Raw genomic sequence first — 101,028 nt, 5'->3', positions numbered from 1 at the left:
AAATCTCATCAGAAAATTCTTGAAGCATGGGAAAGCTGTCAAACTCATATGGTAGATACAAATTTTCCAAAATTCTAATTTATACTTGAAAACCCGAATTTTAAGCATGGGCGACAAATGTCAGTTGTTTTCCTTGAGCCGATAGGTTCCTTCTTGAATTAATGAGAAAACGTATGCTAAATAACAAGTCCAAATAATCTTAGTTTGTCAGTCGTTCTTTGAAATAAAACTAATGTTCCATGAAAACAGCAGAGTTCTGCTAGCAACTCATATAATCACACAAGTGCATTTCCTTGAGACAATGTACTTCAGTATTCAGCAGAAGTGCTTTATGCGTACTTCCCATGTCATCCCACAATATTAAAAAAAAAAAAAGACATGTACTCAAATTGAGGCTTAAAGTTAACAATCTTTACTGCTCCATGAAGGCCATGTTCATATAAAACCTTATTTGGTTTCCTGCCAGTGTGTGGCATGAAGGATACAGTGCCTACTAATACAGTTTGGAGACATCGTCTTGATTCATACTTAGGCGCCAGCAGTCTTAACCTCCATTGCTTTTGTACCATCAGTGCAAATGTCAACACAGCGAAAAAGGCAAATAATGTCTTTGTGTTACTATGAAGATAGTTTCAAAATTGCAGACCCCAGAAAAGGCCTAAGAGAACCCCAGGGGTCTGCAGACTACACTTTGAACATCACTGGCCTTTTTTTTTTTTATAGTGACCTAGAATCTGACTGAGAGCTGACATTCCTTGACTCACTTTTGTCAATTCTTCCTTAGTTCACAACGCGATCTGCCTGTCAAAATTCAGATGAATATGATAGAGCCCTTTTCCTGATTTCTGTGATCTACTACAGAGGAGGGTTCACAAATGATTGTGAAACAACACAAGAAGAATTAAATCCCTGAGAAAAAGTGAAATTAGGAAGAGAACTGAATTCCTGCAGAAGGATCTGAGAAGATTTTTGCCTAGGGTTTTTCCAGGGTGTTCTGGCCAATTCCTTTTCTGAGGCTAAAATAACAGACAACAATACATGAGGATGGGTTACCTGTTCAGCAATTTGGGGAAAATACATCTATCAATTTAGACTTTACAGAAAAATACTTATCAGAGAAATTTTAGAAGTTAATAGAGAAGTAAAACCATACAGGAGATCAGAGGAAATAAAATTGTGTAGAATTTTATAGAATTTAATATGTTGGAAGGGAATTGTCTCGTCTCAGAGGGAATACAAGAAACCACAAACAAAATCAGATATGAGAAGTAATGATGAATCATTTCTATGTCACAAAAATAAAAAAAAAATTAACAAAAATTTGGGAAAACATTTACAAAGAGTTAACTTCTTTAAACAAATTAATAAAATTAAGAAATACTATGACTCCAATAAATGAACAGGTAACGATATGAATAGACAGTTCACAAAAGAGGTGACTACTGAACAAACATGTAGAAAACTACTACTCTCACTGTAATCAATCATATCAAAGCAGGATGTCTTTCTATTTTGCCTTTCAAATTGGAATGTAGGTTTAAATGATAACACTGTATGCTGTAAGACACACTCATCAACTGCTTGTGATGGCATAAACTAGTAATAAAACCTTTTTCAAAGTCACTTTAGCAATAGGCATGGCAACCTATAAACCTAACCTTTTACCCCATAAACCTAACTCTGAATATTTAGTCTATGAAAACAACAGGAAGTAGTTAAGAAGTCATAATTGAAACAATCTTTAAATTAGGGACCTAACTGTCCAATAATGGGGGAATGGTGCATCGACTCTGTGGACTATATACAAGTGAAAATAATGAAGGCTGTATAGCAATGTGAAAAGCATTCCAGTTATACGGATAAGTTAAAAGGCAGGAAATAAAATGGTGTGTATACTATGACCACAATTACGTGAAAGGACTGTTGAGAAATACATTAGGAAGTTTTAGTTGGTTATTAATTGAAAGATTATGGGCTTTCACCCCCTATTTTTTCTGTTTCCATAAAATGCTTGCATAATTTGTAATAAAAATTTCCATTTTTTTATTTTTTTTATTAACTTTTATTAAAGTTTCAAGTGAACGTTTACAAATCCAATCAGTCTGTCACATATAAGTTCACATACATCTCACTCCCTACTCCCACTTGCTCTCCCCTTCTTGAGTCAGCCCTTTCAGTCTCTCCTTTCGTGACAATTTTGCCCGCTTCTCTCTCTCTCTCTCCTCCCATCTCCACTCCAGACAAGAGTTGCCAACACAATCTCAAGTGTCCACCTGCTATAATTAGCTAACTCTTCATCAGCGTCTCTCTCCCACCCGCTGACCAGTCCCTTTCATGTCTGATGAGTTGTCTTCAGGAATGGTTCCTGTCCTGTGCCAACAGAAGGTCTGGGGACCATGGCTGCCGGGATTCCTCTAGTCTCATTCAGACCATTAAGTTTGGTCTTTTTATGAGAATTTGGGGTCTGTATCCCACTGATCTCCTGCTCCCTCAGGGGTCCTCTGCTGTGCTCCCTGTCAGGGCAGACGTCGATTGTGGCCGGGCACCAACTAGTTCTTCTGGTCTCAGGATGATGTAGGTCTCTGGTTCATGTGGCCCTTTCTGTCTCTTGGGCTCTTAGTTGTCGTGTGGCCTTGGTGTTCTTCATTTTCCTTTGCTCCAGGTGGGTTGAGACCAATTGATGCATCTTAGATGGCCGCTTGTTAGCATTTAAGACCCCAGACGCCACATTTCAAAGTGGGATGCAGAATGATTTCATAATAGAATTATTTTGCCAATTGACTTAGAAGTCCCTGCAAACCATGTTCCCCAGACCCCCGCCCTTGCTCCGCTGACTTTTGAAGCATTCATTTTATCCCGGAAACTTCTTTGCATTTGGTCCAGTCCAATTGAGCTGACCTTCCATGTATTGAGTGTTGTCTTTCCCTTCACCTAAAGCATTTCTTATCTACCGATTAATCAATAAAAAACCCTCTCCGACCCTCCCTCCCTCCCCCCCTCGTAACCACAAAAGTATGTGTTCTTCTCACGTTTACTATTACTCAAGATCTTATAATAGTGGTCTTATACAATATTCGTCCTTTTGCCTCTGACTGATTTCGCTCAGCATAATGCCTTCCAGGTTCCTCCATGTTATGAAATGTTTCACAGATTCGTCACTGTTCTTTATCGATGCGTAGTATTCCATTGTGTGAATATACCACAATTTATTTACCCATTCATCCGTTGATGGACACCTTGGTTGCTTCCAACTTTTTGCTATTGTAAACAGAGCTGCAATAAACATGGGTGTGCATATATCTGTTTGTATGAAGGCTCTTGTATCTCTAGGGTATATTCCCAGGAGTGGGATTTCAGGGTTGTATGGTAGTTCTATTTCTAACTGTTTAAGATAACGCCAGATAGATTTCCAAAGTGGTTGTACCATTTTACATTCCCACCAGCAGTGTATAAGAGTTCCAATGTCTCCGCAGCCTCTCCAACATTTATTATTTTGTGTTTTTTGGATTAATGCCAGCCTTGCCGGTGTGAAATGGAATCTCATCGTAGTTTTAATTTGCATTTCTGTAATGGCTAATGATCGTGAGCATTTTCTCATGTATCTGTTGGCTGCCTGAATATCTTCTTTAGTGAAATGTGTGTTCATATCCTTTGCCCACTTCTTGATTGGGTTGTTTGTCTTTTTGTGGTTGAGTTTTGACAGAATCATGTAGATTTTAGAGATCAGGCGCTGGTCGGAGATGTCATAGCTGAAAATTCTTTCCCAGTCTGTAGGTGGTCTTTTTACTCTTTTGGTGAAGTCTTTAGATGAGCATAGGTGTTTGATTTTTAGGAGCTCCCAGTTATCTGGTTTCTCTTCATCATTTTTGGTAATGTTTTGTATTCTGTTTATGCCTTGTATTAGGGCTCCTAGGGTTGTTCCAATTTTTTCTTCCATGATCTTTATCGTTTTAGTCTTTATGTTTAGGTCTTTGATCCACTTGGAGTTAGTTTTTGTGCATGGTGTAAGGTATGGGTCCTGTTTCATTTTTTTGCAAATGAATATCCAGTTATGCCAGCACCATTTGTTAAAAAGGCTTTCTTTTCCCCAATTAATTGACACTGGTCCTTTGTCAAATATCAGCTGCTCATACGTGGATGGATCTATGTCTGGGTTCTCAATTCTGTTCCATTGGTCTATGTGCCTGTTGTTGTGCCAGTACCAGGCTGTTTTGACTACTGTGGCTGTATCTGGTTCTGAAATCAGGTAAAGTGAGGCCTCCGACTTTCTTCTTCTTTTTCAGTAGTGCTTTGCTTATCCAGGGCTTCTTTCCCTTCCATATGAAATGGGTGATTTGTTTCTCTATCTCCTTAAAATATGACATTGGAATTTGGATCGGAAGTGCGTTAAATGTATAGATGGCTTTTGGTAGAATAGACATTTTTACAATGTTAAGTCTTCCTATCCATGAGCAAGGTATGTTTTTCCACTTAAGTATGTCCTTTTGAATTTCTTAGAGTAGAGCTTTGTAGTTTTCTTTGTATAGGTCTTTTACATCCTTGGTAAGATTTATTCCTAAGTATCTTATCTTCTTGGGGGCTACTGTGAATGGTATTGATTTGGTGATTTCCCCTTCGGTGTTCTTTTTGTTGATATAGAGGAATCCAAGTGATTTTTGTATGTTTATTTTATAACCTGAGACTCTGCCAAACTCTTCTATTAGTTTCAGTAGTTTTCTGGAGGATTCCTTAGGGTTTTCTGTGTATATAATCATGTCATCTGCAAATAGTGATAACTTTACTTCTTCCTTGCCAATCCGGATATCTTTTATTTCTTTGTCTAGCCTAATTGCCCTGGCTAGGACTTCTAGCACGATGTTGAATAAGAGCGGTGATAAAGGGCATCCTTGTCTGGTTCCCGTTCTCAAGGGAAATGCTTTCAGGTTCTCTCCATTTAGAGTGATATTGGCTGTGGGCTCTGCATAGATGCCCTTTATTATGTTGAGGAATTTTCCTTCAATTCCTATTTTGGTAAGAGTTTTTATCATAAATGAGTGTTGGACTTTGTCAAATGCCTTTTCTGCATCAATTGATAAGATCATGTGGTTTTTGTCTTTTGTTTTATTTATGTGATGGATTACATTAATGGTTTTTCTGATATTAAACCAGCCTTGCATACCTGGTATAAATCCCACTTGATCATGGTGAATTATTTTTTTGATGTGTTGTTGGATTCTATTGGCTAGAATTTTGTTGAGGATTTTTGCATCTATGTTCATGAGGGATATAGGTCTATAATTTTCTTTTTTTGTAATGTCTTTACCTGGTTTTGGTATCAGGGAGATGGTGGGTTCATAGAATGAGTTGGGTAGTATTCCGTCATTTTCTATGCTTTGGAATACCTTCAGAAGTAGTCGTGTTAACTCTTCTCTGAATGTTTTGTAGAACTCTGCAGTGAAGCCGTCCGGGCCAGGGCTTTTTTTTGTTGGGAGTTTTTTGATTACCGTTTCAATCTCTTTTTTTGTTATGGGTCTATTTAGTTGTTCTACTTCTGAATGTGTTAGTTTAGGTAGGTAGTGTTTTTCCAGGAATTCATCCATTTCTTCTAGGTTTTCAAATTTGTTAGAGTACAATTTTTCATAATAATCTGAAATGATTCTTTTAATTTCATTTGGTTCTGTTGTGATGTGGTCCTTCTCGTTTCTTATTCGGGTTATTTGTTTCCTGTATTTCTTTAGTCAGTCAGGCCAATGGTTTATCAATTTTGTTAATTTTTTCAAAGAACCAGCTTTTGGCTTTGTTAATTCTTTCAATTGTTTTTCTGTTCTCTAATTCATTTAGTTCAGCTCTAATTTTTATTATTTGTTTTCTTCTGGTGCCTGATGGATTCTTTTGTTGCTCACTTTCTATTTGTTCACGTTGTAGGGACAGTTCTCTGATTTTGGCTCTTTCTTCTTTTTGTATGTGTGCATTTATTGATATAAATTGGCCTCTGAGCACTGCTTTTGCTGTGTCCCAGAGGTTTTGATAGGAAGTATTTTCATTCTCGTTGCTTTCTATGAATTTCCTTATTCCCTCCTTGAAGTCTTCTATAACCCAGTCTTTTTTCAGGAGGGTATTGTTCAGTTTCCAAGTATTTGATTTCTTTTCCCTAGTTTTTCTGTTATTGATCTCTAGTTTTATTGCCTTGTGGTCTGAGAAGATGCTTTGTAATATTTCGATGTTTTGGACTCTGCAAAGGTTTGTTTTATGACCTAATATGTGGTCTATTCTAGAGAATGTTCCATGTGCGCTAGAAAAAAAAGTATATTTTGCAGCAGTTGGGTGGAGAGTTCTGTATAAGTCAATGAGGTCAAGTTGGTTGATTGTTGTAATTAGGTCTTCCGTGTCTCTATTGAGCTTCTTACTGGATGTCCTGTCTTTCTCCGAAAGTGGTGTGTTGAAGTCTCCTACTATAATTGTGGAGGTGTCTATCTCACTTTTCAGTTCTGTTAAAATTTGATTTATGTATCTTGCAGCCCTATCATTGGGTTCATAAATATTTAATATGGTTATGTCTTCCTGATCAATTGTCCTTTTTATCATTATGTAGTGTCCTTCTTTATCCTTTGTGGTGGATTTAAGTCTAAAGTCTATTTTGTCAGAAATTAATATTGCTACTCCTCTTCTTTTTTGCTTATTGTTTGCTTGATATATTTTTTTCCATCCTTTGAGTTTTAGTTTGTTTGTGTCTCTAAGTCTAAGGTGTGTCTCTTGTAGGCAGCATATAGATGGATCGTGGTTCTTTATCCAGTCTGTGACTCTCTGTCTCTTTATTGGTGCATTTAGTCCATTTACATTCAGCGTAATTATAGATAAATAAGTTTTTAGTGCTGTCATTTTGATGCCTTTTTATGTGTGTTGTTGACAATTTCATTTTTCCACATACTTTTTTGTGTCGAGGCGTTTTTCTTAGTAAATTGTGAGATCCTCATTTTCATAGTGTTTGACTTTATGTTAGTTGAGTCGTTACATGTTTCTTGGTTTTTATCTTGAGTTATAGAGTTGTTATACCTTTTTGTGGTTACCTTATTATTTACCCCTATTTTTCTAAGTAAAAACCTAACTTGTATTGTTCTATATCGCCTTGTATCACTCTCCATGTGGCAGTTCAATGCCTCCTGTATTTAGTCCCTCTTTTTGATTATTTTGATCTTTTACCTATTGACTTCCATGATTCCCTGTTATGTGTATTTTTTTTTAATTAATCTTAATTTGTTTGTTTTTGTGATTTCCCTATTTGAGTTGATATCAGGACGTTCTGTTTTGTGACCTTGTGTTGTGCTGATATCTGATATTATTGGTTCTCTGACCAAACAATATCCTTTAGTATTTCTTGTAGTTTTGGTTTGGTTTTTGCAAATTCTCTAAACTTGTGTTTATCTGTAAATATCTTAATTTCGCCTTCATATTTCAGAGAGACTTTTGCTGGATATATGATCCTTGGCTGGCAGTTTTTCTCCTTGAGTGTTCTGTATATGTCGTCCCATTCCCTTCTTGCCTGCATGGTTTCTGCTGAGTAGTCTGAACTTATTCTTATTGATTCTCCCTTGAAGGAAACCTTTCTTTTCTCCCTGGCTCCTTTTAAAATTTTCTGTTTATCTTTGGTTTTGGCGAGTTTGATGATAATATGTCTTGGTGTTTTTCTTTTTGGATCAATCTTAAATGGGGTTCGATGAGCATCTTGGATAGATATCCTTTCTTCTTTCATGATGTCAGGGAAGTTTTGTGTCAGGAGTTCTTCAACTATTTTCTCTGTGTTTTCTGTCCCTCCTCCCTGTTCTGGGACTCCAATCACCCGCAGGTTATCCTTCTTGATAGAGTCCCACATGATTCTTAGGGTTTCTTCATTTTTTTATATTCTTTTATCTGATTTTTTTTCAGCTATGTTAGTGTTGATTCCCTGGTCCTCCAGATGTCCCAGTCTGCATTCTAATTGCTCGAGTCTGCTCCTCTGACTTCCTATTGCGTTGTCTAATTCTGTAATTTTATTGTTAATCTTTTGGATTTCTACATGCTGTCTCTCTATGGATTCTTGCAGCTTATTAATTTTTCCACCATGTTCTTGAATAATCTTTTTGAGTTCTTCAACAGTTTTATCAGTGTGTTCCTTGGCTTTTTCTGCAGTTTGCCTTATTTCATTTGTGATGTCTTGAAGCATTCTGTAAATTAGTTTTTTATATTCTGTATCTGATAATTCCAGGATTGTATCTTCATTTGGGAAAGATTTTGATTCTTTTGTTTGGGGGGTTGTAGAAGCTGTCATGGTCTGCTTCTTTAAGTGGTTTGATATGGATTGTTGTCTCCGAGCCATCACTGGGAAACTAGTTTTTCCAGAAAATCCACTGCGTCCGGTCCAAATCCTGGCAGGATGGTTCCCTGGCTGGGACGCTGCTCTTCCTGCTCCAAGACCAGTCACTGCCTCCCGGGGACTTCTTCTACCGGCTGCGTCCCACGCCGCCCGTGGAACCGGCTGGTCCCCCTCCTGGGGTTAGTTCAGGGGGGTGGAGCAGCTCTCTGTGCTTGTGCCGTACCTGACTGGTACGCTGGCTCCAGGCTCTGAAAACAATTGCTGCTTCCCTGTATTAGTTCGTTCTCCATCTCTAAATCTGTGTTTTTTGTTCAGGGTTCGTATATTGTTAGGTATGTGATCGATTCACTTGTTTTTCCGTGTCTTTGTTGTAAGAGGGCTCCGAGGTAGTGTCTGCCTAGTCCGCCATCTTCAAAATTTCCATTTTAAAAACAAAATTTTTTAACAACGTTAATAACTAAGAGATTGTAAGAATCAGCTATTTAACTCAGCGCATAGCTGCCATAGTAGGTGCCTCACTCTCCTGGTGATTGCAACATGCTGGTAAAGTGTGATCTAAGACAGATGGTACCAAAGCCTCCCACTATTTTCTGGTTTACCTGCTCAGGTACTAGCAATGCATGTTAACAAATTAAGGGAACTGGTACTCAGATCATTACTATTATGTATTTGCATTATAACAAACCAACCATCAAAATACTGAAAACCTGGTGAAGTGGGCAGACATTATTTTTTTGAAAATTACACTTGGGGAGTATGATGAGTATCCCACGGCTGGATAAAATCTTAGGAACCCTCTAATCCCATGCTGGTTTTTTGTTTTTTTGATTCATAAACTCCTTTCTTAGGAATATATAATCTCTTGAGGCTCTTAGGAATTTTTAAAATTATGTCATTTTATTACTGTCTGTGATAGATAATTTTAAAGGAAAAGTATTTTGAGATTGCTATATTAGTTAAGAGAGATAGGTAGCTAGCTGCCACCCAGACAACTCCGACTCATGGTAACCTTGCGTACAACAAAACAAAACATTGCCTGCTCCTGCATCATCCTCATAATTGCCAGCACTTGGAGTTCATCGTTGCAGCTATCGTGTCAGTTTATCTCACTGAGGATTTTCCTTGCTAGCCCTCTGCTTCACCAAACATGATGTCCTCCTCCAGGGACTGAGCCCTCCTGATGATGTGTCCAAAGCAAGCAAGTCAGACAATGTTCTGTTGTGATCCACAAGGTTTTCATTGGCTAATTTTCAGAAGTAGAATGCCAGGTCTTTCTTCCTAGTCTGTGTTAGTCTGGAAGTTCTGCTGAAACTGATATTTGAAACACCAGCGGCATAGTTTCCAGCATCATAGCAACATACAAGCCACCACAGTAGGACAAACTGACAGACGAGTGGTGGATTATTTTGGTAGCATTATAAAAAATCCATCTTTATACAATCTTTACAATATTTGTAATAAAAACATATTGGCCAAGTTAGTTTTCCATTTAACAAGTGAAGCCCATGTTTATTTTACTTTAAATTCATTATTAAAAAAAAAAGTAAGAGTTTGTTTTAAAAATCAAATTTATTTTAAAACACTGAAGTAAAGCTATGTTATGGCATTAAAAATGGACAAAAAGATCTTGCCTAATATATTTGGAATTATTTCATTTTGTATATAAAAAGGCAAGTGATTTATTATGTATTTTAAATGTTGTATTTTTTTCCTAAATGATTAGCAAAAGTTTCAAACTACTAATTTTAATGATTTCTCAAATCATGAGTAGGTATGGGGCCTTTTATTTACAACAAATGAAATGTCAATTCAGATAAAATTGTCTCTATATTTTATCTTTTAAACATGATTTAAGGTACCGGAAACATCTTGGTGGGCTACGTAAAAATTAAGAGGACGACTACATCTCAGATTTGATGTAGATCTCCTTGAGACAAACTTGCAAAATTATCATGCTCCTCAGTAACTTGTAGCCTTATGTTGTAGTCTTAAAGCAACCATTATGTGTATAAATTAAACAAGTTATGACTAGGATAAAAGCAATTTAAATTGCATTAAAGTTAAAACCATCAATGTAGCTAGTGGTGGTTTGTTGAGTGACTGAGTCAAAAGTATACATGTTGGTCTCCATTCACATGTGTCCTTGGTACAAACTGATAAACTCTCAAAATCTTATTTTTATATTAAAAAAATAAAGATTTTAGATTGATTTAAGAGGAGGAGAGAGAAAAAAAAGAAATGGAAAGAGTGTTACCACCTTGGATGATGATATCAATGCCATGAAACATCTCTATCACCCCCAGGGACCAAGAAAGAACCTCTGCTGAAACATAACCTTGTTTGATTAAATAACCAAGCCCAGAGAAGCTACATGACTTGTCCCAGCCCACACAATCAGCAGTTATGGTGGCTGAGTTCTCTTTACCCACAATTTGCCTTTCTATTGACAAAAACTGCTTTCATTTGGCTTAGGCATTTGAAATATAAATCTATTGGACATGATTAGGTAAGATAGTTATCTTAAATTATACTAAATTGGCTTTTAATAATCACAGCATCTTCATGTCATTTCTAAGTTTTTTTCTGACTGATGATATTGAGCTTCTCCATTGTCTTTCCACAGAGGTAGTCAGTTTGATTCCTGTGCTTTCCATCTGAGGAGTCGTTAGTCTTACAAAATAGTATCATTTCATCTCCGGTGCCATTTCTATCACCAAGGCAATATTTTCCAACTACGGATCCTTCTTCTTTGTTTCCAACTTTCACATTCCAATCAGCAGTAGTTATAAACGCATTTTAAGAAAATATTGGATTTTTCCTTGTTCTATGTTACTATAATATGAACATACAGTAACATATAATAAGGAAAAATTCAGCATTTTATTAAGTTCTGAGGCATAACATAAAATATTTAACCATAAAATACATAAACTTAGAAAAATGTTTAAGACAAAATACTACTAAAAAACCCACCCAGTGCCATTGAGTTGATTCCGACTCATAGCGACCCTATACTATTATATATATAAAAAAAATACTATTATACTATGATCAAAATACTATTAGCATAACACAAAAGCTAATGAAATATTCCACAACGGTAGCAAAAAATATATAATTTTTTGTTTAATTTTTTAACTCACAAAAAGGTAGAAATTAAGAAATAGCTAATTTTTAAAGAGCTTTCTGTAGTTCCACTTAATGTTCCATTTTGTCTTCACATTTGAAAACCTTCCTCATGATAATGATTTTAAAGCATCATGTATTTAATTGGTTTTCAGGATCTATAAAACTCTCTTTGAGCTATGATCATAATTTGTGTAAGTAAGTAAGACTTCACAGGAATGGGCTGAAGAGAATCAAGATGCTAAACATAACTGTATGAGAGATTCAAAACTAGCTGGTTAAAAATAATACTTGGAATGTTTTATGTCTGTAAAGAGACAAGGGAACTTGCTGGCTTGTATCCCCTTTCCTATCAAAGTTGTGATTGTTGTGACTATTACCAGTATGCCGCTTAGTTATACAATGAGTCAAACACAGATAGGCCAAAATTGATTTTTGTGTGTAAAGAGGAACTGAAATGCTTTAATAAGATGAAAGTTGTCAATCACTGTGGGCAATGATAGCAAGAGAAGCCTCAAAGGGAAATGAAATACAGCTGGTGATGCCTGACTCTTTCCAGGTACAGAGTCACTGCTCTTTCCTTCTTCCCATAGCATACCCTCCAAAACTCAGAATGGAGATAACAGGGCAAGATATAAAGTCAGTTACTGATATTTAACCTAGCATTGAAACATCAGAGGCAGACGTTAGGATGTTATAACAAATTAACGACCCTGCATAGCCCCCAACTTTAAAAAAAATTTGCCACCCCACTGACTAAATTCACATTACTGATCAGCAACAAATGAAAGTTTAAGACAGGAAGCAAACAATATACTTTAGAAAAATCTTTAATGTGTTGTTTTGAACATTCTATGAAACTTAAATATGTAATGTAATTATATTATCTATTAACGCATTTCATTGTTAAATTCTTCACTCAAGGCTCAATGGTTTTATGATGATCAGTGATGCTAAAGCATTCTCAGACTGTCTCACCAAATCATACCTGGTTTTAAAACTTCTTCAGTATCTTAAAAAAGAACTTTTGAACACTTGGACAAGGGAAGGTATGCTACATAGACATGGCTTTTTTGTTTTTATTTGTATTTTGTTGGCAGTTCAGCTCAGTTGGTTTCAACAATATTTATTGAGCACCTACTATGTACCAGGCACTGTACTAGAAGATGGGGACACAAAGATGAGTAAGACATGGTCCCTGCCCTCAAGGAGCTTACAGTCTCTCGGGAACAAACAGGTAGTGCAAATACTTAAAGTTTATTCTACAATGGACAAAAATGTCAGTAATGTAGTAAATATCAGGCCTTTAAATATAATGGTATATCATTGTTCATAATGTCAAGGCAGACAATTAAAATGAACACCATTTTTCATGTGACAAAACAGTAAAATCATTAAGACCTAGCTTTGAGATTCACATGATAAAGTACTAAGAATTTACACCACGGTTTTCAAGTATTCCATACTTAGAAATATTATTGCCCACATTTGTGCTATAGTCAAGGTCATAATTGCAGGTTACTGCATCATTCACATCTTAGCATGCTGGGGTTCAGTTTCTCGCTGAGTTTATGAATTAGAATGGCTAACTCCTCAGTTGCTTGGCTCTTGTCCTCCAAAAGTTCATAACGAAGACTGGAAATATCTTGCTTGATTTCTTTTAATTCACCTATAGTATTGTGTATTAAAACATAAAATTAGTACCTTGCCCTTTGGATTTAGGAAAAAAAGGAGCGAAATTCATGTAATATAAATACAGTTGCTTCATAAAATCTTCAAGGTATCTATATCAGTTTTATAAAAATGCTTTCAGAAACACTTGTCTTTAAAACTATACTGACATTTGAAAACAGCTATAAAAATAGTTATGTTTTAATGGTAAAAACTGGGTTAACGTATTGACCCAATTCATTGTATTGATCATTCAAGTTTTAACAGAGGGTGATTTCTCAGGTAACTGACCCCCAACCAGGTTATCTCCTTTCTGTCTACAGGGAGTCCGTTTGGCTCCCTCAGGCATAAGGGCTGAGACCTATCTTTCACCTCCCAATGCCAGGTTACAAAGGGATCCTAGGAAAACTGAAATTTACTGAAAATGAATCAATCTATTTAACAAATACTAATGACATAAAAAAATAGAAGAAATAAATTCTAAGTCAAGTTTTGAAGGAAGGGAAAAGAGTTGGCGTGTTTATTGGGGCGGGGGGGGATGGTAATGAACAAAAGCATGGAGCCAAGGGAGAAATAGATTAGTTTTGCCAGCACAGAGGATCTATGTAACAAGCAATGATGAGTTTGAGGAGTTTAGGTATGATACTGCTAGCAATATGTAACACCAAGCTCTTGAAGAGGATAGATGTTTGACTATTCAAACACCACTGCTGTCATAATTCAGTTCTAGCAGCTTGCAAATGACTGTAGTGTAGATAAGCCATTGATCTTCAGAAGTGAACAGTGGGGTAAAAATTTACCTTGAATCCAAACAATGATTCTTCAAGTCATGGTAAGTTGGCTTAGCTTTTTATAATAGCATAAATAGCATGTAAAACACACTTCTTATGGTATTTCCTGGTATCTTTATGATGCCTTAAATATAATTTCTATGTTCTGTTTTATAAGAGTCAGAACCTTTTTATTTTAAGGAATTCTAACTCTTCCTCAAAGAGGCACAAAAACACTTGTGGATTCTTTTTGTGGCAAAAAAAAAAAAAAAAAAAAAAAAAGTATTTTCCCTTTCATGTATGGGAATATAAAGGTAACTGTTGTTTCAATTATTAGTTGTCATTGAGCCAGCTCCTACTCATGGCAACCCCATGTAAAACAGAATGAACTGTTGCCTGGTCATGTACCATCTTCAGGATAGTTGCTATGTTTGAGTCCATCATTGTGGTTATTCTGTGTTTTGAGTGCCTTCCAACCTAGGGGTCTCATCTTCTAGTACTGTACTGAACAATATTCTGTTGTGATCCATGGGGTTTTCACTGGTTAATTTTCAGAAATAGATTATCAGGCCTTTCCTCCTATTCCGTCTTAGTCTGGAAGCTCTGCTGAAACCTGTCCACCATGGGAGACCTGATGGTATTTGAAATACCGGTGGCATAGCTTCCAGCATCTTCGCAACATGCAAGCAACCATAGTATGACAAACTGACAGAGAGATGGTGGGTAGGGGAATAAATTGATCTAATTTGAAATCACAAGATCAGCCTTTGGAGGAAGAAGTGACTTCTCACTCTATTCAGTTCCATACTTAGACCATAAGTCCAGTGGTCTCCCCTTCACCTTCCTATTATCATACCCTATTTCCTTGTTCTTGAGTCATGGGAGACCACACATTAATACAATACAGAAAACACGAGTTAGTTTCTTTGAGCTTCAATTTCCTTATTTATTAAATGAGGAGGTTAAGCTACATGAGCTACTTTATTATAGTTATAACTTTGTTCAAAACTCCAAATGCTCATTAATTCATTTCTTCTTTTATACAAGGGCCTAGAAGATGCTCCTTGTTTTCTATGATGTTATGGCTGTCCCATTCCCATTTAATCACTTAGTTTTTTCAGGGAGGTTATGGTACAACTGATCAGATTTCTATTTTCTAAATTACAACCTCGTTCCAATCCTGTCTCCCTAACTGGATTTTTGTTCGTTCTCAAACTCCTCAATCACACCTTCACAGATGTCTTTGTACATACACACACTGTATTTTTACACAATAAATGCATGCATTACACATTTTTTGCCAACTGTGCAACCCTCCTGTGCATGATTTTCCTAAGCGCACTATGCCAATTTTTCCTTACACGTTGCTGACTTCAATTCTTATTTCTGATTACATGGGAACTTCACTCAAGATAAGTATTATCAACTTAATAAAAAAAAATGCACAATTTTGATTGTTTATTTTCTGTTTACTGGAGGGACTACCAAACTCAATCCATGACTTCTTGACCATGGCATATACCTTTATTATACAATTATGATCAAAAGTAATACTCTCAGAGAATGTTTATACAAATAAGCAGGAGATTAAAGAAAATGAACAGAATGAAAGAAAACAGAAAGTTATGATTTACCTGTAATATGGGAGGATGGGTGAATGAGGCCGAAATTCACTTCTGGAAATTTCAAAAGACACGTGCAATATATGCACGGGGTGCTCTGCCAGAACTGTTTTACTTAATTTCATCATTTCTGCCCATTATACGTGTGGGCACGTTATTTACATGGGTGCATTATTTGCAAAAAAATGGCACTATCAGATTGACTCATTTGCAATGGATTCCATGTGTTAATCACAGCTCATCTTTAAATCTCCAAAGCCCATTAACATTTTTACTAAGTCTAGTCCTTTCTTCTCTTACCAGTACACTTAGATCTAGTGGTGTACCATTGGTGTTTGTAGTGAGTTGAATGGTGATCTTCAAAAAGATATTTCATGCCCCAAAACTTTTGAGTGTGACTTTACTTGGAAAAAGGATCTTTGCAGATGTAGTTAAGGATCTTTTGATAAGATCATTCTGGAATAGGGTGAGCCCTAAATCCACTGACAAGTATCCTTATAAGCAGGGATGGATTATACAATAAGAAAGCTACGCAAGGGCTTAATTGTGTTTACTCACTAATCTGTAGTACACAATTTCACTGTAGCTTGCTTACTGTAAGCCAGTGCCTACCATGCTTACTGGTCATTGTTCCCCACTTACAAGAGATGAAAAGGGGAGAAGACACAAAAAGAGAGTCATGTAAACTTGGAGGCAGAGATTGGAGCTATGCTGCCACAAGCCAAATAATGCTTGGAGCTACCAGAAGGTGGAAGAAGCAGGGAACAATTCTTCACCAGAGCCTTCAGAGAGAATATGGCCCTGCCAATACCTTGATTTGAGATTTCTGGTCTCCAGAACTGTGAGAAAATAAATTTCTGTTGTTTTAAGCCACAAAGCTTGTTGTAACTTGTTATGACATACCTAGAAACTAATACAGTGTTAGAAGCTACAGTTTAAATTTTGGGGATGGCTTATTTCTTCCAGGTTGGTTTCTTTTTCAGTTCTGAGCCTATGCTTTGGCCTAACCCCAGCCTTTGGTGAGAAATTTTTATGGTTCAGACATATAGTCTGCCCAGAATATGCCTAGAAAAATAGGTACACTTAAGTAAGGAGCCAAAGAGAAAATTGACAGGCAAAAGAGAAATACCAGACAAGAAAAATGGATTAGGGCTTTGTTTCTAGACAAGAAAGTAGAAGTTTTTCTAAAAGACATGTGGATTCTGAGTCAACTAGTATTTTACTTTTAGCACTGGAAAATTATCACTAATCTGAAATCAATGAAACAAAACTGATAGTACTGGCTACCTGATATAATGTTGTTACAGGGATTAAAATCTCCCAGAAAAATGACGTTCTTTACAACCTCAGAATCAGATGGTGCATTCTAGGCAGAGGTTAATTGCCTCTCGTTAACATTTTTCATAACTGTTTCTTTAAAAATAAAAGGTTTACAAATATAATCTTGAAGGAACCCAAATTGTAACCTGGGATTGGATTTTTACAGTATAATTCTTATGAAGCTTTCCAAGTTCATTAAGTTAGTTGTAAAAGAAAGTTTCTCAAACTAGAAATGCTTACCTTCATTAACTTCATCATTTTCCTTGTCTACTTGTGCTTTTAGAACATATCGCTTTATGAGTCTTTTCATTATCTGCTGTTGGGCAAAAAGAAAGGATTATATCACCAGTGATACAGCTAAGTAATCTGGATCCTATTCTCCAAAGAGGCTTACATACCTGCAAAACAAACAACTCAGGAGAGAGAAATTTCATTTAACTATTTATGAAGGTTTCAGAAGTTAACCTTTTTTTTGCTTTCTACTGAGACAGATTACATAAACCACAAACACGTTTTTTAACCTCAGAAATGGAAGAAACTTTTTAACAAGTTGGAAGATTTCAACTCAAGGTTTCTCTTAGAGGTAACTTCACACAACATTATTGCCTATAGACAGTACGTTTGTATTTTCTCACTATTTTTAAAAACATATAAGTCTATGCTCAATGCAGAGAATTTGGAAAATGTAGAAAAGAACAAAAGAAATAAGCAAAATCATCTATAATTCTATTACCTAAATATAATCACTGTTGTTATTTTGGCTTATGTCCTTCCAGTATCTTTTCTTTGCATTTTGCATATGTACTAATTACTACATGTATTACATTTTATGTTTTCTAAATATATAAAGAGCCCTGGTGATGCAGTGGTAAAGTGCTTGGCTGCTAACCGAGAGGTGAGAGGTTTGAACCCACCAACCACTCTGTGGGAGAAAGATGTGGCAGTCTGCTTCGGTAAAGATTATAGCCTTGGAACCTTATGGGGCAGTTCTACTCTGTCCTATAGGGCAGGTATGAATTGGAATCAACTCGATAGCAGTGGGTTTGGTTTGTGGCTTAGGAGGTGGGTAGCTTTAGACTTGATTTGGAGTCTTAAGTTTTTAAATAAAAATAACTATATCTTTAACACAAAAATAGATTTTTCTAATAACCAAAAGTCACTGGAAAGTTATGGAGTCTTGCCAAGATGTAAAGTAACCCTCCATTCAGCAGAAAAGTTCAAAATTGGATGATTAGTGGGAAATTATTGGGGAAAAACCCACTTTTATACATGTACAGACTGAGAGTTCTGCATGAACCCATTACATGAAGTTAAAAGACGAGCCAAAGAGTGGGAGAAGTTGTTTGCAATCTGTAACAACAAAGAATCAGTACCCAGGACATTACAGAATTTAGACACGTTACTAAAAAAAGTCAAACAGCCCAACAGAATTAGGCAAGGAAATTTAAATTCACAGATGAGGAAAACTGAGTGACTTTTCATTTTCAAACAAATGAAAAGATGTACAATTTGGTAATCATGGAAGGGTAAATTAAAACAACAAATACCAATTCACTCCCATCAGTCTGGTAAACATGTTTTCGTTTTGAAAAAAATGTCAAATTCACAAAATTGTAAACTAATTCATGTATATTCTTCCCCCAGATTTACCAACTTTAAGAATTTGCCACATTTGCTTTATCTCTCTGTATCTATTAATATTATGTTGTTGAACCACTTGAAAGTAACTTACAGACAACATTTTTTTTTAATCCCTAAATACTTCAGGGGACCTCTCCTAATAACAAGGTTATTCCTCTTACATAACTACAGTACAGTTATCAAACATAGAAAAATTAACAAAAACTATCTAATACACAGTCCATAATCAAATTTTGTCTATTGTTCCAGTACTGTATCATTTTCCCAAAGAATGATCATGTATTTCTTTTTGTATCTTTAATCTCTTTTAATCTGCCATAGTTCCTCAGCCTTTCTTTTTCTTTCATGATGTTGATATTTTCGAAGAGTACAGGACAGTTGTCTTGTAGTAGGAAAACATTTGTAAATCTGTTAGTACCAAGTACTTGTGAGAGGGTTGGGAAACTTACCCTGTTGCTGCTGGGGATACAAATTCATTAATCACTTCCAGGTATATAACCCAGAAAAAATATTAGAAAAGTGTGAAGGAGGCACTAGGATGTTCATTGCATCACTATTTAGAATGGTATAAAATGGAAAACTAAGCTACATATTTATCAATAGGGGGATGAATCAACAAAAAATGGTTTATTCAAACAATTGAACATTATCCAGAAGTTAAAATGAAACTAGATATACATGTATAAAGCTAGATTATTTTTAAAAAGCATAAAGTCAACAAAAGCAGAAAAATATATACTGTATTATATTACCTATATATATTTCAAAAACACACAAAACAAGTACTATTGTGACAAATAATGTATGTAATAAATGTATAAAAGTATACATGGAAAGAACACGGGTGAACTTTAAGATAGTAGAGATCTCTGGAGACAGAGGAAGGTTAATGTGATAGGGAAGGGTGTTTTAGTTGTTTCAGTAATGTTTTACTTAGAAAAATATCCAGAACAAATTTCAAGAATGTTAGCTTTATTAAATCAAGGTGGTAGTGGCACAGATGTCTAATAGAATATTTCAGGATATTTGTGGTATTTTTTGTTAGAATAACAAAATAATATAGGATATTTTTATTACTAAAATATAAAATATTATTAAATACAAAATAAAAATTATGATATTTTGAAATGGTTCATAATTAAAATTTAAAAATATAATAAAATGAAAAGCTATTAAAATATTCATATACAATAGGCTTTAAATGCTGCCTATTGTTGAGTGCCATCAAGTTGATTCTGACTCTTAGTGACCCCATGTTATAGGGTACAACTGCCCCATAAGGTTTTCTTGGCTGTAACTTTTATGGATATAGATTGCCAGGGCTTTCTCCCATGGAGCTGCTGGGTGGGTTCGAATCACCGACCTTTTGGTTAGCAGCCAAGCACAAAACCTTTGCACTACCAAGGCTCCTTTTAATGCTGCCTAGCAAATTGATACGGCTATTATTCAAATTTATGCACCAACCACTAAGGCCAAAGATGAACAAACTGAAGATTTTTACCGCTTCTGCAGTCTGAAAGTGATCGAACATGCAATCAGGATGCATTGATAATTACTGGTGATTGGAATGCGAAAGTTGGAAACAAAGAAGAAGGATCGGTAGTTGGGAAATATGGCCTTGGTGATAGAAACGATGCTGGAGATGGCATGATAGAATTTTACAAGACCAACGACTTCATTGCAAATACCTTTTTTCACCAACATAAATGGCAACTATACACATGGACCTCGCCAGACAGGATACACAGAAATCAAATCAACTACATCTGTGGAAAGAGATGATAGAAAAGCTCGATATTATCAGTCGAAACAAGGCCAGGGGCTGACTGTGGAACAGACTATCGATTGCTCATATGCAAGTTCAAGTTGAAACTGAAGAGAATAAGAACAAGTCCACGAGACCCAATGTACAATCTTTAGCATATCCCGCCTGAATTTTGAGACCATCTCAAGAATAGATTTGACACGTTGAACACTAATGACTGAAGACCAGACAAGTTGTGGAATGACATCAAGGACTTCATACATGAAGAAAGCCAGAGGTCATTGAAAAGACAGGAAAGAAAGAAAAGACCAAAATGGATGTCAGAGGAGACTCTGAAACTTGCTCTTGAACGTCGAGCAGCTAAACCAAAAGGAAGAATTGATGAAGTAAAAGAAGTGAGCAGAAGATTTCAAAGGGTGGCTCGAGAAGACAAAGTAAAGTATTATATTAAAGACATCTGCAAAGAGCTAGACATAGAAAACCAAAAGGGAAGAACACACTCGACATTTCTCAAGCTGAAAAGAACTGAAGAAAAAATTCAAGCCTCAAGTTGCAATAGTGAAGGATTCTATGGGGAAAATAATAAATGACACAGGAAGCATCAAAAGAAGTGGAAGGAATACACAGGTCGTTATAACAAACAGAATTGGTTGACATTCAACCATTTCAAGAGGTAGCATATGCTGACAGAAAAAGTCCAAGCTGCAGTGAAGGCATTGGTGAAAAACAAGGCTCCAGGAATTAACGGAATATCAACTGAGATATTTCAACAAATGGATGCAGTGTGGGAAGTGTCCACTCATCTATGCCAAGAAAGTTGGAAGACAGGTACCTGGCCAACTGACTGGAAGAGATCCATATTTGTGTCTATTCCCAAGAAAGGTGATCCAACAAAATGTGCAAATTATCGAACAATATCATTAATATCACACGCAAGCAAAAATTGGCTGAAGATCATTCAAAAGCAGCTGCAGCAGATTATTGACAGGGAACTGCCAGAAATTCAGGCCAGATTCAGAAGAGGTTGTGGAACCAGGGATATCATTACAGATGTCAGATGGATCCTGGCTGAAAGCAGAGAATACCAGAAGGATGTTTACCTGTGTTTTATTGACTATGCAAAGGCATTTGACTGCGTAAATCATACCAAATTATGGGTAACATTCCAAAGAATGGGAATTACAGAACACTTAATCATGCTCAGGAGGAACTTTTACATAGATCGAGGCAGTTGTTCGGACAGAACAAGGGGATACTGCGTGGTTTAAAGTCAGGAAAGGTGTGCGTCAGGGTTGTATCCTTTCACCATACCTATTCAATCTGTATGCTGAGCAAATAATCTGAGAAGCTGGACTATATGAAGAAGAACGGGGCATCAGGATTGGAGGAAGACTCGTTAACAACCTGTGTTATGCAGATGACACACCCTGCTTGCTGAAAGTGAAAAGGACTTGAAACACTTATTGATGAAGATCCAAGACCACAGCTTTTACATAAAGAAAACAAAAATCCTCACAACGGGACCAATAAGCAACATCATGATAAACAGGGAAAAAATTCATGTTGTTAAGGATTTCATTCTACTTGGATCCATAATCAACACCCATGGAAGCAGCAGTCAAGAAAACAAAAGACACACTGCATTGGGCAAATCGGTTGCAAAGGACCTCTTTAAAGTGTTGAAAAGCAAAGATGTCACCTTGAAGACTAAGGTGCGCCTGATGCAAACCATGGTATTTTCAATCACATCATATGCGTGCAAAAGCTGGACAATGAATAAGGAAGACCAAAGAACAGACGCCTTTGAATTTTGGTATTGGAGAAAAATATTGAATATACCATGGACTGCCAAAAAAACGAACAAATCTGTCTTGAAAGAAGTACAACCAGAATGCTCCTTAGAAGCACGGATAGCATGAGACTGCGTCTTACATACTTTGGACATGTTGTCAGGAGGGATCAGTCCCTGGAGAAGGACATCATGCTTGGCAAAGTACAGGATCAGTGGAAAAGAGGAAGACCCTTAATGAGGTGGATTGACACAGTGGCTGCAACAATGGGTTCAAGCGTAACAACGGTTGTGAGCATGGCACAGGACCAGGCAGCATTTCGTTCTATGGTACATAGAGTTGCTATGAGTCAGTACTGACTGGGCAGCACCTAACAAGAACAACAAGAACAAGCAAATTCATATGCCCCTTTAGCCTGGAAATTCATGCCCTCTTCAGCAGCATTAATACTACAAGCATGATAAAAAGACAAGTATTTTAAAGTGTATAAACAAAACTGTAAACAATTTAGCTGGTAAAGAAAATGAGAATAACTCGGGGCTTAAAATAAGGGTCTTATTCAGAGCCAATCAGAAGCTTTAATTTAGAATTTCTATTTCTACATAAAACTTTTTCAAAATTAAAGTGAAGCAGAATGACTTTTGGACCAAAAAAGAAAATCTCTGAATTTGGATACAGACCTTTATTTCTAATAGAACTTAAGGTCCTTAAACTCTCCAAGTTTCCATTTCCTCATCTATAAAATGGGGATAATAAAACTCAACTCATAAATTGTCATGCAGATTAAGTAAGCACATGCATGTAAGCTACAGTTCCTGCTTATGAAAAGGTTAGCTATTATCAGTGTTATTTATAAAGTTTGAAGATTAAGATACTGCTACCACACTCATGGGGTTGCTAGCAATAGGTTTGGTTTTGGTTTTACCCACATTTGCTAGTAATACTCTTGAAAGTATTTAACACAATGTGAAACCATGCTTAGAAAAAAGCATATGAAAAATAGAGCTTACATTTACTGCCAGAAGGGAAAATAACAGGAAAAGAAAATATTTTTAAAATTCATATAGAATCCATGTTCCCTAGAAACATCCTCACCAGAGTCACTGAGATTACATTCCCTTATTGCAGAGGGAAAGAAGAGGCATATTCATCTCCATTTCATCTTCCACCTTCAGAAAAAATTACGGTTGCAGGTCTCAATTTTTCCTTTCCAAATTTGGTGTTTTAAGTTTGTTTTGTCATCCAGAAACTTTTTAAATTTAACATTTACAGTTCAAATGTACATATTCACTACTGTCCCCTGGGTGAGCCTTTCCACAAGGCAAGAAGGTACCTGGTGTTGGGTCAAAACCACTCTCACGACACATGACACTATCTGGTAATAGCACATTCATCAGTTTCACTTTGGAAGGATAATTCATGTGACTTCCAGAATGATCTGCAGCTCAGAGAAGGGGACAAAGACTGGCCATTTCTATTGTAGTAGGAAGCTTGTCTTGCGAACCCAAGGCAGTATTGTGTAGCAGTTAAGAACACGGGCTGTGAGGACAAATTGCCTGGGTTTGATTTCTGTCACCATAAGTAGCAAACTGTGTAACCTTAGAGTCTTAATATGTATATTGGAAATATTAGAATCTATCTTCTAAAAGAAATAATACATATAAATCTCGTAGTAAGTGCTCAGTTAATAACAGTATTATCTTGTAACCATTTATGCTTCTGTAAAACAAATCTTGGAGCCCTGGTGGTGTGGTGGTTAAGAGCTCCGCTGCTAACCAAAAGGTCTGCACTTCAAATCCAGCTGCTCCCCGGAAACCCTATAAGGCAGTTCTACTCTGTCCCATCGGGTCACTATAAGTTGGAATCAACTCGACAGCAATGGATTTATGGGTAAAGCATATATCTTGATTAGTCAGTTTTAATAATAACAGCTGAAGGCAAGCAGCATGAAATTCATATGTAGCAAGTACAAGGGCTTTTAAAAATATTACCTTTAGCTAAATTTCCAAGTGATTTTTTAATCAAAGCCAGTAAGTACCAAAAACTTAAATTGACCAATAACGGCTTCATCTTTCCGTATGGTCAAATTGCCAACTAACACAATGGAAGTCAATAGATTACCTTCCACATTCCAAAATCTCCGGGAATTATCCAGATTTCTTGGCATGAGCCCAGAAGTCTGTAAGTCACACTTTAAGGAAGACATTGTGACTTTGAAGACTGGATTTTCTGTGTCCAAGGGGTAGAAAGCCTAGAGCATTTCCAAATTTGGAATTGAGTCGTAGCCACATGAGTGCCAGAGGTGGTAAATACCTTAAATATTACCTCTTGCAAACAAATCCAAGTTCATTTCTCAACCTTCCATCGAGTTTGTTTCAGGATTTGGAGAAAGAATAAGACATGAGCGATTGGGTATCTGGCTATGTCCTTTGTTCCCGAAAGGAGCTGAAGACTTCCTTTTCACTTGCTAGTTTTTTTACTAATTCATATTCAATTATTAACCATTTTATTAGACACTTTTACATTCATTTTCTCATTTAATCCCACAGAGAAGCCAGATTTGACTGCCATCAGTGGGTTCTATAATACGAATTTTAGCAATCTATAAAGTATTCGACTCAACGGCAGTGGGTTTTATAAAGTATAAATACAGAGTAATGGGACTGATTGAACAAACATGAAGAACTTAGTGGAGTAGAATTTTAGAAAGGGAAGGACCTTAGAAGTCACTCCATTTTTCATATTCTCTGCCAATTGTTGTGAGACTCCCTGACGTATTACCATTGCACAGCCTCTGTATAAACATTTGTGATTCATAGCTTGCTACTCTTTCCAGATAGCTGGTTCAATCTATTTTTGGGCAACTGTAGCTGTTAGAAAATAATTCCTTTGTATTTAGCCAAAATCTGCTTCACTGTACCTTCTAACCACTGGTCCAAATTCTGCTTTTTGGAAGAATGGAAAATAAATTTGCTTCTTCTTCTATTTGATTGGTGTCATGGATTGAATTGTGTCCCCCCAAAATATGCGTCAAGTTGGTTAGGCCATGATTCCCAGTATTGTGTGGTCGTCCTCCATTTTGCAATTGTGATTTTAAATTGAAGAGGATAAGGGTGGGATTATAGCACCCTTTCTAAGGTCACATCCCTGATCCAATGTAAAGGGAGTTTCCCTGGAGTGTGGCCTGCACCACTTTTTTATTTTACAGGAGATAAAAGGAAAAGAAGCAAGCAAAGAGGGGGACCTCATACCACCAAGAAAGAAGCACTGGGAGCAGAGCGCATCCTTTGGATCTGGGGTTCCTATGCGGAGCTCTTAGTCCAGGGGAAGATTGACGAGAAGGACCTTCCTCCAGAGCCGACAGAGAGAGAAAGCCTTCCTCTGGAGCTGATGCCCTGAATTTGGACTTCTAGCCTACTGGACTGTGAGAAAATAATTTTCCCTTCTTTGAAGCTATCCACTTGTGGTATTTCTGTTCTAGCAGCAGTAGATGACTAAGACAATTGGCTTTCAAATATTCCCCTCCTTCAAAGGCCTTCAAAGTTTCCCCTGGTTTCTCATACCATTTTATTTAAACTATTCCACACAGCACAGTTATACGTCATGGGGTTGCGTGAATGCTTGCTTACTGTTTTCTTTCTCTCCCCTCTTCTCCACCTCAACAATACCCTTCCACTCCAGTTGAAAGATTCCTGAAAGCATGGACTGTATCTTTGTATCCTTATAACTTAAGACCATGCATCATAAGGGTTGTCCTGAATGTGCCATGAAGCTCATAATCTCTATGTCATGTTGCCCCCTTTTGAGAAAATTTCCGTGTGCTCCCAATAAAACCACTATCTATGGTGGCATTCCGAGATTGAACCAGAGACCACCTGGGCCAAAAGTGTTTCCAAACCAAAGGAGACTGTTAAAGCAGAGCTGCCACAAGAGACACTGGAGCGAGTAAAACCCAAGAATTATAGCATAACTTCTGTGGGGTCTTATAAAAAATTCTTATTTCTGAAGGTTACCTTAGCATTAAAAGAAAAATCCACTGCTGTTGAGTCAATTCCAACTCATAGTGACCCCATATGTTACAGAGTAGAACTGCTCCGTAGGGTTTTCTTGGCTGTAATCTTTATGGAAGCAGGTTGCCAGGTCTTTCTTCTGTGGTGCTGTTGGGTGGGTTTGAACCATGAACCTTTGGGTTAGTAGTCGAGCACAAACTGTTCATACCCCCAGCAACCTGTACCTTAGCATATCTGTGCGCTTTTAACTTGAAATAACCAAACTAACACATATATTCCGTAAAGTACTGCTAAAATGAGTAGAATCAATCAGAGCCACCCCTCTAAGTTTTTATGTTCTCTTCTTCAGAAAAATCACTCAGTTTTTCAAAAAATTCTGTACACACATAAAAGAATTATACAGCATGCTATTATTAATGTTAACATAAATAATGCTGCCATTGATGAAAGAATTTTTGAAACCCTTCCTCACTTGCCCCTTGAGGCACATTTGAATCTGTCTTTGAAATAATTCTTTTGGAGGGGAAGCATTCGTCTGGATGTAAAACATGCAAGGTGATGACCAGTTTGAGGGAGGCTACGTGTTTTTTGAAGGTGGATGTGACTATTTTTCAAAGAAGGTAAAGTCATGCGGTACCAAGTTTTGTTAATAAGACAGGGAATTAGCTGAGTTCTGTAACTAGAAAATAATAAAGGATTTGTGTGTGTGTGGCTTAGAAACTAATTATAAAAGTAATTCCCAAAACAATGACCTAAAAAGATTCTGAGCTATGGTAGCACCATTAGAATTAATCTATCCCAAAGGCTCTCACTTTGAAGGAAAAATCCTCATTTAGCAGACTAAGTTGTGCAGTTTTTTTTTTAAGTCCTATATATTGTAAACACCTCATTAAACAAAAATCCATAACAACTAAAAAATTATCGTTATTACCCAAAGAATTCATAGTAAAGAAATTTGATCTGAATTATAATAGAGGCACTTATATAAAGTTTTTATTGGTATGTGGATAGCTGACTGAAACTTTTTTTCTCAGTTTCTCTTTTTCTACTATCACTTTTTAGGAGCTACAGAAACATAAGAGAATTATTCTGCTTAGAGAATACATGATGTCTAATTTAGAGATAGAAGAATTGAAAAATTCCCAGGATTCTGGACTGTCTGTGCATTTTGCAATGATCATTTCCTATGGAAACATAATGATTTCCGGCTAACGAGAAGTTTGAATTTGACAGTAAAGTCAGGAATTTCTCCATCTCTCCTAAATCACTAAAAAGCAACAAGGAGAATAAGAAACAGAAACGTAAACTCCTTTAATTAAACTTGGAGGCTTCTATAACCCTTAACCATTCTATTTGAGAAAGTCATATGAGAATGTGGGAAAATGCTCAGATCGGATATTCATGACTGGGAACTTCCTTGGCCTGTTAGATACAAAGTCTATAGAAGCTTGAAATGCAGGGTTGAAGGAGAAATTATAAAGAAAAGCCATATTTTCTGTAATACTCTGCCAGTGAGGTAAGGAAGAAGAATGTGCCTGTGAGTAGTCCTGCAGTGCTATTCTATGACAAGAAGAAATTAAGCATAACAGAACTCAAATATAAAATCCTGTACCCAAAGGAAAATTCCTACTAGCCTATAATGTAATCTTGGAATCCTCCAACCCCACTGCAACCTCCTGCAAGCAGCTGGTCTGAAAAGAACTTATTTCATTCAAAACTGAGTGTTGATAAGAAAACTACACAGGATCTACATTAAGATAACCCAAGAAAAAAGGATAAAACAAATAGCATATAAAGAACTCTCACCAGAAAAATGTTAAGGAAAAGGTGAAGATACATAGTACCATTATTTAAACATGATTAAAAAAAAAAAAAAAAGGATGAAGCAATCATGTCTTTCAAACAAGAGCACAAAGCAAAGATACATAAGATCAGGGATGATATGGCAGGAAGAGGAGAAAAATAAATAAATCATCACAGAAATAAAAGCTAAGTTGGAAGCAACACAAATTAGGATAGACAAGAATAAAATATAGTATGAGAAAAAATAAGTAAAAAGTATAAATGGATAAAAAATTGAAAATAAATAGAGAAAAAAAGGTAGGTATAAAAGGTAGGTATAAAAGGTAGGTGCAGAAGATTCAATAGACATCTAATTGGTGTTCTTGAAGAAGAGACTTAAAATAATCGAACATTAAAAAAATTCAAGATAAAATTCATAAAAATCAATAAAAGAATGTAGAGATTGGAAGGATATACTGTGCTTCAGGAAAAACTGATAGAGATCCACTTACACAACAATCAATAGAAAGTTACTGGTTTTAAAAGATAAACAAAGAAAAATTTGAGCATTCAAACCAAAATCTCAGGTTAACTATATTAGGAAAATAATAAAATCGGCCTTAAACTCTTCCACATCAACTTTCTATTCTAGGATCAATGATATATTAGGAAAATAAGTATTACCTAATAATTTTAAAGCTAGTCCATAAAAATATATAGACAATAGAAAACAATTTAGAACATGAAATAACTCACAGAACATAATTCCCATGAGCCCTTCTTGAAGAAACTCAAGAAAACAAACTTAGCCAACAAAGAGATTAACAGAAAAATTATGACAAAAAGACCAGTGGTGAGTACTGACTCTGTTTAACTGTAGGACTAAAACTAAAATGATTGTGGGTTACTCTTGTGTTCATTGCAGTGCTATTCGCAATAGCAAAAAGATGGAAACAACCTAAATGTCCATCAACGAATGGATGAAGAAACAAAATGTGGTACTACATACATACAATGAAGTCCTATGCAGCCATAAAGAATAATGATAAGTCCTCAAAACATCTTATAATGTGGATGAATCTGGAGGACATAATGCTGAGTGAAATGTCAATCACAAAAGGACAAATATTGTATGATCTCACTTTAAAAAAAAGACAAGAATAGGTATACATAGAGAAATCAAAGTTCATTGCTGGTTACCAGAGAAGGGTGGGGAGAGGGGATGGAGGGAATCACTCTCTAGATCGTAGACACTTGCTATATTTGGTGATGGGAAAGGTAACACTGAATGTCAGTGAAGTACGCACAGCTTGACCAAGGTAAAGGATCTCACTAAGAAGTACACAAGAAAAAAGGACATATTTGCTAAAAGCTATTTTTTTTTTTATGACATATATACAAATGAGGCAGTTCTACTCTGTCCTATAGGGTCGCTATGAGTCGGAATCAACTCAACGGCACTGGGTTTGGTTTGTATTTTTTGTTTGCATGACATATATAATTTTGCAATGACAGCAATAACAACCAAAAACTATATGCCTGGCTACATAGGTATTCATGTATGTGTATAGGTATGTATATGTGTGCATACATAGATGTATATCTAGCTATATGTATATACGTGTATGTGTGCCTGCATATGTATTCATATATGTAATAAAGCTCATCAGGGGCACAGTTACAGGTACTTCTTAGATATAACCAAACACCTTGCAGGATTGGCTTTCTGAGTCTGAAATTTTAGGACCACAGTCTTGTGGGACAGCTCGGTCAATTGGTATAATATAGTTTATATGCTACATTCTAGTTTGGTAAGTAGTGTCTGAGGTCTTGAAAGTTTGTGAGCGGCTGTCTCAGATACAATTATTGGTCTCTACTCATCTGGAGCAAAAGAAAAAGAAGGAAACCAAAGACCCAGAGAAGAAACTAGTCTACAGGGTTAATAGTCTACATGAACCACAGCCTCATTTACCCCGAGACTAGAAGAACTAGATGGTGCCTGGCTACAACTATCAACCATTCTGATGAGGACCACAATAGGTAGATCCTGAAGAATGAGAGAATAATATGGCACAGAATTTCAAAATCTTAAAAAGGCCAGACTTTCTGGACTGGTTGAGACTAGAAGACTCCCTGAGACTACCGCCCTGAGATACTCTTTAAACCTTGAACGGAAACTATTCCCTGAGGTCACCTTTTAGCCAAGTAACGGATTGGCTTATAAAGTATATCGCCCATGAGTAAGGTGCTCCTTTAAAAAATCATCTATATGAGACCAAACAGTCAACAATTACTCTAAAGCAAAGACAAGGAAGCAAGGGAGCAAGGAAACAAAATGAGATAACCAGAAACAAAACAACCAGGACAGAAATAATGAGAATATTGACCCACTGTGAAAAATTTATCAATGTCACTGAACAATTTGTGTAGATATTGTTAAATGGGAACCTAATTTGCTGTGTAGACTTTCACCAAAAACACAATAAAATATTATTAAGAAAGAAAAAATAAAACAAATTTGGGTTATAATCCTGACAAGGTATTAATGATTTAACTAGCAAGAGCTGGAAGGGAAAGGAAATCAATGGTGAAAGATAAAATAAGTGCATTAATTTTATCACATTTTAGTGCTAGAGGGTTAAAAGATATAATTTGAAACAGATAAATCAAGTAACAGAGATATAAGTATATTTAAAAGCATAAAGGTGAATACTAAGATAAATAATATAACCACTGCAGCAGACACCGTCAATTCTCTTTTCAAATCTCTACACATTGTTTAGCTAGGCACATGGCCACTTGGAATTAAGATTTTATTTTCCAGCCTCCTTTGCAGGGAAGTGGTTTGTGCAACTTTATAGAAGTTTCTGATAGGAAGGAAGCATATCTTTCTTCCCTGTCACCTTCTCACTGTATTTCAGAATGTAGAAATAATAGTTGGAACACCAGCAGCTTTCTTGGACTGAAAGATGATGTTAGTATCAAAGCCATTCATGAAGAGTAATACAATAGAAAAATCCTGGGCCACCCATCTTTGGCACTGTTGGGCGCTATACCAGTCTTATAATTACTACTTCCAGACTTCTTGAAAGTGAGAAAGAAATAAATTTCCATCTTCTTAAAGCCATTTGTTGTTGTCCTTGTTAGCTGTAGTTGAATTGGCCCCTGACTCATGGCACTCCCATATGTTGCAGAGTAGAACTGCTCTATAGGGTCTTCTTGGCCTTCATCTTCATGGATTGCCCCTGGGTGGCACAAATGGCTAAATAGTTGATTACTAGCTGAGAGGTTGGGAGTTTGAGCCCACCCAAAGGCACCTGAGAAGACAGGCCTGATGATCTGGTTCTGAAAGGTCGCAGCATTAAAAACCCTACGAAGAAGCTCTACTTGCACGAATGGGGTCACCATGAGTCGGAATTCACTTGATGGCAGCAACAGTCTTTATGGAAGCAGTTCACCAGGTCTTCCTTCTGTGAAGCTGCTGGATGGGTTTGAGCCACCAGCCTCTGGGTTACCAGCTGATCACAAACTGCTTGCGTCGCCCCCCTCCTTTTAAGCCACTTAGTGGTTGGTGTTTGGTGGTTTGGTGTGATTTGTCCCCAACTTAATCCTAATTAGTATGAACTACATGAGGATCACTTTAAAATAATACTGATCAGAGAGTGTTGACATGTCGTGGGGTTGGTGACCAATGTCACAAAGCACTATGTGTACTGTTTAATGAGAAGCTAGTTTGTTCTGTAAACCTTCATCTAAAAAAAAAATTTTTTTTTTAAAGTATTATAAAAAGATGTCAATTCTCCTTCATCTGTAAATCTAACACAATCACAATACAAATACCAACAAGCTATTTTGAGAATCACACCATTGTTGTTGTGTGCCATCGAGTCGATTCTGACTCATGGCAACCCTACGGGACAGAGTAGAACGGCCCCATAGGATTTTCTAGGCTGTAATCTTTACAGGAGCAAATCGACAGGTCTTTTTCCCGCAAAGCTGCTGGTGGGTTTGAACCACTGACCTTTCAATTAGCAGCAGAGTTCAAATAGAACAATACGAAATAATAGCCAGGAAGCTTCTGTAAAATAGAAGTCCTGAAGTAAGGACTAATGTGTTTGCATGCATGTGCATGTATGTATTTAGATGTAATTATTAAAAATAATGTGGTTCTAAAGCATAAAATGATAACTCAATGGAACACAAGAGAAAGCCTAGAAAGAAATCTAAATAGATGTAGGAATTTAGTAATGATAAAGGTGGTATTACAAATCAATGGAAAACATAGATTGTTCAACACACCCAGCTGTATAATATTCTGAAAAAAAAAATTGGATCTCCACCCTACACCTTAAAATATACTCTGTGTGGGTCGTATGGAGCCCTGGTGCACAGTGGTTAAGTGTCCAGCTGCTAACTAAAAGGTCAGCAGTTCAAATTCACCAACTGCTCCTTGGAAACCCTATGTTCTATTCTGTCCCATGGGGTCGCAATGAGTTGGAATGGTTATGGGTCAAATATTTTCATATGAAAAGTAAAACCATGAAACTACTAAAGAAAAGAGGAGTAAAAAATTTCATAAATAATCTCACATGGAGGAAGATCTTTCTAAATATAACACAAAATGTGAAGTCATAGAAGATTTGTTAATTTGACTACACAAAAATAAAGTTCTGGATTAAAAAAATGTAAATAGCAAAAAAAAAAAAAGAACACAACAAACTGCAAAGGAAAGTCTCAACTCTCACCACAGAAAAAGGGTTGATTTTCTTAAAATACGAAGAATTCTTCTTAACCAAAAACAAAAAATTGGACCCTAATCATAGAAAACATCAAAGACGGCCGTTCTTTTACGATAAAGAGATGCAAAGCAAAAACTCGTTGTGATGCCATTTTCACCTATTTGACCAAGATAAAAAAACCTTTGGTAACACCACTGGTAAATCAAAGACGAAATGGGTACTCTCACACATTTATTTTAAGAGTGTAAATTGCTGCAAGCTCCACTGAAATCAATTTGGTGATAGCTAAAAAAATTGAAAGCGCACATATACTTTAATCAGACAATTCTACATATTTGCACGTGCTTGAGACGTCATGTAAACAAGGTTACTTACTGCAGCATTGCTTGTAATAGCTGAATATTGCCAACATCTTCTATTTTCCTCAGTGGAAGTCTGATTAAATACATTAAATACAACCATACCATGGAATATAATATAACCATTAAAAAGTAAGGCTTTGGCACTCAGTGTGCCAAGCAATCTTGCAGAATTTTCTGCTTCTGAGAAACATGAAGAAGAGGACAATACCCATTCATTGACATCACTAACACATTAAAAACATTAAAAAAAAAAAACAAAAACATTGGGAATGATAAATTCCTCAATACTCCTTCTTGTGACCGTGTATACATCAGAAATCTAAACATTTGATAACCACAATGATCAACCAGATAGAAAATAAAAGACTATCATCTCTTCTGAGTTGGAGATTCCAAAAAAAAAAAAAAAAAACCAAACCCATTCCCATCGAGTCAATTCCGACTCATACCGACTCTACAGGACAGAGTAAAACTACCTCATATGGTTTCCAATGAGCGCCTGGTGGATTCCAACTGTCGACCTTTTGGTTAGCAGCTGTAGCTCTTAACCGCTACGCCACCAGGGTTTCCAAGAACTGGAGACCAGTGTTTCAATATCCCATGCAATATCCAAATGCAAAAGCTATTTTAAAGTAGTACTAAAGAAACAGTATAGCCTAACAATCCATGTGGAAAAAGGATCACCTGAAAGAAAACCTGGAGAAATGTATCAGGTTTTCGTATCCCCGACTGTGGGAGTCTTATTTGTCCTAACAGACCATATCTCCTACTACTTTCTCCAGCTCAAGGTATACGTAAGGGTTCTTTGGAAATTGTGGTTAACACTTTTGTTTCAATATTGCAAAAGGTACTTTTCTTCCTCAACTAAAAAAAAAAAAAAAAAAAACGAAGGACTTGGACTCTGATTTCTAAAGTCCTGGCCAATTAAAATAATGTTTTCTCTGTTCTGGATTGTTCTAATAGTACATATGAAGAATACCGTTGTACTCACTATTCACCAACACACACAACACGAACACAGACATATATGGAATTACAGACAAAGAAAACATCTAATGAATTCTTACCTGATAACGTGTCGGCTGATTGAGAATGCTGTTAAAACTGTGTGATTCAAAAACTCTTGAGTTAGACTGAGTGAAGAGGTTTAACTAGGAAAAAATACAATTAACCTAGTAAATCAGAATACATTTGTTTTGAATTCAAAAATATAATCTACTTTATTTTCCTTGATAACATTTCTGGAGTCAACATTTCTGAGGAACGTATTATGGGAGTTGAGTGTTATAAATGATTTAATATATTTCAAAAGGTAAAAATGTAAGCAACATGTGCTCGCATTTATCAAAATGTTGGTAAGATGTTCTATAATGAAACTTCTAATTGAAACTGTATTTATTAAAAAGTTGGTTCCTGCTAAACGTAATTTTTCCTGGAGACTTTATACACTTTTTCAAAATGAATTCACAGTATCTGGAAGAAAATATTCCACAGAAGTGGTTCTGTCTGACCCTGAACCTAAGTTCTTCTCCTAGCCTTAACAGACACATACTGTAAGTTCGGATGTTACCATCTGATATTTTTTCAGCCTTAAAACAAGCCAAAATATTACATCTTTCCAAGAATCTTGGCCTTATAGCGAGCCAGGTTTACAACACTGGGGGAGAACTGGGCTAAAGAGTTTGGTTTTCCTTTGTTTTTTTTTAAAGGTTTAACTTTTGAGTGGGTAGGAACAGTAGGCAAGGGGAGCACCCCGTCAGTTACTGTCTACTCTTCACGTATATGAGCAGGGCCTGCCTCTTACTGGTGGGCAAGCTGCAACCTATAACCTGGGATTCAAAGGCACGGCCCTCTATCCAAAAATCCGTAATCACCCCACCATCTGACTTCCCACCTTTAATTCAGATTGGGATACTAGGAAAGGAGGAAGTGGTACTGGCAGGAAAGGACTTTTCTGACTTGCTCTCTTACCACTGTGCCAGGAAAAAACCTTGGCTAGCAAAGTTAATTCTCCCATTTCCCACAGGAGGTCAGTATCTCACTGTTGACTGAGGCTAGCTGCCTAGGTTAGCAGAAAAGATTTCTTGAGGTTCCTTTTTCTTCTCAAATTTAAGCCCCCCCCACCCACGCACACACACAAATATGATTTCTCCCAACTTTTACTACAAAGTGTCTATGAATAGGAATAAGATTAAAGGAATTTAAATAGCTCCATGCACCATTTTAAAAATTAAACAAAATGGCAGTTTTTAAGGAGATAAGGGGTAACTGAGAAGCCAGTGAGCATGAGTCCCGAGAGGGGTGAGTGTTCAACCTTCCTTCCATTTCCAGGACTCTGAGAAAAGGTATTGTTTCCCGTCCATGGTGCAATACAAGCGGGAGGGAGCACCCTGAGGCCAGCACTTCCGCTCCCCTCAAGTCCCTGTGCACAAGCTGCCTTTCCTTCCCAGGGATCTTACCAGCCACAAGCCATCTGCACTCTTAAACCTGATTCTTGGTATTTCCCCCTTCCATATTACAATGGTATCAGGAAAGAAGCGGGTGAAATCCAGTTGCCTACAGAAAGAAAACTTCAAGGTGTGCTCTGTGAAATGCTAGAGCAGTGAGTTCCCACACTTGAGTGGTTTCTTTGTAAATAATAAAGTCTCAGTTAACACATTGCCGGGAACAAAGCTCCTTCCAAGCAAAGTCCTTTTTAGCAATAGCAGGAGCTGCCCAGAACGACAATTAGAGCTTGGCCCCTTTAAAAGACCAGCTGTAGGTACAGCTAGCGGTGAGGAACCCGGCAGAAATCAAGCCAGGCCTGCAGCTGCAGAACAGCAGAGGCAGCCATGTGCAGCAGGAAGAGTGAGCATCTGGTGTTACAAAACGTGAGTTTCTGACCCACACTGACCAGCCTGTGCGACCTTACATAGTGAGTTACTTTAATAGCTTCAGTTGTCTTACCTATAAAGTGAGAATAATAATACCTACCTCACAGCATTGCATGAGGTTCAAATGCACAGCAAAGCACTTTGTAAACAGTGAATGAGGGAGGGCACTGATATTTGTTGAGGCTGGCACTTGACACATGTCATATAACCCTCACAAGAACTCTATGGAGTTTTCTCTTTCAGATGAGGCAGTTAAGGCTCAGAGTGGTTAAGTGATTTGTGTTACTTGCTAATAAGTAATCAGAGGCAGAATTCAAATCTAGTTCTAACACCCAAGCTCTTTTCCTAACATTACAGCGCTTCTTACTATGTACATATGAGGTATTTAAATCACAGGATGTCACAACCATTCAATGCCTTACAACCTCGTAGCCTGAAGAGCCCACATCCAGGTCAAACACAAAAGAGTTAAAAAGGTCACTTTCTCAGAGAATAAGATTCCAGGCCATTACAAATCGAGCAAACTTCCATTCTACGTCACTGTCATCCTGGGTCCCAAAAGAAAAGAACAACAACTGGTTTTAACAACTGAACTGTAACTGATTGCACAAGGGTTTTGCATTGAACCTAAACTAAAGTGACTTATATACATTTTTTTTAATGGTGCTTTAAGTGAAATTTTACATATCAAGTCAGTCTCTCATATAAAACTTTATATACACCTTGCTATATACTCCTAATTGCTAAAGCAAGAAATAAATTGTATTATCTTCTTTCCCAGTTCCAACTAATCAAAAATATCTACCTCTGTTCAGGAAAGTCTACTTTATGGTGAGAATATTGCCATCTTGTGGACTTCTAGGGAATTACAGCTACAGATCATTTGCCGCATATTGCGTCTCCATACCTAGGTGTTTCCACCCCCCCCCCACCCCAGGCAAAATTATATTTAAACCCCACACATTTGCTTCTATCTGCCTCCCTTCCTATTATTTGCAGTTCTGCCTACATCCTGTGGTCTCATATTCCAATTCTATGTCTTAAAATTAAGTTTATGAAAATAAAATGCCATCATGAAAATATTTTTCTTTGTTTAAAGTATGACTCAACTGGGACAACTCAAGAACAAACCATTTCTGCTTATTATTAAAAGGGAAGTTTATGGTAAATATTTGAGGATGGTCTGAGGCCTGTATCAATTTCATGAAATTAAAGAAAAAAAGGTTATTTAGTCCAATAAAGAGTTTCCACAAACAGAAAGAATACAATGGTGTTGAACAATACGTACACTAAGAGGAAAATTTGAGATGGAAACTAACTTTAGAGTAACGGTTAGGAAGCATGGAACACACAAAACCACACTGTATTCTAACAATAACTTTTCTGTTTACTTTTAACAAGTTAAAGAAGTTTTTATGTTGTTTGTTTGTTTTTAAACTGATAGTTTACATGACCAAAACAGTCCATAAACTGACTTCTTGAAACATTACAAGGATCTTAAGTATTAGTCTATGAAAGACCACGAAATGGACAGTGACTTTCAACATCTTCTAAGTTCACACGTAGAAGTTATCGAACAAATGGTAAAAGACGAGGAGAAAGAGACAAAACATTTATTTTAAAGTCTTGGTAAGTTTTTAATACCTACCCTGGACTTGGAGTTACTCATTCCCATTTCTATGTCCTTCTGTAGCCTTCTCCGCCTGCATTTGGAGAAGCTAATGATCCGCATGATGAAATAAACAAAGGATTTTGGACTAGGAACTAGACTGAAAGGTGGAGGTAATGTTTTTCCATCATCAAAGTAGGATAACCAAAGTTTTGAACGAGCAAACTTCCATTCTACGTCACTGTCATCCTGGGTCGCAAAAGAAAAGAACAACTGGTTTTAAAAACTGAACTGTAACTGATTGCAGTAGGGTTTTGCATGGAACCTAAAGAGACTTATATACATTTTTTTAAATTGTGCTTTAAGTGAAATTTTACATATCAAGTCTGTCTCTCATACAAAAATTTATATACACCTTGCTATATACTCCTAATTGCCCTTCGCCTAATGAGACAGCACACTCCTTCCCTCCGCTCTCTCTTTTCATGTCCATTTGGCTGGCTTCTGACCCCTCTGCCCTCTCGTCTCCCTTCCAGACAGGAGATGCCAACATAGCCTCATGTGTCTACTTGATCCAAGAAGCTCATTCTTCACCAGTATCATTTTCTATCCCATTGTCCAGTCCTATCCGTGTCTGAAGACTTGGCTTTGTGAATGGTTCCTGTCTTGGGCTAACAGAAGCTCTGGGGACTATGACCACCAGTGTGCTTCTAGTCTCAGTCAGACCATTAAGTCCAGTCTTTTTACAAGAATTTGGGGGCTGCATCCCACTGCTCTCCTGCTCCCTCAGGGGTTCTCTGTTGTGTTCCCTGTGAGGGCAGTCATCAGTCGTAGCCGGGTACCATCTAGTTCTTCTGGTCTCAGGCTGATGTAGTCTCTGGTTTATGTGGCCCTTTCTGTCTCTTGGGCTTATAATTACCTTGTGTCCTTGGTGTTCGTCATTCTCCTTTGGTCCAGGTGGGTTGAGACCAATTGATGCATCTTAGATGGCCACTTGCTAGCATTTAAGACACCAGTTGCCAAAGTGACTTATATACATTTTTCTGCCTATACTTTCTATGGGTCTACATAATATTCTGAGTATCACTTTTATGATGCCCATTTTTTTTTTTATTATTTTTCGCTTCCACGAGCGTCTGTTTGTACCCACTGAAATCTAACTAGCATTTTCCATCTTGCTTCCAAAGGCAAGAAAAATTCTAGGTGTGGTAGTAAATTCATGGGGACCCTGGCTGCACTCCTAGAAGATGACTTTGAAAATCTACACTATCTATCCAGGTGGAAAAGGCCCAGGCTCTCTCTGCTTGGCTATAAGCCTCTTCAGTTTATATGAGCTTGAGTTTCACCATAAGAGCATTTAAGCAGATATTGGGATGGGATGGCAAGGAGAGACACCATGCATAGGAAACAGGTTTACCTCAATTTCTTGATATGAGCTATTGATCATAGCAATTAGCATGTTGAGTAAAACCACCACCATTGTTACATTGTATATTCCATAAAGAACATATCCAATATTCTCTATGAATTTGTGATCATACTTGAGCACAACGGAAGTCACTTCAGACAACCCAAATATTGACCAAAACAAAGTCTTGAAACTTTCTTCTACACTGTTGAAAGAATAAGGTACATAGTAAGTAAATGAACAGTTTTCAATATTAAAAAATCAAAAGTAAATACAAGTTAGGGTCTGAATATTGTACACATGTAAAATTCCATCACAGTAAACTCCATGAGTAAAATTATTCTGTTACAATATTTAATAAAAATTATCTCAAGTTTTCAGGAAGTAATATTTAAATGGTGCCAGTGCTTTTCCATAATTTGTCATCAATTGCAAATCCCCTGAACTCGGCAGTACCCCATTTGTCTCCTCCTGTAAAGTGGAAAGTTTGGGTTTTGCTCTGATAGATGGTTTAGAAATTTAAATCAGGTTTTCTGGAGTAGGACTGTTACGTTGTTAGGATTAAAATTAAATACCCATACAAAAAAAGTATGTGCAAACGTATCCCTGGCAGCCATTATTTGCAATAGGAAAGAATAAACACAACCTAAATATCCAACAAAAGGGGACCCAATAAATACATTTGAGTACGTGCCTGCAAGGGAATGCGATGCAACTATTGAGAACAAAAATCAAACACACCTGTCTTCACGTGCTTATACGAAATGATGTCCAACAGAGATTATTAAGTGAAAAAAATAAGGTATAGTAGGTGCAGACTATTCTATCCTTTAAATAAAAAAGAGGGATATACAAATACACGTAAGGAGCCCTGGTGGTACAATGGCTAAGCGCTTGGCTGCTAACTGAAAGGTCAGTGGTTCGAACCTACCTAGTGGCTTCGAGGGAGAAAAGATCTGGTGATCTGCTCCCATAAGGATTACAGCCCAGGAAACCCTATCGAGCAGGTCTACTGTGTCCTATAGGGTCTCTATGAGTCAGAATTGACTCCTGGGCACACGACGACAATAAACATTATTTTCGCTTATGCAAAAAATATCTTTGAAAGTATCCAAAAGAAACCATTGTCTCTGGGAGCTAGGGAGAATTGAGACTGGAGACCAGAGGTGGGGAAGGAGCAGGCTTTTCACTCTAGACACCTCTGTATTTGACATTTTTGCCACAAGCATATAGCGCCTACTTAGAAATAAAAATGAAAATATGAAGAGGAAATGAAAAGGAGGAAGCAGAATGAAATATTCCTGTTCTTTCCCTTAATTTATATAATCTACCTCCTGGTCCTTCTATCACAGTAATTAGCACTTAGGCTCTGACCAGACTAATTACTCACTTTTATTCCTTAAATGAGCTTTGCCAATCCCCATTTGGCAGATTTTGTCATAAAACCAAGTTGTAATCATGGATGTGTGAGCTGAATAAATAATCCTTAAACTAAACAAGCCCACATGCAAAATTCTATTACAAAGAAGGGTTTTAAAGGAAGTCTTTTATCCAGAGGAATATTTATGGGGGAAACAGTACCTTTTAAAAAATCTGTTAAAACAGGTTCTAAACAACAATCAATCCTATAGATCAGTAGGTTTTAGTACTTGTTTTTTAATTAATTAATTAAACAAATACTGATTAAGCAGCTAAATCCGCCAGGCGCTCCTGGGAAACTCTGTGGGGCAGTTCTACTCTGGCCTATAGGGTCACTGTGAGTCGGAATCGACTCGACGGCATTGGGTTTTATGTTCTAGAAATTGTGCTAGACCCTGAAGATAGAGGGGTGAATAGAACAGTAACTATCCCTCATAGAGTTACTCTCTATTAGAAAAACATTTGATTATGTCATGTAGAAGCATACAGCTAAAAGAAGGCTAGGAAAATCTACAACATTTTTGTTCCTGTCATGAATTCAAGAGTATCAAATATTCTCCCCTTCCATCGCTCCTTTGCAAACCATCCCACAGCTGACTTTTCTTCAAATCTAGATCCAGTGTATGTCAGAGAAAAAACAAAACAAAACTCGTTGCCATAGAGTTGATTGCGACCCATAGTGACCCTATAGGACAGAGCAGAACTAAATGCCCCGTAGAGTTTCCAAGGAGCACCAGGTGGATTCAAATTGCTGACCTTTTGGTTAGCAGCCATAGCTCTTAACCACTGCACCACCAGGGTTTCCAAGGAGAGGGGTAAAAAAGAAAAGAAAAAGCACACTGGCAGTTCCTGAACACCTATTGTGGGCAAGGAGCTTTATATAAATTACCTTATGATACCTTTATATAAAATACCTTAACTTTCACAGCTATTTCATCTAATGCATTATTTAAACCTTCTTCTTGTTGTTGTGAGTCGTCATCGAGTGGGGTCCCAACTCATGGCGACCCTGTCCAGGATGGGACCATTATGATCCACAGGGTTTTCATTTGCTGACTTTCAGAAGTGGATCACTGGGCCTTTCTTCCTAGTCTTAGTCTGGAAGTCCTGCTAAAACTTGTTCAGCATCATAGCAACAGGCACTGACAGGCAGGTGGTGGCTGTGCTGAGGTGCACTGGCCAGGAACGGAACCTGGTCTCCTGCAAGGAACTACCACTGCCTTCCATTTAAACAGTCTATAGGATCGCTATGAGCTGGAATCAACTCCACAGCAACGGATTTGGTTTATTTATTTTTTTGGTTTTTGGTGCTCATTTTGCAAATAAGGAGACTGATACTGAGAAACCAAAGGCCATAGTTAGAAAACAGCAGAGCTTGCATTCAAATCCAAGTTAGCTTGATTTTTAAGCCTATGTTGTTTCTACTACATAATGTTACCACCTCCCCAAAGAAAACGGTGAAGAAAATGGAATGTATAAAATGAGTTACCACAGAGTTAAAAGGAGGAAGGAGGCAGGGGTGGAACTGTTTGGGGATACCTATGTCATTGCCCCCACAGGATTCAAACAGCTTTTTCCTTCATTACAATTAAAAAAAAAACCCAAACCCATTGCCATCAAGTCAATTTTGACTCAGAGCGACCCTTCAGGACAGAGTAGAACTACCCCACAGGGTTTCCAAAGAGCGTCTCGTGGATTCGAGCTGCTGACCTTTTGGTTAGCAGCCACAGCACTTAACCACTATGCCACCAGGGTTTCCTTCATTACAATAAAGTGAGTTTTAATTCTCTTCTGTCTATACAATCTGCTCTATATTAACTATAAAAAAAATTTAGTTCAAAACAATTTAGATGTCTGGGGGGCTTGATACACTAGTCTACAGAGAACTTAATGAATGCCTATTTTGCTTTCAGCTCGTTGCTAAAGGGTACAAAGGGCAGGCAGAGAAGGCTTGTGCTCTTTCCACCTCAAATGGTTACAACACAGAGGGAGAACTCTGCCTCCCAGACAACAAATACCAGTGGGGGAGAAATATGGATGTCCACACGCTGAGGGAACTAAAAGAGACAGCCACTGAGGAAGCTTAACCAGGAAGACTTCATGGAGAAAGTAAGTACTAAATTCTGAAAACAGAAACCAGCATGACCAAAGGAAGGAAGCAGTATCACCCTTTTGACCAGTGAGCAGCTGCCCTTGAGTCGACTCCAACTCACGGCAACCCCGTGTGTGTCAGAGTAGAACTTTGCTCCATAAAATTTTTAATGGCTGATCTTTCGGACATAGATCGCCAGGCCTTTCTTCCAAGGCACATCTGGTGGACTTGAACTGTCAGCCTTTTGGTCAGCAGCAAGCACGTTTACCATTTGTACCATCCAGGGACTCCTATCACCTTTATAGTGGGCTGTAGAACATTTAGCTCTCATTTCCTCTTACCCAACTCCCTGTGCTGATTAATGAATTCATTAAAATAAAAGCTGATACTTTTATTTTTAATAGTAGGACCGGCTATAAAATGATGAAACTAAATTTAATATTATACATAATGCAAGAGACATCCAGTACTAGACATCTGTTACCTGATTCTCCTAAAACAGCCAGGTTTGTCTAGGATTTTTCCAAATTCTCGTCTGTTCTGCAGTCACATGTTCACCAAGCTCAGAGAATAAGCCCTCAGAGGCCATGCAAGCATTCCCAAGCACTAACTGTTTTTAATGGATTTTTTTTTTTGCTTATAAAGTCATCTTTATTTATTAAAAATAATTGAAATGTTTGCTTCCTCTAGACTTGTGAGAATATCTCTTCATCATACCTTTTAATAAGGTTTACTTACGTGGTAAATGCAGCATTTACTTTAGCCCCAAGGTAGTAAGAATAAAGTATAAACATGCCAATCATAAAGGCAAGAAAGACCATAATAAAGAGGACCATGAACTTGAATATGTCTTTTACAGTCCTTCCAAGAGAGATCTGTAAGGGGCCAAAGCTCTCATTTGCAGGGAGGATGTACGCGATCCGAGAGAAGCTGAGCACGACAGCTATGGCATAGAGGCCTTCAGATATGATCTGAGGATCCGAAGGGAGCCATTTATCTCTGGCTAGAAAAAAACAGAGAAAGAGATTAAAAATGGAGCTTTCTAGTCATTGCTAGGTATGCAAACTAATACCTTAAATAGGCTCTATATTGTAGGTAGGTGGTTATTGCCTCAGTTGAAACTACTGTCGATTTAAGTAACTGTCTATCTAGAATCATGTGACTTCTACGTAACTTTCAATGGAGGAAACAGTATCGTAAAGATACGAAGTTGACTTCGCATCGAGCAGAAAGAGGAAAAAATGCACAGGATGAAGAAAGAGGTTAAAACTTTTCTTTAGAAACAGGCTGTGTCCACGATGACCAAGCAGGTGATGTGACCGATTTTTCCCGAAGTTACCAGGTGTATTGACTGGCTATCTTGTCATCCTACAAGCACAGCTGGTGTGAAACTTTCTCCCCCTATTTTGTGGGGAAATTCGTTCATCTAACAGTTTATACAAGTAAAATGTCGTATTGTGAGGCATGAGAATGCCATCCAATCACAGTGGTGCTTCTTTTGACAGCGTGACTGAAGTATGAAGCTGTCAGCATGACGTGGGGAGCCACAGACACTGCTTGACAACACACTACCTTTGCACCTTCCAAAGCAAATAACACCAGCCACATCAAAGAAAAGGATGCTCCTTTCCTCTTTTCCAGACCTGGGTGGCACGAACAGTTAAGCGCTCAGCCACTAAACCTATGAGAACCCTATGGAGCACAGCTCTACACATGGGATCACCATTAGTCAGAAACAACTCAACAGCAAACAGTTTTGTCTTGTTTTTTTCCCCTTCCACAGAGCTGCCTTAAAAACTCTTTGGAACATGGCCAGAGGAATCTTCTCAACATACGCACACATGATTCCTTATGTTCTATCTTTTATGGTTTCTATTTTGTCATGGTTCAAGAATCTAGTAGTCTCATATTAGGGTCCATAACATTTCTCACCCACCAATCTCAAGGTCAAGAAGCCCGCGTGGCCCAGTGATTAAGTGTTTGCCTGCTAACCAAAAGGTCAGCTGTTCAAACCCACCGGCCCCTCCACAGGAGAAAAGACCTGGCATCTGATCCTGTAAACATAACAGCCTAGAAAACCCTGTGGGACAGTTCAACTCTGTCACATGGGGCCACTATGAGTCGGAATCAACACAAGGGCACACAAGAACAACCAGTAAAAATCGTATGTCATAAAACAGATATCATTATGCTGACTTTCAGAAAATTAACAAGCAACAGAGCAAAGAAAGAAAACCTGTGTAATGAAAGTCAGGGCATTCCAAAATATATGGGCTAATATAATTATTCTAAAATTATTGATCTGTAAAATGAAGAAGTTGAAGAAGCTATTGCTAAGGTGATTACTAAAATTGCTATTGACTTAATTTTCCATCAAACTATTCATGCTACTTGGAAATTATCACAGATGGTACAGATTAAGTAGCAGTGATTGGGTATAGCTGGGAAATTAACAGTGTTTATATTTTATTACAATATTAGTGTGTACTACTTATGGTGAAATAGCACAATTTCTCTTGAGTATAGGATCATCAATCAATTTGCAATGAAAATGTGAAATAATTTATTTCATGCATTTAGTTAAAATCCTTGCCATATGCAAATTGATGAACATGCACATAAATTAAAATGCTGTATAGTATTAACTCTATTAAGAAATAGAAGTTCTAATAACACACAGATACCAGTGGTCAGTAATGGAAATAATATAAGTGATATATCGATGCATTATAGGATCCTACATAGAGCAGAATCACCTAGGAAAACTCATTAAACACTAATTGAGATAAGGTGAAATATATTAGGAAACACGGGCTACGCATCTAGGACTTTGAAAGCCGGTGTCCTAGTTATCTAGTGCTGCTGTAACAGAAATACCACAAGCGGATGGCTTTCACAAACAGAAATTTTTTCTCTCACAATCTAAGGGGCTAGAAGTCCAAATTCAGGGCACCAACTCCAGGGGAAGGCTTTCTTTCTTGCCTGTTCTTGGGGAAGATCCTTGTCATGAATCTTCTCCTGGTCTAGGAGCTTCTCAGTGCAGGGACCCCGAGTTCAAAGGACACACTCTGCTCCCAGCTCTTTTTTGGTAGTATGAGGTCCCTTTCCTCTCTGCTTGCTTCTCTCTTTTATATCTCAAAAGAGATTGACTCAAGATACAACCTAATCCTGTAAATTGAGTCCTGCCTCATTAATATAAAAAAAAATAAATAAACTGCCTCATTAACATCATAGAGGATTTACAACACATGGGATATATACATCAGACCACAAAATGGAGGACAACCACACAATACTGGGGATCATGGCCTAGCTAAACTGACATACATTTTTGGGGCACACAATCCAATCCATGATAGCCAGGTCTGGATTAAGAAATAGGAATGTTCAGGAAGGCTTGGGAAAGGAGGATTCGCATCCTGGAAATATGAGAAACAACTCTTCTAGACCAAACTTTAAGCAGTAGGAGTTCTAAAAACTTTAACAGGAACTTCTTCACGGGGAAGGGTACCCTTCCTGAGGGCAGAGAGGAACAATACCATTTGTTTGAAATCTTTCTTAACCCCAAATCACAATACTATTATCTGGGTAGGACTGGTGTGATTCTCAGCCACCACCACAACCACCTCCCCCTGCCTGAAATACAATGTGTTTATCTATCTGAAAATATACTGCTAAAGCTACGAATGCAGAAAAAGTAGAAAAAGCAAAGGTGCTAATTTCAGACTTTACAATTTTATCTATGGTCAGCTCTGGTTACCCTAAACGAGTGAAGCGATAAAAGATGTTGGTTCATTTGTTTGTTTAGATGTGCAGTTACAAAGCAGGCAACCCTACATGATTTTTGAAGACTTATTTTTTCTAATAGATGACTTCTATAAAGACACCTCTATGAAAAGTTCAAGGAGCCATGGTAACACTGTGGTTAGGCACTCAGCTGCTAACTGAAAGATTGGCAGTTTGAACCCACCAGCCCGCACCACAGGAGAAAGAAGTGGCAGTCTGCTTCCGTAAAGGTTAAAACCCATTGCCGTTCAGTCAATTCCAACTCATGCCAACCCTATAGGACAGGGTAGAACTGCCCCATAGAGTTTCCAAGGAGTGGCTGGTGGATTCCAACTGCCGACCTTTTGGTTAGCAGCTGAATTCTTAATCACTGCGCCACCAGGGCTCCTCTGTAAAGATTACAGCCTTGGAAACCCTGTGGAGCAGTCCTACTCTGTCCTATAGGATCACTATGAGTTGGAATCGACTCTACAGTGCCCAACAACAACAACATGAAGACTTCACTTCTATAATGGAGTTTTGTTAATAGAGATATCACTGTACATTCAGAACAAATACAGGGTAGTATCTATTATATTGGGAGCTTGGACACTCAGGTGATAGGGGAAGCTGGGAGCTGGCCCAAATGTTCTGAGCTGCTTCTCCAGTTTGGTATAAGTCAGCATAACTTCAGTAAGACCAAAAGACTTAAGACTGTTTTCCAGCTTCAGGGGAAGAAGTGGAAGAAAGTACAAACTTTGAGAAAAACAGAGCCAGCAGGGAAAGCAAGTAGCCTTTCAGGTGGGATAGAAGGCTCTGCTGTGAACAGGACTCACCACTGGCTATAGTCACCTGAGGAGATTGCGTCTGTGTATTTTACAAGGAAATAAAGTCATGGTTTGGGTATTGCCAAGACAGTCAGAATGTGACGATGCCCTTAGTGGGGTCACTATACTAATCGAAAAACAGACCAAAAAGTGTCAGAATTACAATGTGATATTCAAGCAATATAACTTGTTCCTGGAAAATGTAAAATGCTACTTACTGAGTTGCAAAAACTTTGGAAGTGGGTTCTGAATTTAGAACCACTAAGGATCTCGAAAGGTCACTTGTTAAGTTTGCAGCAGACTATTGGGTACCTGCTTCCCTGGCAGGTCAAAGAAAAACTATGCAGTTAATTTTGTGTGAACTGGGTCACTCCCCACAAAATCGAATATATTATATATTTGCAACAACAACAAATTACCATTTGTTAAGTGTTTAATATGTGTCAGATACTGTGGTTTCAATGACCCTACAAATTCAGAGCTATTAGAAAAGTTAAAAACTTGTCCCAAATCGTACACACAGGAAATAGTGGAGCCTGGATTTACAAATTTCTCTCCAGATGACAGCTACCAAATACATATGAATAAATTTAAATAAATAGGTTATTGAAATAGTCAAGATACATATTACATAAAAATACAATCTAAGTTAATTCTGTAATTATAAATGACAATCATTTGCTCATTTGAACCAGTCTCCTCAGTATATTAAAATCTTTGCTTGCTGACAGTAAGAGATAATGTGCTTAAATTTTTTAATGTGTGAAATATTCATCTTATATTTTCAAGTAGGAGCCCCGCCTTCTTCAGTAATGTTAACACATTGCTGGTATTCATCAAAATATAAGCCTTAATCACACTTATAAAGAGTTTTTCTTCACAGTTGGACCACGTTTAAACTCTGTGCCTGAATTTCCTCACCTGTACAATGAGGGTTACACAATAACTTCTAAACTCTTCTAGATTTACAATTTTGTGACTATATGAAGGTTGGTTAGCTGCGGCAACCCAACCTGGCTTCAAGGGAAGGGAGGCTAACATGACTTAACCTCAGTTTGTGCTGGGCAAGGAAGGCACGCTGGTTGCCAGCTGGGGTCGTCTCCCTGTACTTCCTGGTATACGGAAGTTTGGCTTGAACTCCATGCCATATCACGTGAAGAACACAATGGCCTCCCCAGTATTTCTGCCAATTCTTCAGGGCCTTCATTCTCATGGTCACTTTGGCTCCTAATTCCTGCTCTGCTGAATTTTTATTTATTTATTTACCTGTAGAGTGATTTAGCATCTTTTATTGTCTCATCTCAAACTCACGGCTCTCAGGGACTTACCTTCTACATCAAGCATTTATCAGGCTATATTTTTCTCTAAGACATTTTCTCATCTTAAGAGTACTACGTGGTTAGACTGAAGGGTACTCTTCCCCCACCCTGCAACATCTTCTTTCTCTGGATGTGAAAACTGAGGCACAGAGAATTAACTTGATCCAGGTCACACAGCAAGGGAGAGTCATAGCTTTGATGTGAATTCAGTTTGGGATCATTCCAAAGCTCATGCCCTCTCTAGTGAACATAAACTGTCAATATACCTCTCATGCGAAACATACTCCTTATTGGCATTTTCTTCCAACAGACAGTTCCAATGTCTTTCCTGAAATTTAAGAGGACCCTGCAGCTAATAACTTACCATAAGTGAAATACTGTATCTCTGGTGGAAGTGTGACTTCACTGAGGTCACTCTCTTGGATGTAACTGTCCACATATTGTTGTGCTTTAGTTGCCTGAAGGAAAGCTAAGAATCTGGCCGTGAAAGCAGCAATGAAGATGGAGAGCATCCCAAAGTCTAGCACATTCCACAACTGCAAAATGTATTCCCTAGGTCCTTCCAGCCAGAGCTCCTTACATTCCGACCACATCATTCCTGTCAAAACAACCACAGAGGGTACAGATTCAATTTTACAGCTTAGACTGAGAAGCTATTACTTGGCCCATCCTCAGTGCGCATCTACAAAATGCTTTACCTCTTTAGCAGTGCGCTAGGCACCACAAAGGCATGTACTGACTATCCAGCTCACTGAGGCACTGGGCAGAGTTAAATGGAAGAAGCAGCTTCCATTAATGATTCACTCCACCGAGCTCGAATTTGGAGAAGCACAGTACTACTATACATGGCTCCAGAAATGTCTCTACTGATACAGAGGGGTAGAGGGAAGGAAAGAGAGAAGGGATAACCAAGGAAGCTTCTTCAAGTCAAATGATTTGGCCTCATAAGACATTTGGAGGAGAGGAGAAAATACGTACTTATAAAATCACAATAGTTAATCATCAAATCACAGTGATGAATGGAGAAATGAGTCCCCAAGTGAGAAATGTAAGGCAGACTTTTAACGTGGAGAACAATTTCCCAGTCGTCCAGGAGCACTTACATCATTCCCCTACCCTCTCTTTTCATTTCAGATTCGTGATGGTGAGGTGAGGACTATCGTTTGAAAAAGAAGAAACCCTTGGTAGGAGGCCCTAAGACATTACGGAGAAACAGAAAGCAGAAAATGCCATTCTGGGAGAAAGGAACAAAACATTCCAATTTAACAACTAGTCTCAACTATATAAAGGGAAAATATTGTCAAAATTTAAAAAAGAAATGTAATGGTTCAAAATAAAATTCATAAAATAATTACTTGACCCAGGTTGAGGCCACAGGAGTGAGTGAGGGAAAGAACCAAGCTATTAATTCAGGAATAAAGATACCAAGAAAGAGGCTGGTTGAAATAGAATATTATGACTTTGGATTAGGATCAATAGATAAACTAACTACAGTCTCCACTTACTAGGATGGAGCAAAAAAAATTTGATTTCATACAAGCTATTCATGGGCTATTGTGAGGTGAAGCAACAGACATTCTGAAAAAGGAAACCCTCCCAAAATTTCTGAAACTAAAAAAAAACTAAAGCATATAGAAATTCTCTCAAAAGCAGTTAATAGTCAATGGGTTATTTCACAAGTATTTAAATAACTGATCATTCCAGTGAACCACATTAAAAGACTCCATTTTGGTCAGTAAGTTAAATTCCTGAAACTTGGTGTGTTTGTGGTTAGGCTTACGTTAGCCATAAAAATTTTATTCAGTGTTAAGGGTTATCTTTTAGCATTATCTAAATGCTAAATTCTTAAATTATATTACTATTAAGTTTCTCTTACAATGGAGTTTCCATCACCATATGAGATATAGTAACATTTTTAATAGAAAATGCCAATCATTACATAGGCATAATTTTTGGTAGAAATGGGGAAAAAAAAATCCAAACCCACTGCCATCGGGTCGAATCCAACTCATAGTGACCCTATAGGAGAGAACAGAACTGCCTCATAGGGGCAGACCACCAACATCTTTCTCCCATGGAGCGGCCGGTGGGTTCGAACTGCTGACTTTTTGGCTAGCAGCCGAGTGCTTTAACCACTGAGCCATGATTTAGGGAACTTAAAATAAATGGCTTACCAAGAACCCAAACCATAATTAGCATTTCAGTCCATGTGAACTGGGTGGTTTTCACCCTGAAGATCTGTTTGGGATAGTCAATGACAGTGATATTTGGCAGCGTGGTGATGCCTTCGAACCTGTCTGAGGCATTGAACACGAGCAGGCCCAGGAAGATGATGAAGGAAGCAGCATGCGCCACAAACTTCATAAAAGGGCTTCGCAGAATTTTCCCCAGCTGGAACGGAACAAAAAGAGGAAAAGTCTGCTTCGGAAAATCTGGCTTCCGCTTATGATAATTATTATACAGGGTAAAAAAAAAAAAAGAGATGGAATGAGAACATTTTCAAAATTCTGCTTCTGTTTCCAAAGAGCTATACATTGTGAAAACTCTCCTCTAGGGGGATGTTTTCCTCAAAAATAATTTAAGGAGCCTTCAAAATGTATTGTTCGTAAATATCCAATTTAGGATACACAGATACATTTCTAGAAATCACCGGGCACATACTGGCTATTGTTATTTTATATGAAGGATGATGAGAAGTCAAGGTTTTTAGGGGCTAGGGAAAGGAACCCCAAATCTTAATGCATGAATCTTTATTGCTTTGCAATTGAAATTCAACATCTCATATACTTATGATGAGTTTGCAGACTCATACAGCACATTAAAAACCCTTTGAAGATTAAAAAAAAGGAATCATAGTATTAGAGAATTAAGTTACAGTTCTCATTTCTAAATATCCCAAAATCAAGTTGTAACTTACATGATTTAGAAAAAGCAGAAATTATTAGAATCAAGATAAGTATTTTAACTGCTACTGCCCCAGTAAAGGGAAAAGGTTATACTATGATTAAAATCTCTAAGTAAGTTTACCAACTAAAAGTTATTTCTGAGTTTGGAAAAACATAAATAGTACAAAAAGCACTTCTAAAGTTCAGTTTGTAATTATTTTAAGCCGTCTCTTTCAAAACCCCACGGATACAATGTCCTTAAAAGTCCCACCTTCACGCAGAAATGAAAAACAATTCCTCCCGTCCCAAGGGCTTCCGCAGTCCAAGCATTAGGTACGTTTGGTAGATTTATCAAGTAATCTCTCTATACTACCTACTCAAACCCTGCTTTTTAACTCAGTCTGTGACCTTAAAAAGGACTGAGGCTCATTTTTAAAAGATCGCTCCACACAAATGTTTTGTATGTTCAGAACCTTAATTTGACATCAACAAATCACCAACAAATGTCAAGTATTTCTGGGACTCAGTGTAGAATGCACACAGACAAATATCACATTTCCCATATTAGGCACAGGAAACTAAACAACAACAAATTTACACACCACCGACCCATTACGCAGCTGCCAAAAGGGCACATGTGAGATAGCTAATCCACAGCACATAGTGATTTCTTGGGGGTTGCCAAGTCTGTTTCTCCTAAAAGGTAATCTTTTAAAACTTGAAATAACATGAAAAGAAAGCAGCACGCCTATCTTAAATTTCAGATACATGTGCAGAGTTTTTGTTACGTTGCCTTTTCACCCTAAGGTAGGTGGTATACTCAGGCAGGCAGCTAGAAAAACGTGAGCTCCAGAAAGGGCTCAATTCCCACGTTTCCCCTCTGTGCTCAGCAAAGAGTTCGCCACACTGTTGGCTTCACTTTTACAAGGAAAGAGAAAAAAAGGAGTTCACTGAAAGATGCCTACTGTGATATTTTAAGTGACTACCCTGCCTTAAAAGACAAACACTTGTAAACCTGTACTTTTCAATTCATTTCCCTCAGGAAAGGGAAATGATTTGGTTAGGAGAGTACGGTTTTTGCTTTATGGCATGCTGTCTCATATTACTTACAGTTTTTGGTCTTTAGTGTTTATGTACTTGAAGAATCTTAAGGTAGGTTTCCATAATACAAAAGTTTTGTCATCAGAATTGATCAGTGACAAATCCTGTCCTTAAATTGCATTGGACAGCTCAAAAATGGAGTGAGAGGCATGGATATTCTCACATATATGTGGTGTCTGTGGAGCAGGACTCTGCCGGGGGAACTGCCGAGCCAGAGAAGACGGATGTCCAGGGTCATTTATAAGTGGCCTTGACTCATTTTGCCTGAAACTGCCTCTGATTTAAACAAAACCAGATTTTGGAATATAAAAACAGGATTAAAGGATCCCAGAGCAGCTCCTTCTCCCTGGCAGTGCCCTTTATTAACCTAATACAGATTCTGCTAGCATGACTGGGGTTCCTTTCCACATCTTGTTTGGGGGCTCTCTTAAGCACAATTAAATTGAGTCTACATGGTAAATTGAGAGGGCAATAAAGGTGGCCGACAAAATGATTCAAACAAAAATAAACAACCTGAAAAACCCAAAGCCCCCAAACCCAAAGCCTAAATTTTTTGGAACTTTCTGAAGGAACAGGGGGCTAGGGAAACTTGACATGCGTTTTATTAAAGACTTTGAATTAATACCACTGGTCTCAACTTTACTTAATACACACAGCCTTAGATTTCTTCTGATGGGTTCAAATGAGTCGCCATTCCAGTTCTCAGATTAACTGTTTCTTGGTACTATTTCAGTAGGGCTATTCTCCTTTCTTTCCACAGACCAGGCCAGGCCAGTCATCACTCTATTTATTAAGCTGTCAATAGAATTAGCACGCACGCTACTTCACTCAATCAGCTTTTCTTCCAGTCTCTCTACCGTGGAGACTTTATCTTAAAAGCTCAAGTATTATGTGCCTGCAAATGTGATCCAGCCCGCTAATACCAAATCCTTTTTCCATCCCTTACTTGAGTTAATCCAGTAATTAAAAGGCAGAATCCGTGTTCTTGAGTCAATTAACATTCAGGGTAAGACAGATAAGATCCTTAAGCAGGAAGCTTTTTCTTTTTTCACCTCAAAGGCACATGGTAAACCAGCTATAGAGGAAATGGATGTAGAAAGTCCTCATACCCTGCTGCAAGGTGCAACCCAGTAGCCAATGGCAAGGAACGGCAGGCCCAAGGCCACAACCAGCACCACCAGACACTTGATAGCTATGGTCTGTTCCCGCAGGCCCGAGAGGTTCTCATACCAGATCGTCAACAGCTGCTGCTGGCAGTTGGGGTGAGCCACAAACTGTTGGTACAGAGAGAGAGGTCAGTTAGCACGCCATCAACTACCGAATGTATTGCATCCTGAAGATATTAATGAACATTTTCCCAGAACATAAGCAGGTTCTGGCAATATTCTCCTTTGTTTTCCCTCCATTTTTCAAAATTGCTTCAGAACTGAAAGAAGAACTACAGTGGCAACAAGAGGGTAAAATGGATGTTGCCCTGAAACACTGTTCTTTCTGAGAGAAACTCTCCACCATTCACAGATTCCCCGCTGGGATCTGGGTGGCACCTGGTTGCCTTTGAGAAAACGTGTCATATCTTGCTGTCTGCCAGTTGACTTGCATTCAGTTCACAATGGAAAAGAAAAATTATTTGGCTCATTGTAGACCGTCGTTAAAATAACACTAAATGTGTTATTTAGTTTCATGAGCAACACCTAAAATGCTACAAGGATAAAAAATGTAGGTGTGATGTGCTATGTGTACATACTACCACAGAGAATCGGCAAAAAATCCACGAACCTGAAGATACTGCGCTTGGCCCACACATGCACTGCTTCTAGGAACAGGCATCGAGGCTACTTCCTTCCTATTCTAGAAACTGGTTCCCATTGCTTCCTATATCACAGGTTAAAAGAACTCAAACATTTATCTCCAGCAGTTCTCTTGTAAGTCCAATTCCAACTGGGGAAAGAATGAGCATATATACTTAGTTCAGGCCTGCCACTTGATTTTGCTAAATCATCTGCCTGCATCTATTTAGAACAACTGGTGGTTCAAATCTACCAGGCGCTCCTTGGAAACCCTACGGAGGCAGTTCTACTCTGTCCTACAGGGTTGCTATGAGTTGGCATCGACTCAGTGGCAGTGGGTTTGATTTGGGTTTGGGATTTCTTTAAGATCTTATCCTAATTCATGTAGCAGGATTTATTTGTAGTCAGGACCACGTAAAGGCCCCTATGCCTAAAGGTGCCCTTTCGTACCATTCCCCGGCCTAAGCCTAGCCTACTGGAGTCACTAGAACTACTTTTTATTTGCATCTATCCAACTTCCCACAAATGCGCATCCTGAAAACACTGAGACACCTGAGCCAACATTCAATTAAGACTATTTAAAATTCTGTTTCTGTACCCTGAGTACAAGTCTCTATCATAATAGTTCACATTTAGGGAGCACTTACTTTGTGCCCTAGAACAATGATCACTTAACACTTAATGGAACACAGGTGATCTATTAGACTTCCAAAAGTTGGATGGTATCTTTTTATCTTCTTAAACTAAATGTCTTCCACAGCACCTGGCTCTTAGGAGAGGCTTAAGAGATTTTGATGAGCGCATGCATGAATGAAATGGACATTGTTCTGGATTGAATCGTGTCCCGAAAAAATATGTGCTCTAAATCCTAACCTCGATGCCTGTGGTTATAATTCCATTGGGAATGGATTGTCTTTGTTATGTTAATAAGACAGGACTAGTGTAGGGTGTGTCTTAAATCAATCTCTTTTGAGATATACCAAAACCAAACCAAACCCAACTGTTGCCATTGAGTTGATTCTGACTCATAGCGACCCTATGGGACAGAGTAGAACTGCCCTGTAGGGCTCCCAAGGAGCAGCCAGTGGATTGGAACCGCAGAGCTCTTAACCGCAGTGCCATCAGGGCTCCTTTCGAGACATAAAACATATTAAACATAAGCAAGTTAGGAAGAAGAGATGAGAGAAGAGGGATGCCAAACACATGATCACCCAGGAGCAAGAAGCTCAGAAGAGACAGGGACCTTCCTCCAGAGCCAACAGAAAGAGAAAGTCTTCCCCTAGAGCTGTCCTCCTGAATTCAGACTTTTAGCCTCCTAAACTGTGAGAAATAAATTTGTTTGTTAACGCCATCCACTTGTGATATTTCTGTTATAGCAGCACTAGATGGCTAAGACAGACGTTAAGGAAATGTAGATAGGACACAGGAGTGAGGGTGAAGGAGGAAAGAAAGTGATCCAAATATAGGAGGGGTAGAAGTGGAAGTTTGGAGACGTTCTCAATAAGAATCCTAGGAAGCTGTCAGTTAGATCCCAGGAAGCCTTATATCTTGATTATATCCATACATTTTATCATGAGTTCAAATAATGGCTACATTGTTCTGTGGAATACTGTTACAAACTCAGAACGTTGGGAGAACAACTAAATCTTTAATTTGGGAAAGAAGATCTAACACACACTTAGCAATGACTAGTGTGCATCAGAATCTGGCATTTTTTACAACTGAATTGAGAGGAATTTACAAGATAAAACAGGAATCTTAGTTTAAAATTGCTCACTTGTTTTCCATCATCTGCCATCATCAGTATACAATCTGTCATTTGGCAAGGGAAAAAAAATGTTCTCAATGCTACAGTAATTTTTACCATGAAAGACTGAGATTTTTTTTATGTGTCAAGCATTCTTTGTGGAAACCAGAAAGCCTCAAATAAGGGTATTATTAAAAAAAACTAGTGCTTTATTACATTGAACTTTTTACACTGAACTCATCAAGCTAGAAAAGATAACATCTTCTTTCTAATACTTTCAATCCTCCAAGCCCCGTTGTTATATGCCGATGAGTTTTAGTTAGTATTGTTGTAAAGAATTAAACACTTCAAATCTAATACTTATAACTACACCCTCATCACTTCTTTGTCAGTGGGTCACCAAGTTTGCACAGCGGTGGCTGCCAGAGGGGTCATCAGTGGATTCCCCGGGGGGTGGGTGTATACTGGGGGCAAGATTTGGGATTTTGTGGAATTGGACCTCCACCAGAGGATGGGCTTTTTAAATTTTTTATTTTATAAATAAAAGAGCTTACGGGAAACTATACATCAATGCGTAGAAACTTCCTTATTTCCTTGTACGTGTGCTATCAAATAGTACCCCTGGGTGGCACAAACGGTTTGCACTTGACTGCTAGCCAAAAGCTTAGCGCTTTCAGCAGTGCTGCAGAAGAAAGGCTTGCTTTCATAAAGATTACAGCCAAGAAAACCCTCTGGAGTAGTGCTACATCGCAAGACATGGACTCTCTATGAGTCAAAACAGACTCAATGCCAATGTGTTTGCTTTTTTGGTTCTGGTACTATCAGTAAATAGCCAAATCCCTTAAGGAATTTCCTGGAGTTACTAAGAATCATTAGGGCTCTTAACTAGAGCTTAATTAAAGATGAATCCTTTGCCAAGTGGGAACTCCAGCTACTCTCTTTGCCTCTCAGAGTTCTCAAGAACATTTCACGGGTACTTCTTAACAGGTTCATTGTTTATTCCGTTCTTTCAAAGACAGCGGTAACTTGATTTTTGTGTTGCTAAAATCTCTTATTTTGAATAAAATATATTGTTTATACCAATAAAATATATTATTTGTATTTTAATTAAAATATTTTGTTAATAAAAACTTGTTTTTGATAAAATATATTGGCACTCATACTTGATTTGTTAATGACCCGTAATAATTCCCAAGCTTGGGCAAATGCCCACCTGGTCATTTAGGGGAAACTACAGGTAGATTAAATAATGTCATCAAAGCAGAATACAATTTGGGAAGCTAACAATGCACTTTTTTTAATAGGTCAAGAGTTTCTGATGCAAGACAGAAAATTCTCCACAAAGACATAGGTAGATATGTGTCCATATGGAATTGGTGGAAAAATTGCCCTTTTGTGAATGTTTGGCTTTTCTTTTTTAGGTTATTAATTCTTGAGGGCAGACATATTAACGTTGTAGTACAGCTTCCTTTTCCTGCTTCTCCTCATTATGCTAACCTTTTAAATCTGAAGATATGCTTTATGGCAGTAATTACATTTGTACCACGGTTGCACAGCTTAAAAAACTTGATAGACAGCAGTCCTTCTCACATGGCATACAGGTGAGGTCTTTGGCTTGTGGTGACTTGAACAATATGGTACAAACACTTAATATATGTTAAATACTAGCCTAAAAAAACCAAACCAAACTTGCTGTCAATTCGATTCCAACTCATAACAACCCCAGAACACAGAGTAGAACTGCCCCATAGAGTTTCCAAGGACCAGCTGGTAGATTTGAACTGCTGAACTTTTGGTTAGCAGTTGAGCTCTTAACCACTGTGCCACAGGCCATGGTATTTGCTTTTTATTTATTACACTTTAAAATTCAGCTTAACAGGTTATTTCCTTTACTATTACCTCTACAAGGGTCCCTGGGTGGTGCAAACAGTTAAGTACTCAACTACTGGCCCAAAGGTTGACAGTTCGAACCCACCCAGAGGCACCTTGAAAGATAGGCCTGGTGATCTGCTTCCAAAAGCCTTGAAAACCCTATGGAGCAGTTCTACTCTGCACACATGAGGTCATCATGAGTCAAAATCAACTCAAAGGCAACCAACAATGTTAGTTTTACTATTTTCTTTTTTTTGAAAGACATTATTATTATTATTTTGGTTGATTTTTTTTCTTTTTTTATTAATTTTTTTTTAAAATTGTACTTTAGATGAAGGTTTACAGAGGAAACTAGTTTCTCATTAAATTATTAATACACATATTGTTTTGTGACATTGGTTGCCAACCCCATGACATGTCAGCATTCTCCCTTCTGGACCTTGGGTTCCCCATTGCCAGCTTCGCAGTCCCCTCTTGCCTTCTTGTCCTTGCCCTGGGCTGGTGTGCCCCTTTAGTCTCATTTTGTTTTATGGGCCTTCCTAATCTTTGGCTGAAGGGTGAACCTTAGGAGTGACTTCATTACTGAGCTAAAAGGGTGTCCAGGGGCCACATACTTGGGGCTTCTCCAGTCTCTGTCAGACCTTAAGTCTGGTTTTGTTTTTTTTTTCTTTTTATGTGAGTTAGAATTTTATTCTACATTTTTCCCCAGCTCTGTCCGGGACCCTCTATTGTGATCCCTGCCAGGTTACTTCTATCCTTTTCTTATTTGAGCTAATAATATACCATCACATGGCACCTGTTGATTCTTCTTAATCCACAGAAAGAAAACATAAATAGATATTTTCCTCCAGTGATTTAAAATCCTAATATAAGTACACAAAGGGCATTTTAAAAAAGAAAATAAAATCAAGAGTAGCAAGTGGAAAGCAAAAAAGCTAATCCCTCTAAGAGATGAGTTTTGCTCTTTTCAATGCCTTCAAAATAGAGCAATGACTTTTATCTCTTAAAACTGTTTTACCCCCTAAAAAAGCCTCCTAATGCTGCCACACCAGTCACAGCCAGCTGGATAAGATTTGGGTGCTGTTTCCTGACTTCAGTGGACCAGCAAATTGAAATCATTACAAAAAGAATACCCTTATTTGAGGTTTTCTGGTTTCAGGGAAGAATACTTGACACATAAGAAAATCTCAGTCTTTCATGGTAAAAAAATCACTGTAGCATTGAGAACATTTTTTCCTTGCCAAATGACTAATAGATTGTACACTGATGATGGCAGAAGATGGAAAACAATTGAGCAATTTTAAACAAAGACTCATGTTATGCTGTTGTCTTAGTTATCTAATGCTGCTGTAACAGAATTATCACAAGTAGGTGGTTTTAAAGAACAAATTTATTTTCTCACAGCTTAGGAGACTAATCCATTTCCCACTGCTGTTGAGTCAACTCACAGCGAGTCTATAGGACAGGGTAGAACTGCCCCATAGAGTTTCATAGGAGCGCCTGGCAGATTTGAACCACTGACCTTTTGGTTAGCAGCCAAACTCTTAACCACTACACCACCAGAGTTTCCAAGGAGTTTGAATTCAGGGCACAGTTTCTAGGGGAAGGCCTTCTCCATGTCATCTCTGGAGGAAGATCTCTTTCGGTTTCTGTAGACCCAGCATTGCTCGATTCCTTGGTGATCTCCACCTGGCATGTATCTTCCCCTCCATCTATGCTTACTTTTCAGTTTCTAACCTGCTATTTTTGTATTTTAAAAGTGAGTAGGTTTCAGACACACCCTAGACTTATGTGGTCTTATTAACATAATAAGAAAATCCTACTTGCAAATGGATTACATCTTTTGGTATACCAAAAATCAAACCCATTGCTGTCAATTCTGACTCATAACTACTCCATAGGACAGAGTAGAACTGCCCTTCCCCGTAGGGTTTCCAAGGAGAGCCTGGTGGATTCGAACCACCAAACTTTTTGGTTAATAGTCGGAGCTCTTAACCACTATGCCACCAGAGCTCCAACACGTATTTGGGAAGATACAATTCAAACCATAACAACTGTACATTCATTAGCTCACCCTTCCCAAGAACTGCTTTTGTGGGAATACCAGTGTGCAAAGATGTGGTAGGACACTGTTTTTGTTGTAATGACATTGTCAGGCCTACAATTCATACAATTTAAAAGAAAATATCCTTGTGAATAAAAACTTATGCAGTTCAATTTCTTTTTAAAGGTCTTTGAATTGTGATGTATAAACCAAAGCCCTACATTGTAGAGGTTTTCAGGATTTTCAGACTTGCTGAGTACATTGCACTCTGTTTTCCCTCGGTATCTGAGCATTGGGTTTTTATCTGAGCAAAAACCTGGGCAAGGACTAAGGATCCTGGGTGGTACAATGATTAAAGCACTCAGCTACTAACCAAAATGTCAGAGGTTCTAACCCAAGGGAGAAATATGTGGCAGCCTGCTTCTGTAAAGATTACAGCCTTGGAAACCCTATGAGGCGGTTTTACTCTATCCTATAGGGTCACTATGAGTTGGAATCCACTAGATGGCAATAGGCTTGCTTTTTTGGTTTTGGCGGAAGGACTCAGGAAATCTTCCCTTTCTCTTCTCTAGAGCCCAGTTCTCCAGATTCAATGGTCCATTGCATTCTAGTATCTTTTTTATTTTATTTTATTGTGCTTTAGGTGAAAGTTTGCAACACAAATTCGTTTCTCATTCAAAAATTTATACACAAATTGTTTTGTGACATTGGTTGCAATCCCCTCAATGTGTCTGCATTCTTGCCCTTTCCCTTTTCACCCTGGGTTCCCTGTGTTATTCGTCCAGGTTTCCTGTCCCTTCCCGCCTTCTCGTCTTTGCTTTTGGACAGGTGTTGCCCATTTCGTCTCACATACTTGATCGAACTAAGAAGCACCTTCCTCAAGTGTGTTATTGTTTGTTTTATAGGCCTGTCTAATCTTTGAAAGGTGGACTTCAGGAGTGGCTTCAGTTCTGAGTTAGCAGGGTGCCTAAGGGCTATAGTCTCAGGGGCTCCTCCAGTCTCTGTCACACCAGTAAGTCTGGTCTTTTTTTGTGAATTTGAATTCTGTTCTACATTTTTCTCCTGCTCTGTCCAGGACCCTCTATTATGATCTCTGTCAGAGCAGTCGGTGGTGGTAGGTGGGTACCACCTAGTTCTTCTGGGCTTAGGCTGGTGGAGGCTGCGGTTCCTCTAGTCCATTAGTCCTCTGAACTAGTATTTTCCTTGTGTCTTTGGTTTTCTTCATTCTTCTTTGCTCTAGATGGAATGGGACCAATAGACGTACCTTAGACGGCCATTCATAAGCTTTTAAGACCCCAGACGCTACTCACCAAAGTAGGATGTAGAACTTCCTCTTCATAAACTATGTTATGCCAATTGACCTAGATGTCCCCCAAGACCATGGTCCTCAGCCCTCCGCCCCAGTAACTTGGTCCCTCAATGTATTTGGATGTGTCTGTGAAGCTTCTGTAATTTTGCTTTGGTTAAGCTGTGCTGACTTCCTTATATCGTATGTTGTCTTTCCCTTCACCAAAGTTACCACTTGTATACTATTTAGTTAGTGCTTTCCCCTCCTCACCCATCCCTTGCCCTCCCTCATAACCATCAAAGATTGTTTCTTTCTGTGAGTAAACCTTTTCTTAGGTTTTTATAATAGTGGTCTCACAAAATATTTGTCGTTTTGTGATTGACTTATTTCACTCAGCATAATGCCCTCCAGATTCATCCATGTTGTGAGATGTTTCACAGATTCATCATTGTTCTTTATTGTTGTGTAGTATTCCATCATGTGTAAGTACCATAATTTGTTTATCCATTCATCTGTTGATGGGCACTTAGGTTGTTTCCATCTTTTTGCTATTGTAAATATCTTTTACCTTTGTCAAGGGCAGCAGTAAGCAGGTAGAACTCTCATTATTTCTATAGGGGGAGGGGATTGATGTTTAGCCTCAAACCATGGCGCAGAGGGAGAGTCATAATTAGAGCTCAAGACTTTTTTTTTCCTAACAAATAGTCTATTACTCTGATTGGAAAAAATAGTGTTTTTGCCTAAAAGTTAGTTTTCTTGTATCCATTTTCAGAAAAATCAAATTTCATCTTCTACTCTATTCCATTCTCTTTTTGTAGAATAATGTGGTTAACTCTACAAACAGTCATAGTGTTTCAGACCGTTCCAGTTCTATTATTTACCTTAAAGCCCCTTGAGAAATTATTCTAGAATGAATAATTTTCAAAATTCACTCCCTGACAGAAAGGATGCATTATTTATTTTCGTCTCAGCAGCATATGATTTCTCATTTCATCAACAGCACTGACAATTATTACTTTTTATTCTTTGATAATTCGAGAGAAGGGGCATGGTATTTATATATTAGTATACATTCCTTTGATTACTAAAAAAAAAAAACTAGAGGGCTTAAAATTTTATAAATATGTTTGTTAGCCACTTGAATTTTTGCTTCTGTGAATTACCCATTCAAGCCCTTTGCCTGTTTTTCTACAGGCTGTTTTCCTTATACATTTGTTTGACCTCTTTGGCTATTAAGAATATCAATCCTTTGTAAGTTTTAATTGTAGAAAAACATGTTTCCCAGTTTGCTCTTTGCTTTTTTGTTTATGATCTTCCTGGTGTACAGACATTTTAGGTAGCATGTGGACAAATTATTTATAATGTTGCTTTGTGACTTCTTTAGTTTTTATATTGTAAAGTCCTTTCCCACATAAACGCTAAATACACACTTGTATATTCCCTACTCTGTCTTTTATATTTGAATTTTCTAGATTAACTTCCATTGAGCATTATGAGGCCTGGGTTAAACTCAGAGAACTCTGAGGCTAGAGAGAATCCAATGAACTCAGGGTCTTCCTAAAGACCTAGTGTTGGTCCATGAGACTCAGAACCAGAGCTGAGAGTAGATATTGGGCAGGTGGCAGAAGAAAAATGTTCTAAGTCTCTTATGGGGCCTAAACTGCTCACCATTACATAAAGCTGGTTTCCTTGTTGGAATCATGGATTGATTTGAATAAAAATGAGTTTCTTATGTTATCAGGGAAAAAAGTCCATAACATAACAAGTTATTGTGAAATCCCAATGCCTTGCATATAGCTGTAGAATACCTCCAGGCCACTGTGGATGGTACTCAGCCATTGTTATAACCCAAGAGGTGGGTTTGCTTGGGGGTTAGTATTGAGAGAGGGGAAAAGGAAGAAGCAGGAGTAGGTAAGGGTGATATTTTCCCTCCTTGTCAAAGTAGAGATGGGTAAGTGTTGAACAAAGGATAAGGTAGGCTTTGGAAGGATGAGTCAAAGGGGAATTGGGACTTTTGGGGTATTCCAGAAGAGTTCTCTTATATATTTATTGAGTGAGGATTCCAAATCAAAGACTTTAATATTCTTTTTATAGCATAAAACAAACAAAACTGAAATGCCTGCAAAATTCTAAATCTTCTTTCAGTTCCAAATACACTTTTGGTTGGTTGGTTGGTTGTCTCCTGCTGGTTGACTGATAGCAAATTCATTGTTAATGACACCTCGTACATTGTAACCTACACATCGATTTATTTAAAATGAACATGCAGGAAGACATTCACTCTACAGAGCAGTTTGGTTCACAGAAGCACATCTGCAGATGAACTGTCTGTGCTAATATGACACTTTCAAAGTAATGATAAAGAACCAGTGACAACGGAGATCAATTCTCTTCTCTCAGGGGTCAAAGAGATGTGTACTGCACGATCTGTAAATAAATGTCCAAAGAGTTTCTAAGAACAGTTTTATGTCAATCTTGTTCAAAATTCTCCCTTTCCTCCAATTTAGCAAAACTCCAACTAACAAGAATGCTCTGAGAAAGGAGCAGGGTAGCCAATTTAATAATTTTGCAACAGGTAGCTTCCTTAAAATGTTATTTTACTTGAGTCTTTACTGAGAATCTTCGTATTTCACTCTTTTAGTAAATAGATGGGAGATCTGTCATTAACAGCTGGCCAAAATCTTGTGAGGTTCTCTACACTGTGCTAGAATGAATGTGTGTGTGTGCGTGTGTGTGTAACACACACGCATATACACAGATACACATTTGCCTATCCTCACTTGCTGCTAGGATGCAGACACTGACTTAGGTTCCACTGGTCAGATGCATGTGTGCAAGCCTCTCATTTGGAAGGGGGCCATATAAGAATAGGCGGAGGTCAGGGCATCCTTTTTGCTCCTATAGGACCAGGCCATCTGCAGCAGAGGCAGAGTTGTTCTGTTTGGACCACAGAAACTTCCTTACCAGGACAGTTCTGCTCCTGGTTCTGGGAGAGGTTTCTGGAAGCTCAACTTAGATAAATCTGTTCTTCCACCTCTCCCAACAATTCTGTGAGCTTCCTAATGTCCCTTACCAAACTCCTTTCTGCTGAAATTGACCGTGTTCTACTGCTAAGGACTGAGACCAGCGCAATGAACATGAAATCTGTCTTTGATGACTGAGGACTGAACTTGCTAAAGAATTATCATTCTAAATATGAATTTTCATAATTCAGAAATGCTATTAGCTAATATTTATTGGACAATTACCACGGACTCACTTTGTGCTAATTACTTTACATCCATTATCTCACTTAATCCTCAAAACAACTGAATAAGTAGTTACTATTATTATCCTCGGAAACCCTGGTCGCATAGCGGTTAAATGCTATGTCTGCTAACCAAAGGGCTGGCAGTTCAAATCCACCAGGAGCTCCTTGGAAACTCTATGGGGCAGTTCTACTCGGTCCTATAGGGTCACTATGAGTCGGTGCAATTAAATGCTTGGCTACTGACCTAAAATGTTGGTGGTTCGAAGTCACCCAGAGTATCCATGGGAGAAAGACGTGGCAAACCGCTCCCATAAGGATTAAAAAAAAAAAAAAAAAGAAAACCCAAACCCGCTGCCATCAAATCAATTCCGGCTGATAGCTACCCTACAGAATAGATTAGAACTGCCTCACTGGGTTCCCAAGGTTGTAATCTTTACAGAAGCAGACTGCCACATCTTTCTCTCACAGATCAGCTGGTGGATTCGAACCACTGATCTTTTGGTTAGCAGCCAAGTGCTTTAACTGCATCAATAGGGTGCCTTCCCATAAAGATTTTTTTTTTAAAACCTGATGCCATTGAGTCGATTCAGACTCATAGCAACTCGATAGGACAGAGTAGAACTGCCCCATAGTGTTTCCAAGCAGCAGCTGGTGGATTCGAACTGCCAACTTTTTGGTTAGCATCCAAGCTCTTAACCACTGTGCCACCAGGGCTCCTTTTATATATAAGGGAAATGAAGCTTAAAGAAGATTTATGATTTATCCAAGGTACCACAACCAGTAAAAGGTAGAAAGGATATTTGACTCCCAACTTTACCGTGACACTTCTCTTAATATTTTCATGAAGAAAAAAAAACAATTTATCAATAACACCTATTCTTATTATTTAAGAAAAAAATCCTGGGATTTGGCATGTTTATTCCAATATGGTGCTGGATGGAAGCGTGCTCACTCACCTTTTTGACTTCATACTTAATGGCGAGTTTGACACGACTCAATGAAGACTTATGCCTGTGCACCTCCAGAGGCTCTGCTGATTCCAGATCTCCATTCAGAATGGCTTCCACCTCTTCAGAGTCTCGGCAAAGATCCAGCACGCCCACAACAAAGTCTTTGCATTGCATGGAGAGCTTTCGATAGTCATTCTAAGAACGAGATGTTTAGAGTATATTATAAAGAATGTGCTTTAACTCAATGGAAAGTGTTCAGGGTTTGAGTGAATTAGAAAAAGGCATCCCTTCCTCTGGGTGGGAAGCCTCAGTCCCTACCTGGTTGCAAGGCTTGGCAAGTCTGAAACGGATGGATTTGCCTCCACCCACCCCCTTGGCCAGGTACCCTTCTGCAACCTGCCCTACCATATGAAACAGCTCTGAAAATGGTACGTACCTAAGTCACAGGGTTGTATTAAGAGACGTTGGCTAAATGTTAATGCTGGATGACCAAAGGATTCAGACAAAAAATAGTTCTTTTACAGCCAAAACAAGGCTATTTCTGTAGTGAAAAGTGGTAATTTGACATAGAAGACTATCTGTGAAAATAGTTTACTACCACTTGCCTCATTGGAGTCATTGCTTTTCTTGGTGGGATCTTCAAACCAGCCGCAGCAACAAACTCTGGGAATGTGTTAGAAATGCTAATTCTCAGACCCCACACCAAGCCCTGAGAATGGGCCCCAGCAATTTGTGTTTTAGCAAGTCCTCCAGGTGATTCTTATACATGCTAACATTTGGAAATGGCTGGTTTACAGCACATGTAAAGCGTGGACAGGTACCAACATAGAGAGGATATTTTTTTCTTGTTGTCTGGAAGACATATTAACATGCTTAGAAGAACTGGAAGGAGAGAAATGTCTGATTATACGTAATTGGATTCTGAAGGGTTGCAGAATACCAATACCTGAGAGAAAATTTTCCAGGCCACTGGAACTAACACCTTTCTAAAAATAATCTGTGAATCTTTAATTTCATTTGCATATTTATATAGTGCCATAGACTGGTATAAAGAAGTCAATTGGCAGCATTCCCTGCTACCTTATCAATGGACCTCTATTTCTAGCTCATTGGTACCAGCCAATAACCATCTCCTGGAAAAGTGTCTCACTTTCAGAAACCTCCATCCCACTTCTATGACTTTCACTGAAATTCTAGCCCATTAGTTTACTAGATGATAATCTAATTTGGTACACTTGAGGAAAGAAGAATTCTTCATTTCACTATGTTCTGAGACACCGTATGTATCTAAATAACTAAATAATACCTAGCACAGCACAGTTTCCTGGCTTCCAAAATCATAGTAAAAAAAAAAAAAGACACAAAGAATTTCAAACTTTTCCCTAAATAATTAATTTGATGGGAAAAACCATGGCACCAACAAAAATAAGAAGAAAAGAGACTGCTTAAAGGCTACACAGACTAGAATAGTTTCCATTTCAGATATGAGAAATTCAGACAAAGAACAGCTACAGTTAATTCTTTTCATCTCATAAGGGAACAGATAAAATGAATAAAAACTTCAATTTCTGGTTTCCATTCAGATTGGTACCATGCAACTGATAAAATTAATAAAATGTCCAGCCTCTGGTTTCTATGCAGAGTGTCAGTTAAACATTCATTTGCCTTCCATTCCTGAAAGACTAATGGAATATTTTATTATAGCATCCAGAAGAAGTATTAAATCCATGTCTGTTTCCATATAAAGCTCCCCATTTAATACAAATGTTTTAGTTGAAATTTCCTCATGTAACTCTTCAGTTCAAACTGTTCTGGGAGATTTGGTACAACATAGAATGGTCATTTCTCCACTGTTCAGAAACAAAAGGGGCTACTTTCCATGCTTTGAAAAGAAATCTTAGTAACTGCTTCTTCAGTATTACCCAAATAATGACTCATTTTTTAAAAAATTATAATCTGTAAATTGTCTAGCCTTAAAGAAGGCTGTGTTTTTTTTTTTTCACATCCACTGAAACATGAGTCAAGACACAAGGAATTGGTAATCATACAAATTGCAAAGGTAACACTTTGTTTTCCTAACAACTTGAACAATTCCTGTCAGAAGAAGTCTTTTGCCCAAGTGCAGAAAGTAATCAGAGCTGGAGAAAATGGCGATTTCTTCTATTGTAATCACAGGATAAAAAAAAAAAATTTCTTTTTATACCATTCTTAAAACATACGCAGAGCTACCAGAGAAGCTAGAAAGCAGCAGCTAAAGCAGCCTTCCCTCAGTTACAAGATCTAAAGTCTGCATTGCCCTACGAGGGGACTGTCGGTTCCAACAGGAATACTTCACAGCTCACATGGTTTGTCTGGTCTCACATTTTCTAATAATTTTCTCTTAATTTAGTCTTGCTTAATGATCTTCATTGTACCACTTGTCCATTGCCATGGCCTTCCACAAGGTTAGCAGTTGGACCTGCTGGCCACTGTGAGAAGCAGGAACTCAAAACCTTGAAGACCTGCTCAAGCCAAAGGAAGAATGAAGTTGTCTTAGTACAACTAGCCTACAGGTATCAGCACACTTATTCTAATGTGTATGGTTTAATCACCATTCTCATCTCTTTTTATCCTTAAAGAAAAATTGAACTCTGATCATGCTTGGTTCTACAAGACTCTTGCCCTAGTAGTAAAAGAGGCAGTTTTGTATTTAAAAAAAAAAAAAACAAAACATTGGCGTTGAGTTGATTCCAACTCATACCAACCCCATAGGTCAGAGTAGAACTGCCCCATAGAGTTTCCAAGGAGCACCTGGTGGATTTGAACTGCTGACCTTTTGGTTAGCAGCTGTAGCACTTAACCACTGCGCCACCAGGGTGTCCCAGTTTTGTATAGTAGCTGTTAAAAGCACTGAATCTGAAGCCAAATACCGCTTCTACCACTTCCTAGCTGCGTGATTTTGTGGAAGCTACTAATTACTATTAAAGTTAATAACAACAATATTGTTATTGTAAGGATTAAATGAGTCAATATATATAAAATGCTTAGAGTGTGCTTGGTACACACTGTTGTTGGTTGTTGTCAAGTTGATTCCAACTCATGGAGACCCCATGTGTGCAGGGTAGAACTGTGGCTCTAAATACTATATATTTGCTTCAATATTATCAGGTACAGCACATTACATAGAATATCTAGGACTGGGACCCAAGAGATCTAAAAAAATTAGGCTTAGCAGATGGGACTTTGTTTTTTTTTTATTATTTTATTTCTGAAGTGAGTGGTCAGTATAACCAGATGATTCCTAGAGTAGTTCCTTACTATAATATAATATTTCTTACTAAAAAAAAATAATAATTACTAAGCTTGCTTTTGGGTTATATTCATCTTCCTTGCCTCTTTTTATGGCTCTTCTGTGATACATAGTGAAACTGTTTTTCTTTTTTAAAGATAAGAAAACTGAGATACAATGAAGGCAGATGACTTGCTCAAAGACAGAGAGTGCATCACTGACTCAGTCAGAACTAGGAATTTCAATCTGTATCCTCACAGTTTAATAAATGATTGTCTTTCTTGTCACTGACGTTTGGAGGATTAGACCTAGAGTCCACCCTGTCCAATATTCTGTTCCTTAGAATAGCTTCAGACAGGGTTTGCACATCCAAAATATTTCTTTAATAACCTCTCACTGAGCTGTCCTCCATTAATTTATCTAAACCTATATTCTGGAATATTCAACCTTCTATGGATAATGACCTTCATATGTTCTCAGCACCATGACTATCGTATTCCTCAAGGAACTTTGAAAATGGCACAGTGGCTGAGAACCTCCTCTGAAGCACGTGAGTGATGGCAATTTGAGGAGTGAGAACTAGATATTAAAGGACATTGATTAGATAAAATAGGTATAGGTGTCTGAAAAGGAAAGAAACCACCTCTTTTTCACTAGGGAACACATTATCTATTTTTCATTTCAAGGCTAGCACTCTGAGCTCAAAGTCCCTGTGTAAAGAATATAGCTAATATCATGGAACAGGGCAAATTAGGTTATCTGCTTTCCTCAGATATGAGCTTCACTTCCACTGCCCTTTCAGAGCTTGGAGTCTCTAGGTCAGTGCTGTGAAAGCACTACTTTTTCTGTGTCTAAAGCTCTGACAGATGGACATTAGCTTGGGATGAGAGGGCAAAGAGGTGAAAGGAAGGCAGATAAAAAAGGAATAATAAGGACAGTTAAGAGTAGACAGAAAAAAAAAAAGGGGACATTTAGTTGGGGAGAGAGACTTGCAGTCCTTAGAGAAGATAACTTCTAAAGAACTGTCCTAATTTTGGCTCAGAGGGGGCTGTGCTGTACAAGCCTTTCCATATAATTCAGAAAACAGACTGAAATTTAGACTAGCTTTGGGTATCCTTAAGATACTCGACAGCTTTATGAGTGTCCCCTTGAACCTAGTTGTCTTTTTTCCTCTTTTTGCCTCTTGTGATATTTTCCCACCTCTGAAAGGTTATCAGAGATGACTCTAAGTCAGGTTAAAGGAAATCTGAAGCCTTATGAATAATCAGCTTCAGGGAAAAACCATGAATAACAAAAATTTCTCTTACCATCGCTTCACTGAGATGATTTCTCTAGGTGGAATTGCAAACATTGCCATCTTCAGCAAATTATTAAAACATAATCTTACAAAATAGCCCATTTTATAGAATATCTTTTGCAAGCTTGCAATATATACCAAGAAAAATGCATAAAACAAGATTATGTTGGCATTTGAAACACAGCAAATAAATAAAATTAGAATTATGATATTTATTACTGTCTCAATATTTAAAAATAAATTCAAAGCACTATTTAGAACTATTTTATCTGAACATTTTTCTACCCTCTCTAAACAGAATTGGTGCATTTTCAATGTGCTTCCTGAGTTTTAATCTTCTCCCCCCCCCAAAATTTTTTGAGTCCAAGGAAATAAATCTTTTAAAATACCATCTAATGAATCCCTTCAAAGGGGCTAGAAATCAGGTGATATTTATTTTCTTCTTTGTACTTTTCCACAGTTTTCAAAGTTTCTACAATAAATGTGTTCCTTTTATATTAGAAAAACATTTTTAAAGGGAGATGGTAATTGGGAAGCACCCAAGGAATTTGACGTATAGGGAAGTAAAACAAACAAACAAACCACAGATAAAAACCAACAATACTTTCCCATCATTTTCTGGCAACCTCAGGCAGAAAAGTAGATTTTCCTTAACTTGAATTATATCGCAAATTGCACTTGTCTAAATCTCACCTAAATATGAAAATGGGGAATATTAAGATGTGGAAGAAAGAATAATCACTCTTTCTGTTATCTGTCACTACAACACTAAACTAAAAAGATTAACTCAGCATCCAGACACTAATTTAAGGAAGGGGTATCTACGATAATCTTCTGATATGAATCAGACTTTCATCAGAACTATCAAATTCTCTTTTACCCCAAATTTAACAGATGGAGCCATTCAAGATACATTGGAGGATGTAGCAATTGAGTAAAAAATAAAAAATTCTATCATTAATGTATAGTTTTATAAAAATACTATTTCTTCAACTGGTGATGATATCTGGAAAAAAAGTGCACTCACTGAAAAATGAAATCCACTGAAGTGAGCCACTTTAATGGATTTAAACTATCATTGTATTTCTGGGTTGATCTGACATCTATGACACACCACTCTGAACACACATTTGTGGATTTCTGGGAGAGGCATACTAATGGATAACTGATAGGACGTTATATTGGTCTTTTGACCTTCAATTCTATAGGGATATACACACGCTTGTGGAAAAAGCAGTGCGCTCAAAATTAACACTATTTCTGTGGTGGGTACCGACATACAACTAACGACAAAAAAAAGGGGAGATAATTTGGAAGGTAGAAAGTCACACCAAACTCCTTTTGTTAAAAGTCGGTGTTCTAGTTAACCCTTATCCAGAACACAAAGTAGCAGTCCTTATCCAGAATATATACATTCCCAAACCAAGGATCTCACTGCACCATGGTTGGGGGGGGGGGGGGTGGGGATTCCTCAGATCAACTCTGCATGATGTACCCAACCTCTCATAATTCTAAATCCACTAGGGAAAACTGGTTCTGGGGCAAACTACAGAAGAATTCAGGCGTCCTGCAGCAGCCAGGCAGTGAATGAGCACGAGGGCAGCCGGGATGGCGCACAGAGCTTACCTTGAACTCCTTCTCTATATTGGCCAGCTTGGCCAACTCATTGCTGAGCTCCAGAGCCGTAAGCACGGGGTCCTCGCTGGACAGGGACAGGTAAGCCGGGCTGGCTAGCCCCTTGTAGGCGTTGATCCTAGAGCGGGAGTGGCTGAAGGAGTCGTGCCTCTGCTTCTCCGTGCACTCCCCGCACTTGCAGAAGTAATCGTGCGGCCGCTCGATCCGGGCGCCCTTCATCAGCAGCATGTGCACCACCTCGTACTTCTGGCAGTGCGCCGCCAGGATGATGGGGGTGATGTCGGGCGAGAAGCGCGTGCCGTCCTCGTCGTAAGCATAGAAGTCGTCGTCCTGCAGCTCCTGCTCGCAGGGGCTCAGGGTCAGGCGCTTGCTGGCCGCGAAGCCAGGGTGGTTGAGGATGGCCTCCACGATGCGCACGTAGCCCTTGCTGATGGCAAGCAGCAGGGCGTCGCCGATGCGCGCCAGGTTCTCCTTCTTGAGCAGCAGCTCCGTCACCTCCAGGTGCTCGTTGCCCACGGCCAGCTGCAGCGCGTTCTGACCCATGTAGTCCACGCAGTTGACGTTCAGCGTCTTGGACTCCTCCAGCATCTTGCGCACCACAGGGATGTTGCCATACTCGGCGGCGTCGAGGAAGCGCTCCTCCTCGGCGGTGAGGCTGGTGCCCCGATCATTGAACATGAAGGCTGGGCCCCGGACGGCCTGGCGCCGGCCCTTCTCTCGCATCACCGTCATGCGCCTCAGAGATGGGCTTCCCTCCACCGGCCTAATCAGCAGCAACGAAAAAGCAACTGTAGGATATCAGTGCAAATCGCTTCCTTGGCACGGCCCCTCCCAAATATCAGCGCCCTTTCCAGGGTACACAGCATGCACCGCGGGCCTGTGGCCCGAGGGCGCCCAGGTTTAGTTGCTCAAGAGGCGCCTGAAACTTAACACCAGTACCTAACAGCCTACTTGAACCCAGAGAAGTCAGGCAGCCCGTCAGAGCAAGAGATCTTGTTCAGTAGAAAACGACATCCAGATTAATAATCATAAAAACAATTTCCACACACCCACGCCTCCCTGTGGCCCTGGTAAAGATGGGACTCATTGTATTTTGTGGCTATAACCTTATTCCTGCTGTTAAAAGTCTTGAAAATAGAGGCTAATGGGTACTTGACAGAAAGGCTAGGTTTTAAGGCTAAAGAAAGTTAATTTTTTCAAGAATTAGGTCAGAACAGTCCTTTCAAGTCTTTGCATATTTTAAACTAAAAAAAAAATGCACTATTTAGGCCAAGCATCATTTTGCAGGATCTTAAAAAGCCCCTTGCCCTAGAGTCCATTCCAACTCATAGTGACCCTACAGGAATGGTAGAACTGCCCCATAAGGTTTCCAAAGCTGTAAATCTTTAGGGAAGCAGACTGCCACATCTTTCTCCCGAGGAGTGGCTAGTGGGTTAGAACCCCTGACCTTTCCTTTAGTAGGATCTCAGGTATTTTTTTCTCCTTAGGGCATCTCCTCCCCCAAAATAATAAAAACATAGGATTCACATTAAGTAATTACCAAATTAGGACATCAACCTAGGTTTATTTTATTGAAAAATAACTGTCTTTGTAATAAGAATTGTTTTTCAATATTGTAGTTTTCTCTTTGAACTAAGAGAATATGGTTTGATTTATGGTTTTAAAATCATTGGCATTACTCTGTGAATAAAGCAACGTAGGCATTAATTGTATATCCAGAACAAAGCGACCTGAAATCCTGTTATCAATCATGTTAGTTGAGATTTAGCTGCATTATAAAAGTTAGCTAAGTATCACATCAGAGTCCCGGGGTGGTACAAACAGTTAATGTGCTTGGCTACTAACTAAAAGGATGGGGGTTTGAATCCACCCAGGGAAGCCTTGGAAGAAAGGCCTGGTGATCTACTGAAAAATCAGCCATGGAAAACCCTGTGGAGCAGTTCTACTCTTAACACCATGGGGTTGCCATAAGTTAGATCAACTAGGCAGCAACTGGTTTTAAATATCATTTCATTAATCCATTTGTGAGACAATTCCAGTTCACATCTTAATTTCTGTGATGCCGGGTAAATAATTTCATTTCTTAGTGCTTTCTTCCTCCAGATATAAAATGAAAACTTATGAACATCTCCATATTTTTCTTATGACCCAAAAAACAAAAAAGCTGTTTTAGAAGTTCTGAGTATCTGAAAAACAATGCTACATAAATAATGTAATTGTAAAATTGTGATTATCTGTAATATTTCAATGGCTATTATCATAAGTACAAATACGTGTCTTTCCTTTTGCCCAGTTCCAACATTCTTGATGATGAAAACCTTCGAGACTTTTTTTAAAGTCAATTATTTTTTTACATGAGTTGCATCAAAAGGTCCAACATAAAGCTCTATTCACATTACTGCCTTGCCAAGCAAATAACTGACCAGTTAAAAGTGAATGGATAGAAAAGAAAATGCTTTCCTCCTAGTATAATATGTATTCCAGAAATACCTCCTTCCATTGAGAAAATAGTACTCACAGAGTCAGAGGTTGAAAATTAATGAAAGAGGACATTAGCCTCCCTGGCGGCCTGGAGTTGGACAACTAAATTAGGGAGAGTCTCTAACAAGAGGAATCCAGGGTGCGACCAGCCTCCCACGCAGTTCTCATCTCCATGGGCCCAAAACCAGTAGAAGAACTGGCAGAAGCTTTTGTAGATAGAGACCAAAGAAACCTGGGTCTACAAAATTGTAAGATATAAATATGTAAGGTAACACTGTAGTCAACCTTTTTATTTCAGAAGTGAGGAAACCAAAGAGGTGCCCAGAGAGGCTTGTTAACTTGTCCACGAGTGGAGAGTCCTAACTAGCATCCCATTAGGTGACATGACTAGTGTCATGTAATCAACCTTTTAAAAATGAAACCCTCACACACACACACATACACGCCCATGTTTGCGTATTTTCAGCAGTGTCTAGAAAGCAAGACAGGAAGCTTTTACTTGTAGTTATACCTGGAGATCGAGAGGATGGGACAAAAGAACCATAGAGGGAGGGGGACTTTACTTTCATTTATATCATCTTGCACATTTTGAATAGTTTTTAATCATGGATTGAATATTTTTATTGAAAATAAAATCCATGTTTTAAATTTTTATTTATTTTAATCCCTTAAAAAACAAAAAAAAATTTTAATCCCTTAGTTGACAAAAATTTAAAAAATAGGTGATTATTGGCCACCATTACATTATAATCTTTCCTGATGCTAAGCAAATCCCATATGTTTGTCTGTTATTACTAGGGTATGGGTGTGTGGTGTGTTTGGTAGCATGTCTGCACACTATTCAGTGTGGAGTTTCGGGAGGGCAAAGGGAGACCACAAGTTTGGGTGTGTACGATGTGTGAGTGGAGTGTGTGTGTGTGTTGGTATGATGATGGTTCTTAAGTGAACAAGAAGTTTATCTCAAGACCATTCTCTATGCAAAAAATTTCAAAGAAACCTTTTAATAGTGCCATTATAATAAATGTGTATGTTTTATTAGTATTAATGGTATTGACTTTGTTGGGTTATTTAAATATTTTTACTATTAAGCTACAAACCAGCATTCTTCAAATGGCTACAAGTTTCATGTGGTATAAAAGGTGAATTTTGTGCTTACCATTGATAACATGTGGACATTATAAACGACTACAGAATATGTCAATAAGAGAGAATACACACACACACACACACACACATAGAGATACACATGTCTGCAGAATTCCAGTCTATACTGAGATGGGTTATCTCTGGGGAAATAAACTCAATATTAAAGTGACACATCGAATGCAAAGGGCTTTTTAATCTAATGATTGCTACCTACAAAGAAAACGACTTAGCAAGACTTCACCTTTTTCCCTAAAAGAGACTGATTTCAGAATACTAAGAAATGATTCTGTCATGCATTTTTTCTTTGTATTTCTCAGTATTTTTAAGTTATTTCTTAAATTTCTTGTATTTCTTCTTCTTTTGGAACCTATTCCCCATATTGTATATTTAAGCTGAAACATGTGATTTTGTCCTACACAACACAAGTTACATTAGTCATTTTGATTTCATCTTTAAAAGATTCTAACACTGAGTTAAGTGTGAAGTTAGATTTCTCAGTTAGAACAAACTATACTGCCATTTCCAAATAAAAGAACTGACTTATTGCTACTTATGTTCATGGTGAATTCACAACAGGCAGTACTTTTTTTTTTTTTACTTTCTTTACATTATTAATGTCTTAGTTATCTAGTGCTGCTATAACAGAAATACGACAAGTGGATGGCTTTCACAAACAAATTTATTTTCTCACAGTTTAGGAGGCTGGAAGTCTGAATTCAGAGCACTGGCTCTAGGGGAAGGCTTTCTCTCTGTCGGCTCTGGAGGAAGGTCCTTGTCTCTTCAGCTCCTGCTTCCTGGTTCCATGGAGATCTCCATGTGTCTTGGCATCTATTTTACCCCATCTCTCATTCTTTCCCTTGTTTGTTTAATCTCTTTTTATATCTTAAAAGGATTGACTAAAGATACACTGTACACTAATTCTGCTTTAACATAACAAAGACCTCTCATTCTCAAATGGGATTATAACCTGTGGCATCAAACAAACAAACAAAAAAAACTGAACCTATTGTGAGTTGATTTCGACTTATAGCAACCCTATAGGACAGAGTAGAACTGTCCCATAGGGTTTTCAAAGAGGGGCTGGTGGATTCGAAATGCTGGCCTTTTGGTTAGCAGCTGAACTCTTAACCGCTACACCACCACGGTTTCCGTCCAGAGGCATAGAGGTTTGGATCTACAACACATATTTTGGGGGGACATAATTCAATCCACAACAATTCAGACGAGCTTCATTTATCTGGACAGATAGAATGGTATGAGTCCACTTTCAATTCATCCACAACATATAAATATGACCCCAATCTCAGCTGGTTTTGACTTAGCATCTCTCCTAGTTGGCTTGAGGATTAAGAGAGAAGAGAGGAAGAATGATGTTGAGAGGGAGGGAATGCTTAACTTTAGTAATGCTAACACTAAAATAATTTTGCCAGACATTTTCCTGTCTTCATATCTCCATCCAATAGGTCAACTCATTCAGTGTTGCAAGGAGACATTCTGCAAGGATTTCTCTCTGGTAAGTGCATTAGAATACCACAGACCTAAAATCAGGTGCTCTACAAGGGCCATATTTAAGTTCCTTCATGGCTGACATTCCAACTTGAACTTGCACATGAGCAACTGATGGTCTGTTCTGCAGTCAGCCCTTGGCCTTGTTCTGACTGATGATATTGAGCCCTTCCACTGTCTATTTCCACAGCTGTAGTAGATTTGATTCCTGTGTATTCCACCTGGTGAGGTCCACGTGTATAGTCACTATTTATGTTGTTGAAAAAAGGTATTTGCAATGAATAATTTGTTGGTCTTGCAGAATTCTATCATGCGATCTCTGGCATCGTTTCTATCACCAAGACCACATTTTTCAACTACTGATCCTTCTTCTTTGTTTCCAACTTTTGCATTCCCATTACCAATAATTATCAATGCATCTTGATTGCATGTTTGATCAATTTCAGACTGCAAAAGTTGGTAACAGTCTTCAACTGCTTCATTTTTGGCCTTAGTGATAAATTTGAATAATAGTCCTATTAACTGGTTTTTCTCGTAGGCGTATGGATATTATCCTATCACTGACAGTGTTAAACTTCAGGATAGATCTTGAAATGTCATTTTTGACAACGAATGGGACACCATTATTCTTCAATTTGTCATTTCCGGCATGGTAGACCATATGATTGTCTGATTCAAAATGGTCAACACCAGTCCATTTCAGATCACTAATCCCTAAGGTATCAATCTTTATGCTTTCCATTTCATTTTTGACGACTTCCAATTTTCCTAGATTCCTACTTTGTATATTCCATGTTCTGGTTATTAAGGGACGTTTGCAGCTGTTTCTCATTTTGAGTCATGCCACATCGGCCAGTGAAGATCCTGAAAGCTTTACTCTATCCTCATTAAGGTTGACTCTACTTTAAGAAGGCAGCTCTTCCTCGCTCACATTTTGAGTGTCTTACAACGTGAAGGTTCATCTTCCAGCATTATATCAGACAATGTTCAGCTCCTATTCATAAGATTTTCACTGACCAATTTTTTCAGAAGTAGACAGCCAGGCCCTTCTTCCTATTGAATTGCTCATATGCAAGTTCAAGTTGAAGCTGAAGAAAATAAAAACAAAGCCAACATATGACCTTGAGTATATCCCACCTGAATTTAGAGACCATCTCAAGAACAGATTTGATGCATTGAATACTGATGACCAAAGACGAGACAAGTTATGGGCTGACATTGAGAACATCATACATGAAGAAAGCACAAGGTTATTAAAAAGACAGGAAAGAAAGAAAAGACCAAAATGGATGTCTCCGAAACTTGCTCTTTAATATAGAGCATCTAAAGTGAATGGAAAAAATGATGAGGTATCAGAGCTGAATAGAAGATTTCAAAGGGTGGCTCGAGAAGACAAAGTAAAGTATTATAATGAAATGTGTAAATACTTAGAGTTAGAAAACCAAAAGGGAAGAATACGCTTGGCATTTCTCAAGCTGAAAGAAGTGAAGACAAAATTCAAGCCTTGAGTTCCAATATTGAAGGATTCTATTAGCAAAATATTGAATGGCATAGGAAGCATCAGAAGAAAATGGAAGGAATACACAGACTCACTGTACCAAAAAAAATTGGTCGATGTTCAACCATTTCAGGAGGTAGCATATGATCAAGAACTGATGGTATGGAAGGAAGATGTCCAAGCTGCATTGAAAACACTGACAAAAAACAAGGCTCCCAGAATTGATGGAACACCAATTAAGATGATTCAACAAACAGATGTAGCACTGGAGGTGCTCGCTCATCTATGCCAAGAATTTTGGAAGACACCTACCTGGACAATTGGCTGGAAGAGATCCATATTTGTGCCCATTCCAAAGAAAGGTGATCTAACAGAAGGAGGAAATTATTGAATAATATTAATGTCACACGCAAGTAAAATTTTGCTGAAGATAATTCAAAACCACCTGCAGCAATACTTGACAGGGAACTGTCAGAATTTCAAGCTGGATTCAGACCAGGATGTAGAATGAGGTATATCATTGCTGATGTCGGATGGATCTTGGCTGAAAGCATAGAACACAGAAAGATGTTTACCTGTGTTTTCTTGACTATGCAAAGGCATTTGACTGCGTGGATCATAACAAATTATGGGTAACATTTTGAAGAATAGGAATTCCAGAACACCTAAATGTGTTCATGAAGAACCTGTACGTAGACCAAAAGGCAATCATTGAAACAAAACAAGAAGATATTGTGTGGTTTAAAATCAATACAGGTATGCATCAGGGTTATATCCTTTCACCATACTTAATCTGTATGCTGGGCAAACAATCCGAGAAGCAGGATTATATGAAGAAGAACTTGGCATCAGAATTGGAGAAAGATCTTTAACAACCTTCAATATGCAGATGACACAACCTTGCTTGCTGAAAGCAAAGAAGAGTTGAAGCACTTACTGAGAAGGTCAAAGACTACAGCCTTCAGTATGGTTTGCACCTCAACATAAAGAAAACAAAAATCCTCACAACTGGACCAACAAGCAACATCGTGATAAACAGAGAAAATTGTTGTCAAAGATCTCATTTTACTTGGATCCACAATCCACATCCATGGAAGCAGCAGTCAAGAAATCAAATGATGTATTGCATTGGAGAAATCTGCTGCAAAAGACCTCTTTAAAGTGTTAAAAAGCAAAGATACCACTTTGAGGACTAAGGTGTGTCTGACCCAAGCATGGTATCTTCAATCGTCTCATATGCATGTGAAAACTGAATAATGAATAAGGAAGACCAAAGAAGAATTGATGCCTTTGAACTGTGGTGTTGGTGAAGAATCTTGAATATACTATGGACTGCCAGAAAAACAAACAAATCTGTCTTGGAAGAATTACAGCCAGACTGCCCCTTAGAAGCAAGGATGACGAGACTTCATCTTAAGTACTTTGGACATGTCATCAGGATGGACTAGTTCCTGGAGAAGGACATCATGCTTAATATAGTATAGGATCAGCGGAAGAGAGGAAGACCCTCAACCAGATGGACTGACATAGTGACCACAACAATAACTTTACCATCTCCTCATCTGACCTCTAGTAGTTTTCCTCTAAGTGTGACCTAAGGATAACTTGCCTTAGGATCAGTTGTTAAGGTTCAGATTTCTGGCCTCCATTCCAGATGGATCAAATCAGAATCTCTCAGTGATGGAGCATTGAAATATATTTTTAAATTAGTATCCTTTGCATTCATATGCACACTAAAGTTGGGAACTTCCAATATATTAAAAAAAGGAAGCTATCCTGGATCAAAGAGCCAGACTATGAGGTCTTTAAGCTCTTATCACACTGGCCCTGCCAAAAGTGAAGCTAAGTAACATGTTGGGCAGTGAAGGCAAAAGGACAGGTAGACTTACATCCATTTAAATTCTCTATGCTCTATTACTATTTGAAATTTGATCCCTAGGAAGCTACTTATCTGAACCACCACCACCACCATAAAAAAGCAGTCTGCAGAAATGCCTTCACCAGCTATAATTTAATACCATGCCCTTGCTTTTATCAAGGATTGATATTTTTAAAAGGCTACTGCATCTTCTTGAAACCTGCAGTAAAGATATGGTTCATTGAATCTTTTATGAGGATTCAAGTGCTAAAATCGTCCTAGAATTGTATATCAAGAAGCTGCTCTTTCTCCAGATGAGTTTGTTTCCTTTAATCTATAATACAAAATATATAACCCATCAATTTTTTAATTTTATCCAGAATTTTAGCTTAGGTCTAAAAGTGCTCAGTAACCATCACTATCCTATCCTTGATTTGTGGCACAATCTTTCTCCTCCGTCTAAATGATTTTTCATCTATATTTTAAATCATTTCTCCTATAGTTCACGTGTTTTCATCCTGCTTTATAATAAGCTGTCAAAGTTCCTTTAAAAAAAAACACCATATTAATAAATACACGCTCATGCATGCCACGACTGTACACATTCTGGATGGTAAGGTCTTATTTTATTTATCATTTTGTTACTCACAGTCTACAACCCCATGCCCCATAGAAAGTAGGTACTCAGTAAGTATCTGTTCAGTTGAGTTTTCAAGTCTCTTTCCTGGCCCCATCATCTCACCTGTTCTCAGGTCTCATGTGTACAACTGTCTGTTTCCTGGTCACTCCAAATGCCCCAACTCACCATCTCCCTTAAATCAGTCCTTTCTTCTAACATTTGTATCTCAGTCTAGTTATTCAGGTTTAGAAATTTCAAGGTCATCTTTGATTCACTGTCTTGATACCATCAAACAAAAAATTTTCAAGTGTCTCCTTTGGAATGTTTCTTTTATTGGAGTCTTCCCTCCAATTCTCACTGCCAGAACCATAGTCCAGATCTTTATCAAACCGTATTGTGATTAACACAACAGCTTCCCAGAAGAGACGGCATAAGGGAGGCTACCAAATTTTATTGGATAACTGGTATGTTTGTAGCGTTTTTCATGCACTATCATATTTAATTATAAGAACGCTATGCAGCAGGTATTATTTTCTCTGCTTCATAAATAACAAAATGAGGTCAAATGTCTTGTGCCCAAGGTCACACAGATAGTAAAATGTAGAAGCAGGGTTCAACCCAGGATCTGTTTGACTCCTCAGTCCCTTTCTGTCCAGTGCTTCGTGCTGCTCCTGATTCTCCTTTTTACAGCCCATACCATCCCCAGCATTGTGCTCTTCTTAAACTCTGCTTTTATCATGTCACGCTTATCATTAAAAAAAATAAAAAAGGTGACTCCTAACGCTTATTTCCTCAAATCCAGACTCTTCCAGCTGACTTTCAGGGATGTTCACAGCCTACCCCACTCTGCCTAACCAATCTTCTTTCCCTTGCTTCTCAGATTCATTCTTGTTTATAATCATACTATACTATTCTGCTTACTCCTGCACTATCAAACCTACCTTTTAAATAATTTTATTTATTTTCTTGTTGTTGTTGAGAATACACACAGCAAAATACACACTAATTCAACAGTTTCTATATATACTGTTTAGTAACATTGATTATGTTCTTCAAGTTGTGTAACCATTCTTACCTTCCTTTTCTGAGTTGTTCCTACCCCATTACCACAAATTCACTGCCCCCCGAAGGTTCCATATCTCATCTTTCAAATTACAGACTGCTGGAGCTGCAAGAAGAATGAAAGATGTTGCAGGCACTCTGGGTCTCCAGCTCGTGGAGCTGAACTTAGACCAAGTACGTCACGAAGCGCCACTGGGTTCTAACAAAGGCAAGATCAAGAGTTGCCTGAGATGACAAGCAGTATCCAAGAAGTCAAGGAATACTGCCCATAGACCAAAAGAGTCAGAGGACACTAACTCTTTGCCTGCTTGAGGGGACACATATGGTTTTTCACCCTCAATGCCCAGATGCTAGAGAGAAGAGCAGGGGGAGGGGTAAACTTTCTGAGAGGCTAAGCAATTTTATCCAAGCGAGAGAGTATTTCTTAAAAGATCATTTACTTTATACTGCCAAACTAAGATAAACAAGACAGACATCAGCCTCCCAGCATCTCCCCGGAGTGTGCTGAATTGGTGGTGAACGGCTACATGCTGACCATATAGGGTCTTCAACCCCTTGTGGAGATAAAAAATAGGGCAGAAAAATCAGCAATTGAAGGAAGTCTACCTACACATTGTCTCAAGGCACAGGGAGACACTGTCCTAGTTGGCCAAATCCCTTCTATAATGTAGGGCTGAGACTCCCCTCCTTAACTCACTCATATAGTGCCTTACTTGCTTAATTAACTTAATTAATTAATTTTATGGATAGCCTAATTCACTTGTTGAATGAGAATAAGTGTCTATTTAGTAAGCAAGAAATGAAACAAAACTATTTTAATCCACAGGTTGGACATTTGGTAATTTTTCTACTCTAGCAAGTGGGTGGGAGGCTCAGGAGAAAGACTTTTGTTATAGGTAGACCACATGAGCTTTGTGTTGCTGCTCATCCAAGTTGTTGTGAATGATTTCTTGACCCTGTTGCTATACTTGCCTTTATGATGTCCCTCTTGTTTCCATACCTGGGCATACTCTTATTTCTGCCTTCATGAATTCAAATCCTCCCTACCTTCCACAGTCCAGGTTACATTACTGATTGCCACTGAGTGGATTCCAACTCATGGCGATCCCATCTGTATCAGAGTAGAACTGCTCCACAGTGTTTTTAATGACTGAACCTTAACAGAATTAGATCGCCAGGTCTTTCCTTTACACCTTGGTGAAGCAGGGTGATATTTTACAGGGTAATGACTAGATGACCTGAAAGATTCTGTTCATTTGGAAATATCCAAGTCTTGGATCCTCTTTGACTCGTCAGCCTTCCTTTACTTTCTCCTTCACCGAGCATTTGTAATATTGCCAGAAACCCTATGGAGCAGTTCTACTCTGTGACACACAGGGTTGCCACAAGTCAGAATTGACTCAATGACACCAGTTTTGGTTTGGTTTGCCCAAAAATCTAAACACTTAATAGTATTTCATCTTATTTTGCTCCTTGATTATCTCCTGTGATAGTCATGCCTCCTAAGCTTGATTGACAATAAGTGTCCCATGATTCTTATCTTACATTTTCTACTTCTTATATCACCTCTACAGTGCCCAATACAGTGCAGGATACTTAAAAATACTTATCAATGGATGTTAATTCTGTAGATAAAGAAACTCAGTCAGAGTAATAAATAACTTCCTTAATGTCAATGAAGATTAGAGAATTAGGGAACTGGAACTCAAAGGTCCTCTCCCAGGTTCTCTCTACTTATTATTATGCTGTCTCTAGGGAATAAGAAAATAAACAATGAGCTGAAAATCAAAATAACATTATTAAAATACATACTTAGCTTAAGAATTAGAACATTTTGGTTCTACAAAGAATAGCTTCTACAATATGTCTTTGGATTGGATCACAAGATCCTTAACACTCAGTAACAAATGAATACCATTAACGGAGTCACCTCAAATCCTTTATTGAAATGAGATGAAGACTTAATGAACTCCTCAATCCATCTAGCAAGCAAATAAAGTAATAATATCAATGTGAACCAAAGCAGTGGTAATTATACCCAAAATGTTTTGACTGATCAGTTCACCACATAAAGAAAGTGAATGTGCCAACTGGACAGGATCCTGTCAGTCATTGCATGTGAAGGGCAAGAAGAGCAGAAGGAGCCACGGAAGATAAGTGAGAAAAGCACAAAGGAGGAGTGGGGGAGAGTGTCAGAGAATAACTGCCGCGTTAGCTACAGTATTGCGGATGGTGATAATTGGAAGTGGTAATAAGGATGGGAAACAGCAGGCACCGAAAAAGGACAAGAAAGCTAGAGATGAAAAGTCAAAAAAATAGAATAATTCCATAGTCTCTCCGGCAGGCGGGTACCTGTTGATCAACATGGCTGCCTCTGGAGACACCTGTGTGTATGTGATTGAAAATCTCTTAGTATGTGTGTTTGTGGAGCGAAAAGAGTGGAGTCATGGACATTCTGGGCTTCAGAAGACTATACGTGCACCAGCGTGTAAGGTTAGAGGAAAAGGCAGCCCAGTCAGCTCAACTGCCTTGTGGAGCACTCAGTGCAAAAAGTCCAGGGCTACAGGTAGTCCCCTGTCCCACACACCTACTCCTGAGCCTGTATTTACCTTCACCATGTGCCCCTCAATAACACATTTGTCACAGTTACAGCCAAACCAGCAAGATAAGGCACTCCATTTAAGAAAAATAAATAAAATAAATTAAACAATAAATAAAAGCACAGCTTTTATTTCTAAAGATTGCTATCCCACAAAAACAAAATTAAAATATAGAGATTTCAGCACTTACAAATCTAGAGAGCTATTTGGGTCTCCACAGTAATTTCCTGAGAGTTTCTGTTGGTCTGTGTTTTATTCATATTCAGAATTCTTCAAGTATAATTTTTATAAATCAATTAGATATATGCTAATTTTGGTATATTCCCCAATGAGTATGTGAACCACAAGAAGCTGTTATACATTTAAGGAGCGAAGCTTTCGTCCCTATTTCCATCGCTTCCCCTGTTGTCCCTCTCACGAAAGCACGGATAGCTCTTTGCCAGACCCTTCGCCAGCTAAAACCAAAAACAGCAAAAAGATGTTTGACAGTGTGTTGTTCTCTACCCACTGCCTGCATGCCTTCTTAAAGGTATGTGCCCAAGAAAGCACTCAAGAAAATGCTTTCTAGAATGCAGATGTTTATGCTTTCAGGAGCTGCATTTTGAGGATAACACCATTAAACCAGTTACTGTATTGCTAAATTGTTTTCCTGGCTGACTCAACAGTACTATAACATTCTTAAGAGCAGAGATTGCCTTTTTTTTATCTCTACATGTCCAGCTGTTAGCACATGGCTGATGAGTATCTGTTGGAGGGAAGGATGCATAGATGCACACATGCATAAATCCTAAGACTGAAGACCTGGGGAGCAGACATTTTTCCCCTCTGGATTAATTAATACCTTTGGTCACGTATGTTAATGGATGGAGGTGATGTGGAAGGGGATTGGAATAATTCTTCCATAAAAAAGAATGTCATGAGTAAGTTAATATAAACTAATAATCAGAAATTAAAGTGCTGTAAACAATCTTTTTTTAAAAATAGGTTTCTGCTTAATTACACTCAGTGTTTAGTTATATCACAAAGGTATTTGATGAATTCTATATTGCTTGATTTTGATTCTATATAAATTATGTTTTTTCAGGACAATCATAGTGTGAGAATAAAAAATACGTGCTATCTCTGGGGGCACACAAGGGACAGATCTTAGAATTAACAGCCTCTTTTTTTAATGATTAAGAATATTGAACATACCTTAGACTGCCAAAAGAACAAATAAATCTGTCTTGGAAGGTATACAACCAGAATGCTCCTTAGAAGCAAGGTTGCCCGGGCTACGTCTCACATACTTTGGACATGTTATCAGGAGGGATCAGTCCCTGGACAAGGACATCATGCTTGGTAAAGTACAGGGTCAGTGAAAAAGAGGAAGACCCTCAACAAGATGGATTGACACAGTGGCTACAACAACGGACTCAAGCATAGCAACAATTGTGAGGACTGGCTCAGGACTGGAGAGGGTTTTGTTCTGTTGTACATGGGGTAGCTATGGGTCAGAACTGACTTGATGGTACCTAACAACAACAATTAAGCTTATTTTTTAAAATAAATGTGTTTTCACAATGCTTTCTAAAACTCATTTTTATTATTTCAGGGTGATCAGTGACTATGAAATTAAAAGTCAGATACAATCTATAATTAAACAGAAACTGAGATAAAATAAACTCAAATAATAAAATAAAAAAAACTACTGACCTACAAGAAGTTCATATTTGACTATTTAGATATATTAGTCACTATTATTTTTTTTATCACCTATATACTTTTAACCTTTAATGTTATTAGGAACAACCAGATCCAGTTTTCTACCATTATCATCCATATCTGAAGTCAAAAGTCTGAGGTTTTTAGATGTTTGCTCCCACCTCATCACCCCACGACCTACTTTTCATCAGAGAAGCCACATGCATCAGTCCTGTCTGACAAAATGTATTTAGAAATGGAAAATTGATGTAGAATATTAGCATTGTCAAGCTCTTTCCTCAACAGGTCATACATTGATGGATATTTAAATCTCATTTTAAAAAAAGGTCTAGGACCAAATCTGTAAAGTCACATTATTTGAATAATGCAAAGAAAAAAAGGGATTTTTTTTTTTTAAACAGGGAAGTTTTTTGACCAGATAATAGCAGCCAAATATCCCTGACCTAGACGGTAAATTAAATACAAAAGGCTGTAACAATTCTAATTATTTTCATAAAGTCACTGCTGAGTCCCTTATGCACAAGTGTGAAATCAGCCCCCAAGCAGTCCACAACTCCAGAACCCTTATCTGAGGTAAGATTCCTATTCATTTACCCTGCACAGAGCACTATTTGGCTCCCTCTCCAGACCAATATTGTGCAATGTTGAGGGCAGAGTAACGAGGGGGTTGAGAAGGAAGACTGCTGGCCAAGAAAAGAGCCTTCCCTCCTTGGACGATTGTACAGGGGCCATTCTCTGTGACGTGAACATGCTCCTGGAAGCAAGAAATCTCAATCCCTAGCCAGGCAGTGCAAAATATTCCTTCCTACCAGGGGCACAGAAACCCTGGTGGCGCAGTGGTTAAGTGCTACGGTTGCTCACCAGAAGGTGTGCAGTCCCAATCCACCAGGCACTCCTTGGAAACTCTACGGGGAGTTCTATTCTGTCCTACGGGGTCACTATGAGTCGGAATTAACTTGACGGCAATGGGTTTTGACCAAGGGCACAGGAGCTTTGAAAAAAGAGTATTCTCCTTTTTATTACATTTCCTGTAGCATTTTATTGCCTATAAAAAACTTGGATAAGGGTTTGCAGGCTATCGTGGGCACAAGAAAATCTTAATGGTTAAGATTGGTTTAGCGAGAGACAGAAAGAGAAAGATGAGAAAGACAGGTATTTGCTATCCTGGTACAGCAATGAAAAATCTCTAAAATTCTAGTTCATTCTTCAGGTGGTGGTTCAGTCCTGGCCTGGGATCCTCTTACCTCTTTGATACTAAGAAAAGGTATAACCATCAGTGATACTTGGCAGGGGGTCAAATGTGCCTTGGGATACATTTTTCTCCTTTTTCCTCATTCTTAGCCCTCCTACTTAGCTTGTGAACATTCTCAAGTTGCTCTGCCATCAGCAGTCAAATTAAAATGATGACTTAATTGGATCTCATCAATGAATTAATACTAATTAGTTGTTTCCTGTGCTCCTCCTCCCAGGAGTAAATATTTTAAAAAATTTATTTAATAAAGAGAGAAATGCTTTGCTCAAAGGAGGCCACGAGGTAAACAGCCCTGGGAACCTGGAGATTTCAGGTAGCCTGGGCTACTGTGAATTAGAAGTCAACTTTCAGCCTGTTTCTTAATTCGTGAAGTAAGAGACTAGATTAGGTGAAATTCTGTTTAACTCAAATCTACTGTTCTTCAAAATATTCCATGTTACTTAAATTTAGGGAGCGTGTTACTAAGATGATTTTAGGTGAGGGGCTTCAAATAACCCCATATCACACTGTGTAGGTTATTATTTACTCCATTTGCCCATAAGAATATTCTTTCTTCTGCAATCTTGGTTCTGTTAAATAATACTGTCCTCATCAGGGCTTAAATGAACACTTAAAACACAATCCTAGGGATTTTTAGTTTCAAGATAGTAGAGTACAGGCTTTTTTCAATCCCTTTCTTCTTCAAAATTGCCTCTCTAAACAATAAGAAAAAACAGCAACACAAGTTTCATCTTCCATGAAACTAGAAGACACTTGTAACCTAAAACCACAGTATAACCCAGTGTCGTCGAGTCGATTTTGACTCATAGCAACTGTATAGGACAGATTAGAACCACAGTATATGAAGATGGAAAAGAGATGAGTTGAAAGAATGCTAAATTACTCAGCAGAGTGAAGGAAGGTCTAAGGAGAAGACCTGTAACAAGAAGCAAGCTTATCCACCCCACTCAATGCCAGAACAGACCTAAAAATTGGAGGCAAAAGGAGACCCAGAAAGGAGAGATGAGGCAAGAGTCTAAAACAGGGGAATTGTCTGAAAGTCTGTGAATGGAGTAGGTAGAAACCCTCCTCCTAGATCCTTTACCCCCAACTGATATAATCAAGTGACTATCCCCCCCCATCTGTGTAAGAGAGTTAGGATATGAAATCTATGGAGAAATAGAGACAGTGAAGCTGCAAATGTGAGATACCAGGCCAAGGGAAGAGATTAAAAACAGGGGAATGAAGTAAAAGTGTACATAAGAAGGTCCTTAGGTGGTGCAAGCAGTTTGCAATTGCCTGCTAACCTAAAGGTTGGCAATTCAAACCTACCCAGCAGCAATGAGGAAGAAAGGTGTGGCAATCTGCTTCCATAAAGATGATAGCCAAGAAAACCCTATGGAGCAGTTCTACACAAGCAGTCACCATAAATCAGAGCTGACTCAATGGCAGCAGGTTTGTTTTGTTGTCGTTGTTTGGTACATTGTAACAGTGTTCCAGAATACCAGCAGTCAGATTATGTCCCAATTATTTCCCTCTTCCCCTGAGAAATAAAATAAAATACTGCATCTCTGAAATAAAGAATGCCATAACAAAGGAACACTCAGAGGATAAGAAAGAGCACTGCTTGTTGCTGCTGTTGGGTGCCATCAACAAACAAATCTGTCTTGGAAGAAGTACGATGCTCTTTACTTAGAAGCAAGGATGGTGAGATTTCTTCTCATGTACTTTGGACATGTTATCAGGAGGGGCCAGTCCCCAGAGAAGGACATCTGCTGTACAACAGACCGAAACATTATCTGGTCCTGCAGCATCCTCACAATTGTTGTCATGCTTGAGCCCATTGTTGCGGTTATTGTTTCAATCCATCTTGTTGAGGATCTTCCTCTTTTTCACTGACGCTCTACCAAGTATGATGTCCTTCTCCAGCGACTGCTCTACAGCAGTTCATGGCATTTTCAATATTCTTCACCAACACCGTAATTCAAAGGCACCAATTCTTCTTTGGTCTTTCCTATTTTTTGTCCAGCTTTTACATGCATATGAAAATATAATATGAGGCAGTTGAAAATACCATGCTTGGATCAGGTGCACCTCAGTCCTCAAAGTGACATCTTTGCTTTTTAATAATTTAAAGAGGTCTTTTGCAGCAGTTTTTCCAATGCAATATGTCATTTTTTTCTTGACTGCTGTTTCCTTGAGTGTTGACTGTGGATCCAAGTAAAATGAAATCCTTGACAATGTCAATATTTTCTCTGTTTATCACTGTTGCTTATTTGTCTAGTTGTGAGGATTTTTGTTTTCTTTATGTTGAGGTGCAATCCGTACTGAAGGCTGTAGTCTTTGATCTTCATAGTAAGTGCTTCAAGTCCTCTTCACTTGGCAGCAAGCAAGGTTGTGTCATCAGTATATTGAAGGTTGTTAATGAGTCTTCTTCCAATCCTGATGCCCCATTCTTCTTCATATAGTCCAGCTTCTTAGAGTATTTGTTCAGCATACAGATTGAGTAAGTATGGTGAAAAGATACAACCCTGACGCACACACTTCCTGATTTTAAATTACATAGTAACCCCTTGTGCTGTTCAAAAGACTGCCTCTTGGTCTATATAGAGGTTCCTCATGAGCACAGTTAAGTGTTCTGGAATTCTCATTCTTTGCAATGTTATCCATAATTTGTTGTGATTCACACAGTCGAATTCCTTTGCATAGTCAATAAAACACAGGCAAACATCTTTCTGATATTTTCTGCTTTCAGCTAAGATCCATCTGACATCAGCAATGATATCCCTTGTTCCACGTCCTCTTCTGAATCTGGCTTGAACTTCTGATTTCCCTGTCAATGTACTGCTGCAGCCAGTTTTGAATGATCTTTAGCAAACTTTTACTTGTTTATGATATTAATATCATTTGATAATTTGTACATTCTGTTGGATCACTTTTCTTTGGAATGGGTACAAATATGGATTTTTCCAGTTGATTGGCCAGGTAGCTGTATTCCAAATTTCTTGGTACAGGCAAGTGAGCAATTCTAGCATTGCATCTCTTTGTTGAAACATCTCAATTGGTATTTCATCAATTTCTGGAGCCTTTTTTTTTGCCAATGCCTGCAGTGCACCTTGGACTTCTTCCTTCAGTACCATCAGTTCTTGATCATACGTTACATCTTGAAATGGTTGAACATTGACCAATTCTTTTTGACACAGTGACTTTGTGTATTTCTTCCATCGTCTTTTGATGCTCCCCAAGTTGTTCAATATTTTCCCTGTAGAATCCTTCAATACTGCAACTCGAGGATTGATTTTTTTCTTCAGTTCTTTCAGCTTGAGAAATGCTGAGCATGTTTTTCTCATTTGGTTTTCTAACTTCAGGTCTTTGCACATTTCATTATAACACTTTACTTTGTCTTTTCAAGCTGCCCTTTGAAATCTTTTCAGCTCTTTTACTTCATCATTTCTTCCATTTGCTTTAGCTACTCGACCTTCAAGAGCAATTTTTAGAGTCTCTTCTGACATCCATTTTGGTCCTTCTTTCTTTCCTGTCTTTTTAATGATCTTTTGCTTTCTTCATGTAGGATGTCCTTGATGTCATCCTATGAGGAACACTCATAGGATTAGAAAGAGCACATAGAAATTAAAAATATGATGGCTAAAATTTTTAAAATTCAGTGAAAAAGTTGAGAGATAAAGTCAAGGAAAATCCAATATCCAATTAGGAATTCCAGAAAGAGAGAACAAAAAGAGTTGGTAGGAAATAATCAAAGAAATAATACAAGAAAACTTATCAGACCTGAATCCCCTAGACTATAGCCCTATGACATCCCTCTGACTTGAAATAGCAGCCATTCTGGAAAACCACCTTCTAGTCAAGCAATAGACAGGCCAATAAAATAAGCAATAACTCCTGAAAAGAATGTGCCCTCTAGAACAAACAATTATAAGACAAAAAGGGCAGCATTTGCCCAAAAGCATAGAAGAAATGGCAGGAAGGGGTAGGAAAACCAGATGAAAGGAAATGGGAAACTCAGGGAGGAAATGGGGAGAGTGTTGACAAAGTGTGGGGATTGCAACCAATGTTATGGAAGACTTTGTATAAAATTTTTTGAATGGAAATCTAATTTGCCCTGTAAACTTTTACCTAAAACACAATAAAATATTACAAAGAAAAGAAAACTTCCCAGACCTGAAGGACAAAATCTCCAAATTGAAAGGGTTCACCAAGTGTCCAGGTCAAGTAAGAAAAAAATAAACAAACAACACACCTAAGGCGTATCATCTTGAAATTTAAGAACAGCACTAATGAATAACCAAACTAAACCCCACTGCTGTTGAGTTGATTCCGACTAATAGTAACCCTGTAGGACAGAGTAGAACTGCCCCATAGGGTTTCCAAGGCTGTGACTCTTTATGGAAGCAGACTGCCACATCTTTCTCCCATGGAGCTGCAGGTGGGTTCCGATCATCCACCTGTCAGTTAGCAGCTAAGTGCTTTAGCCACTGCACCACCAGGGCTCCTCACTAATGAAGAGGCAATTCTAAAATCTTCCTAAGGAGAAAAAAAAAAATGAAGAGTGCATACAAAGGAAGTCAGAGGGCTCTAGAAGGAATGTCTTTAGGAAAATACACACAATTTAAGACAGGAGAAGATTTAGCTAAAGAAGCAAGGAAAATATGGGACAAATATTTACTCAAAGAAAACAAGGAGTAATTGCAAAAGAAAAGAAAGACGTACCCACATATATAATAGAGCAACAGAGGGCACAGTCATGAAAACCGCTTAGCCATAACCAAACAGCTCCTGGGACTGAGAAGCTGGGCTTGAGGGCTAAGGGCCATAGTCTCAGGGGACATCTAGGTCAATCGACATAATAGAGTCCATAAAGACAATGTTCTGCCTTCTAATTTGGTAAGTGGCAACTGGGGTCTTAAAAGCTTGTGAGCTGCCATCTAAGTTATAGCTATTGGTCTCTTCCTGTCCAGAGCAAAGAAGAGTGAAGAACACCAAAAGACTCAAGGAAACAATTAGTCCAAAAGGCTAATGGACCGCATGAATCACAGCCTATGTTACATTAACCTGAGGCCAGAAGAATTAGATCGTGCTCAGCTACTGCCACCGATCCCTCTGACCAGGATCACAATAGAAGATACCGAATAGAGTTGGAGAAAAAGGTAGAACAAAATTCAAATTCACAAAAAAGATTTTACTGGTATGATAGAGACTGGTGGAACACCCAAAACTATGGCCATTAGACACTCTTCTAACTTAGAACTGAAGTCACTCCTGGAAATCACCTTTCAGCCACATAAAGGGCATACCTATAAAGTGAACAATAATACCCAAAGGAACATGCTCCACAGAACAATCAACTATATGAGACCAAAAGAGCAGGATTTACCCAAAAGCAAAGTTAAGAAGGCAGGAATGGGCAGGAAAACTGGGTGAATGGAAATAGGGAACCCAAGGTGGAAATGAGGAGAGTGCTGACACACTGTGGGGATTGCAACCAATGTCATAGAACAATCTGTGTATAAATTGCTGAACAGGAAACTAATTTGCTCTGTAAACTTTAACTTAAACCATAATAAAATATTAAAAAAAAAAAAAAAGAAAGAAAGGTAGTCATCCTGTACTACTTGGCTCAGCAGTAAACAATTAGTTTCATAATAATGAAGACATTAAATATAGACATCAGCCAGACATTGTGATAAACTATGTTGTGAAGGACAGAAACATAGCAAGGGATATAAGTGAGTGAAAATTCTCACTCAAGATTACTTAAAACATCTAAAATCTATGAATAACGAATGATGAGATTTATATAAATCGAACCCATTGCCATCGAGTAGATTCCAACTCATAGTGACCCTACAGGACAGAGTAGAACTGGCCTATAGGGCTTCCAAGGCTGTAAGTCTTTACAAAAAACAGACTGCCACTTTTTTCTCCTGTGGAGCAGCTGGCTGCCGGTGGGTTTGAACCACCAACCTTTCTGTTAGCAGCCAAGTGCTTTAGCCACTGTGTCACCAGGGCTCCTGTTGCAGGCAAATAGATTCCAACTCACAGTGACCCTATAGGACAAAGTAGAGCTCCCCCAGAGGGTTTCCAAGGAGTGCCTGTGGATTCCAACTGCCGACCTTTTGGTTGGTAGCTGAGCTCTTTAACCACTATGCCACCAGGGCTCCTTCAGCACGATATAAAGGAATTTAAAGTGGTTGCTTCTAGGGAGTGAAATAGAGTGGTCAGAAAGAAAGAGGGAGGGAATCAGGGATTGCTAGGGGCTTGCTGGTGTTCTTATAAGCCTTTTTAACACTATATTTATGTATTACTTTGATATTATATAAAAATAATTTAAAACAAATAAAAATGACAGCTCTATATTGTACATGAGTTCCCGGGTGGTGTAAATGGTTAGCACACTCAGTTGCTAACCAAATGCTGAAATTTTGAATCTACTCAGAGATGCTTTGGAAGAAAGGCCTGGAGATCTACTTCGGAAAAATCAGCCACTGAAAACTCTATGGAGCACAGTGTACTCCGACACACGTGCAGTTGCTATGAGTTGGAATTGACTGATGGCAACTGGTTTGTTGCTTTACATTGTACATTGTGAAATTGTTACTCTAGAGAATAAACCCGATAATATTATTAAAAGTTTCAGATTATTAAAGGGCTGAAGAGCAATGCCATTCTCTGCTACTCTTGAAAATTAAACTGTAATTATGGGGAGAAGCTGCCTTTCCCTTAACAGCACTAATCTGATTTTAATCCCCAAAGGCCAGAGTCCTGTCTCTGGAGGTTCGACAGTCCCTTGGAGAATCTCTGATTTCTGTTCCAGGAATGGGAGGGAGATGCTGCTTCGACTCTGATGCCCAAACCAACACCCGTAACATTATCCTTAATTCCACAGCTAGACTAAGCCTAGGCTAGAACGTTTAGACAATGCTAGTGTCACGGAAACTAACATTCAGCTACATAATCTGGGTTACAAGGTACTGTGTACCCATCTTCTTTCAGCTTCCCTGTCATATACAGCTGAGCATCAAAGTCTCTAGTATTGATTTGCTAGGTAACTTTTCTTTCTTAAATATATATATTTTTAATTTAAATACTTTATTATGTTTTAGGTGAAAGTTTATACAGTGAATTAAGTTCCCATTTAACAATTTTTATACAAATTGTTCCGTGACATTGGTTATAGTTTTCACAATGTGTCCGCATTCTCATTATTTCCATTCTGTTTGTTCTGTTTCCACCGATCTAGCTTCCTTTCCCCTCCTTGCCTTCTCATCTTTGCTTTTGGATAAATGTTGACCATTTGGTCTCATATAGTCAATTGTTTAAGGGACACATTACTCACAGGTGTTACTGTTTATTTTATAAGCCAATCTATTACATGACTGAAGGGTGACCTCCAGGAGTAGCTTCAGGTCCAGGTTAAAAGGGTATCCTAGGGTGATAGTCTCAGGGATTCCTCTAGTCTCTATCAGTCCAGTAAGTCTTGTCTTTTTTTTATGAATTTGAGTTTTGTTACAGACATTTCTCCCATTCTAACTGACACCTTCTATTGTGTTCCTGGTCAGAATGGTTAGTAGTGGTAGCTGGGCACCATCTAGCTCTTCTGGTCTCTGGATAGAAGAGGCCATGGTTCCTGTGGGCTATTAGTCCTGTAGACTAGTTTCTTCTTTGAGGCTTTGGTTGCCTTCATTCTCTTTTACTCCAGGCAAGGAGAGACCAATAGTTGTATCTTAAATAGGTAGCCTTTCAAAAATGACTTTACTTCTCTGTGTATTAATTTCCTCATTCACCAAATAATGACAATATTATTACTTGCTCTAAGAGAGTATGATTCCAGTTAATTAGTATAAATGAGAGCATGAAGTATTATATAAACACAAATTACTGCTTTTATGATGATTAATTTTTGGCAGCACTTTCTCTGAAAAAAACTAAACAAAATTCTCTTTTCTAAAAGCTTTTCTCTGTTTAAGATAACATTGCTGAGAAATCTAATGATTTCATCCACCAATTTTAATACATATACGGGCTGAGTCTTCTTGCTAAAAATAGACTCAAATTTTTCTCTTGATTTCTTGGATATTTACCAACTGTGTGTCAGTTCTTACCTTTTCTTGAAAGCTGGTCCCTAGGTAATCCTGACTTAGGACTACTCTGTTCCTTCGTCTTGTTCTGTGTCCTTTTCTTGCAACTCCTTCTCTCTGCCCTCTAAACAGAAATTTTTCTCTCAAAGAGAAGTACTCTAGGCCCCTTTTGTTTCTCTCTTTACACTTCTTTAGGCAATCTCATATACTTACATAACTCTGTAACAATTCTCATCAAACAACAGATCCCCAAATGCTCCCAAGCTCTGAACTTGCTTGACACCATCTTCCTGCTTGACACGTCTATCAGAATTATCTGAAAAATTAGATCCTGCTCCTTGTTCTTTTCAATAATGGCATCAATGGTGTTAGTTATCCAGGTGAAACTCACTGACATCTTTGACTCTGCTTTCTCTTTAAATTCCTCATGAGCAGCCAGTTACAAAATCACACAGATTCTATCTGTGTATTCTCTCTTCCAATCTCTCCCATTTCCATCCCACTGGCATTACATACACTATTAGAGATCCTCTTCTCAGTGTGGACAACTACAATAGCCTCCTACTGTGCTTCTTCCCCATCTATCCATTGCCGCTTCAATCCATCCTGCTGTCAGAGTGTCTTGGATCAAATTGCTGCTGCTTTAAAATAATCAGGGGCTCTCTATTGCCTCATCTTGGCATACAAGACCCTCCATATTAATGCCCCAAACATACATATCCAGCCAAATCTCACTACTCCTCTACACATATTCCACATTACAACCAAACTACACATACTCTATATTCTCCAAATATGCCAGGCTTTTGTAGGGGGAGGGAAGCTTGAATTTATTACCCACCCTGTCTCTGCCACTTATCCTTACTATCCCTCACCGAAACAAACCCACTGATGTCAAGTTGATTCCTACTCATAGCAACCCTCCCTATAGGACAGGGTAGAACTGTCTCATAGAATTTCCAAGGCTGCAAATCTTTACAGAAGCAGATTGCCACATCTTTCTTCTGTGGACCCACTGGTGGGTTCGAACAGCTGACCTCTCGGTTAGCAGCTGAGCACTTAACCACTTCACCACCAGGGCTCCTTAATTATCCTTCAAGGCCCATAAATATTTTTCTGATTTCTCCACAACTTGACATTGTACTTCCCTTTTTTGCACTTGACCCTCCATGTCTCTATTTTCATGTGTCTCGTACAGTATTTATTTTACTCTTGTTTATAGCATAACTGCTCGTGCATAGTCTCAGCTCCATCTCCCACTCACAAGATTATAAACTCCTTGAGTGAAGGAAAGTTGTCACGTTCATCTTTGAAACTTTCTGTACGTAGCATGCATTTTGTACATGTACATGCTCAAGAAATGTCTTTGAATTGAAGCTCACAAAAACTGCTCTTAAATGCCTCTCTGGAGTCTGTCAGATATATTTAATAACTTAAAAATTTTCAAGAATGAGGTAGTATAACTTGATGACATATTACTTGACCCTAGGTTAGCAAACAGTTGCAATACAGTAAATCTGGGTTTGAATCAATGGTGGAATGGAAAGTTCTATCAAAGGATTTTTAAAAAAATCTTGTTAGTGATATAGCAGATGACACTCTTCTTTCTAAGTCAGTTTTCTTAAAATTCACAAATGGAATACTAGAACACAGAGCAGTGAAATGAGCCACAGGATTACCCTGTGGAACCTTTTTAGTAAAAGTGGGACTCTATCCGCAGCATCCTGGCTGAATTCAAAATTCAGCTATTATATTCTATCTACTGAAAATGACCCTGGGGCTTTGATAGACTCAGCGTCTTTCTCTGATTCCGTTCTAGGGCGGTTTCATTCACTTGCTGAGCTATTAAGCAGTGGCCATATTTGACTCTGAGGTGGAATAAAGAGCTAATCGCTGCTGCAGGTATCAAGCTAGTCTTTGGTTACCAAGGACAGGCCTCAAACAGGAAGAGCCTGTTTATTAATTTATATTTCTTTAAAGTGACTGGATCTTCTTCTCAGTCGTTGTACTAAATAAGTACACCACAATATTTGTTGAAGTATGTAGAGGCATCAGGTAGATAAGAAAGTTGTTCTATTAGCATTCAGACATTCGGTCTACAATAGAACTTGCCCTAGCGCTTTGTATAATCAATTTACCTCAAACTTCAAAAGGTCAAGTGATCTCTGAGCCGCCCCACTTTGTCAGGTAAGCGTGCTCTAGTGAACCACTTAAGGAGCCCTGATGGTGCAGTGGTTAATCGCTTGGCTGCTGATGAAAGGTTAGAAACCACCAGTCATTTTGCGGAATAAAGATGTGGCAGTCTGCTTCTGTAAAGATTTACAGCCTTGGAAACCCTACGGGGCACTTCTACTCTGTCCTATAGGGTCCCTATGAGTAGGAATTCAACTTGACGGCAAGGAGTTTGATTTTGGTTTACTGCACCGTTTAGTGTGGATTTAAAGTAAAAGAAAAAAGAATTACAAAAAATTAAGACATTGAGCTGGTTTATAAAAACCAATGTGGCAAAGAAGAAAGGGAGAATGTCTTAAAACTTTAGAGAGGCAGAAGCGAGCTTGCGGCACTTTAATCCCAAAGGGTATAGGTATCTTCCCTCCACTTCCTGGGCAATTTCCACTCTAGGCTAATCTTTGGCAATAACTGAACCGCATCCTGTCGGGACGCATTGCTCGTTTTCAACCAGAAACCTTCTGTAGGCGAACTACTCCCAGCCACTGATTTCTGTTTCTGTTTCCTGTAAGCAAATTCGGCCCGGCCCGCGCGGGTTTCCCAGGCGTCTAGGGTCGCTCCTACTGCCTCGAACCCGAGTCGGGGGCAGCTCGCGGGCAGCAGGGGGCGCTTCAGACCCTCAGTCCCCGCCTGCTAATGAGTGCCGCCCGTCGCCGTCTGATCCCAAGTTCTCTCCCTAAGGCTAAGTGTTCGTCCTAAAAAAGACAGTAAACCTCGCGACACGCCGAGGGTGCGTGACAAGAGAAATACAGAGCATGTCACCCTGATTAACTATTCATTCTCTTTCTCACATTCTCTGCGCCTTGGCTGCCTCCAAAGTCTGGAAATTAAGAAAAGTTGCTCTTTTCTCAAAGCACTAGAACGCCGACCTTTATCTTTAAAGAAGAAACAGCTACTGACGCTGAGCTGCCTGGAAACTGCAGACAAAGTCATTGCAAAAGCGGTCCCCCAGGCCGCCCCGCGCCCATTCCCTCCCCTAGGGTAAACCCACCCCAAACCCCTGAGAATTCTGCTCCAGCCTTTCCCCACTGCCCACCCCCAAATGTGAATGGACGCGGAGGCGTCCGGGCAAACCTTTATCCCAAACCCTGTATCTTGCTCCTTCCCCTCTCCCCTGCCCCCGCCCCCTACGGGTGGGAGCTTCGGGGGGCACAAGTTCCCAGGTTGGCTCCAGGCCCGGACACAGGGGAGGAGTTCAGGGTTCAAGTGCGCGCCCTGCGTCTCTGCACTCCTTCCCTTGCTTGAGGCTCGCGGGGTGGGCTCAGGACCCCGGGGCCGGTTTTCCGAGGGTATCCAGCCCATGTAGCAGACGCGCGCGTGTCTTTAGGTGTAGGAGAAGTGTCTGGTTGCTGGGACGGCTGTCTGGCGTCCGTCCGTCCGTCTGTGGGTCTGTCCAGTGTGCCTGAGCCGGGACACAGCCCCCACCTTTCCATCGGCGCCGCCCGACAAGATTCTCCAAGGAGCAGGACGCGGGGACGAGCCCCCGGCAGAGATCGGCCCCGGCGAAGTCCCCCGGAGTAGACCTGCGGGGCTTGCAGGCTGGGGTGTCGGGCCCCCGGCACGTCGCGGAGCCGGCCCTGGGAGCGCCTTCTGTCCCCGCCCGGGGCCGCCCTCCCGAGGCGCTGGCCGAGGCCCGCCGGTACTCACATGTCGGGTCCCGGGGAGAAGGGTGGCGGGCAGTAGCCCGGCGGCTCCCGCTGGGAGGTCGCCGAGCGCGGCTCCAGTGCCCCGTTGACGCCCCTCCAGCCCCGGCGGCGGCGTTGCGGCTCGGCAACCTCTTCCTCGCCCTCCTCCTCCTCCTCCTCGGGCTCTGGGAAGGTCACCCTCGCTTGCTCCTTGCACTTTCTGACCTTGGTGGACATCCCGCCGGCAGCGGCCCGAGCGCGGGGGTGCCGGCCACTGGCCTTTTCCTCCGCCGCCGCTGCGGCGCGGTCTCCCCGCGGCGCCCCTTGCCCACCTCCCGGCGCTCCCGCAGCCTCGGGCAGAGCCGAGCGCGAGGGGAGGAGGCGAGAGCCGCGCGGCCCGCGACGGAGCAGCGAGAGGCGGGAGCCAAAGCCGAGCCGCAGCCGCTCACCATCAAACCGTGGGAGCAGCCCGGGCTGTGGCCGCCAGGAGGAAGCGCGGGCCGAGCCGGGCGCGAGGGCTGGGAAAGGCTCTCGAGCCCCGCGGCGGCGGCAGTGCCTCCTGGTTGTCCGTCTCCAGTCTCCGACAGCATCACTTGCTAGGACAGCTCCGTTACTCAGGGAGAGAGAGGGAGGGAGGGACAGGAGGGGGGAGAATCAATTCTTTATCACACTGAGAGAGCAGGTAAAGAAATCACAGAGACTTCCCCTCCCCACTCTCCTTTTTTCTCTTCCAGAACATCGAGAGTCCTATTTCCATTTAAAAAAAGATACAAATTTCCTAAGGAAGAGAAAAGGGAATTGACTTGCGTGTTGTTAATCTTCTCTGCAGTCGTATTTACCCCATTCAGCTCTCCAAATTTCTTTGGAGAAGCATTAATTGTTCGTGTTACTCAGTGTAAGACTCGGCTGAACCTACAAAGGGTTTAAGTGTGTTTCTCTAATACCTTTGTACCCCAGAATGGTAATGTTTTAAACGTGCATGATGTTTCGGTTCTTTTAACGAATCTCAAAAGCATCGAAAAAAGATGTATATATTTTCCAAGAAGTATCATTCAGTAAAATTGAGGTCTCCTTTTAAAACTAAAAAAAATTGAAATTGAGGGCAGTCACTGTTCTGAGAGGGAAGAGTCACAGAATTTTAATCAGAAAGACTTTTAGGGATCAAGGAGTCTATGCTTGGTTTTAGAAAACAGGCCTAGAGAGAGAGGTAGCTAAACTGATCAGACCCAGGCAAGTATATTCTCCAAGACATTCTATAGCCTCAAATAAGCAGCTTTCCAGTAAGTTGAACTTGAAGAATTACAAAAATACCAGACATGCTATGATGAGATAAAATAAGATGTTCATTTTAACTGTATCCAATTATACTGTATTTTTTTTTTTTTTGAGGAACAATTCTTTCCAAATTTACACAAAATACAAATAAGGAAATGCAGTGCTTTGGAATTTAATGCTTATAAATAAAATATTATGTACTTTTTTAAGTTGACAATGTCTGTTTATGAAAACAGTGATATTGCAGGGGAAAAAATATTGTCTAGTGCTTTACCATTGCAAGTCCCTTTGTTATGTTACCACATACAGAAGTGTCAGTATCTTGACAATGTAAGGTACCAGACCCTGTCAGTTCTATCTCTGAAATGACTCTGAAGCAGGGCTGCTCATCTCTAACTCAATACCACCGCCTCAGTTCAGGATCCCATTACCCTCTGCCTGTCTAGTCTTCCTGCAACTGGTCTCTCCTCATACCATGTCATTCTTCTCTCTGCTACAGAGATCATGCCCAGTGCAAGTCTGGTCGTGACTTTCTCCTGTGTAAAAATGTCTGGTGGCTTCACACTGCTTTCAAGTTAAAATCCAAATCTGGCATACCCAGCCCTTTGAGATCTGGCCCTAATTCTTCAGTCTTTCCTCCTGCCCTCCCACGTACACACCCAAATTCCAGCTACCCTGAACTTTTCATTGATCATCTGACATTCTAGACACTTTCCCGTTTCCTGGCCCCCATTC

At 38.8% G+C, this 101,028-nt stretch overlaps 1 protein-coding gene and 1 long non-coding RNA gene across 2 annotated transcripts; one reads left to right on the top strand and one right to left on the bottom strand.

Moving 5' to 3' along the window:
- Nucleotides 1–12,300: 12,300 nt before the first annotated feature.
- On the bottom strand, nt 12,301–99,354 carry TRPC3 (transient receptor potential cation channel subfamily C member 3). Its single transcript, XM_049885397.1, has 12 exons — nt 99,041–99,354; nt 71,355–72,126; nt 65,170–65,358; nt 53,335–53,499; nt 50,414–50,630; nt 48,604–48,837; nt 43,067–43,331; nt 38,827–39,022; nt 37,449–37,658; nt 33,995–34,078; nt 17,079–17,154; nt 12,301–13,124 (listed from the first exon to the last, which is right to left on the bottom strand). Exons 1-12 carry the CDS (start codon nt 99,253–99,255, stop codon nt 12,982–12,984), a joined length of 2,766 nt encoding a protein of 921 aa, XP_049741354.1. The 5' UTR covers nt 99,256–99,354; the 3' UTR covers nt 12,301–12,981.
- Nucleotides 37,558–49,767, top strand: LOC126076800 (uncharacterized). Its single transcript, XR_007517598.1, has 3 exons — nt 37,558–37,582; nt 42,150–42,345; nt 49,374–49,767. It is a non-coding gene; the product is annotated as an uncharacterized LOC126076800 (long non-coding RNA).
- Nucleotides 99,355–101,028: the final 1,674 nt, after the last annotated feature.

The sequence above is a fragment of the Elephas maximus genome, chromosome 5, assembly GCF_024166365.1.
Source record: "Elephas maximus indicus isolate mEleMax1 chromosome 5, mEleMax1 primary haplotype, whole genome shotgun sequence".
NCBI classification, from domain to species: domain Eukaryota; kingdom Metazoa; phylum Chordata; class Mammalia; order Proboscidea; family Elephantidae; genus Elephas; species Elephas maximus.
This window is presented reverse-complemented; position numbering and strand designations above follow the sequence as displayed.

What these genes read in the sequence shown, in the direction of transcription:
- TRPC3 (XM_049885397.1), bottom strand. Translation starts at nt 99,255, where the DNA reads ATGTCCACCAAGGTCAGAAAGTGCAAGGAGCAAGCGAGGGTGACCTTC. An exon ending in TTAAGTATGAAGTCAAAAAG is followed by an intron (nt 53,500 to 65,169) that starts GTGAGTGAGCAC and finishes CTGTACCAACAG; the next exon opens with TTTGTGGCTCACCCCAACTG. An exon ending in TGAGTAACTCCAAGTCCAGG is followed by an intron (nt 34,079 to 37,448) that starts GTAGGTATTAAA and finishes ATTTTTTCCTAG; the next exon opens with TTAAACCTCTTCACTCAGTC.